General features: G+C 41.8%; 8 protein-coding genes across 13 annotated transcripts; all 8 read right to left on the bottom strand.

Annotated features, from left to right (window-relative positions):
- Window positions 1-5,286: 5,286 nt before the first annotated feature.
- On the bottom strand, window positions 5,287-16,687 carry mtfmt (mitochondrial methionyl-tRNA formyltransferase). 2 transcript variants are annotated; one of them, XM_056412108.1, is made up of 9 exons: window positions 16,402-16,687; window positions 9,823-10,020; window positions 9,074-9,196; window positions 8,700-8,802; window positions 8,537-8,612; window positions 8,353-8,444; window positions 8,200-8,278; window positions 6,754-6,827; window positions 5,287-6,076 (listed from the first exon to the last, which is right to left on the bottom strand). In XM_056412108.1, the coding sequence occupies exons 1-9, from the start codon at window positions 16,575-16,577 to the stop codon at window positions 5,885-5,887; spliced, it is 1,113 nt and encodes a 370-aa protein (XP_056268083.1). In that variant the 5' UTR covers window positions 16,578-16,687; the 3' UTR covers window positions 5,287-5,884. The 2 variants fall into 2 exon arrangements, with proteins under 2 accessions (XP_056268083.1, XP_056268084.1); XM_056412109.1 differs by having other exon boundaries at window positions 8,700-8,778.
- A 2,858-nt stretch (window positions 16,688-19,545) lies between these two features.
- On the bottom strand, window positions 19,546-27,270 carry LOC130192279 (uncharacterized). 3 transcript variants are annotated; one of them, XM_056412113.1, is made up of 7 exons: window positions 24,374-27,270; window positions 24,214-24,273; window positions 23,813-24,106; window positions 22,194-22,863; window positions 21,277-21,603; window positions 21,076-21,187; window positions 19,546-20,839 (listed from the first exon to the last, which is right to left on the bottom strand). In XM_056412113.1, exons 4-7 carry the CDS (start codon window positions 22,404-22,406, stop codon window positions 20,538-20,540), a joined length of 954 nt encoding a protein of 317 aa, XP_056268088.1. In that variant the 5' UTR covers window positions 22,407-22,863; window positions 23,813-24,106; window positions 24,214-24,273; window positions 24,374-27,270; the 3' UTR covers window positions 19,546-20,537. The 3 variants fall into 3 exon arrangements, with proteins under 3 accessions (XP_056268088.1, XP_056268087.1, XP_056268086.1); XM_056412112.1 differs by having other exon boundaries at window positions 22,194-24,106; window positions 24,374-24,772; window positions 25,219-27,270; XM_056412111.1 differs by lacking the exons at window positions 22,194-22,863; window positions 23,813-24,106; window positions 24,214-24,273; window positions 24,374-27,270 and having other exon boundaries at window positions 21,277-21,871.
- Window positions 27,271-34,906: 7,636 nt separating this feature from the next.
- On the bottom strand, window positions 34,907-47,673 carry gpt2 (glutamic pyruvate transaminase (alanine aminotransferase) 2). 2 transcript variants are annotated; one of them, XM_056412106.1, is made up of 12 exons: window positions 45,594-47,673; window positions 44,329-44,774; window positions 44,123-44,212; window positions 42,760-42,868; window positions 41,833-41,966; window positions 41,447-41,690; window positions 40,035-40,114; window positions 39,316-39,452; window positions 37,933-38,107; window positions 36,612-36,767; window positions 36,081-36,193; window positions 34,907-35,641 (listed from the first exon to the last, which is right to left on the bottom strand). In XM_056412106.1, the coding sequence occupies exons 2-12, from the start codon at window positions 44,677-44,679 to the stop codon at window positions 35,515-35,517; spliced, it is 1,716 nt and encodes a 571-aa protein (XP_056268081.1). In that variant the 5' UTR covers window positions 44,680-44,774; window positions 45,594-47,673; the 3' UTR covers window positions 34,907-35,514. The 2 variants fall into 2 exon arrangements, with proteins under 2 accessions (XP_056268081.1, XP_056268082.1); XM_056412107.1 differs by lacking the exon at window positions 45,594-47,673 and having other exon boundaries at window positions 44,329-44,852.
- Window positions 47,674-47,746: 73 nt separating this feature from the next.
- c4h16orf87 (chromosome 4 C16orf87 homolog) lies at window positions 47,747-56,489 on the bottom strand. 2 transcript variants are annotated; one of them, XM_056412120.1, is made up of 4 exons: window positions 56,269-56,478; window positions 52,490-52,589; window positions 49,560-49,739; window positions 47,747-48,875 (listed from the first exon to the last, which is right to left on the bottom strand). In XM_056412120.1, the coding sequence occupies exons 1-4, from the start codon at window positions 56,383-56,385 to the stop codon at window positions 48,757-48,759; spliced, it is 516 nt and encodes a 171-aa protein (XP_056268095.1). In that variant the 5' UTR covers window positions 56,386-56,478; the 3' UTR covers window positions 47,747-48,756. The 2 variants fall into 2 exon arrangements, with proteins under 2 accessions (XP_056268095.1, XP_056268097.1); XM_056412122.1 differs by lacking the exons at window positions 47,747-48,875; window positions 49,560-49,739 and adding an exon at window positions 49,991-52,171 and having other exon boundaries at window positions 56,269-56,489.
- Window positions 56,490-59,467: 2,978 nt separating this feature from the next.
- vps35 (VPS35 retromer complex component) lies at window positions 59,468-76,864 on the bottom strand. The gene is made up of 17 exons (XM_056412105.1): window positions 76,763-76,864; window positions 75,735-75,833; window positions 74,813-74,909; window positions 74,035-74,158; window positions 70,608-70,790; window positions 68,246-68,465; window positions 66,698-66,781; window positions 66,092-66,201; window positions 65,742-65,838; window positions 64,105-64,253; window positions 63,807-64,014; window positions 63,262-63,417; window positions 62,763-62,885; window positions 62,491-62,670; window positions 61,936-62,175; window positions 61,702-61,845; window positions 59,468-60,898 (listed from the first exon to the last, which is right to left on the bottom strand). The coding sequence occupies exons 1-17, from the start codon at window positions 76,763-76,765 to the stop codon at window positions 60,719-60,721; spliced, it is 2,397 nt and encodes a 798-aa protein (XP_056268080.1). The 5' UTR covers window positions 76,766-76,864; the 3' UTR covers window positions 59,468-60,718.
- A 1,965-nt stretch (window positions 76,865-78,829) lies between these two features.
- Window positions 78,830-82,819, bottom strand: fgf19 (fibroblast growth factor 19). Its single transcript, XM_056412119.1, has 3 exons — window positions 82,565-82,819; window positions 82,377-82,480; window positions 78,830-79,875 (listed from the first exon to the last, which is right to left on the bottom strand). Exons 1-3 carry the CDS (start codon window positions 82,770-82,772, stop codon window positions 79,561-79,563), a joined length of 627 nt encoding a protein of 208 aa, XP_056268094.1. The 5' UTR covers window positions 82,773-82,819; the 3' UTR covers window positions 78,830-79,560.
- A 13,140-nt stretch (window positions 82,820-95,959) lies between these two features.
- On the bottom strand, window positions 95,960-99,668 carry fgf4 (fibroblast growth factor 4). Its single transcript, XM_056412118.1, is given in 4 exon segments — window positions 95,960-96,136; window positions 97,693-97,796; window positions 99,279-99,425; window positions 99,428-99,668. Coding segments are annotated over 4 exon segments (669 nt in total).
- An 8,596-nt stretch (window positions 99,669-108,264) lies between these two features.
- On the bottom strand, window positions 108,265-110,057 carry fgf3 (fibroblast growth factor 3). Its single transcript, XM_056412117.1, has 3 exons — window positions 109,814-110,057; window positions 108,924-109,027; window positions 108,265-108,642 (listed from the first exon to the last, which is right to left on the bottom strand). Exons 1-3 carry the CDS (start codon window positions 110,055-110,057, stop codon window positions 108,265-108,267), a joined length of 726 nt encoding a protein of 241 aa, XP_056268092.1.
- Window positions 110,058-124,353: the final 14,296 nt, after the last annotated feature.

Below are 124,353 nucleotides of genomic sequence, written 5' to 3'. Positions count from 1 at the left end.
CAACACCCTCCCCAGGTCCGGGAGCGACATACCGTGTACCGGTAAGAATCCAGGGGGGTATACATCAGGCAATGGTGGATTCCGGCTGTACACAGTCTATGATCCACCAGAGCCTGGTTCGACCAGGGGCATTGGTGGAGGCATTGTGGGTGAAGATAAGGTGTGTGCATGGGGACATTCACGAGTATCCCATGGGGGTAAAAAGCATAACGTGAAGGTTGCGGTTAGCTCCCGCCTTACGCACCCCTTAATCTTGGGAACCGATTGGCCAGGGTTTGATAAGTTAATGGGGAAGGCTGCGGGGGTGCGTTCACGGCAGACAGGGTCATGCGGTATGTGCGCCGTGCTCAGCGGTGACGCGAGGTTGTCCGACACTGCAGACGGGGAGGGGGAACCGGCGGAGCCTCCTAGGGCGACTCCTCCGGCTCCCGAGTTTCACTCCATGGTAGATTTTCCACTCGAGCAGTCTCGGGACGATACTCTACGCTCAGCCTTTGACCAAGTGATACGAATTGATGGTCAGCTGGTGCGCCCTGACGCAGCGCAGACATATCCGCACTTCACATTGATCAGGGACAGACTGTACAGAGTGAGCCGCGACACTCACACAGGGCAGGAAAGCACCCAGTTGCTGGTGCCGAAGAACCACCGGGAAATGGTTTTCCAGGCGGCTCACTATAACCCGATGGCTGGTCACATGGGGTATGATAAAACTCTGGACCGGATAATGACCCGATTTTATTGGCCGGGCATCCGGGCGGATGTGCGCCGTTGGTGTGCGTCCTGCCCGGAGTGTCAATTGGTAAACCCTCCGGCCATTCCGAGGGCACCTTTGCGCCCTCTGCCATTAATGGAGGTTCCATTTGAGCGTATCGCTATGGACCTAATCGGGCCATTTCACCGGAGTGCACGCGGATATCGCTTTGTGTTAGTCTTCGTGGATTACGCAACACGATACCCGGCGGCGGTGCCCTTGCGCAACATTTCTGCAAAGAGTGTCGCGCAGGCGCTGTTTCAGGTCATCTCCCGAGTCGGAATCCCGAAAGAGATTCTGACCGACCAGGGCACCCAGTTCATGTCAAGAACACTGAGAGAACTTTACGGGTTACTGGGCATCAAGTCTATTCGGACCAGTGTGTACCACCCACAGACCGACGGTCTGGTGGAGCGTCTGAATAAGACTTTGAAGTCCATGATCCGTAAAATTATTAATGACGATGAACGTAATTGGGATAAATGGCTTGACGCTCTGTTGTTTGCAGTACGGGAGGTTCCCCAGGCCTCCACGGGATTTTCTCCCTTTGAACTTTTGTTCGGCAGGACTCCACGAGGGGTGCTCGACCTCATTAAAGAAAACTGGGAGGAGGGCCGAGCACCAGTAATAACGAGATCCAACACGTCCTGGACCTGCGAGCAAAGCTCCACACACTGGGTCAGCTGTCACGTGAGAATTTGCTCCAGGCCCAGGAGCGTCAGCAGCGGCTGTACAACAGAGGTTCCAGGCTGAGACAATTCACACCGGGAGAGAAGGTACTTGTATTGCTTCCTTCGTCCAGCTCTAAACTCCTCGCCAAGTGGCAAGGGCCCTTTGTGGTCACACGGCGAGTGGGGGATGTCGACTATGAGGTGGTGCGTTCTGATAGGGGCGGAGCTACACAGATTTACCACCTCAACCTCCTAAAGGCATGGAGGGAGGCGGAGTCTGTTTCTCTGGTGTCCTCGGTATCTGAGAGAGAGGAGCTGGGGCCTGAGGTCCCAAAATCCACCAATCCGGCCTCGCTCCTTTGTGAAGACCGTCTCCGGGACCCAGAAAACAGACATTGCCCGGTTGCAAAAGCAGTTTGCTGATGTGTTCTCTCTCCTTCCAGGACGCACAAACCTCATAGAGCACGAGATTGAGACTCCTCCGGGCGTGACGGTGCGGTTACGACCCTACAGGTTACCTGAACACAAGAGAAAGGTGGTTCAGCGGGAATTGGCTGCAATGCTGGAGATGGGGGTAATAGAAGAGTCCCACAGTGCCTGGTGTAGTCCCATTGTTCTTGTGGTCAAGAAGGATGGGTCTATTCGGTTCTGCGTGGACTATCGCAGGGTGAACGAGGTGTCACGGTTCGATGCGTACCCAATGCCCCGGGTCGACGAGCTCCTGGACCGACTGGGCACTGCGTGTTTCTTTACGACACTGGATTTAACCAAGGGCTACTGGCAGATTCCTCTGTCGCCAGAGTCTAAGGAGAAAACGGCCTTCTCCACTCCGTTTGGGTTATACCAATTCACCACGCTTCCCTTTGGGTTGTTCGGGGCCCCAGCCACCTTTCAGCGCCTCATGGACCGGGTGCTGCGTCCGCACGCTGCATATGCTGCCGCCTACTTGGATGATGTGATCATACACAGCACCACCTGGGCGGAGCATGTGCAGCGGGTGGGCGCGGTGCTGGAGTCCCTGAGGCAGGCGGGGCTTACGGCCAACCCGGGGAAGTGTGCAGTTGGACGGAGGGAGGTACGGTATCTGGGGTACCACTTGGGCGCTGGGCAGGTGCGCCCTCAGGTGGACAAGACCGCCGCCATCGCAGCCTGCCCGCGGCCCAAGACGAAAAAAGAGGTGAGGCAGTTTTTGGGGCTGGCGGGCTATTACAGGCGGTTCATCCCGAACTTTGCGGAGCTGACCAGCCCCATGACTGACCTGACCCGGAAAGGTGCCTCAGATCCGGTCCAGTGGACGGAGCGGTGCCAGTTGGTGTTTGAGGAGGTAAAGCAAGCTCTCTGTGGGGAACCGCTCCTCCACACACCTAACTTCTCTCTCCCTTTTACTCTGCAGACTGATGCGTCGAACAGAGGGCTGGGGGCCGTTTTGTCCCAGCAGGTAGGGGGGTTTGACCGCCCCGTGCTGTACATCAGCCGCAAGCTGTCGGAGAGGGAGGGCAGGTACAGCACGGTGGAGAAGGAGTGCCTCGCCATCCGGTGGGCGGTCGACTCCCTGCGCTACTACCTCCTGGGACGCTCATTCACCCTCTGGTCGGACCACGCCCGCCCAATGGCTCCACCGCATGAAAGATACCAACGCCCGAATCACTCGGTGGTATCTGGCTTTACAGCCTTTTAATTTCAAGGTGATCCATAGGCCGGGGACACAGATGGTCGTGGCCGACTTCCTCTCCCGCTCTCATGGGGGGGAGGGGGAGTAGGTTAGGCCGGATGTTGCCCCGGCCTAAATCGGGCGGTGGAGGTATGTGGCAGCGGGGTGTGTCTAAGCTCGGCTGCAGAGTGGGTGGAGGGGGGGGTGTGGTTCAGGGAACGGTGTCTGATTGTCATCAGCTGGTCTGAGGACAATCAGACCAGCTGATGACAATCTAGGCTTGTGTATCTGCGAGGCTCTGTCCCCATAAAGGAGCTGGACAGGAGGAAGAGGGGAGGGATGAGCAGAGACACAGTCGGCAGTCAGAACGCTCCAATAAAGAAGTTACCAACATTTCCTCTGGTTGCTCATTCCTTGGTGCTTAGGGGGCGGAAACCTACTGGTGACGGCCACAACCTTGTCACAATACTTATTCTTTGCCTCAAAGCATTTTAAGAACCAAACTAAAATATTATGAATTGAGAAAGGTTACAAAATCTTGTCCTGGCATGACAACAGAGGAAAACGCAAGACAGTTAATGCAATTCAAACCGAAACGGGTGTAATCTCACACAACCCAAAAGGAATTAACGATGCATTCAAAGTTTTATACAAATCTATCAAATCCAAATCGCCAGAGGATCTATCTAAGATTTGTGAATTGCTGTCCACTATTCAATTGCCGAAACTTGACCAAGAAAAACCAAAAGAATCTTGATTTGCTCTTCATTCAGAACTAAATCGAAAAGGCTCACTGCAACCCAATAAATCACCGGGAGAGGACGCTGAATTCTACAGAGAATTTAAGGACTTACTTACCCTCATGGATGTGATTAATTTGCCATCTTAAAGGTATTCTCCACTGCCATAATCACTGTGATTCACAAGCGAATAGCGATCCATTAAAGTGTTCCTCTATTCAACCTATTTCATTATTTACTTCAGATTATGAATTGATTTTCTAAAGCTTTGGCTAACAGGCTTGACCAACATTTAAATAAATAAAAATGTATACACTAAGACCAGAGCGGCTTTATTATGAAACGCTCATCAGCCAATAACCTGTGCAGACTTTAAGATTATCCATCTAACCAAATCTACAACTGAACCTAGTGTAGCTGTAGCATTAGATTCTGAAAAGGCCTTTGATAGGCTAGAGTGGCCGTATTTATTCAAAGTTTTGGACAGGTTTGGATTTGACCATTTGATTATCAATTAGGTAAAAATTCTTTACCATAAACCCAGAGTAAAAATCACCACAAATAGACAGACCCTCTGTCTCCAGGACTCTTGTCCTGGCTATTATATTGAACCACTTTCTGAAGCAATTCGACGGGATCCAGATATAAATCATAAAATAGATAACCCTATTTTGAAACATTTTCTTATAATATGGTATGAAGTTCAAAGAAATCTTGAACTGAATTCCCGACACCAACAAACACCTCTAAAACTAAATGAATGTATAGCCTTGATTCTGGAGATAAAAGGTGAGGGCATCAGGGTAAAAACAAGTCAATGATGAAACAGTTATGAACTAGAACGGCCACTCGGTAGAGCACATACCTTTGCATATCACAAGATTGGTCATTGAATTATGAAAATGTTGGCATTAGTTGCATGCCAATTGGATAAAAATTGACCGCTATGGTAAAAAGAAGATGTTGACCTTTTCATGACCTTGACCTTTGACCCGATCGATCCCAAAATCTAATCAAATGGTCCCCGGATAATAACCAATCATCCCACCAAATTTCATGCGATTCGGTTTAATACTTTTTTAGTTATGCGAGTAACACGCATACAAATAAATAAATACACAGCGATCAAAACATAACCTTCCGCATTTTCAATGCGAAGGTAACAAGCACCTGGCTCCAATGATCAGATCTTTAAGGACCGTAGCTCCTGAGTTAGTAAGAGACACATTATCTTAAAGCAGCTTTGCTGACAGCAGACGGTCAGGCCTGGTGCGAGCTGTGGCAACAGCGAGATACAAATGAAATCCGAGCACCATTGATGTATGCTGGGTAAAAGGATATTCAAAAAATATAATCGTATGCTATGAATTGCTCCTCACAGCCTCAATTATTGTTTTTGTGGCCTAGACATGCGATATGCATTCACCACAAAGGTCTGATTATGGGATTGTAGAGTAACAGATCAAAGAGTCGTGTCATTGCAGTTTATTCAGCGCATGTATCAATCAGTCTTACTTGGACTGTGTTCCCTGAACAGAAAGGGAAACTTGCCTTGACCGAGAGATCAGTGTCACCCCCAATCCCCCGGACGGCATTTTGCTGTGTCACATTTGACCGATTGAAAGACAATAATTAAACTCATATTTATAACATTGGATTACATATTAACAACTCATGTGATTGCCCTATTTGATCAAATAAAACTCAAATCGCATTATTTGCATAACATTCCTGATGTCATAGGTTGAACACTTGCATCTGTTGAACATTAATAAAGGGGACCAAATATAAGAAAGATTAACATCTGATCGTAAGACAACTGTCCATAAACAGACTTACAGATGTCAATCATTTAAATTCCAAACTGGTTTGCGTGTCAATTTACTATTTCAGAAATGATCAAAGAGTAAATAACTCTATCGTTTGTACTGCCTTAGTTTAAATATACATGAGTTTATGGCTGTCCCCTGTCAGACAACAGCACATTCATGTATGAACTGTACATGCAGATGTCTTAAAACAGACAAAAGTAACACATTCTCTACAATAAATGACATTTCTGACGTGTTCATCCGGGTAGAACGTGATTGGTTGAGATCCCTCTCCTCCGATGTGCTTCCGGTGCCGGGCTGACAAACAGCCCTGCAGCTGACTGGTGAGGAGTTCTCTTCTGCAGCGCCTGATGCAGGAAACCATTATAGAAGTCACTTGCTGTCAGCCTCTTTTTCAGGACCACTGCCTTGAATCCCACCCAGCCATCCTGGAACACACATTAACACACATGTTTTTCATTTCATACTCACAAGTCCATTTGTGCGTTTCTCTTCTTAATAAAAACACTTAACCCGAAAGATAATTGCTTTATTCAACGGCGATAAAAAAACTAAACAAAGTAGAGGTGGTTTTAGAAGAGTGTCACATGACTTTGTGGATGTGCTGCTGAAATGAATGCTGTGGTAATGTGCATTATGAAGATTTTTTTTAATGTATGATTTAAAAAAAGGATATTATTCAAGTTAAATGAATAACAGTAAACCAAAGAAAGCAGGCTGACAATGGAACATATACATTTTACAGGTGTGGCTTGGGAGCACATCCTAACAAATCACATTGATTTAATTACAAGTAAACAGAAAACAGCCACACCCACTAATGTTGTCACACCTTTTACAGAAACAATATTTTGAGTGCATGTTGGCAACAGAAATTGTTCAAGGTCTGAATTATGACTGTTAAATGATTATTGAGCACCCCCTTGTGGACAAGTGAAATAGCCCGTATCAGGGAAAGACACCAATAACCACTGTATGCATTTTATCTGAGTGGACAGGTTATTATCACATTTATGAATCATGTAGAAACCGAAACATTAAAATGAATTAATATAATTCCATGCATCACGTGGAGACACGGGTGTTGAATCTGAGTTTAACAGACCTTACAGCAGACAGCCAGAGTGCTGGACTCCTTCAGGTAGCTCACTGAACCAGGCACCGGTTTCCTCTTCTCATCTGCAAACGGGAGTGATGTGCGGCAGCTCAGCTTCTTAGCGCATTACTAGCATAGCATAGCACACACAACCTGCGGTTGGGAGAATATTCCCATTCAACTTTCCACCATGAACTCAATGATTCTCAATTCGGACAGTTTCCAGAGAGGTGGACTGTGTGGCTGGATCAAACCTTGCTTAGTTGTAGCAAGGTTTGTTGATCCGAAAGAGTTTTCACCGAATGTGGATCTCTTTTAAACAAACTCATTAGGTTCATAATTTCCGTGATATGGATCGGCTATGATGTAATTACCTTCGCATTGAAAATGCGGAAGGTTATGTTTTGATCGCCGTGTATTTATTAATTTATTTATTTGTATGCCTGTTATTCGCATAACAAAAAAAAAATTAAACCGAATTGCATGAAATTTGGTGGGATGATTGGTTATTATCCGGGGACCATTTGATTAGATTTTGGGATCGATCGGGTCAAAGGTCAAGGTCAAGAAAAGGTTAAAAACTTCTTGAATCGCATGAAATTTGGTGAGATGATTGCTTATTATCCGGGGGCCATTTGATTAGATTTTGGGATCAATCGGGTCAACGTCATGGAAAGGTCAAAATCTTCTTTTTACCATAGCGCGGTCAATTTTTATCCAATTGGCATGCAACTAATGACAACATGTTCATAATTCAATGCCCAATCTTGTGATATGCGAAGGTATGCACTCTACCGAGTGGCCATTCTAGTTTTATTATGTTCTTCATTCTGTTCAGATGGCGTCCAATGCCATATGAACCCTTCAGTTTATCTGCCTGAGATTTATTATTTTCCCCCTGTCCATCCAAAGACAAATGATGTGATATTGGGTTATACAAATGAAATTGGATTGAAGGAAACTGATGAGGTTATGGGACCTGATCCTGCACTTGGTCTGAAGGAGGTTACGTTCAGAGTGTAGGACTAAAACCAGCTATAAAGCCCCTTATACTAATCAAGTCCTTTAGAGATAGCGTCCCCATTCTTGCTAAATCCGGTGCACCTCTGTGTGAGGTAACGGCGAGGTAGAATTGGTTCCATACATGCAAACTTGTTGAGCTGTATGTTCCATTAGAAATGCCACAAAACGTAGCCGTGCGATTACAGCAGAGAACTATGTCCGTGGGAAGCTTCATGTTGTTGATGCAGAAAACCAGTCAGAAGAGTGGATAATATTATTTGAAATGATGTCACTACATGACTGACTATGTTGGTTTCTAGCAGAGCAACCCAGCATGTTTCAGGATTTACAGAAACCGGATTGAGACTTACTTTACTTTCCAAAACCAGAATGATCTTTATTTTCACAAACATTCCATTCATGCTACAATTAATCTAATTCGGACAAACTTACCCAATAATGAAATGTGACATTTTCCTACAAAGTCCAGAAGTCGTATTGTCCTGCCCATCCATGTGGTCCTCAATGGCATCTGTTGGCAGAGAGAAGGGTCATGACAGGTATTCAGCAGCGTCTCCATGGCTCAAACCAAACAGTCCTCCTTACCCGGGATCCGATGGCACGATACAGACGATCCACTTGGTCACAGGTGTGTTCCTCCCACACCATCCAGCTCATGGATGGATGGATTTTTGGAGCTATTAAACAAAGGGAAAGTGTAAGTTGGAAGAACAACTCTTGTTTGATATTAAGCATGACTGTGTCTAGGTACCTACGTAGTCTTACTTACCAAATGTTGCTCCAGTCTGTGTTTGTTCCCTTCTATGTGCTATTCTCTCGGACAGCGTCATTAAAGTATCAATCAGCTGCAAACATGAACACGAATAAAACAAACGAGTCAGCATCCTGTTCAGAAGAGGAGAAGTTAAGCATTCTCGACCATGCAAGCTCACCAGATGTGCTCCTTGAGTGGCCAGGGCAGCTCCGAGCTCATCAGCAGTACAGTTGTCAGGGACCTCGTATCGCTCCTGGCTGAGAATGGGGCCCACGTCAAACCTGGGAGGTGAAGACATTAGCCCCTCGAGACCACACAACGCTGTCACAAGAAAAGAGGTCTGCCGTTAAGCGGTTTGCTTCGTCACACCGAACCAAGGGGCTGTTGCATAACGCCCGCCTGGTGTGGGATTTTAGCTCGGCTCTGTGACTGCACAGAATACCGTCTGCCTTGAGACAGGCTGCTCGAAAAGGGCTACTCCTAACTGGACTTGTGTGTTTGTAGCGAAGAAGGAAAAGAGGAAGAACACATGGGGAGGGGGGGTTTATTTACCTGTTAGGGCGGATATGGATGATGGTGACCCCCGTCACGGTGTCACCATGCATGATGGTGTGGAAGATGGGTGCTGAACCTCGCCACCTGGGCAGCAGGCTTGGGTGTATGTTCAAAATCCCACTGCAAAGAAAGTGTACATAGACAAACATTGAGTTTAAAAACTGTTCCCCGATTCCATGCTTTCTATGAACATTAGACGACACGTCTCATTAGTAATCAAACACCAGCGTGTTAGTAATGCATAGAATATTGTTATCGCTGCCAGTTTGACGATGCTTTACAGCTCTGGTTGTTCATCGAATCACACGATACAGAAGAGGCTGTTGCAGACACACCTGGCATAGATCGGCATGCTAACGAGTGCACCTCCAGTGTTGAGATGCCTTTGGGTAATAATGTTATTAAATCTATATATTTACAGACCTTAGGTGCAGTGCCCCATTCTAATTGGGGTTTCCCAGTGCCACTGCACAAGGCTATTGGTTTATCTTTGACAAGGGTCCAGAGTCTATGCTATTATTCATTATTAACAAGCTCCTTTAATACGATTCGTGAAATCATTAAAATCATCGAGCATACTTTTATTTGTGATTAAATATAATTATTCAACCATTGTGTAAACTTTTTTTGGGGGGGGGGGGGGGAAGAATATATGGGCCTAAATGATGCTGGTGTTTACTGAGCTGTATAGAGATGTGGCCACACAGATCTTTGCCATCAGAACTGTAAACTGAAACAATGCTCACTGAGGAAACGAGTTGATCAGTCTCTCAGGGAGTAAACGGCCAAAAGATACCACCACCCCAACATCAAACCGTCCATCCACATTGTCGGGGGGCCAGCTGTGGACTGGTAGTCGGTGCTCTTGGGCAAACCTCTTCACTGGGACGTCCTTGGACAAAGTGACGACTTCCAGGGACTCCAGTATCCCTCCATTGGAGCTCCTACAAACAGAACATGGAGGTTAGCTGTCATGCACTCACTTCCCTTACTCCAACACACTCAGAAAGGATGTGTTCAGATCATAGACACTTCTTGTGTTGGTACCATCTACATTCAGCAAGAGTTTTTGACTAGGACAGCTGTAGTAGTAAGTGGCAGCAACGGCGGGCTAATGTTAGCTCTGTAATGTCGACGAAATGTTCGACGAAGTTCTTCACAAGGTAGGGGATTACACCACGATCTATATTGTAACGCAGGTTAACGTAACCAGGTTATGAAAATAATTGGCAGTCAAGATTTCTGGGCGGCGCCATTTCTCCATTGTTACCTTCGCATAGAAAATGCGGAAGGTTATGTTTTGATCGCCGTGTATGTATTTATTTATTTGTATGCGTGTTACTCGCATAACACAAAAAGTATTAAACCGAATCGCATGAAATTTGGTGGGATCCGGGGACCATTTGATTACATTTTGGGATCGATCGGGTCAAAGGTCAAGGTCATGAAAAGGTCAAAATCTTCTTGAATCGCATGAAATTTGGTGGGATGATTGGTTCTTATCCGGGGACCATTTGATTAGATTTTGGGATCAATCAGGTCAAAGGTCAAGGTCATGAAAAGCTAACAATCTTCTTTTTACCATAGCGCAGTCAATTTTTATCCAATTGGCATGCAACTAATGCCAAAATGTTCATAATGCAATGCCCAATCTTGTGATATGCGAAGGTATGCGTACCGCGTGCCCGTTCTAGTTCATGGGTGTTTCAATCCCAAAATTGTTTTTCAAATCAGTTGGAAGTTCAAGTAATACATCAGATGGGTTTAATGTTCCCACCAATAATAAACAATATTTAATTATATTATATTGAATTGATAGTCTGAATTCCCCCAGCACACCCTTGTGGCTTTTTCTATTGTGATAATTTGGTGTGCAACTTAATGTCTGAGATGGCAACAATAATTTGTTTGCATACCATCTGTTTTTGTTTTCTGCTTAGAGTCACTTTGCTTCAGAGCCCTTCGCCCTTCTTCCCCTCACACACTTTTTTTTATCTCCGACTGCGTCAGGGAGGGCCAAAAGAAATGCAGTGTGAAATCATCCCTTTCGTACACATAAAGCCAGGAAGAAAGGTTTTTCTGGTATTTGTCTAAGGTTTCTTTGAGCACATGCCCATCTCATGTGGAAGGAGATCAAAAGTTGTGGAGCTTATCGCAAAGCTCTAGGCATTGCTGTAGGTCAGGGGTCGGGAACCTATGGCTCGCGAGCCATATATGGCTCTTCCGGTCACGGCATATGGCTCCCAGACAATTTAAAGTTAAAAAAAAAAAAATCTCCGCCCGCCCCCCTGTAATTTTCTCTATAGCGCCAGATTACAGCAGAAGTAATTTAAGGTCCTTTTCTTAAAGACGTCTTTGTTCTTATATTAAACTAAACGTCTGTTAATGATCGTATCTAACCAGCAGCATGTCATTTCCGTCTCTACGTGTCGCGTTAACACTTTTCGGCTCGCCGTCTCGCGCGCCACAGAGCTCCGATGGAAAAAGTCACCTGCACCCCCCACCCCCCCCCCCCCCCCACCCCGTAGCACCATGCAGCACCAGAAGTCTCATTAAAAGCAAGACATCTTTAATTTTTTATACGTTAAAAATACTATATGGCTCTCAATTAAATATATTTAGAAATATTTGGCTTTTATGGCTCTCCCATCAAAAAGGTTCCTGACCCCTGCTGTAGGTTATACCACCATGAAAACCATTTAAAAACCATAAAGCACACTCATCAGACATCTTAGGCAAGTCCATGCAATTTCAGATGGACATGATTATAAAATTGTATGTAGTCAAAACCACTGTCAAAGAATTTAGCACAACTTTAATTCTTATGCCAGACATCTCAACCGGGAACATACTTAGTTTGCAAATCGAGTACATTTGGAACAAATGGTCAATTTCACTAGTGTGTTTTTAGGAAGCTTTTCAGCCAAAATGTTTTGCCATTTCTAAATAAACCAACAAAACCCGCTGCCCTGCATGTGTTTGATGTTGATCACTAGGAGTTTTGTAACAAAGTAAACTATAGCGAACATGTCATGCTGAAAATCCAACTTTCACTGGCATAATGAATCCTGTTTGAATTTATGTTATTCATTGCAACTCACTCCGTCTGTGTCCGTGGTCAAATTTATAAAACAGGTTGTGTAATTGCTTCAAACTGTGACTTTAGAGGAGAGCATCTCTTTGGAGAGATTGTACATCTGGTTCCCAATTGTGAGAAGAGGTACTAATTTTTCTCAGGATTTTAACTGTGAAATACTTTGATGATCATCTGTATTCATATGTGGTGGAGCGGAATAATGAGTATGAAATAATCAATGTAAAATATAAAGCAGAAATCAGACCAATAGACTTGCCATCATCCTTCAGTGGAAATCAACTGCAAGTAAATCCTAGGTACAAATTGATTGTTTAAATTTACATGTCTTATGCGCTTTACTTTTGAGGACATATACCCAATTGAGCAATTTACTTTTAGCTATGAGGAAAAGTAGCTAGCAAATGTTTGCTCCCTGTTCTGTGGTCCTGCAGCCTGATCTCCCCTGCAGCGATCCTTTGCTGCTCAGCAAATTGCTTTTGAATCACCTACATTTTTTGACTTTTAACTAGTTCTGCAAATGTCACAAGACTGAATGAATTATGTATTTGTATATAGTGACTATTTTGTCCATGACATTTTGGTTTATAGTAGAAAACATCTGTCAAATGTTTTCATTCAATGAATTTTCAAGGCGTACAGAATGTGTTAGGCCATACAATTCTTCAAATGTCACAAGACTGAACAAATTATTTATTTGTATGTATATTGTCTGTATTTTGTGTATGTTTACAGTTGTCATTTTTAGAAAACAGATTAGTGAACATCTGTCAAATGTTTTAATGATATGAAATTAAATAAATGTCCAGTGAATTTTACATCAATTATGTTGTAAATATTTTAGAGCAATTTTACCATGGACAATTTGTATCTACGGATAATTTCTGTAAAAAGCTATAAACACACAAATTGTGTTATTTTAACACATATTTATGTTGAAATAAGTAACGCACAGCATGTGGTAAATGTGCTGACACACTGACTGTGTTGAAAACAAACCAAAATGCGTTGTCCTTAACTAGACACACAAGTGTGTCAAAAATTAACACAAGATGTGTTATTTTTAACACATCTGTTTTGAGAGTGAAGATGATGAAGCTCATGAAGATGCTCAACGATATTCTATTCCTGCCATACACGATATATATATATTCAGATAACAATAGTATAGATCAGACTTACTCAACAGGCGGCCCGCGGACGCTTATTTTGTGGCCCCCGACATGCCTGGGTTTTTTTTTTTATTTTGTAAAAAAAAAAAAATTTAATACACTTTTATTAATCCCCAAGGGGAAATTAGTTCTCAGCATTTAACCCATCCTTAGTTATTAAGGAGCAGTGGCCCTCTTACCCCACTGAGCTACAGCCGCCCCAAAATAAATGCATAATAATTATAATTAGCCAACCAAAATCGTGTGAAAATTAGGTAGTGCGCCTTTAATTTAAGTTCCCGCCTTTTTATCGCGCCAGCTCATCTGTTACATTTTGCACCTTAATTAATGATGGCGACAAAGAAAAGGAAAGTGGATGACGAAAACAGGGTTTTCAACTCTGCATGGAAAAGTGAATTTGCTTTTGCGGAGATACACGGGAAACCAATGTGTCTCCTCTGTCAAAAAACAATCTCTGTCTCAAAGCGAGCGAATTTACAACGCCATCACGAACAGCTTCACCCGGAGTTTAAAGATGCCTATCCACCTGGCAGCGACCTGAGGAGAAACAAAATACAAACGTTGCTCAGTGGGTTTCAAGCCCAGCAATCCATGTTCCGCAGCGTTGTTAAAAGCAGCGACAACGTTACAGAGGCCTCGCTCAACATCGCCTGGAATATTGCGAAAGCCAAGAAGCCAGCTACAGAGGGAGAATTTCTTAAAAATACATTTGCGGACTGTGCGGAATCACTGTTTTCGGAATTTAACAAGGACGACATCAGACAAATCTCAAAGCTGCAGTTGTCTGATTCTACCGTGACCAGTGGAGTGGAAGTCATTTCAGACGATCTTTTATCAAAGTTGCTAAAAGACATTGAAAGTGCCGAGTACTTTAGTCTAGCATTCGATGAATCCACCGACCGCACAGACATCGCGCAGTTTATAGTCTGGGTGCGCTTTCTCAAAGGGGACACATTTGCCGAGGAAATGCTGGCTTTGCTACCGCTAACAGGGCAAACACGGGGAGAGGATATTTATTCTGCAATGATGAGCTTTTTTCACGGACCAGGCAAAAACATCAACTTAAAAAAGCTGGTTTCTCTGACTACTGATGGGGCTCCTTCCATGGTAGGAAAGGAGAAAGGATTAATTGCTTTGCTCAGAAAAGATCCTGAAACGCCGGACTTCTTCTCATATCACTGCATTTTGCATCAAGAGCAATTGTGCAGCAAGCTGAGAGGTGGAGAGCTCAAAGTGACAATGGACTCTGTGACACGAACAGTCAATTTTATTCTTGCACACGCATTGAAACACAGACAGTTCCGTTCCTTGGTCCAAGAGTTTGAAAGTGCATACACTGACTTGGCGATGCATGCGGAGGTCAGGTGGCTTAGTCGCGGAAAGGTCCTCGATCGCTTCATGGAGCTGCTACCAGCTGTGCGCATATTTTTGGAAGAGAGGGGCCGACGTGATTTACTGGCACCCCTGGAAGATGACACATTCATGCACAACACCGCTTTTCTGACTGATATAACGCGTCACTTGAATTCACTCAATCTTAAGCTTCAAGGAAAACAAAAGGTTCTGCCGATGATGATGAATGATGTGGCTGCATTTGAAACCAAACTGAGACTGTTTGCGCAGCTTGAGGTAGGAAATTTCACACACTTTCCTGTTCTACAGGCCCAAGTGTCACAACCAGGTTCATTTTCACCCACCCCTTACTGCGCCTACCTCATGGAATTGAAAGAGGAGTTTTCCTCCCGGTTCGCGGACGTTAAATCCTTGGAACCCGTGCTGGCATTCACAGAGAATCCCTTTGCTTGTGACGTACAGGCTACTTCAGTCTCAGTCACATCTGGGCAATTTGGAGTCGAAAGGGCTGCGTTTGAGGAACAACTCATAGAGCTGCAGCACAACAACATCCTCAAAGAAAGACACAAGGAGGAGAGCATTGACACATTCTGGATATCCTGTGTTCTGAGGAACACATACCCTGCATTAATCCTGTGTGCTCAGAAAATCCTGACCTGCTTTGGATCTACTTATGTATGTGAAAGCTCCTTCTCTGCCATGGGAATAATAAAATCAAAGCAGCGTTCCCGTCTAACTGACAGACATTTGGCAGACTATCTCAGAGCAGCTACAACTGAGCAACAACCAGATCTGAAAGGACTTGTGAAAAGAATGCACACTCAGAGCTCTCACTAGGAATAAGTAAACAGTTGTTTGTTATATTGTTATTGTTATTAATATTTGTGAAATGCAGACTCAGAGCTCTCACTAGGAATAAGTAAACAGTTGTTTGTTATATTGTTATTGTTATTAATATTTGTGAAATGCAGACTCGGAGCTCTCACTAGGAATAAGTAAACAGTTGTTTGTTATATTGTTATTAATATTTGTGAAATGCAGACTCAGAGCTCTCAATAGGAAAAGTAGCAATTGCAAACTTTATCAATGTCATCAATGCAAAGCTATTCACTCCAGTGTTAATAAAACATCAGTTTGACCAACACTTGTCATCCTTGGAAACGCAGTCGCTACACTACATTTGTTCCTGAAATTGAGAATATTTGTTAAATATTCCATGATGCTTTGGAATGCATTAAAAATGACTAGCAAGACAGCATATTAAACAGCAGTAGTAAATACAGTGAATAAAATGGTACAAATATATGTTAATAATAATTTGTGGCCCTTTGCACCTGTTGTGGTTTAAATGTGGCCCTCTTGGCCTCCGAAGTTGAGTACCCCTGGTATAGATCATTATTGGTATCGGCCTCAAAGATCCTCTATCGGTCCTCTACATTTAAACATGGTCAACCATTCACTGTGAAATGTAGCTCAACCAAAACTGGGGAAATAAAGTCACCATGTCTTCTTTATCAGGAAAAACAACACATGTATACACAATGTTCGTGGTAGGATGATGATGCTCAAACTGGAAGGTTTCACTTTGCCTCCCGTCCAACTGTGTTTAATAGACACATGAAGCCCAACACATTCATACATAATAGACATGCAATGATGTTGTGCTATCCTATCTGTGTCGGAAACTTCTTGTGGTGCGCACGCACCTGCTGGATACGAGGTGTTTTAGAGACTCCACCGCAAAGTGGTCCGAGCCGAAGAACAGGAGCTTCCACGGGGGTCCGGACGAGGACACGAGCCTGCAGGGGAGCTGCGTGCAGCCGCACCGCAGGCGGGGCAGAGTGCGGAGAGCAGCTCCTGCTGTCCTGCCAATAGTCCACATAGTAACGACACAGCGGAGGCCTCGGCTCAAAACGCCGCGTCCGTGTCACTGGAGACATGGAGGAAGTTTCTGTGACTGTAATGGGTTTGCCCTAATTGTATCGACATAGGACGCCGCCATGTTTCTTATTCTACTTCCGTCTCCGCCTTCTTTTTCTTCTTCTCTCAGACATAAATGGTGGATCGCAAACAGCATAAAGGTGCATACCGCCAGCTACGAAACAGGAGTGTGTGACGTTACTTCTTCTTTTTCTTGAAGGGTAACGAATTGGTGCATTAACGCCACCAACTGGTATCGAGTGTGAATCAGGACGCCTAGTCCTTACATTATTTAATGCAATATTCTCATATTTTAATAATATTAGTTAGTCTACGATACTAAAATAGTTCTTGCTAACATTAACTTATTTAGGCACCGGTGCATATTCTCATTGCCTGAAATTGAATATCTAGTTTCTGAGAGATGTGCTTTCTGCTCATCCATACCTATATATATATATATATATATATATATATATATATATATACAGGCACGTGCAGACATTTTGGGGGGCAGGTGCTCAAACCCAAAAAAAGGGCACCCATTGCCAAAAAAAAATTCTGACAGAGTTGAAGCATTACACTGATGATGCTGTCCTCGACCTGCGTTTCCTCTGGGCAGCATTAGAAAGCTAGCTTACATTTTCTTTATGAATAAAGATGAATTATTATATGGCCACAACAGTACAAGTGTTCTGATTGGCTAATGGGTCGTCATGCCAGCCACTATCGCCCTCCTCTGATATGAATCCGTAATGCCCTCTGACGTCATTTTCAAAATGAGCGATATTGATCGTCGTCAACAGCCAAGAGGAAATTCAGAAGCAGCGAAAATGTGTTATTGAAAGTGAATACGAGAAACTATAGTTTGGATCACTTGTGATGTTACTTTACTGAAAATTAAAATGTATTTTTGCTGAGCCGTGTTGTCCGTTTTCTACAAGATTGGTCGTTGTAAGACTGGAACAGACCAAACAGAGAGATACATAACACATAAAACAATGAGGCACAAGGATAGCATGACACCGAGAGCTAGCATTGTTAGCATAGTCTAACTGCTATTTTCTAGCTGTGAATTCTCGTGACTTATAAACATACTTTCTTTATACAACAAAGAAGATGACTGGTGTGTGTATTTTATTTTATTTTTTTCCTGAAGGGTCATTTGGGAGTTTTTCCTGATCCGATGTTAGGTTTTGGGACAGGGATGTCTAGCTATGTGTACAGATTGTAAAACACTCTGAGACTAATTTGTAATTTGTGAAAATGGGCTATACAAATAAACTGAATCTCTCTCTCTCTCTCCATTAAACATGACGTCAGTAAAACGCTGCAAGGCTTTGAAATCACGGATTTCGTGAGTTTTTATTTGTTTGGGTTTTTTAGGAAACGTCGGACCAGTTTTGACGTCATGTTTTAAGCAGCGCTAATCTTGTGGTTGATTTATCACAAAACAACGTCAGGGGACAAACACCGTCATGACCTGTGTGTCTGATGCTGCGGGTCAGAGGAGAAAGAAGTGCACCCGTTTGGTGGCGCGAGGAGCACTGCGCGGAGGAGGAAGTGGAGGAGGAGGGAGGGCAGGGTTGCCAGGTCTGTGTGACAAAACCAGCCCAATGGCCAATGAAACCAGCCCAAAAACCAGCCCAATATCAGAATTCAAAATATGCCCGTGCCAAACCATATACACTGCTTTTAAAGTCCAACAGCATTGCTATCATTGCCAAATGTATTGTAATATCTACAAAGTAACACCAAATGTTTAGTATGCCAGCATTAAAAGCAGTATTCCCAAAACAGTTATTTCACCTAGGTCCTAAAATGGCCTTGTGTAATTATACAGAATATTATCATGAATAAAATGTGTGTATGTGCTGATCTGGAGTCAGTTTGGTAGGATTTGGGTATAAATAAATTATTTCATTTAAAATATGGATTTTTATTTAAAGATATTCATGTAATTTGCATGCAAAATAGGTCTACCCGAACCAGCGGACAAAAAATTCAACCCGCGGCAACACTTCAAAAGTAGCCCAATTCCGCGGGAAAACCGCGGACCTGGCAACACTGCTTTCACTCAAAGGGTAACATACGGGGTCTCTATGCCTCGTGTCCAGGGGGGAAACAGCGCCCCCAAAGACTTGTGGCCAAAGATATATCGCATCGGAACTACCATAGAGAAGTCTTTGAAGCGAGCATTGTGACGTCACTCAACCCACCAGTTCTAACTGGTTCTGTGCTTTGAAGTCACCTGTGACGTCACGGAGCAGCGAATCAGACTATGTAATACTAGTGATTTCCAGCAGGCGGCACTGCTCCTTCATTGAAAGGAGTGGGGCGGATCTGTGAGTCCCGTAGGAGGCAGTTGGCGAAGGTTCTAGGGATTTGCCTGCCCTCCCCTGAGTGTCGGCCATTGCCGCCACACGGGAGGGGTTTGTAGGCAATTTTCCTACACTTTCCCGGGTGTAGAATCACCTACACCTTCTGCAGGTGGGGGGGGTTTCGGTTTGAGTCACCTCGTGTGTCTCTGCCATAAGAATCCCTCACACCCCCCCCTGGTAGGGAGGTTTGGCGAGATTCACAGAATGGTTGATGGGATTTGTGAATATATATATATATATATATATATAAACACAGCTGAATTCTAAAATGAAAAAAAGAAATAATATAAAACAAATGAAATGAATAAAAAACTAATTAAATACAGTATATATATATATATATATGCATATACTATTTATCCATATATATATATATAGATATATAAAACACAGCTGAAGTCTAAAATGAACAAATAAAAAATATAAAACCAATGAAATGAACATGTGAATCCCATATAAGTATATATGTACATGCATACATAATTATTACATTATTATACATATAATAAAACAACCATATATATATATATAGACATATACATACACAAACACACACATAGAGTAGTGTATTCAAAAACATATTTATAATATAAGTGCTGAAACAATCAGCAACATGACCTGGTTTTAGCTTCTCAAATGTCAGGATGGATACACATTTTATATATATTTACATTATTATATAATATTTATATACAGCAATAATTGTATTTATTCTAGTAAAATATCGATATTTATTCCAAAACAATAATTATATACATTCTCATGTACTGGACATATATATTTGCAATCAATATCAATGCAATAATGCTGTTTATATTTGTCCAATAATTCTTATTGTATCATTTAATTAGTATTACTAATACTATATATGTGTCTGGTCTCTTCTTCCTCTCTGTGACCCATCTGTCTCTCTCCGCCTCATAGAAAGCGGACTGTGTGAAGTCCCCCCAGGCCATCTCCTTCCCCATGCCCTGGTCCTTGTACAGGGAGAACACCCTGGAGGGGCAGTAGACGTACTTCCCCAACACCCCGGGGAAGCAGCTGTGAACATGAGGGCTGCCGGGGCCTTGCCTCAGCGGCACAGGCGACCTGTCGGCAGCGGCTCCGCCGACTTCCTCTTCTTCCTCTTCTTCCTTCACCTTCTTCCACTCGGCCCCCCTCTGCTTGGCGGCCTCCAGCTCGCGCTCAAAGAAAGGAGACGCTGCAAAGTCCTCAAAGGACATGCGGGGGTCTCTCAGGCCTTCGCATGCATACGTCTTAAAGACCTTGGTGGAGCATTAGAAATCTTTAACTGTCTTGGTCTGGAAGAATAAATGAACCGAGGAACCGTCGGCAAGGTAGCGGGACTTTGGCTGAGCGCAGGCCGGACAGTTCCTCGTCATCTTCTGCTGCTTGTCCAGGATCTCAGCCACCATCTTCTCCACTGCATCCCGGCTCAGTGACTCCTCCTTGAGAGGAGCCACAGCTGGAGGGTTGACGGTTGCAGGAGGCATGGTGATGACCGGCACACTGACTGTTTGGCTGCCGGTGGTCAAGCTCTGTCACAGCTGCTGTGTCTCCAACACCTTCTCTGGGCTGGTGTTCAGAGAGGAGCTGGTGGGTTTTCTTTTGGCCAGATACTTGACATATCTGGAGATATGTTGGCATGTGGTCGGATGTAACAAACTGTGAGGGTCAGTGCACCCCCTCTGGACCATGGCGGCGTAGTCGTCATCCACCTGCTTCAGCATGCGTGGAGCTCCGTGGTGTTTAATCAGAAGCCCGTCGATGGCACCTTCTGTCCACCGGCCGTAGTCCAGCACCTGGACGATGCCTCCTGTTTTCATCGGTCCGGTGCGAGCGGCTATATGGAGAGGAGGATACGGGCAGCGGTGCTGTAGATAAATACAGCGTATAAAGCACATGTTGATTACAGTGTTTCTTGGGAGAATACAATTATATGGTGATGTGTTTTTTATATTTTCAGGATTATTGTAAATAAACAAGATATTAAGACGATTGTCTTGTTATTCTGTCTTTTATTTACACGGCTGGTTCTCAGTGCAAAGTCCATATGAGGGTGGTCGGGGTTTAATTTACCTGGAGCAGACGACGGCCTCCAGGGCGGCTGGAACTTTACGTCAGACCCCTCGTGGAAGGACAGGATGGGCACAAGACTGGATGGAGCTTCCCTCACAGTGGCACTGGTCTCCTGAAATGAAGCGTCACACGGAGAGGACAATAAGTATTCACAATCTGATCATGATTATTGATAATTGACGGGTCATTTATCTGGATTACCTGACGGTCTGTGGCCTCTACAGCTGCAGGATGCTCCGTCTCCTTGGCGACCGCAGCGGCTATGCTTGGCTGTGTCTTGTGCTTGTCCCAGTTGAGAGGAACAGGACGACAGCAACGCTCCACATAGTCCAGACCGAATCTCTCTCCTGTGTCTCCGTTGGTGACCTGCAGCGCTGGATATTTTGCCTTTGCCGTCACCTTTGCAGACAAATTGTTCAGCTCTGCTATCAACACGGGGTCGAACACGGCTGGCAGCTCCACACCGGGCAGCTTCAGGTCAACCAGTCTCCGGAAGTTCCAGCGCACCACCCCTGTCATGGCCTGCGCCTGGAATAGTTCACATATAAATAAACATACAGTCGACATTGTATTTAAAAGCTTCATCCGTAGAGGTCCAAAGCTCTGGAGCCAAATTCCGGACGAGGTCAAATCAGCATCCACCACCAAGGAATTTGGTTCTCGCCTTAAACGCCATCTCACTTCATTTTGCAAGTTATTAATATTGATATACAGCCTGGCGGCACAGTACAATAGAGGAAAGATATTTAAAATAAAATGTATATACATAATTTGATGTTCGTGATATTATAATTTTTTAAAAGTTATCAGTAGTTCACATTTGCCTTTTATTATTATTTTTACTATGTCTCTTTCTTTTTCCTGTTCTGGTTTTGTTGTTGTTGCTTGTACAACATTTTATATTTTGATCCATATGTGTGTGTACTGTCTGTGTGCCTGTAGTAGTTGGGAGGGGCGGGGCTAAAGGGTTAGGGGAGGGGCCGTCCAACTCCTCATCTCAGAGGAGCCTACAGACCTGTCTTTGGACGGTCCTCCATTCGTACATTTTTTCTGTTGTTAATGTCTGTCAGTATGTACACGTTATGTATGTACTTTTGGAAAATAAATTACTTACTTACTTCACAGGAAACCTGGTTCCCTGTGACCCACTGGGCTTGGTGAAAGTGGAAGCCCTCCTGCTGAGAGGGGCCTCTCTCAGGGATCCAGATGGGTGCAGCAGCTCCCTCTCCCTCGGTGTAGTTCAGCTGCAAGGTGCCACCAAACCTGTACAGGGTTCCCTCCCCCACCTCAGGGTCGCTCAGGCAGCCTCTCAAGATGTGCACACGCTGCATCCTTCATATCTTTAACATGGAGGATTTGTAGAGGAGCAGGTTGACATCTTTTGAGATGTAGAAGTGATGGAGGACGTCTTCCACCCTCTGCAGCAGCTCTCGGGGCTGTGGCACCTTGGACCTGCAGCGCTCTCATGTGCAGCTTGGTGGGATTAGGAGGAGAGATCCCACAGAAGGTGTTCGCCTCCTTGAGCCTCTGGAGATCTCCCTGGTCCACAACGAGGAAAGCTGCAGAGAGGAACTGGCAGAAAGGTGGAGAGAGAGTGATGCTCCGAGACTGAAGCGCCGCATGCAGTGGAACAAGTCCAACTCGATGGTTATATCGTTGTTGAACTTGGTCCTTGAGGCGCTGGTGTTCTCCAGGTTCCCAGACGATGCCTCTGAGGTCCTCCAGCAGTCCCACAAGAGCTGCTCCTGAGCTCCAGCCTGCAGGACCCTGAAGGCAGCACAGCAGTCCCTAAAACATGGGAAATAAATTCACAGCTAAAAACATCTCACAATTTATTGAGTACAAATTGAGCCTCAATATATTTTACAATATAAAATAAATCAACCTGAAGTGTTCCAACTAATTATATCTTTTCATTAAAAAAAACCCAAGACAACTAAACTATATAACGTCCAAGTCAAAAACTGAAAATTATGTTTTAAACTGAAACTAGTTCTTCATGCCTGTCCACCCGCTGGAAGCCGGCCTTCTCCACTCCAGCTGCAGTGTAGCGTTGACTCAGACCCTCATACATGGCATGAAGGGACCGGTCCACTCTGACTGCAGCTTCAGCTCAGGATCATCCAGTTCTCGTTCATCACGGCGTATGATGACATGGTGCCGGACCACAGCACCACCTTCCTCGCCACTTTGCGGGTGTGGTCGGACCTCAGCGCCTGTCTGAAGCTACCCTGCAGCAGCAGAGTGAGGTGGGATGAAATGGAGACTCCACACCAGCCGTCAGCATCGGAGTAGCCGCCAAATGCCTCTGGAGCGTCGGCCTGTCTGAGGAGCCCAGTGATGGTTCTCTGGCCGGAGAGCCCTGCCTCCGCATCCCTGACGTTCTGCACGCTCAGCAGGTAGGCCAGGTGAGCTCTCTCGGACTTGAGATGGAGCGTCTCCGTCAGCTGCTTAGCCATGTCCTCCGGTGACCTACCGCTGCGCCTCATCTTGTCCATCACTGACTTGCAGACGGCCTTTTTGTGCGTCAGAAAGTCGGCACAATGTCACGGAAGCGCTGCGGCAGCATCTCCAGCCACTGGGGCTCGTCAGTACTTCTTACAGCCCCTACACGTGAGGCTAAAATGTAGTACTGGCTGCTGGTGCCGATGATGACTCTGGGCCTCCCAACTCCAGACGAAGCGACATGAGGGTTAGGACAACCGTGGAGACAGGGCAACACGTGATTGTTCCTCACCCTCTCCATGAGCGCGTGCTCCGGCTTCCAGATGAAAAAAGGGTGAAGCTGGAAGTACTTCGGGGACGGCAGGTCAGAGATCGAGTCAATGAGCTCCGCTTGAGGTGGATGACGCCACAGGGACGGCCTGTTCATCAGGTGGCGTACTGGACGTGACCCTGGCCACAGCCCCAACCCCTCTAGCTCCGCCTTCATCCACAGCCTCGGCTGCTGAGAGCCACTGAGCCACATCCTGATCACGACCAGGGACAGAGGCTGCAAGCTGGGGTGAAGCGTCGACAGAGACGGGAGGAGCTGCACATGGAAGAGATGTAAAACCCAAAACAACATTACAGTCCATGTACAATCAGAGGACAGGGAAGAGAGCTCCGTGGTTACAACAATGTCACAGAAATGCACACCTTGATCCAGGACCGTGTGTCTCCGTGTGTCCACAGGGGCCTTATTCTGAGATGGTGAATCTAGAGAGTGAGATCAAATGAGGAAAGGCAAGTGAGACATTAAAATAATCAACATTTAAATATCCTTTCTCATTGCAATGAAGAAAAGTAGAACATGTACCCCCAGGAAGGAATGGTGCTGCTGGTATCCCCGGCTCTGCAGAAGAGGTGTGGGACGCTGGCTTTGCATGTGCTTTGGAACAAAGTTTCGATCCCACAGTCGCTCTCCTCTTCTTCTACCGTTTTCATCAGGTAGATGGCGTAGCCAATGTCATTTTCTAGGAGCCATCTGAATAATTTCCCCTTGTATTTACCAAACTACAGGACGTACTCCCCCATCACCTCCTGTCAGTGAAGGAGCGCGGTGAGAGCATTGGTGCTCACGCGATGCTGGAGCTGAGCAGGAGACTTGTCCTGAAGCGAGGGATCTGTTTTAATCCTCATGGCCTCATCGGAGGCCCGATGGGAACGACACTGCCTTCCTGCCTGGGAAGAAGTTGGTGGTCTTCTTCATCATCTCCTGTGCACAGCAAAACACAACGCAGCGCATAGACAGAGTCCCTCACGTTAACAGTGATGAGCATTTGTAATAACTAGGTAACAGCTTCATTTATTACACAGATATAGGCAGACAGACAAGAAAACTAAGTGTTTTCCACCTTATTATTCTATATTCTGCTTGTCATAGAACTTGAACCCATCTTAAACGTGGGGAACAGTAGTAATTACCAATTCAAACTAATATTATTCATAAAGACAAGTCAATGATTTCCTGTTGATGCTGACCACGTTAAACACACAACAATATACATTAAATACGTCCCACTACTAACCTTACGGTGCTAACAACACAGTGTTACAATGCTAACCAACACAAGTAAAGTAAACTATAGAAGCAGTTGACCAACATATACAACTGAGAACTGTTCATTAAGTAACTTCATTGACAAAATGCGGCGTACTTACGTGTAATAACTGTTGGTCCGAAAAAGAGCCGCGAAAAGACGCTGCGCGAGGCTCAGGTGTGTGTGTGCTGCTGCAGGTCGTCTCTCACTCAGGGTTTGCCAGGTCTGTGTGACAAAACCAGCCCAATGGCCAATAAAACCAGCCCAAAAAACAGCCCAATATCAGAACTCAAAATATGCCCGTGCCAAACCATATACACTGCTTTTAAAGTCCAACAGCATTGCTATCATTGCCAAATGTATTGTAATCTCTACAAAGTAACACCAAATGTTTAGTATGCCAGCATTAAAAGCAGTTTTCCCGAAAGAGTTATTTCACCTAGGTCCTAAAATGGCCTTGTGTAATTAGATACAGTACATTATCATAAATAAAATGTGTGTATGTGCTGATCTGGAGTCAGTTTGGTAGGATTTGGGTATAAATAAATTATTTCATTTAAAATATGGATTTTTATTTAAAGATATTCATGTAATTTGCATGCAAAATAGGTCTACCCGAACCAGCGGACAAAAAATTCAACCCGCGGCAACACTTCAAAAGTAGCCCAATTCCGCGGGGAAACCGCGGACCTGGCAACACTGAGGGAGGGGCGCGGCGGGGGGAGGAGGGGGGTTGTGAGCGTCGCGGAGCATGTCGGGGCGAAATTCTCACTAGAACTCAAATAAATGCCCCGTCGGATATCAAAATACATTTGGGGGGAATTGATTACAGAGAGAGTAACTTTTATTCTTAAATACTGATGAATGAAAAAAAAGTGGCTCCAGCAAAAAGGGCACTTTTCTCATCCAGGGCAAAAGGGCTGGTGCTTGAGCACCACTAGGGCTCTATCTGTGCACGTGCCTGTATATATTATATAATCCACACTGTATATGGCTTCCAAAGTCTGTCCCCCCCCCATTCCATTAAACACCTCATTATTGTTGGCACTTTCTTACATTTACCCATTCACACACTGACTAGTGTCAGACCCACATTCACGTACTGTAGTCAGAGCTACGGGAGGAATTTGGGGTTAAGTGTCTTGCCCAAGGACACATCGATATGGGTTAGTGGAGCCGGGAATGAACCGCTGAGCAACAGTCACCCATTCAAATTTCCACAACATACCACTTTTTTTACTTAGGCTACTGCCCTGTCTCCTTAGTCTGCTTTTGAGTCCTTAACCTTTTGGTTCAGCACTGATAGGTTGGAGGAATATATAGTGATATTGGTCAACCGACTCTTTAATGATGTATAAGGCAATACAAAATTTAAAAAACACTATATTTGAAAAACATTGTAATACCTGCACTTCTACACAGACATTTATAGAGGCATACACCTCCTCACACACCTAATAGGTGTGGAGCAACCAGATGTTTAGTCTTCAGCGAGCCACCAAATGTGTGTGGATGGAAAGAAGCAACTGTTCAAATGTAAATGTGTCAGTGGAGGTTCACTCCAGGCCACAGAGCACAGATCAATGGGAGAAGGCACAATATTTCTGAAACACAATTGCTGAGAAAAAACATGTCAGCAATTGTTACTAGAGCTGTCAATCGATTAAAAAAAAGTAACTAATTAATCGCACATTTTGAAATTGCGATTAATTAATCGCGATTAAAAGTTAAAAGTTCATTCTTTTTAAAGACAAAACTTCACACAGAGCTGTGTTTTCAAAGAGGCTCCTACATATACAGTGCCAGCGAGGTATTTAATATCGTGGATGATAAATTGTTTCTTCAGTGAAACATCAGATTAGTAAAAAAAATGAGGTATATTGAGACCCCATTGGTCCTGTCATCTTTAACATTGAACAGCAGCAGAACCAGTGGCCTTGGTAACTGACTGACATTCACATATGTCACGTTAACCCTCTGGAGGCTGGGGGCATTTTATACATTTTACAAAATAAATTAAATTCACCGTTTAGTCTTTTGCATGTGACACATACCCACGTGTTATACATCAAACATTCCAGAACAATCTCAGCTCTGAAATGAGCCTCATTGTCCTCGCGCCGTGTTCTCTGGTTCTCTGACTGACAGGCTGCTAAATGAGCCTTACCTGTGAGGTGGGTCCGTGTACGTTTTGTTAGTTTGTTTTTTCGTTTCATTCCAAATACGGAATACGGAAATCACGTGGTTTTTTCGTTTTCCGTTTGAAAACCAAAAACGGAAAAACGGAATACCACCTCCGTATTTCGTTTCTGCCGTCTGAAACCAAAAACGACAGAACGGAAGTGCTTAAAATGAAGTCAAAATAAAAGCCAGTGATACATATTCGTATTAACCTTAGAAGAATATTAATGAATCAATATAAAGAATAAATAATTAAACGGGATATTTTAACGATGCAAACACATAGCAGGGTAACGTTAGAAGAATATTAATTAGTCAATATAAAGAATAAAGAATTAAACCTGGATATTTTAGCGACAGTGGTGACGACGGTAAGTTTAATATTCATGTACACAGCAAGAATCACCTTCTCACTTAATGTGTGAGTGTGTGTGTGTGTGTGTGTGTGTGTGTGTGTGTGTGTGTGTGTGTGTGTGTGTGTTTTGAAACATATGGTTGGAGGAGCCAGAAAGACTGTCCCACATTTACAAAGAAACAAATGGTCAATTTGACCCGCCACATAACAGGAGGGTTAAATGTAGTTGACACTACAAAGGGTTGCATTTTGGGTAACTGAGTTTATTCTGTGTTTATCTCCGCAGTAGACGTGTTTGCCACTGCCACCCTTTTGCACTGAAGACGCAAGATGGACTCCAGCCTGTTACCTTACTTAGATATTGTACAACAAATGATGCATAGTGGCTGTAGTGATGTGGACATAAAAAACCACTTGATATTTGAATGTGGCTTGCGTAGAGGAACGTCCGTGGCCAATATTCGGAAGTTTTGTAAAGACCACGGGTTAAAAAGACAGCGAGTGACGGACCAACAACTTGAAGCTGCAGTCTCCAATGCAATAACACAGGTAGGGTGCAGTTAATTTATTTGCGCGAAAAAATGCATATGTGTAAGGTTAGTATGTTATACTTTAACCCTCCTGTTATGTTCGTTTCTGACATACAGCCGTCATGCTCCCGGGTCAGTTTGACCCAAAAGTGGTCAGAAACAAAAACATCCTAATAACTATAGTTTGTACCTCATCACCAACACCATTACTAACAATCCAATCAGTATTTAGTGGAATTGAGTTATTCACCCTCCATAGATTTAATGAAGAATACATGTTCAAACAATTTTTTAGGTACATTGAAAAAATCTAAATCTAAATTAAATTGCATTAGTTTACTATAACATGTATATTCTCCTACATTTTATTACCATTTAGTAAAAAAATGTCATGGGGTGATGTAGATAAATAGAGATGAGACACCTGTGTTCAGGGTCATAATGACCCGCCCACTAAAAATCAAGCCAAATGAGTCATAAAGGATTTGTATTGAAAGTAAACTTTAGTTATGTTAATTTATAGTGTTGATATGCATAAATTATGTTATAAAAGATGACCAAAGGCCAGCACATAGTCATCCTCTTGGTGCAGTCGTATGGATCTGTAGAAATGTCACTCTTGCCTGTCTTCAAAACTTGAGAGCCCTGAACAGGGTGTGTGTCACTCTCAGTCACCCAGTCTATTAGAAGTACTAGAGCACCATATTTATTAGGAGAGACATGAAAGAAAGCCTTACCTTAGTGTCCCATGTCCAATAAAGGTGTATTTAGGGAGAAAATGAGAAACATTTGTAAAGTGTGGTTCTCGTGGGGTGATGGCCGGGCACACAGGCAGGATATAGATGGTTCATACAAACAGATGGTAAGAAAGACTGTCCCACATTTACAAAGAGGGGGGACTCCATAATAGCTATTGTATTTAGTAGTTATATAGTTATTGTAACACGGTCCGAAAACTGTGCAGCTCCACGCAGCTCCAGCCGCAAATACCTGCCGTATAGTGTGATCCATGTGACGTCATTCTGTAACTTGCTTGTATTTATTACAATAACAAATGATAACGACATCTTTTAACATTAAAGTTAGACACAGATCTGATTAAAGGTCAACATCTGAATCCAACTAAATAATGTAGCCTACTGCTAATTAAATTGGTCTCTTACAACTATGAAAATGTAACGAGTAAAACATGTTTAAACTGCAACTAGTTTTCATAATCATCTATAATTCAAAACACTTAACAATTAATAGTAATTTAATTGGAGTTGAAGTTGACATTTCATGGCTTAACATTACAATGCAACATGTATTCCTTTCTTTATCTTCAGGGTGGTCCTACCTATGGCAGGAAAATGATGACTGGGAGTCTTGCAGCTGCAGGTGTCTTCGCATCAGAGAGTCGTGTTGGAGCTGTTTTGCGCAACATTCACCCACCTTACCATAAGGCACGATGCCAGGTTGTTGTTTTTTTCTCAAATTAGAATATGTTGTGCTATTCAATAAGGTCATGATGTTCTTTTTTGTCTGTGTTTAAGGGAGCAAGGAACCTCAACCCTCTTCCTTACCATGCAGCCTATGTGGGTCACAAAATCCACATGGACCAAAATGAGAAGATTGTCATGTTTGGCGTGACTCATGTGCTGGCAATAGATGGCTTCTCCAGCAAAATTGTTGGACAAGCTACTATGCCTGTAAAGAACAACCTCACCATCTACAATGACGTTTACAGGTAATTGAAAAGACTGTTGTCCTTGTACCCTAAACATTACAAATCATCCCCATTTTATGAGGTGTTTTAACAGGGTGTCTGTGGGTCCTTAACAGTGTTGCCTTAGGGTCATTTTGACCCGAATCAATATTACACCCTCCCCCCGCCTTAGGATTAATTTAACCCCATTCAATGTTTAATGTCGGTGTTCTTTCGGTAGTCAACAAACAAACATAAAGTGCCTCACACTTAAACTTGGAAAACAATATTAATTCTAATAATTTTCTGGAGGTTTTAATTGCTGGCGTCAAATTGAATCCAAAGGGTAAAATATGTTAGTAAATATAAAGGTAACAGGAGGGTGAAACATTGAATCGGGTCAAAATGACCCAAAAGGGTGTAATATTGATTCGGGTCTAAATGACCCTAAGGCAACACAAGGGTTAAAAACAAAAAAATGCATTTAAAATTAAATATCTTACAATTTCTTGAATACCATTTTGTCAGCTCTGAAAATGCACTTGATTAGGAAGAGACGACATTTTCGAAACTGGATTTCAATTCAATATGGCTTGTTAATGTATTAAAAGAAAATGCTCAATTTAAGTGAGATTAGTCGTATGTGGAAACATTCATAATATATATTTTTAGTTTGATTTGAATCAACGTATTAAATTGCATTCATATTGGTCTAAAAGGACTTAAATTAAACTTATTGAAAACTACAGAAACCCTTTTAAGCAGCAAGTTAAAACTCAACTCACCTCATCAGTACCTGATAACACAAGACCTACTACACATTTTGTAAATGTATCTGACACCATTAGCCTTACCCTCCATACTGCTGTCTGCCAATGTTATGTTTTCTTGCAGGAGTGCAGTAATGGAATATGGGATGTGGGACCAGGTCAGAGTGGATCATGGAAAGGACTTCTACCTCACTCTTTTCATGCAGGAGAAGTTGGCCAGCCACCGCCACAACACTGAAAGGCCACCATATCTCCAAACACCATCGACAAAGGTGATCAACATACAATGGTTTTGCTGATTATAAAGTTAATCAACATGTAATTAAATAACTATTTCACACTTTCATTAATTATTCAGAATGGTTAACTGAAGATATTGAAATGTGTGAAAGTAAGTTAGTCTGGGGGGGCGGGGAAATATTTGTTTATCAAGAATCTGAAAATGTCTCTATTTTGCAATGACAGAATCACAGAATCGAGAGAATCTGGCCAGAAATCAACAACCGGGTTAACTACCCATTGAAAGCTGCATTGGTCCAACTGGTGGATCAGGAGGAGCTGGACATGGAGGACCAGATGACTCGGTTCTGTGTGTCATCTTTGACATGCCAGTTGGCCCAGATCGGTGTTAACCGAACTGTGCAAGCATGGAATGCACACAGGATTCCTGGTATGTCTTCAGGTTGGTCTTTCAAGCCTTTTTTAATGTGAATAATTATTTTCTAAATGTTTTACTATTGAATGTTTCTTAAACATGTTTTATCAAATACTAGAAGGAGCATGTTGCAATACATGGCATGGTTGTGACAGCCACATTGAATTATTATTACAGGAAGGGATACCAAATTACTTGGCCAGAAATGGATGCCCAAATAAACTGTCGACAGACCTTTTGCCAAATGCATCTGTGGCTGCAGACTGGTACGACCAGGAAGTGGGCTCACTGACACGAGTGTCAGACTTTGGCACCAACCCATTTCCAAGTTCACAGGACCAGGAAGCTGCAGTGAGAATTTGCTCTGCAGTGCCCTGATACGAGTGTACTGCTGGACAATGCAGTGAATAATCTGCCACAACCGTTCAAAGATGGACTCAAAGGCCTCATCGACATCTCAAGGAGAAATTGTCAACGCTGATGTTTTTTGTGTGTCTAAGTTGTTATTGTCTGTGCTTTTAATTAATTGGTTCAACTGACGGATGTTTTCTTTTCTTCAAATGTTGGGGTTTAAAGGAGAAATATGTTCTTTTGAATAAACACTTATGTCTTTAAAGTCTGGCACAATTTCATTTTAATCTGTAATGGGAAAGGCTGGACCTGTAACACCAACTATTGATAGTGACACGGTGTGTTGACCCCCTGCCAGTGTGAGTAAGGCACTGGAAGATGGCTTGTTCAGTGACCTCTGACCTAGGTAACAAACGTACACCCCAAAATATACACACACAAGACGGTTGCAGCCGGTTTAGGGCGGTGAAGCCATGATAACTTCATACATCAGCCACCATTGTATCACTTGTTTCAGGCTCATAAATCGGTCTCCCCGACAGCCGGGTATCACAGATTTGGACCCAGTGTGAAGATTTCCCACTGGAGGAGGACCCCTATGTGGTTAGGAACCTCGCTTGTTTATGAAGGGCAGCTTAAGGACCCTGACACCCTCAGTTTGGATGTCAATCTGACACCTATTGCTTCACTAAGAACACAGCTGATGTCTGAGCACTACAATCACACAGCAGGAACAAACATCAATGATAAACAATCTGAGCCAACCTATAAATCACATAATACTAAACACCATTTTGACCTGAGCTTGTAGCAGGTATAAAGCTTCAGTGAAGCTCAGTCAGGACGGTTCATACATCTGACATTCACTTTTCATTTGGAACAGCTCTTGGAAGGCAACACTTTGATGATGTAAATCATGCGAGCAGATTGACTGCAGATGGAAGAATCAGAGGAATTGAGATCCAGCAATACAATTCAAATACAAGAATGTAATCCTAATGCAATGCTACCACTAATTCTGAAGGCTTCCTCTTTTAGGGGAGTAGTTAACTTGTGCTTGACATAAAGAATTAGAAAATACCAAAGATTGTCTTTCTTCTGAATCTAGAAGTGTGCAGATGTCATTGGATCAGATGTGAGCTGCTGCTCTGAGCTAAACAAGGCCGACCTGTTGCTCTGAGCTAAACCTGTTGCTATTAGCTAAACAAGGTCATGACTTGCTGCTCTGAGCTAAACAAGGTCATGACCTGCTGCTCTGAGCTAAACAAGGTCATGACCTGTTGCTCTGAGCTAAACTTCTGCTATTAGCTAAACAAGGTCATGACCTGCTGCTCTGAGCTAAACAAGGTCATGACCTGTTGCTATTAGCTAAACAAGGCCATGACCTGTTGCTCTATAAGCTACACAAGGCTCTGAGCTGAATATGGCTTATCTAAATGTACATGCAGAGATATAGCCATACGGCTAAACACAGGCAACAATGCCTAACAATCACGACTGTAAACTATGTGAGACATGTTAGAGATGTGAGGAGCTGTGCTCTCCATGTTTCACTCTGATACAATAACTCATGTAGTCAGCTCCTCAAAACATGTTCACACACAACACAGAGCTCCATCCTTCTGGAGACCAGAGGACTACATGATGATGATGTGATGTAGTCAGAGGAGTAAAGACACTGACAGCAGAGTCACAACAGAACAGGTTATATGTTTATGATGATTTAGTTTATTTCGATCAGCAAAATATACAACAATCATAATTCAACAAAAGAAGAAAGTGGCTGACCGAAGGGTCGAGGATGAAGCTAACGAGCTTATAAGTGCCCTAACCTATGATTTCCGAAAAAACTTATTTCAAAGAATCATATATATATATATATATATATATATACACACATACATACGTATACATATACATACATATACACACACACACACACATATATACATATAAACACACACACTATACATACACACATGCATATAAACATAAAACGAAAAACAAAACAAACGTGTCCCCATTAACCGTTGATGTAATGATGATGTAGTAATGAAGGTTACAGGTGAAGCACAGGTGGTGCTGTGACTGGGTGCTAACTGAACGCTGCTTAATAAGAAAAACTCAACTGTCTCTTTATTTTTCAATTGTCAATATGTATTGCCTCGTGGTCATCATATCCTCACTCTTCCATGTGGGAATGTTTAGTTCCAAAATGACCCAAATAAAACAAGTAAATACATGATGTATACAACTATGCTGGAAATTAACCATGAACATAAATATCAGAGGAAATAAACGGCATTAAATACATATGTATCAATAACAGGTATACTGCCATCTAGTGGTATAAAGGTCAACCGTTTACTCTGCGGTGGAAATATAGTCTCTGCACAGAAACATTACTTTGATTAATCTATATTAGGAACTGTGTTGCATCAAACAATGCAACGATTAAGTGAGAAGGTGATTCTTGCTGTGTAGGCTACATGAATATTAAACTTCCCGTCGTCACCACTGTCGCTAACATATCCAGGTTTAATTCTTTATTCTTTATATTGACTAATTAATATTCTTCTAACGTTACCCTGCTATGTGTTTGCATCGTTAAAATATCCCCGTTTAATTATTTATTCTTTATATTGATTAATTAATATTCTTCTAAGGTTAATACGAATATGTATCACTGGCTTTTATTTTGACTTCATTTTAAGCACTTCCGTTCTGTCGTTTTTGGTTTCAGACGGCAGAAACGAAATACGGAGGTGGTATTCCGTTTTTCCGTTTTTGGTTTTCAAACGGAAAACGAAAAAACCACGTGATTTCCGTATTCCGTATTTGGAATGAAACGAAAAAACGAAATAACATTACGTACACGGACCGGGTCCTTTGTGATTTATTGAGTGTTCATTGTTTTTTTCCCCCCGAAATGTTGACAGACAAACGGATTGACCAATCACGTTGAAGGTTTCGTGTGTCGAGTTCTTTCCGCGCCGCGTCACCCGACACGTCGCCCCTCTGTTCCTCTGTGTCAGAGGGGGAGACGGGAGGAAGGAGGAGCAGGAGGAAACCCGACTGATTCATCCACGAGTTAAACTGATTTCTGCTCCTTATTTTCGCGGAGAAATGATTGTTTTAAAAACGGAAACAGTGTCAAACCGTACTGCCGCGGTTTAAAAAATAAAAATAAAAATAAAAATTTCGTTAATTGCGTTAAAATATTTTAGTGCGTTAACGCGGCCAAATTAATCGCATAGATTAACGCGTTAACGCTGACAGCCCTAATTGTTACCTTTTAATTTTTTTGTGATCACATTTTGTAATTTTCTAGATAGCCATATAAAAAAGAAAAGAAGTGCACACTACACAATAATAAAGATACACAAGCACATAATCATACAAAATAAAATAAAGAAATATAAATAAGAAAAAATATGCCAATACCTACACATATATATGCACGTACATACATACCCTCATTTATACATATACATACATATTATTAATTACCCCCCTTCCATTATTGGCATCGCCTAGTCCCCCTTATACATCTCCAGATATTATACAAGGGAATGTATTATATTATGATACAATTACATACATTGTTGGTTTTAGCTTAAAGCCGAGGGATCAGGATAAGATCGCTTCTTCTTAAGCACCATGTATTGGAAGTTCCATATTCACAAAATCTGGGTTTTCGTGAGATTATCAGTGGGACTCCAGTGCATTGCTAGCCTTTTCAGGCCATCAGGCCGGTTAATAAGATGTGTTTTGGGGTTTTGTTACTGATAATTCCAGTGTGGAAAAATAAAGCAATTGTTAGCTTTATTAACATTACACAAGCTGTCAACTGAAGCATCAGTTTGGTTGCTCTGACTTTTCTCTGTGTTAGTCTTGTGTAGTTCGTGTGATCTGAGGTGCCTGTTGTGAATACTCTTCAAGAAATCTGAGGTGGAATTCCTTGAGCTGCCCTAAGAGGACTTCCAGCTTTTCTGGGCTTGGCAGGATGGTCATTCTAAAAAACATAAACACGTACATACCGTCAAAACAAATACACACTTTGCTCTCTGAATTAATGCCACTACACCATTTTAGCCCTGCTTTTCGTGCCTTGACAGTGTTTAGAGCTCCCAGACCAGAGTCAAAATCCACGTTGGCTCGGTGATCACAGTGTCACATTTTCAATATGGATAAAAGTCATTGTTTCAGCTAGGCTGCTGGATCTGATGACTTTGAAAGTCAACTAAAGAGACACTGGACATGGATTTGGTCATGTAGAGACCTGTAGCCCCGCCCATTATAGTCAGTTTGACTCTAAATGGAGCATCATTTACGAAATGAACATCATGCTGTATACAAGAAGACTTGAAACGAGAGATAGAGACTTTTTTTAAATATTAAGTTAACATTATGTTTGAATGTTTGAATACAATTCTAACGTGTTCATGTCTAACCTGAAGTGAAACGTTCCCTCCCTCTGGCCAAATCCACTTCCTGGAACGACACAGATACCAGTTTCCTCCAGCAGTTTGAGACAATACAGCATGTCAGGAGCCATAGACTGGGACTGCAAATAAAAGAAACCAGTAACCAAACCCCTGTTACTTCAGTCAATGATGCCTTCACTCTATTCAGCTGCCAACAGATTGGAGACATATTCTGGGACGTTCAATGAATGCCGGGATAGAATAGGATTTAATTAGCTTTATTAAGTGTTCGTATGACATAAAGAGATTAGATTTTTGACACAAGCTAGCAAGGACATGGACAACAGTTCTCTTACCTGTGTAAACAAGCTATACAGGCTATTTTAAACAGATACCTGAATGAAAACCGGATGTAATACAACTGAACTCTTCTATCCAGCTGACATACAATGTTGTGGATAGTTTTGTATTTGTATGGTACATTTTGATGGCATTTCTGTTCACCACCTATGTCTGCACAGGACAATCCCTCATTAGAAAATGCGTGAAGTTACAGACCTGGGCTTCCTGGATTGCTCGTGGTGGGATGAAGATCTGAGGGAAGGCATACATGGCCCCTTGGACTGGGTTGCATTTGATCCCAGGCACTGAGTTTAGGATTCGCTCTGTAAGCATGGCCTTGTGAGCTAGGACATCTAGGACTGAGCTCTTTTCCTGGACACCAACATAACACAAAATACACAAGCTATAACAAATATGGAAAATGGAACCTCCCCACGGTGTGTCGGTCTGGTCCCCCTCAGAGGGAGACCTGACCACACATAAGGCAACATTCCTGGAAAGGATACGAAAATACCCACGTCTTGTGTAGTAGTATTTCTGTCCTAGCAGTTGCTAGTGATAAGTACATTGCATTTCCCATGGCTGCATACATTACGTGTATTTTTTTGCCATTGGAATGCAATGTCACAAGCCTATCCGGGTCTCATTATTGATACACACATTTTGGCCATAAACAAACATGATAATCTCCTCTGTACAGCTTCATGCGACAGAGTGACCAAGAAAAAAGATATACTTCCAAAGTAAGTGTACTGGTCTCAGTAAAGATGGTACTACTCCCTGTAGCTGTGTCTACGGTGTATGAATGTGACATGATTGTAAGTCGCTTTGGATAAAAGCGTCAGCTAAATGAAATGTAATGTAATTTTAGATGGATCCCTGTAAGCTGATTTGGTTCAATTCTATTAGAAGACTTTGACAGAACACTGACTACAGCTTTAAGCAAAGATTTGAGTGGCTGAAAGGAACAAGTTCTGAACTTCTGTACAAAGAGAACTAAAAGTAGTCAGGGGGATTAATGCACAAAAGGAGAAAATCGTGTTATGTAGGGAGCAAAACATGCAGTCAAATTTCTGTTCAGAGGTAAAAATAGTTAAAGTTAATCTTGAATAATCGAATTATATTCTTTACTTTTATAATAATATACAATTTTTTAATAAACAGTGTTATTTGATGCCAGCCTTGACACATACTGCTCTATTATTCCTCTGAATGGTGCAAACGTGAGTCACAGTGCTAGTGGTTTTGACTATGTCCTTCAGAGCCAATACTGTGAAGGTGACATCAGAGGAGGGATCCTCCTCTGTTGCTCTCCTGAAGGTTTCTTCCCTTTTTTTTCCCCCTGAAGGGTTATTTGGGAGTTTTTCCTGGTCCGATGTGAGGTTTTGGGGCAGGGATGTCTATGTGTACAGATTGTAAAGCACTCCGAGACAATTTTGTAATTTGTGAAATTGGGCTATACAAATAAACTGAATTGAATTGAATTGAATTGAATTGAATCACACCTAATTGATTTAAGAAAACCAAAGACACGCACCTTGATAAACTGCGCATACGAGGGCTCATGCACTTTGGGGGGATTAACAATGACGTCCATTGCTGCCTGTCCAGGGGTAGGGGGGCACAGGCGAACAGAAAGTAGTTTGACCAGCTGGGCCTCCACCTGTGGATCCATGTTCAACACTTCCATATAGCCTCCACGGAAACCACACCTGAGTGGGAGGGTGTGGAGAAACAAAACGTAGAGCAGATAATATGAGAAGTCCAGAGAAAGGGCACTCAACATCAGGGGATGGTGATACATGTTCTACCATGTACAGCCCTCAGACCCACAAATTAAATTAAACATTGCGAAAGCTTGAAAGCATATGGCATTCCACCATTTGGAAGGATCATACTTAGTTTGGCGAGATAGTCTTAAAACATATACATTTCAATTCAGTTTAGTTTCTATAGCCCCAAATCATAAATTACAAATTTGCCTCAGAGGGCTTTACAATCTGTTCACATACGACATCCCTGTCCCAGGACCTCACATCGGATCAGGAAAAACTCCCCAAAAAATAGAAATAGCTCTTTCACGGGGAAAAAAGGGAGGAAACCTTCTGGAGAGTAACAGAGTTGGATCCCTCTCCCCAGATGGACAGAAGAAATAGATGTAATGTGTACAGATGAACAGTGTTAGAGAGTTCCAACACATTCAAAGAATATGACAGAAATCATAAATAATAAGTCAGAAATTATTCACAATCCAGATTTCCACTACCCATGAAACAGAAGGAGAAAGAGAGGACATATGATGGCGGATCACCAATTAAGGCTTTGGAGGTGAGGAGAAGATTTTTAGTGCAGAGCAGCCAATACAGAAGTGCCAGGGCAATGACATCAACAGATGCTCCTTCGTTGCTTACCTGAAGGTTTCTTCCTGTGAACGTTTTTGTGCTATACAAAAAAAACTGAATTGAGTTGAACCAATTAGTCTCTTTAGTTTGATATGCCCAAGAACCAAATTATAATGTCAAATTCACCCCTGAGGTAAAGTTGGCTGATGGGCAGTGAGGTGGCTTTACAATGATTGGTGGAAAATGTGGGCCTTATGTCCATTGTGTTTGGCCAAAAATGACCACAAGCTGCTGTCATCTGTGAATTATCCAAAATCCAAAAGAGTCAACACAATAATTTGGGCTTTCATGAGGCATTGAAGCTAATGGTTGTAACTCCATATTTCCATAGAGCGGTGTCAATTTGATCATCTCACGCAACAAGGAGGACATATTTTCAAACTCTGAACTTAATGAAAATGTTGTTTTTAGTTTTTAGAACATAGAGTCTATTTGGATAATGATGGGGCTTTGTAGGCTATTAGTATATCTGATCCCCCTCTTGCTCAGTGTGTGTGTTCAATGCTATGGTTACTCACTCTCCAGTGTAGCCCTTGGAGGTGGAGTGGAAGGAGGCCAGTTCCACATTGTTAAAGTACTCAGGGCCCATCTCATAGAGGACCTTTTTGAAGGAGTGGAATTGACAGTCCAACGCGTACACGTTGTCCTGGTAAACCTGTAAAAAAACAGATTAACAACTATGGTGCAACAAGAAATCAACCTGTCAAACCATTGAGACGTTCAGAATGTTTCCTTTTTGACAGAAACAATTTTAACATGTCATAGCAGGGTAAACAAATGTAATTGATCAAATAAATTATGGTCCTCATCTATATAGAGAATCTTAGGGATTCCAAATATTGTCTTTAATTACAGCAGTGTTTACGCTGTTATGACATGTGAGAGACATAATATGCTAATGAGAATACAACAGAAACACTTCAACTGCTTCCTATCTGGATACATAACAACCCTTTTCTCAATATTAATAACTGTACTCTCAACATTATGGGGTTTTCTCTGAAAATATTAGATTTATTCTCAATGAAAATGGCCGCCAACACAAAGAATTGAAAGGATCTGGCAAGATAGTCTTAGAACATATAGGAAAGTCTTGCATAATACCAGAGCTGCCTATTTTTCATCAGTAATGGAGGACAATAGGAGCCCAAGGTTGTAGACAGGCTGACAGTCTCAGCTCTATGAGCTGTGTATTCCTACTTCATGAGCTTCGGAATTTGCTGCTATTTTACGTTACCTCATCAGCCATGACAAACAGATTCTCCTCCAAGGCAAAGTGGAGCACCTCCTCTATACACTTCTTACTCTGCACTTGACCTGGGGAACAGAATTTGGGAAACAAGATAACTATTAACATTGGAAGTAAATACCAGTCTGGTGTCAGAGCTAAAAGCAACACATAGGCTTTTATAGAGGGGTCCATATGCAAGGTAGTCAATGCTATCTAAACACACAATGGACATGTTTTCCCAGTAATTAGACACAAATACATGTCCAAACATTTCAACCCTCAACATGGTCTAAAAGTGAACCTGATGTATAAGAAAACACTGTGAAAGCTACTCGGAACCTTCAGCTGACAGCTAGCTGACCCACTACCATCTGCAGGAAAAGTGATGTGTGGGAGTGATGCTGAGTACTGATAAATAAATAAATCTAATAATAAAAAAAAGGTTTGCAAACTGTTGTCATGCATGAGATACATATTCAGAAACCTCACAAATACACATGTAATATTCTAGGGGTTGCTTGGTCTCCAGCGTGTGTGTGTGGGAATGGTATCAGGTGGAGGCCTAATTGGCCTCAGCTAATTGTGTTTTGTTCCCCAAAATAGGGACGAAGGAGAGTAAGGAATTCTGCCAGAGCGTGGAACCTATGCTGCCATAATCCAGGCAGACCAGCGGACGCAGCAGGGGCGCTCAGGGGCAAGGCCGAGAGCGCACCACAGAGGCCGCATTATTAATGAAGTAATAAAGCTTGGTGAACTAATTCCTGTTTACAGCATCTTTGTGCTACGGGGGAAACACCCGTGGTAACACTCACTTGTTACAGTGAAGTAATTTCAGCCTTATGCATTGACCACATTCCTTACCACAAGCACTGCTTTTAGGTCATACCCATCCCTGTTGGTATAAGTGGCCACAATGAAGTAGCTCTTGCTAGGAAATATATTACCCCACTAGAAAGCTGCGCTCACTAAATGCAGGGCTACTTGTAGTTCCTAGAGTCCTAAAAAGTAGGATGGGAGCCAGAGCCTTCAGTTAACAAGCTCCTCTTTAATGGAACCAGCTTCCACTTTCAGTCAGTGTACAGGAGCAATATTGGTGTACCCATGTCGAGGACACATCAACATGGTTTAGCGGAGCCGGGGATCAAACCGCCAATCCTCTGATTGAAGGACGACCTTGCTCACCACTGAGCCACAGTCGCCCCAGAAAAAAGAAAAAAAAGAAAAGTGCAGAACAATAGTTTGATTGCTGAAGCATTCCAACTAATATAGATGTAAAGAACAATACTTGGAATGCTGCCGAAGCATTCCATCTAAAAATGTCAAGAACAACATCTCTTTTATGGAAACAGTCATCATTCCCCTCTTATTCTTCATAAAAAGTTGAAATAGATAAAGGGTTAAACATCCTAATGTCCTACCGGTGGGGTTTCCAGGGTTGATGATACAGAGGACTCTGGGCTGACACTGCTGTTTAGCGGTGAGGTAGGCTCGCTGCAGTTCCTCAATATCCAATGCCCAGCAATGGTCTTCATCCAGGTAGTAGTTGATGTGCACAGCGTCTAACTCCGATATGGCTGCAGAGTACAGTGGGTACTGAGGGATGGGAATCATCACACCCGTCCTGGAGGTGCCCTGACCTGATACTATCAGCTTCAGGATGCTCTAGAAACAATATGTAGGATGTATGTGATTAATTTGAAAGCAGAAAAAGTGCAATCACTATCAAGTCATAATGCTTTCCCATTACTTGTTTTATCTATTCCCTGCCTCCCACCTCCCATTAACCCAAAAGTCCTGTTCGTACCATGATGCCATCACTGGCCCCTGTGGTGAGGTAGATGTTGTTCCAATCAGAAGGTACACCCTGGTCTCTATGTGTGATGTAGTCAGCAATGTCTCGACGGATACACTCCACACCCTGGCTGGCGCTGTACGAGCCTGAAGAAGAAATACACATCACACAGTACACATCTAATGGTTGTAACACGCCATTATAATACACATGTTTGTTTCAATCTCGATATAATTGAATGCAACACTGCAGTACTACAGTTCAGACTGTATGTGTGTGTATATGTATAACTTGTGAGGAAGGAAATCTGGCTGATCACAGCTGCCATGTTTTTTTCCTAGTGCAATAACTGTAATAATAACTTCATATTTACACTATGTTGATCTGCACTTTACACATTTCATTTATTTACACAACACACATACAAACACATTTCATTTTCATTTACACTGCACACATACTTTGCATTTTGCAAACTCTGTCTATATTTAATATTTTTATATTTAATTGAATTTTACACTGCAGTCATTAGTATTGTATAATATTTGTGTATGCATATATGTTGTGTATATATATACATATATTTTTTATTTTACTTTGTATACTTTGCACAGTCATTGTATTATATTTGTTTGTGTGTGTGTATATATATATACATATATGTTTCATTTTATATACATATATATACTTCATTTTGTATTTTATATTTTACTTGTATACATCTATATCTTTCATCCCTGTTTTCTATATTTTATATTTTATTCATGTGTGTTTAGTTTATTGGTGCTGCTACTGTGACGACAAATTTCCCCTTGGGGATTAATAAAGTATATATCTATCTATCTCTCTATGTTAAATATTTCCTGGTGAAAAGGCCTCTATATACTCTGGGCATAATGCCAACTGCCACCACACACAGACACACACACACACACACACCTAGGCTTTGTCCACCACAGTCCTGCAGAATGCGCTGGGCTCGTTGCTTGGCATCATCAGGGAAAGCCGGACTCTCCAAAAGTTCTGGGAAACAACACAGAGCCACCACCTACAGAGAGGCCGAATGAACAATGTTAGATTCAAACACACAAACAACCAGAAGAGATGGAGAGACACATAGGGAACGGTTTGCTTGGAGGGACTCAATCATTTTGTTTCAACCAATCAGTATTTAAAAAAGAGCTCCAGTAGGTGAACAGAGAAAGTAGCTCAAATATACAGTATGAATAGATATACTTACAGTATGTACACACACACACACACACACACACTGATATATTGCTGTGTGAGAAACTCTTGTGCAGGCAATTGATCTCTTGCAAAAAGCTTTTAATGTTGTTCAAAATACCCTATTTCAACTGAAACTTGTTTTAGATACAAATAAGACTAAACTTATGTTGTTTTCAAACAGTCGGAGTAGGCCACAGAATATCCCTTCGGTGGTCACTCTTGAAGGAAGTGAAATAGAGGTTGTTGATATAAATAGCTGGGTATTTTGATTGATGACTCCCTCCCCTTTAAGCCACATGTGCAGTACCTGGTGAAAAAGTTGAGGTTAAAATTAGGTTTTTATTTTCGAAATAAGCTGTGCTTTTCAACTCATGTCAAAGAGCGATTAGTTGCTGCTACTTTTGTACCTGTGTTGGACTATGGTGATCTTCTTTACATGCATGCCTCTGCTAACGGTCTTCGCATGGTGGACATGGCTTACCATGCTTCACTGTGGTTCATTAGCAACGTTAAAGCTTGGACTCACCACTGTGAGTGATACTCTCAGCTCTGAACAAAACCCCTAAAAGAACTGTAATGCTTCCTTCTGTAGACATGCCATACAGTATATTGCTTCTGTCCATCCAGGGAGAGGGATCCTTGTCTGTTGCTCTCCTGAAGGTTTCTTCCATTTTTTCCATGTGAAAGGGTTGTTTCTATTTCTTGGAAAATATTCCTGATCTGATGTGAGGCCCTGGGACAGGGATGTTGTATGTGTACAGACTGTTTCTTAAATTAACCCGGTTATGTCACTGTCTCTTAACTTTGTTTATTTTAAATTGTCTTGTTCTGTGTTTTTTGTTTGTAACTATGTGTTTCTTGTGTTGCTGCCTGTCTCAGCCAGGTCACCCTCGAAAATAAGAGATTTTTTATCTCAATGGGACTCACACACACACACACACACAGACAAAAACACAGACAGTGAGAGATAAAAAGAGCGAGACAGAGTGTAGTGGGTTAAACTGCCATAATTGGCAGGAGCTGGAAACATTCGTCAGAGATGGTGGTTGCTGCAGATTGGTTGGCTACACACCTGACGGAGGAAAGTGATTGGCTGCTGGCCCATAGCATGAGCGTCACCAATGTTGGCTTTGATGACTTCAGTGAAAGACTGCTTCTCTCCCTGGAAAGACAAGAACAAGATCCTCACAACCATAAGCAACCTGGGTATTCACCTGAACAACAAGCTGGACTGGGCTGACCACACACATGCACTTTATAAAAAGGGACAGAGCAGACTCTTTCTGCTGAGGAGACTGAGGTCCTTTGGAGTGCAGGGAGCACTCCTGAAGACCTTCTTTGACTCTGTGGTGGCATCCGCCATCTTAAATGGAGTGGTCTTCTGGAGCAGCAGCATGGCAGCGGCTGACAGGAAGAGGCTGAACAAGCTGATAAAGAAGGCCAGCAGCGTGCTGGGTGTCCTGTGGATACTGTGGAGGTGGTGGGGGACGGGAGGATGATGGCAAAGCTCTCGTCCCTGATGAACCACACCTCCCACCCCATGCATGACACTCTTGCAGCTCTGCACAGCTCCTTCAGCCACCGGCTGATTCCTCCCCGGTGTCTGAGGGAGAGGTACCACAAGTCCATCCTTCCCGCTGCTGTCAGGCTGCACAACACACTGCAGTAGATCGCTGGAGATGGTGGCAAACTCAGCACTTTATTTTCCTGGACACTTTAACCTGCTGGAAATTCACTTTGGTCACTGCCTTGTGTATATATTTAGTTTCCTCTGTATATTTAGTATTTTAGTATTAGTATTATGTTTTGTGTATTATTTTGATCATTATTAATGCTCTAATGTGCTGTGATCCTGAAATGTCCTCACTGTGGGACTAATAAAGGAGTAACTTATCTTATCTTTATGTTCACATTGGATTCTTTTGATGCTGAATACAAAAGTAAAAACACAAACCAGCAGCCCCATCAGAGCTGTCCACACAGTGGACTTAAAGCCGGACAGATCTATTTCACAGCGTGGTGAGCAGGTATATAGCAGGACCCGGTCTTGTGGTCGCCGTCCGCACGGGTCGCTACATCGCAATCAGTGTTGCCAGGTCCGCGGTTTTCCCGCGGAATTGGGCTACTTTTGAAGTGTTGCCGCTGGTTCGGGTAGACCTATTTTGCATGCAAATTACATGAATATCTTTCAATAAAAATCCATATTTAAAATGAAATAATTTATTTATACCCAAATCCTACCAAACTGACTCCAGATCAGCACGTACACGCCGACACATCCGCGCACACAGTTGAGCACACTCCGTCGACAACGCTCGCAGTGGGTCACTTTCCTATCTCAGGGGGGCATCATGAAGGAGTTATGGGCATATTTTGAGTTCTGATATTGGGCTTGTTTTGTCACACAGACCTGGCAACCCTGATCGCAATCGAGGCAGAGGATGACGCAACCTTTCTCATTGAGCTCTGCTGTCCGCATCTTCGCACACGCGCACAGGGAATTGAGATTATTCTGTATTCTTGCCATATGTATAGCCACTGACCTGCTGCAGAGCCCTCTCGATGTCTCCCGCCCTTTTGACGATGGGTCCTCTCACGGCGTACTCTACCGCTTTCACGTGCGGGTTTAAGGTCGCCATGGTCAGGCACCTCTCCCTCACCATGGCGAGAGCTCCCGTCCTCACGGAAGCTTCTGCCGTGCTGAACCGCTTCAGCCCTGCCGCCTTACCCCGAACATGCTGCCGCAAAGACGGACAGAGTGGGGCCGGCGGACACCCACGTGCGAAGTGTTTCAGGAGATGCATCGTTCTTCCGGATGGGCTCCGTGCAGACATTGTCTGACTGTGGCGCGTCCCCGCTGACGCACGCTCGCTCGTCTTAAGGCCGACGCGCGCACGCGCTCTATACAATCATATATAGACTGCAGAGCATTCGACCTCATGCTTGTTTGTTTTGTTCGATCAAACTTTATTGACAGCATCTAACAATGGAGTCCAACCAAAGAAATTGCTCTAAAGATATTTCATCTGCAGAGGTAACAATAAAACATGTTTACAGTGTTATACATAAATAGTTAAACTAAGATGTGAGAGAACAAGATGAAACAGTTGCCGTTTACTTTAGGCTCTTATTGACAGACTAACATGGACAGAAACAACAAATACTTATTTTCCACCTCTCGCAGAGACTGATAAAAGATTATATGAATATCGATTCATAGACCTTATAACCTCTATTATTTTCGTTTAACTGAAGCATGGCGGTTATATGAGTTTCCTGTTTCTTTGCATTGTTATTGAACACTGCATTGTCTTTTGAGGGTTGGTGTAGAGGGCAGTGCTCCATGGTCTGGTCTGCCGGTCTTGAGCCCCATCTGACCAGAGCAATGTTTGATCGTCCCGCTCTCGTTCTGAGGCAGTTTAGTGTTGTCACTATTGACACTGATTTTCAGGTCCTTATATTCAAATCATGTAATCTTTAACATCAATCCATGATCTACATGGCCTCACCTGCCCACTGTGGTGGATCCCAGTTCGTGGATGAGAGGTGGCAAACACCTGGACTGGTCAGCTGTCTCAGTCTGTTACAAGACTGATGCTTACATCTCCACAATCTCCCAGGACCTGAAGTGGGCCTCCAACATTAACACCATCCGCAAAAAGGCCCAGCAGAGGCTGTACTTTCTGCGCCAGCTCAGGAAGTTCAACCTGCCTCAGGAGCTGCTGATCCTTTTTTACTCCGCCATCATCCAGTCTGTCCTCTCACTGTGTGGTTTGGATCGGCCACCAAACAGGACAGAGTCAGACTACAGCGGATCGTCAGGTCTGCAGAAAGAACCATTGGTTCCAGCCTCCCCTCCATTCTGGACTTGTACACCGCCAGTCAGGAAGCGGGCAGGAAAGATCACTGCAGACCCTTCACACCCTGGACACAAGCTGTTCCAACTCCTGCCCTCTGGTAGGCGCTACAGAGCACTGTACGCCAAAACCACCAGACACAGAAATAGCTTCTTTCCACTGGCCGTCAACCTGATGAACAATTAATCAGACTCTTCCATCTGCACTATCTGCACTTTTTGACTACTGTCTTTAATGTCTTTTTTATATTTATCCCGCTTATTGTATATTGTGTGTGTGTATAAGTACGGAAGAGCAAAGTGAAACCGGAGTCAAATTCCATGTATGTGCAAACCTACATGGCCATTAAAGCTGATTCTATTCTATTCTACATACAGTTCACGTCTCACTCACATCCACACCAGTCTGTGCTACACATGCTGGAATGTGGGAAATGCACACAGACGCAGAATTAAAAAAATTACTTTCAGTGAAGGGTGGGTTTGGGGGTCGGCTGTAGCTCATAGGGGGATTGGTCGTCCTGTAACCACAAGGTAGCCGGTTCAATCCTCGCTCTCCCCATAAATTGTATGTTAAAGTGTCCTTGAGTAAGACACTAGACCCCAGTTGCCACCCGGCGCTTCACAGCAGCCCACGGCTCCTTAATAACTAAGGATGGATTAAATGCAAAGAACTTCCCCACAGGAATCAATAAAAGTGTACATTTCTCTTCTTGGATTCATCACCTCGACAGCACCACAGTTCCTCCCTCATGTCTTGACAGGATTCAACACACAGAATTGGACAGTGGTATTCATCTCATATCTGTAACTAAACCGAAAACACTGAGAAGTGTGGAATAACCTTTCAGTAATTGTTTTTAATATTTTGAAGTCATAGAACAGAATGTCTGGCAACTTGGGACATGAATTTAAAAAAAAAAAATTGTTAAGAAGGATGCTTATTTTTCACTTTTGTCAAAATATAACTATTCACATATATATATATATATATATATACACACACACACACACATGTGTATGTGCATACACACAAACATGGCCCATCAAACTGAACATAATTTCATCAATTAACCAAGAAAAGTTGCTGATTGAATCAAAGTTGGACAGATTGATAAAATTCCTTTTATTTTAAAAGAGAACATATTTTACTACATGAGAACTACCTATAAGCAAAAAAAATCTGACTGCGTTTATCAATCTAGGAAAGCTGGATACCGTCTTTAGTTGATTGCAAATTTTATCTAGTTTAATTCAAAGAAAGGTGAAATTCATCTTAAATAAGACCATTTGCCAAAGTCCATAAAAGTAACTCATAAATACATGGTGTGCATAGGATGCACTACGTGCTCAACATTACTTACAGATCATTTAACAATGGAAATAAAAATAAAAAGATCTTTATTGCATCTCGCAGTTTTTAAGAAAGCACACAGCTACAAAAATCTCTTGGTCCCTTAAATTAACGTGAACCTATTGTCAATTGAGGAAGTCCACTTTCTAATAGTCTATTTATTTCAGGTGAATGTAGTATTTCTTCCAGACGTGTGTATCTGCAGAAAAGTTGGGAAATATCATCATGCTTCTTTTCATGTTGTTACAACACAATCCATACTCTAGAAACATTGATTAGCACGTCTGTGATGGGTGTATAATACAAGGTGCTGGAGAGCTGTGGTCTCCCAATGAAAACAGCTTCAACTTCAGTCTCAAGTTTCAGCAGCTGGCTGAATCTCTCTCCATCATCCAGATCAAAGTTCTGCTCCAGACAGTTCTGCCCTCTTTGGTCAACCCCTTGCTGTTGTTCTACGATACGTTCTGTGTCAGGGCTCTGTTATTTCTGCCTTCAGCTATAAGATGAGTCTTTGACCCAAGATTTTGCGGTTGATCTCAGCCAAGGCCACAGAGAAAACAAAGGCCTTCTCATCCGAAAGACTGGCATAAATATCCACTTCCTTCTCTTGTTTCTCTGTGAACACAATAAAACCCAATCAATCACAGAAAACCCATTTTGTCAATACTGAATGTATCTCTGGCCATGCTTAATTACTGTAGGATTAATAATAGTTAATGTCAAATTCATTCTGGAGCAGTGGCTGTCAAACCTCGATGCCTGCCTCCCCGTGGGAAAGTTAAAGGTGGGTGAGGAGCGAGACATGAGGCAAAGACGGAGTGGGAGAAGAGGATGGATTCATTCGTTACAAATGCTAGCTCCACATATTTCACCTGTATACGATATATGGACACAACCTCGATCCGTTTTACGTTATCGACTTACCAATACGATAAATGTACATGACCTCGATCCGTTTTTAAGTTATCGACTTATCGATAATAAATGGACATGAGCGTAACCAGTTTTACGTTTTCGACTTATTGTACGGTAAATGGACATGACCTCAGCAAGTTTCACGTTATCGACTTATCGTACGCTATCCGGACACGACATCTGCCAGTTTTACATTATCGACTTATTGTACGATAAATGGACATGACTTCAACCATTTTTACGTTATCGACTTATTGTACGATAAATGGACATGACTTCAACCAGTTTTACGTTATTGACTTGTCCTACAAAATCCGGACATGACCTCTGCCAGTTTTACGTTATCGAATTATCGTACGGTAAATGAATAATCACTTCTTTTACCTTTTTCGTCTTCCTGTTTCTTCAGCACCACTGTTTTTGGTCTGCCCCGTCCCCTTCGAATGGGATCCGATTGGCTGTTGGCCCTGGATCTTCTCCTGTTCTCCATGTCACTGGTTAAAGAAGAGTCTATCCTTTCTCTGCGAATGCGTTCTGTCCTCCTCCGCTTAAAGTCCAGCTTGTCTGAGGCAGAACATGGATCATAAGAAAGGTCACATCATAAGAGTTGGTTAGACTGGTTCCAGGCAGACGTCTCGAGTTTTCTTATTTTAAAAAACAATGACGATACGACCAAATATGGAAATTATAATAATTTTGAGAAATAAAATCAAATGCACTCGCATATAGCTGCAATTGGCTATTCTAGGTTGAAGCACTTTTTGGCTGAACAAAAGGAAGCAGCTCAGTTGCCTAAATCAAACCGCAGGCAGCAGTAACTTCAGCAGGTTTAATTCTATCCAAAGAAGTGAGAGCAATTCACACACTTCTTTCATCATCACAATAACAACCTTTCAGTGATTACTCACTCAAAGTCCCCCCAGGCATTTGAGGACTGGTTTTAACAGCTCAAATTAAAAATATGCAGCTAGTTTGGTGATGTTTGTCATGGATATATGAACACATTTGCTCATTTGTTCTATGGTGATCTCTCAATTATCCAGTCAGGTTTTCAAAATACAATTCTTGCCTTTCACACATATCAGTTGATTGTCCAGCAATTTGCCTAACTTATCCACATAATCATAAAACATTGTCCCATTTATCATGATTAATGATGTATATGTGATTGGTTGTCCTGCATACTTGCCATCCCACATGATAGCACTGTTGTGCTCACTGCAGCAACTTAACACAACACATATATAAAACTAAAATCATACTTGGTAAAATAGGGAGATTATTTCATCTATTTTCTCAAAATGTTGCTTCATTCTCGATTACGGTGTGGATATATTTGCATAAAGTTGACCATGAGCAAAAATCTTGCTGAAACAGATGTTAGGTACTAAAACCCAGGGGTTTGCTTTAGAAATGTATTGAAATCTATTATTTAGGTAAATAGGTACCACATGCACATTTAAAGAGCTCAATTCCCCCTAAAGAGTAAACCATGAAAATAGTTGATCTACAGGGAATATTTGATAGTAATCTACAGTCTTCCTCTCATTTTTACAACATAAATAAATACATTTTCCCCATGAAAAGTCACCAGAATGCAGGAATTCAAGGATCATGTAATTATTAGGGCTGTGAAACGATTAAAATTTGTAATCAGGTTAATCACAGGTTTCTGTGGATTAATCATGATTTAACTCTAAATCTGTCCTTCTGTACACATTACATCTATTGCACCTGTCCATCCTGGAGAGGGATCCTCCTCTGTTGCTCTCCTGAAGGTTTCTTCCCTTTTTTCCCCTCTGAAGGGTTATTTGGGAGTTTTTCCTGGTCCGATGTGAGGTTTTGGGGCAGGGATGTCTATGTGTACAGATTGTAAAGCACTCCGAGACAAATTTGTAATTTGTGAAATTGGGCTATACAAATAAACTGAATTGAATTGAATCCCATATATACATTCAGGGTTTTTCCTGGGTCAAAATGGGTCTTCGGCGCACCGTCTGTTCGTTGAGTGAGTGATCAGCAGCTGGCCGCTCGGTCCATTCGCGCACCTCACAGTTGCGTATTGATCAGACAAGAAGACACGCTTATCAACTCCAGTGTTTCCCCTACTATTATAACAGGGGGAAATGGGGGGGGGTGCAAGTGACTTTTTTTCGTCCCGATGTGCGCGCACACGCCGGCATCCGAGCTCTGCGGCGCGCGAGACAGAGATCGGAGTCGTGTTAACGCGACACGTAGAGACAGAATGACATGCTGCTGGAGAGACGACCAACAACAGACGGATTGGAAGCTCATTCTGCGCATGCGTTAAATGCGTTAAAAATAAATAACTAGTTAAACCTGTAATTTAATTAACTCAGTTAACGCGTTATTTTTCACAGCACTAGTAATTATGCAATACAGCGAAGAACAATAAAATTCAGAGGTATCCCATTTTCAACACAAAAAACATTAGAATTTTCACCACAAAGAATGTAACCAGCAGCAAGAAAAAGTATTCTCTTGGCAGATAATATGGTAAATTAAATACGAGGAAACCTTGTCCATCAACTCTGACTGTCTGCGCACCAAGCGTCATGATGTAAACATGGGGTCCATCTCCTCTTGTCCCCTGGAGTCCTGCTCTCTGTCCTGCTGTCCGCCCGCCAAGTGCAGCTTGATACTGGACCACGAAGAATCCAGGTCTCTGTGAAGATGTGGGCTCAACAGTCACTGACCCCCCGCTGTTTCATCCATCTAATTTTTCTGCGATCAGATAGCCAGGAGCATGCTGGGTAGTGGCGTAGCCTCAGGTCGTAACCGAATTAGCTTAGCTTCCCACTCCTCTCTGGGGCGGTTTGGTGGCTTTTGGTCTGGCAGTTCTGGCTGGTTGGTCGGTCGTGGGTGGTGAGTCTCAAAATGAATCCAATCCCCACATACTTTGTCAGATGTTGATGCATTTCCAGTGTTTGACGCAGAGATAATCCTGGGGGAGCCCCTGCTTAACAGTATCCATCCTAAAGATCAGAATTCTAGACCTTACTCATTTTAAAAACACTGGTCTATGGCCCTGTAGACTCTACAGGGCCAAAGACTAGTGTTTTTACACAGTACTTTACTACAGTGTAGAGGCACCGCAGCACATTTCAGAAGTAATTCTCTCTTGGCTTTGTATTCATAAATCCATGGCAGATGGTGAGACTTTACGAAGTAAATAACCCTGAAGAATGTCATTGAATTACCATTTCTTTGCTCAACACAAAAGTAGAATCAAAGGGACATTAAAACACAAGGTCAAACAATATCAGGCGTACTTTATGCAGGCTGAACCTTACCTGCTATAGCTGGAGAAGAGCGCTCATTTAATTTGGCATTTAGAAGTTTTCTGCTTATAAACACATAACCACATGGACAGGACTTGCACGCAACTGGAATCTAGAGAGAATCAAACAGGAAACACAAAAATGATTAAATCACTGCTACAATTTAGGCCGTAGGGCAGGGGTGTCCAAACTTTTTGCAATGAGGGCCAATTGTGATAAAGTCAAGATGCCCGAGGGCCAATAGTTCATTTAAACATTTTTTTAAACCACAAAAGTTACATGAATATAGACTGTTATAAAACAATGTATTTTAACTGTCACAATTACTTTTATTTTTTAAATGACAATGTAACCACATATAATAGAAGCAAGTCTGCCTTTCATTGTCAGATAACAATGAAAACGCTGTAAATAGAATACCTTACATTTCTATGAGTTACATAACGTTGCTTAATGAACATTTTAAACAGGAGTTTTAAGTAATGCAAAGTGGTCTGTTATCATTACACTTACAAACTAATTAATTTTGCCCTTATCTTTTACTAGATCTTTTCAGAAACACAATAGTTTGTCACATCTACAGGTTTTTCACTGTTAATGACATATGTTACCGTTCAACACACTTCACATTTAGCTTATTGTGGCTGCAATTAACCTGTTTTGCACTGAATACCTTTTCAAGATAATATCAATAAAGTGCAACCTGTGACAAATTAAACCAAATAAGATCAAGAATTTGGGCATAAAGAGTTTTACTGAGTGTTAGTTACACTGCATATCTTTTCAAAATAACAAAAACGCGCAACCTTTGAAAAACGAAACAAGTGCAGATATGTTTGAGTCATCACGTTTTACTCTGTGTGATAAAATGGGCTTTCCACTCCACCTCTTTTTAAAACGGGGTTGCAGGCTTGATACGGCCACTCTCAATAATGCTCAATGTTGAGCTCTTGTTTTGAAGGGCAACAGCTGGAACGCTGAGGTAACACCTGGCAAGTCGCCAATAATCTAGTCTGTCGCGCATGCGCAGCGTAACCGGTTAACGCTGTAACGTACACATTTACACAAAAGTAGGCGACAGGCATTTCGCTCTTTATTTATTAATGACTTAGTTTTATGTCCGTGTAGTTTGTAATATGTGAAGTTCTCAAACAAGGTCTTGAAATAAAAGAATCTGCATTTACCCTCGCGCCCCACCTCGTCTCTGCTCTAGCAGAGAGCTACTCTGAGACGACGTGTCCGTCTTCACCACTGTGGGAACGCAGAGGTATCGGTTTGCTGTTCCCGCGACATATTGGACGCTCTCTGCCGGCTGGTTGGAGCGCGCTCACCTGTATGTGCGCACCTGTCTGTGCGCATGGGGGCGGAGCTCCGCCGGGATACCGAGAGCCAGGAGAAGTGTGAACGCCACCACGTAGAGACAGAAATGACATGCCGCTGTGTCGATACGATCAATAATATACGACCGTTTAGTTGAATAAAACAACCTGACATTACTTATGTTGTAATCTGGCGCTATAGAGAACATGTCAGTGGGGCGGACCCCCACCCTGTTCTCATGGTAGGGGAAACACTCGTAATTCCCACCGCTCCTGAAAGCGGCGGCCCTCACTGTCAACTTTTCTCCTTTTTTTTGCCGTCGCCATGGCAAATAGGTTTCGAGAAGGGTTCACGCCACGGATGCAGAGCCAGATACATTAGAAAGGAGGAATTACGTCTTTCAAGTTTTTATGATTTATTTATTCTGACAGATCTGGCGGGCCACAAATAACACATTATATGACCGATGTCGCGGGCCATATGAAATCTGACCGCGGGCCACAATTGGCTCGCGGGCCGGACTTTGGACACCCCTGCCGTAGGGGATAGGGAGATTAGACATGTGAGCTTTGATCAAAAAAGCACAACAGAATAGCTCAAAGAATAAAATCATATAAACAGCTTCTTCCTCTTGAATCGTCAATGTGATTTCAGGACTATCAGCCAGTTAAACAATGCTATATATCTTTCATACATATGGACCTAAAAGACAGATATAATTTAAAAGTAGTCCAGGTGACAACTGTGTCACAATGTGTGTTTCATGTCTTACACAAATTCCTGTGTTTGGTGGTGTAATGGATTGAAAATTAGTTGTCTTTCGTACGGATCCAGTTTAACAATCAATGGTTGTTTTGAGCAATAAAAACCATACAATATTTTTTTTCTCAACCATTTGCATTGTGTTTTCAAGCAAATAACTACTGTAGATGACTATATTAGTCAAGTTATATGGATGGTTCACACTGACTTCAGGGTAGCTAAAAAACAATAGCCTGATATACAAGCTGCCATCACAAAACAGAAAACGACTATCTTTATCTGCAGACAAAACACGATGAGGGTATCTCAAAATTATGTTTGCTCTCTTTTTTCCCCCCATCAAAAACGGGAAATGTGTGTGATCTTTTGCACCCCATACCTAAACGGGCAGCATAATGTGGCTAAAACAAATTAGCATACATTTTAAGTTACTGGAGGGATGGGAAAATGCTGAAACACAGTGCAAGACGTAAAGGAAATATTGTTTTTTGAGACACACGATCGTAGATATTTCCTGATTCCCGACTCCCGAAATCACCAGGAAGATAGCTCAATTCAAAATGATGAAGCTGCACAAGGCTTTCCGAGAACGTTAGGAATAAAACCTTCAGAGAACATTCTGAACTAAGAACATTCCCAAACAAGGTTAAAAAAGGGGACAACAACGTTGAATTCTCGGATGTTATGAATACAACATTAAAAGGACAATCCTAACCGACATTCCAGAAAACAATGTTTTGGGAAAGTTTTAGAAAACGAGGTTAGGAATAGAACATCCAAAGAACAGTCAGAAAAAATATATCCCCATAATGTTAGGAACCAACATTTTGAAATTGCAAGAACCTCAAGGATATAATGCTCATTCTGAATTAAAAACATTCCAAAACTAGTATGTCCCGGGGTTTTGTGAATGTTCAGGATACAACCTTCCGAGAACATTTAATTTATTCAGAAAATATTAGTAAAATAAAGTTGTGAAAACACGTTCCAAGAACCACGTTATGTGTTAATGTTAGGAAGACAAGATTCTGAAAACGTTTAGAAAACAACGTTTCCCAACCGTTCTGACATTCTTTTAAGAGAACGTTACAACTACACGGTTCAGAGAGATATAACACTCAGAGAATGTTAGAAAAACAACATCAAGCAATCGAGAACGTTCTGAAAACATTGTTCCAAGAGCATACCGAACAACCATCCCTCAACGTAGAAAAAACTATGTTCAGAAACGTACCGACTGACAACAGATTAATGCTCTAAGCTTTGTAAATGAGCCGATATTATTATTTACAATTGAATAATAACCCATTGTTTTTCAAATGTTAATAAGTCACATTTTTATGTTCGCTCAGAAAAAAGAGATCTCACGTCGTTCCCTCTCGGGTCGGAACACACAACGTTTCACCGCGAACTACAGGACGTCGTGATAAGACTCAGAAGTTGCCAGAGGCTGCACATGTTTACTCTTATTCGGAGAGCAACTAATGTTCCATTGCTCACACAAGACATGACCAAACACAGCCGAACCAGGGGAAATACGTGTCAATAGATATGCATTTGAGAGGACAGAGGCTCCCTCTGCGGAACAGAGCAGCAGCATCGAACGTTAACTTGCTCAACCGGGAAACGGTTTCAGCAGCCGACATTACGAACATTAGATCAGGTCCACTGTCGACAGGGTTCACAACTGAAACAAGTATTTCCCTCACCTGTTGGTCGCATTCAGGACAAGATTTAGTAGCCATTTTGACTTTCTTTGTTTTATTTGCAGACATAATCCGTTTCCTCCGGCTGTACGGCAGCTCCAGCTTCTCTTTGCAATACATGGACGGCAGCCGATGAGCTCCGAGTACACTAGCATAAATATACACAACGCGAAGTGGCTAAACGACAACACACCTTTTTGAAGCACACATTACAGTATACTGGTAAAGCGAACAATGGGCGCATGCGCAGGGAGAGTATCTCTGCTCATGTGTTGCATTCAGGTAACATGAGGAAATGGTACATGTCAGACTCTTTACACTGGTTCTCGTCAGCCTTGAGAAAGACACAGAGGTTGCGTCCGGGATAGGACATTGAGATGACTGACTACATCGGGGATCAATTATTTAGCAATACGCAGAACAGGTGAAAAGATGCTGGAAGAGTGCCTGACACCATCTGTCAAGCATGGTGGAGGTAATGTGATGGTCTGGGGCTGCTTTGGTGCTGGTAAAGTGGGAGATTTGTACCAGGTAAAAGGGATTTTAAATAAGGAAGGCTATCACTCCATTTTGCAACGCCATGCCATACCCTGTGGGCAGCGCTTGATTGGAGCCAATTTCCTCCTCCAACAGGACAATGACCCAAAGCACACCTCCAAATTGTGCAAGAACTATTTAGGGAAGAAGCAGGCAGCTGGTATGCTGTCTGTAATGGAGTGGCCAGCACAGTCACCAGATCTCAACCCCATTGAGATGTTGTGGGAGCAGCTTGACCGTATGGTCCGCAAGAAGAGCCCATCAAGCCAATCCAACTTGTGGCAGGTGCTTCAGGAAGCGTGGGGTGAAATTTCAACAGATTACCTCAACAAATTAACAGCTAGAATGCCAAAGGTCTGCAATGCTGCAAAAGGAGCATTCGACGAAAGCAAAGTTTGAAGAAAAAAATTAATACTTCAAATACAAATCATTATTTCTAACCTTGTCAATGTCTTGACTATATTTTCTATACATTTTGCAACTCACTTGATAAATAAAAGTGTGAGTTTTCATGGAAAACACAAAATTGTCTGGGTGATCCCAAACTTTTGAACGGTAGTGTATATACAGTGCATCCGGAAAGTATTCACAGCGCTTCATTTTTTCATGTTACAGCCTTATACCAAAATGGATTAAATTCATTATTTTCCTCAACATTGTACACACAAAAACCCATAATGACAAAGTGAAAACTGTTTTTTGCACATTTATTAAAAATAAAGAACGAAAACATAACATGTACATAAGTATTCACAGCCTTTGCTCAATACTTTGTTGAAGCATCTTTGGCAGCAATTACAGCCTCAAGTCTTCTTGGGTGTGATTCCACAAGCGTGGCATACCTATTTCTGGGCAGTTTCTCCCATTCTTCTTTGCAGAACCTCTCAAGTTCCATCAGGTTGGATGGGGAGCGTCGGTGCACAGCCATTTTCAGATCTCTCCAGAGATGTTCAATCGGGTTCAAGTCAGGGCTCTGGCTGGGCCACTCAAGGACATTCACAGAGTTGTCCCGAAGCCACTCCTTTGTTATCTTGGCTGTGTGCTTCGGGTCGGTGTCCCGTTGGAAGATGAGCCGTCGCCCCAGTCTGAGGTCCAGAGCGCTTTGGAGCATGTTTTCATCCAGGATGTCTCTGTACATTGCTGCATTCATCTTTCCCTCAATCCTGACTAGTCTCCCAGTTCCTCACGCTGAAAAACATCCCCACAGCATGATGCTGCCACCACCATGCTTCACTGTAGGGATGGTATTGGCCAGGTGATGAGCAGTGCCTGGTTCCCTCCAGACATGACGCTTGGCATTCAGGCCAAAGAGTTCAATCTTTGTTTCATCAGACCAGAGAATTTAGTTTCTCATGGTCTGAGAGTCCTTCAGGTGCTTTTTTGCAAACTCTAGGCGGGCTGTCATGTGCTTTTTACTGAGGAGTGGCTTCCGTCTGGCCACTCTACCAAACAGGCCTGATTTGTGGAGTGCGGCAGAGATGGTTGTCCTTCTGGAAGGTTCTCATCTCTTCATAGAACAACGCTGGAGCTCTGTCAGAGTGACCATCGGGTTCCTGGTCACCTCCCTGACTAAGGCCCTTCTCCCCCGATCGCTCAGTCTGGCTGGGCGGCCAACTCTAGGAAGAGTCCTGGTGGTTCCAAACTTCTTCCATTTCCGGATGATGGAGGCCACTGTGCTCATTGGGACTTTCAATGCTGCAGAAATCTTTCTGTACCCTTCGCCAGATCTGTGCCTCGATACAATTCTGTCTCGGCGGTCTATAGATAATTCCTTGAACTTCATGGCTTGGTTTATGCTCTGATATGCACTGTCAACTGTGATACCTTATATAGACAGGTGTGTGCCTTTCTCAATCATGTCCAATCAACTGAATTTAGCACAGGTGGACTCCAATCAAACATCTCAAGGATGATTAGTGGAAACAGGATGCACCTGAGCTAAATTTTGAGCGTCATGGCAAAGGCTGTGCATACTTATGTACATGTTATGTTTTCGTTCTTAATTTTTAACAGATTTGCAAAAATTTGCAAAAAACAGTTTTCACTTTGTCATTATGGGTTGTGTGTAGAATGTTGAGGAAAATAATGAATTTAATCCATTTTGGAATAAGGCTGTAACATAACAAAATGTGGAAAAAGTGAAGCGCTCTGAATACTTTCCGGATGCACTGTATATATATCTGCCACCCGGACTGAAAGTGGAAGCAGGTTCCATAAAAGAGGAACTTGATAACTGAAGGCTCTGGCTCCCAATCTACTTTTTAGAACTTTAGGAACCACACACATTTAGTGAGGGGGGAGTTCTTCCTGATCCGATGTGAGGTCCTGTGACAGGGATGTCGTATTTGTGCAGATTGTAAAGCCCTCTGAGGCAAGTTTGTAATTTGTGTCAGTAAGGCATGGCCTAATGCAGTGCATGGTGCTCTACAGAGCCCCGATACCAACTATAGCAACACTGATATAGACCTCAACGTTCATTTTATCCATCTATTTATATTTTGTATTCTGTGTGACCAAGCCCAACAGTGGGTTGTAGGTGTTCACTTTTCTTTATTTGGTAGACATGCCTCTGACACAGGATGAAATATTACTCTGACTTATATGATAGGCCACGTGTCAAGTGTGTGAGCGCAGATCTGTGTAAAATTAGCTAAATGAAAATATGTATTGTTAATATTCATTTTATTTCAGCAAATGACAATGATAATTGCTATTTAATCTTTATTTGATTTACAAGTAGGTTTACACAGATTTAAAAAGGGGAAATAAATTTGTTAACAATAATAGCAAAGTAAGAGAAATCAGCACACTGACAGTTGCTGCAGCAAACATGTACATCATTGGTGCATCTCATCAACTAGCATACAATCCTGAGGAATCACTGCCACCCCCCCTCCCCCAACCACAGATTAATCCAAAACAATAGTCACCAAGCAATAGGATTTCATTGATCATGAGTCACATTGCAGTTGGTCTGTCCACAGAGAGTAAACTGAACACCATGCAAACACATGCTGCAGTTCTGAATGGGAGAGAAGTCTAGAATAAAACTAATACATCAACTGTAGAGCCCATAGTGGGATGGAGAGACAAATTGGATTTTTTATTAAATATGACAACTTGAGATTCTATTTGTTAATAATTTGTAATTTATTTGCAGCCCAGTTGGCATAGCAGAGTAATTAATGATCATGCTAAATTCTCATTAACTGCATTGAGAGATCAAATGAAAAGACGCTCTGTTCAAAAGAAGCCACCCATTTCTGAGGGGAACAACATTGTTTCCTGTAGGGCCAAAGTTTGCTCATGCTTCAGTTAGTCTGGTCTTCAGTTCGGTTGGTCCTAACCTCTCTACAACTTGCAACAAAGCCATCCTAAAGAACAGCAGTTACAGATGATTATTAAGGGGTGGAAGCTAGCTCGCAATACAGCTGGAACACCACTACTAGATTCTATAGCCGTTATAAACTCACTAATACATTCACTTCTCCATATGGAAATATGTGAACAAGTGAGGCGATACACCTAGGTCAGGTAGTAAGTCTAATGTGACAATAAAATCATATAGGTTCAAGACAAATTAGCCAAGCCAGAATTCATTAAGAAATATGAATGTCACATGACTTGCCACAAGTGAACACTGAAACTTAGTGCAGTGCTGCTGGCACATGCTTCTTAAAATGTGACATCCCCAACCTGTTGCAGAATACAGTTCCGCTAGTGAGGGACCGTGAAGAAGAACTGATGCATAAACATTAATAATAATTATAATAATAAAATGAAAGGGTGAATTCTTTGAGCTCTTGACATTTATTTAAAATCTCTGGCCTACATGATGGGATATTGTGTGTGCGGTGGTATATTTATAATATAGTGAAACATCCAAGGATGGACTTCCTTCCAACCCGCAACGGCTTTAAAGGACCAGGCCCTCATAGGCAGGGCTCTCGGACTCGGGGGATTCTCTCTGCAGGCGAAGATGCTCCAGTGTGTTGTTGAAGTGTTTGTTGATCTGCTCAGTTTCCTCACTTGCCTCCAGGTTAGGAAGATCTTCCCTGATCTTCTGGATAAGTTGGTTTAATACCTGCACAGTCACCTGGAGGGGCGGAGGATGAGGGAAAGTATCAAACTTCCTGTTTGGAGTGGGACATCTACTGCATTCATATTACATGGCAGCAACAGTCATCGTGTTGTGAAGGTTAATGATGTTAATGTTCGAAGATTTATGTGCCCATGCCGATTTGAATAACAAAACTGAATGTTACAATAAGTCAAACCCTGAAAATGACCATATTTAGACTTTTAGAGGCTGTGTAAAGAAGCCGATGAGTTTCCCTGCTTTGATGGTATCAACCTAGACATTCCTGCTGACAAGGTCTCAGTTCTGCTGATACTGTGTGGCAGTAACAGTCAAAACATAGCAATGCGCCAACAAAATAAGTTAATGCAAGCTAGCATACGTGGATACACTGCACAATGGTGATTGGCTTCGACTTCATCTGCATCCGTGTGACCTAAAGCATCAACCTGTCACCCACCCGAATCAATTACTCTCTGATTTATAGAGCTGCACCAGCATGGACTCTGATTGATGCCAATTGTAGTTTTGCTCTCGCCCTAAACTTAATTATATTTAACACAAGGATGTACGTCTACGTGGAATAGTCACTGCCACTGCGATGCTTTCCCTGTTTGATAGCTTTTTTTCCTGCACATGACTGCCTGTAAAAAAAACTATGTAAAAACCAGTCATGTACACATGTCCTTTCAGCTCTAGCCAGGAGAAGTCACCAATACAGGGACCAGGTTACTCATTTACATGACATTTCAGAAGACGGCTTACTGCAGAGTACCTGGTGCATGCAAACACAAAAGGTAGGAACATTTATGGTGTCCTACCGCATCATTTTCCCTCTCATAGAAGCAGATGTATCTGTTGAGGATTTCAATGAAGAGCTGGACTTGCAGCGATGGGTCCATACACTGGTTGGCAATCTTCAGGGCTTTCTTTAAACACTCCATCACCCGCTTGCCATCATGAATCTAAAAATGAACAATGTGACAGTGAGCATACTGGCACATTTGGTTTCCTTCTCGGATAAAAAGATGTTTCCAGATATAATTCCCACACACCTCATTACCACTTTTGTCAGCGCTGCGGCCCGACCAAAAGAGATGAGCACAGATGCTGACAGCGCGGCACTGGTCAGGCTTCTTCAGCAGCTTGGAGGCAGCCAGCGCACACTGAGTCCTCAGCGGCTCGTGGTTTTCCTCGCTGAAACATCGCATTCGCTCAAAGGTACCGATGATCAGTGTGATGGCTGCCAGCTGGGCTTTAGAGTCACTGATCTCATCCTCATATAGAGAGAAGGCCTGGGGAGGGAGAGAAGAAAGCCAATGAGACAAAAGATGTGAAAGAGATGGCACAAGGTTTAACGTTTACAATATTCATCACTCTGGAGTTTGTGTCATTGCTTTTTGGTCTTGGTTAGTTGCCCAATTTGTTATATTACTGCACTCAAGTAGGTCAGTGCTACTTTTCTGTGATCAATTCTTTTTATTTTTTGGATTTAAAAGAAAAGATGTGCACACTACACTAAAATATATGAAAAAGGAAACTATGCCAAGAACTACACGATGTAGCCTGAACGCTCGAGAGATTCAAAGGCCTGACTTTAAACATCGTACCTGTGACATGAACTCATAAGCTACAGTCTCGTGGTTCTCAAAGCCGATCTCGCCTGCAGCCAGCGCCCCCTGCAGGAAGAGTCGAAGAGGCAGCTCAGCAAGCTCAGCCTTGATGAGAGCACTGATGGTTTGGTGGGCAAAGGAGAAGATCTTCTGACACTTCTTTTCCCACTTGTCATCCTGGTGAGACAAATTTGGGCAAATTAAAAATAAAACATAAAGAAAAACAGACTTGCAGCAGTTTTGACGAGTGAAATAGTATCTTTGCGCACCAATGAAGAGTTTTCCTTGTATCTGAAGGCCAGTTGGTAAGCAGCGAACACCAGGGGAGGGAGTGTGTAGCGAATCCGGAGGTTCCCACCTGCCCCAAAATGTTTCCGGGCTGTGTTCAGAATCTGACCACAAATCAGAGAGTAAACTTTAACAACAGCAAAGGTGTCAATCAAGAAAAGTCAGTTTGGGTTGAGAAAGTTACAGAAACATGTTTTAAGTGCTTTTAAGTTTCTCTATCTGGTCACAAAAAGGATCGTTTGACTGGAGAAGTTTGGATACTACTTGGTACTGGGTTACTTCAGTCGATTCCTAAAAAGGTATAAAGTATGAAGCCCTAAATTACAGACCATCAAGTCTGAATTGGCCACGATGGGTAACACATTTAAAAAAGGAAACACTTCAGATTGATTTCAAAATTGTCTGCAGATGTATGGTACAGCAGGAATACATGAAGCTTATTATTTGGCATGCTCATTTAATGTTGAGAAAAGGACCCACAAGATATTGCTGATCCGGATCTTCAGAGTGAAGCAGATGGATGAAACGACCCACGAGGCTCTGCTCCTCAGCAAAATCCTCAGGGTCAGGATCGTCAGCTGGTTGGTCTGGCTGGTCCTGTATTAGTGTGGCTACTAAGTTCAAGATGGAGTCCACCTAGAGAAACCAGGGAGCGAGAGAGTTGGGATTTTATGTACTTTTCCACGGATTTCCATCCTGCTTTTGGCTGATGAACCACTCTGTCAAGACCCAGTCTGATGAGATACTAAGTCAGAGACTAGTCAAATATCCTGCAGTAACAGGGTTACTTGGAAGTTCTGCTGGTTGGTCACATGTTGAGATGAACTGCTGCGGATTCCTCGCATATTTTTACAACTAGAGTTCCCAGCATCTACTGGAGTCACATGTAGAAACACCTTGGACCTTTTTCTTTGTGGAGGGTTTAGGGGTCAGGGTGGTGTTGCATGTCTGACTTTCATGACTGGCCATCATGTCACAAACCAACGATTAATGTATTTCTGCTGAGAGGTAGTTAAGAATCTGACCTGTTCCTGTGCCAGAATGGTGGTGTTGTACTCCAACGTGTTGGTCAGCACATAGCAGCTCATGCTCTTGCGCGACTCGTAGTCAAAGTACTCGAAGAGCGGTGGGAAGTGCTTGAGCTGCAGCACAGTCAGGATGTTGTTGTAGGTATCCACTGGGATCTTCAACAGTCGGGTAAGCTCCTTTGACACCGCGCTGCTGGTCGCTATGCTGGGGGAGGGAAAGAAAAATACATCATTATAGATATTTGTGTGAGTGAGTGAGTGAGAGAGTGAGAGAGAGAGCACACACACAACTTACTGTTCCAAGTTGAGCTTGTTGAATATATCCACAGTACTCTCCAGGACTTTGTCTACATAGTCAACACGGTCTGGGTAGCATTTCATTGCTAAGTTAATGAGAGAGACCTGAAGAGAGACCACGTCCTCTGATGGCATGTCCTGGCGAGACTGGAGGAGGAATCACAGAAAGAAAACGTCAGCGCGGTCAATCCAACGTTTACTTCAAGTGTAAAGTCCCAGTAGTTTGGGAGGGATAAGACAGCTTTGCTGGATTCTGTAACAGTTGAAATGAAAGAAAGTTATTTAAGTAGACTTAGAATTGGATGTCTTCTTCTAATTTATGGAGGAATTTAGTTTATCTTTTTCCTGTTGGAGCAGAAGTTTTTGGTTCATCCAACATCTTGAAAATCAAATCTACACTTAAAAAATAAATCGTCTCACTAACCATATTCAATGTTTTTTCATTAATTTGTTCAATGTGTACTGCTGCTGACTAGTTGACTTCACACAGAACATCAACAGATCCCTGAAGCTATGTGACACTCATCATGCTTTAATGCTTCATAACCATCCTGGCCCCAAAGAAACTCTCCATTATAGAACTGAACTGGTGCCCAATGGTGGAGGCAGAAGGTGGTGGTAATATCAGTCAAACACAAAGTACTACACAATCTTGTTGGGCTGCTCAATTACTTATTAAGAAAGCATATATGGAACTTTGGTAAGCGTATGTCATGTAACAAATACCATTTATGACATGTACACATGAATCATAAATGAGCTATTAAGACCAGATTTGTACACACAAAAAACATGCATATGCCACATATTTTAAATAAAATAATGTGCATACTTCACATATACTTCAATGTACCACTGTTTAAGATGATAGCTGCTGGTAAAATAAAAAGGTGGACATGAAATATAAGATGACTTACAGTATGTCCCCTTTTTATTTTGCTTGTTTTTCACTGATCCATTATTTGTTCCATCTATACAGCATTTTGTAAAAATTCACCAGCGGTGCATTTATACATTAAAAAAAAAATTTTCATGAGAAATGAGTTTTTAAATCAGTCATCTCCTGTTCGTGTTCTTTAAAAAAATAATCCTGAATAGAGAAGCAGTTTGTAAAGTTAGCCTATCATGAAAGCTATCAAGATAGAATTAACTATCTGACTGACGTTTAATGATGATTGAGTAACTTCTGTTTCAGAAAACCAACAAAAACAATTCTGTCTTTGAGTTGTGAATCCACATAATGGTCCGTGGGTATATTGTTCTGGGAACCGAGAGAGTACACTAGAAATATAATAGTCACATGACTTGTGTTCAGACACACCTCGCCAATAAAGCCGATTCTGAATGAAATGACTGCATTAGATTCATATAGATAAGCCATGTAAGAAGTGGTGTGGCAATGATACAAGGTCTAATCTAGGAAGATCACTGCTTTGACATTCCCACAAAAATGAAGCATGGAATCGAAGTAAAGGAAGGGAAGTAAATACAGAAATGTACTCGTGATGAAAATGACGAGTCGGCCCATGTCATTCAAATAAGTCCCGCATGAATGGGACTGGGACAAGACTTAAACATGACGAGTACAGACTGATTATATTGCCTGGCAGACTGGGTACACTTGATTTAACCTACTTGAATGACAGTGGCCACTTGCTGAGAGAAGATGTCAAACAGTTTAATCTCAGCTGGAATGCCAGGGCCGTCTTCTCGATGAGCAAAGAGAGCGAGTCTGAAAAACAAGACAGAAATGAGAAAACCTAAATGCATTCCCACACACATGAACCACAAAGGTAGTTTTGCTCATTCTTCTTTAAAAAGGAGTAACTTTCCTTTAAATCTACTGTTCGAGTTGTTAATTAAATGCACGATCACTTTATTATTCCATACATCAATCCTCGTCACATGAAAAAATGTTGCAGAGGGTTTTGTCCTTTTTTCCTGTAGGAAAAAACTACAACTTATCTTATCAACTTAAAGTGTACCTGTCAATGAGGGCAATGATGATGTTCTTGACATTGACATGCTGATGGAGCTCAGCACAGGAACGGAGGAAAGGGTTAAGGGTCTGAAGGTGGAACTCATCTGGGAAAACCTTATAAGACAAGACGAATTTAGTTAAGAGCTTTACTTAAACTTTGTTTTAACAGAGACAGTGCATTGTATGTGCGTATATATAGAAATTAGGGCTGTGAAACGATTAAAATTTTTAATCAGGTTAATCACAGGTTTCTGTGGATTAATCATGATTAATCACATATATACATTTACAGGGCTCTCAAGACAAGCAAGAGCTCCGAGAAGAGTTGTTGACGGGGGGGGGTGTGCAAGTGACTTTTTTTCGTCCCGATGTGCGCGCACACGCCGGCACCCGAGCTCTGCGGCGCGCGAGACGGAGATCGGAGTCGTGTTAACGCGACACGGAGAGAGAGAATGACATGCTGCTGGTTCGAGACGACCAACAACAGACGGATTGGAAGCTCATTCTGCGCATGCGTTAAATGCGTAAAAAACTAGTTAAACCTGTAATTTAATTAACTGAGTTAACGTGTTATTTTTCACAGCACTAATAGAAATAAATGTTTTTCTACCTGAATGATACACTCCATTAGATACTCCTGAGCCAACGGGTCTCTGCAGTTCACAACCTGTTCAAGCACTCCAGAAAGAACAATCTGTTTTGGGGGGGGGGGGGGGGGGGAGTGACACATTGTTAAATGTTAAATGATGATAAACGTGTCAAATGTTGCAAATAAAACACTGAAGAGGGAAAAGAATCAACCATCAGAATCGTTGTAGCTATTTCTGTAGATTCTGGGAAATCAAGCAAACTAATCCTGGAAGAAGCCATTTGGTGTGCTGCCACACTGCTTTGTGTTCCAATACGGCAGTTTAAGTCAGACAGTAACCAATTTACACCAGCAGATTGTTATAAGATGGAGATAATTGACCTTCATTGTATACATTGCACCATGAAAGAAGTTAAGATTCTGGCTGCTGTCAAGTCAATGCACTAAACCCAGCATGTAAAGATAGGTCAGGAGTAGGACAGCATTTAACTTTTAGTTTCACAAGGAAGGCAACAAAATATACACACATTTAAAAATATTTCAAATTAATTTATGACAAATGTGTTTCATAAAATAAAAATGCAATTAGTAACTGCAATATCTATCACAAGTCAATCGACTACCTCCTTCAAGCTAATCACTCTAATCCAAATCAGACTTGCTGTCCCTGGCTCCTCAGTGGTGGAGCCGCCCCCCCCTGTGACCAGGAGACACAGGACATCTCTACATCTCCGGAGACTGAAAACACACCCTTTTCCGACTACTATATCTGGATTAACACACAGATTAGCACTTTAGCACATAGATATAGCACTTACTTACTTACTTTTGTGTTCGACTATGTTGAGAAATGTTGTTTCCTTATTCTTGTTGTTCTTTAGTTTGTCTCTAGGGTTGAATGCACTTATTGTAAGTCGCTTTGGATAAAAGCGTCTGCTAAATGACATGTAATGTAATGTAATGTAATTTTAAGTGCAAGTGTACTTTTTCTAAATGTATACTGACTATTACTTGTACTGTGCATACAGAGAGGTGCCAGTTAGCACTATAAGGGGCTTGCAGTTTGTTAACACACATAAATGCACACCAATTGTGTATGATTTCACATGACAAATATACTGATTGAGCTAAATTGATTACAACTAATTACTTTAACTATGTAATGTTATAGCACTAATGAGCAGGTATAGCCCTCTCCACTCCCTGTACATGGCTTGTTTTATGCTAGCCAAAATTAGCATCCCAATTAAAACAGTTAACAGTTTTCAATGTTAATTACAGATGTACCTTACAAAAGCTAGCATTAGCTACTAAGTTAGTATTTATTATGCTAACGTGACATGCCCCCAGCAAGCCTCACTCTTTTCCCAGCTCCAGTTCATACTTCTGTGTGGTCTTCTTTAAACATGTCTTATTCTGCTGCATTTCATTTATTTCCTATATTTGGGCATAGACTAGAGTTTATGTAATTATTCCTTTGTTTAAAGACAAACAAATGTGATGAATAAAATCACTATAAACTGAAATTACTACCAGTCGAAAAATAAATCTTATTGTAAATGGACATACCTGTTTGTATTTATCCACGTTGACACCCTCCAGCTGGCTGAGGCGAACTAGGTTGGTTCCCACCAGAATCCTAAGTTCTTGTCGTTCCTTTTCTCTCTTCTCCCGGTCTCGGCTGTGACCCTGATGCTGCATTCTAACCCATAACTTGTTCATTTCCGCAAAGTTTAGGAGGACAAAGTCGATTGAGTCATTGATATCACCGGTCATCTCCTCTGTTCCCCTGTAGAGTAAATGCAACAAGGTTAGAAAAGGGAAGCGCATCAAATAGACAAAGTATTGTATACATTGTGGCACGCATGTGTGCCAAACAAGGCATCTAAACTACAGGTATGGTTGAAAAACAGACAATTTTCAATTCAATTCAGTTTATTTTGTATCGCCCAATATCTCAAATTACAAAATTGCCTCTGAGGGCTTTACAATATGACAATGAATACATTCCAACGGGAAAGTGAAAGCTATCCCTACTGTTCTGCTCTACTATTTTAAGTGGCTAATATAAGTTTGGCCGGTGCCCTTGTCCACAGTGGTACATTGCTTTGTTCCTATTTCAGTACCCCTGTCCGCCATCTACTGATCCTAAAAGTTGGACCACCTAAACTCGGCGGTTGTAAAGAACCCGCCTGCCATCTAGTGGCTCTTTTGGTGTTTATATTTAATATATAATATTTATTTATCTCACCATCTTATTTTGATACTGATGAAAGCTTACGGCACGTTAATCATGATAAACATTGGAGATACTGCTATCATTAGAAAGTGTCATGAGTGTACATTTTGTACCTTCTCGATCATGTGCACATACCATCCTGGACTTCGTATCAATGCGATCAATTGTGATCAAATTGTTACTTTGACAGACTCCATCCCGACGAGGCTGCTTAAAGACGTTTTGCCTTTAATTGCAACCTCTCTATTAGATATTATCATTGTGTCTTTGCTAACAGGCCATGTACCCCATTCCTTCAAAGTAGCTGTAATTAAACCTCTCCTGAAGAAGCCCACTCTGGATCCAGAGGTGTTGGCTAACTACAGACCGATCTCTAACCTCCCCTTCCTCTCCAAGAACCTTGAATGAATTTTCATCTCTCCATTGCACATTATTAACTCTGCTTCCTCCCCGGAGTCCTTGTGACTTCATGTCTCATAGGGTTCATTGGACCTGGCTGGGTCTGATGCCATTCCCCGCTCCACTCCTCCTCTCTACCTCCATCTGCCTGATGGATCATGGAGGTCTGGATTTGTGATCCATTCCTACGACCAACTATTCATACACTCTGTCATACTGATTGAATGCGTTGTAACTCTGTAATGATTCCTTCTGTACACATTACATCTATTGCATCCGTCCATCCGGGGAGAGGGATCCTCCTCTGTTGCTCTCCTGAAGGTTTATTCACTTTTTTCCCTGAGAAAGGTTTTTTTCTATTTTGGGGAGTTTTTCCTGTTCCGATGCGAGGTCCTGGGACAGGGATGCCGTATGTGTACAGATTGTAAAGCCCTTTGAGGCAAATGTGTAATTTGTGATATTGGGCTTTACAAAATAAACTGAATTGGTAGTTTCTTTGACTTGAATTCTGCAATTTTCTGTTGTGTTACCTATAATAGTCCTTTTAAAACTGTAAATTAGTACATCATATGACATGGTTGAGCTACGTTTGAAACTTAGAAAATTATGAATGTTATTCTTTTTGCAAAATAAATTGTATTTCAAGTAATCTCTTTCCTTTTATTAATTATTTGGATTATAATACTTCAAAATGTCCATAATTTGCTTCTGTCAACTATATGCTTTTTACTATACGCTATCAAGTTCTCAAATGTATTGTAATGTAGCCAAGATCATGTTCCAAATGTATATATGAACTTTAGTATTCGATGAGGTTGGATAAAAACTTTATTTCCTCCAGTGTAAACTGGCGCTGTTGTAGCCGTACAACAAGGCCATCAGGTACAACACATGGAAACATGAAATGTGGATCAGAGAGTTGATGAATGTGCTAAACTTAGAGTTAGGTTCAGTCAATGCGCCCTTATCAGAACAAGAAACCCGGTACTAGAGTACCTTGAGGGGAATGGACTGACGGTATTATCGTATACCCTCGATAGCTCAGAAATTTTGTGAAATATTTTTCACTCAATACATTTTCACAAACAGGTGTTTTGGGATTTTAGTGAAACCATTATTCTCGTCGTTCCCCATCTATCCACAAGTTGCTGTGACCTCGCTCCCTTTTCATACTCACGTCTGACCAGATGGACAGTAACTTCAGAGTGAATTCTGATAGTCGTATCTCAGCAAAGCATGTTTTGGGAAAGTGCAGCGGATTAGAAACACAAAGACAAAAAGGGCTCAACTTACTCTGGCTGCTCTCCATCATCTGGCAGTATGTTGCGGGTGCACTGCAACAGGTAGTTTCTGAGGAAGAGTCCCCTGAGTGGGTGCTGGACACCGCGACACATCTCGACCAGGTCCTTCAGAATGTCCTTCCGGGACTGGGGGAAGGAGCGAACGTACACTACACCCACTGTGATCAGCAGGTAGCTGGGGATACAAGGGGGAAAGCAAGGAGAATCGATGGTGAAAAGTTCATATTTGTCAATACTTTAAAGTGTAAACTCCAACACAACAAAAGTCTGTGTGAAGCCTGACAACTATGGCAGGCTTCAGAAGGACTCCCTTCACAAATGGATGAATTTGACAATACACTCGATATCCCATAATGAAAAAGTGTAGACATATTTTTTTTAACGTTTAGCAAATTTATAAAACCAAATATGAACGTAACACTGCCATTTCATTTGTTTATGTAATGTGTTTTTGGTTCGTTTCTTTTATGTAAAAAGTCGTAAAGGGTTATATTTGACCTTTTTGCTTTTTTTGTAAAGTTTGTTTTGTAATAATACTGTTTGTTCTTTCATGTGAGCTTTTTATGCTATCAACTTGGCTAGGATGTTCTAGATTGAGATCATTACCTTTGCATTGAAAATGCGGAAGGTTATGTTTTGAACGCCGTGTATTTATTTGTATGCGTGTTACTCGCATAACACAAAAAGTATTAAACCGAATCGCATGTTTTATCCAATTGGCATGCAACTAATGCCAAAATGTTCATAATTCAATGCCCAATCTTGTGATATGCGAAGGTATGCGCTCTACCGAGTGCCCATTCTAGTTTTCTAAATGTAATCAGTGTTTGTAGAGCTTCTCCCATCCCGAGAATAATGAATACTGTTGAGTATTTAACGCAAGACCTTATCTCCTTAAATTGACAAATGTGTGTGCTAGAAAAACCACAGGAACAACTTTACATGCTGTTCGACTAATTCATGTTTAGCTTTTGGACTCAACCGTTTACAATAAACTGTCCAACAGCGCTTCCAGATACAGAGATAATTAGGCTCAATTGTTTCCTACAGTTAGTGCTGCTAACTGTCCATTTGTATTTAGCATTAAGCACCACGTCGTGTGAAAGAGAACGGCTGTTGATGAAGAGGGGCCAGTGAGCTGATAGCTGTCAGAGCGGTTGAAGACGCGTCATTTCTTGAAGATCCTGTTCTGCTTGTTTAACAGGTGTTGGATTACATGCTCTACTGTCTGACACACTTTAGTTTTGTGATGGATGACAAGAATCATCTATATAACATCAACTCCATTTCAATCTCTCTGGGGTGTGTGTGTGTGTGTGTGTGCGTGCCACACGACATGCCCTTAAGATCTGGTCGGAGAGCTAAGAAGGAGAGAAATGCAGAAATCCACATCCAGAGCAGAGTTTGCAGTGGCACCTCTCCTCCACAGCAGAAGTCTATACTTGTCAAAATCCCATCATTGGTTCTGAACAATAATACAATTATTTTACTTATCGGCCAATAACATATCAGCACTTGAGCTCACAACCGATACCTTTTAAAAACATGACGGATCAATAGGATCGCTGCCTGAACAGATTCACGATCGGTTTTCTGTATTTGTATGCTCGGTTGCCTTTACGTCAAAGAAACTGCACCACAGTCTCCTAGGAGGTGGACCGAGGACCGCCCCTGTTCGGTTGCTTAATCTCAAATAACCTAGCTAGCTAATGTGGAAGCAGAACCCATCAGTGCTGGTAGAAGAAGAACTGATGGAACCGATTATGAAGAAAAAAAAGTGTAGAATCAGCACTTATAGCTCATGGTTTTCATTTCATGTCCTTGTACAGAAAGTAAAACATTGTATGATTAGAAATACAGATGGCAATGTATGTCGGTATTTAAAAGCTTTTACATTTGTAATGATTTAAAAAATATGTATTGAAGTTAATCATGTACAAATTAGTAAAAGAACATCCTATCATCAAAGCCTTGATTGGTGATGCTCCATCATATCTTGAAGAGCTTGTAGTACCATATTGCACCACTAGAAAGCTACGCTCACTAAAAGCGGGGCTACTTGTGGTTCCTAGAGTCTTAAAAGTCTTAAGACTTTCCTCTTTGACAGAGCTTATAGTTAGGGCTGAATCAGGTTTGCCCTGGTCCAGCCGGGGGACGTTTTAGGATGCACTGAGCACCTATCTCCTCTTTTCTCTCCTTAGGGATGAATTTTCATCTCTCAATCACACATTACTAACTCTGCTTTCTCCTCGGAGTCCTTGTGACTTCACGTCTCATAGGGTCATTGGACCCTATGAGACGACATATATCCTATCTGCCTGATGGATCATCGAGGTCTGGGTCGTGGAATTCCTGCTACTGACTCCGCCACTATCCTGTTGAGACTCCGCCCACTCCTCCTCCCCACCGCCATCTGCCTGATGGATCGTGGAGGTCTCCATCGTGGAATATGCCTACTATGAACTATTCATACACTGTCATATTCATTGAATGTATTTTAACTCTAAATCTGTCCTTCTGTACACATTACATCTATTGCACCTGTCCATCCTGGAGAGGGATCCTCCTCTGTTGCTCTTCTGAAGGTTTCTTCCATTTTTTTCCCCCCTGAAGGGTTATTTGGGAGTTTTTCCTGGTCCGATGCGAGGTTTTGGGGCAGGGATGTCTATGTGTACAGATTGTAAAGCACTCCGAGACAAATTTGTAATTTGTGAAATTGGGCTATACAAATAAACTGAATTGAATTGAATTAAAAAGTAGGATGGGAGCCACAGCCTTTAGTTATCAAGCTCCTCTTTTATGGAACAGGCTTCCACTTTCAGTCCGGGAGACAGACACAGTCAACTCATTTAAGAGTAGACTTAAGACTTTCCTCTTTAACAATGCTTAGTTAGGGCTGAATCAGGTTTGCCCTGGTCCAGTCCCTAGATATGCCGCTATAGGCTTATAAACTGCTGGGGGATGTTTTAGGATACACTGAGCTCCTATTTTCTCTCTGTTTATGGATACATTTCAACTCTCCATTGCACATTATTAACTCTGCTTCCTCCCCAGAGTCTTTGTGACTTCACGTCTCATATGGACCTGGCTGCGTCTGATGCCTCCTGCCTTCAGCATCACTTCCTTCTTTTAAATGTTTCACAATACAAGCCCAAATTAAAATCTAATCAGCATTTCACAGAAGGAACTCAACTAAACAGCTTCCAATAACATTAGGAGACAAAAACAAAAACTAAGTGGGTACTTGCTTGCATCTGCTTGGAAATGTAACTAGTTTGCAATACAAGCTGTTGTTTATGTGTCACTTTACACAATGGAATTTACAACAGGTTTATAAATTTCAGTTTTTGAATGGCATCTTGAGCATGGCACTTCCATAGAATGTATTGCTACAATCGACTTTTAAAAGTGATACTCACAGTCTAGGGATGATGTTGCCTGCATACTGGACCAGCTCATAGAGATCTGCCACCTTACGCCCTTTGGCAAACTCATCGGTCAGATAAACTTCTAGGTAGTGGAGTTCGTCAGAGATGGCCATATCTGAAAAGACTGTTAGGGACCAGCGCAAAGCCACCATGATTCATGAACACAATAATTTCAAAAAGTAGAAAGGTGCACAGAGTAGACTGCTGAGCTCCGTTAGGTCTGTCTGCAACAACAACAACAACAACAACAACAACCGAGTGAGGATTTAGGGTACATAAGGTCACCTCAACCAAGAGAGGTCCATGGGCATGCAGCCATAACTGGGCACCCAAACTATTGTGCAGTTTGCTGCAGCCAGTAAGATTAGCTGTGGACAAAAACAGAGGCGCACACTCTGTCAGTCAAGGACGCACAACACAACTAGCTCGAAAACTGATTTTATATATTGGTTTGAATAAACTCTCAATTCACAACTACAAAAATGTTGGGACAGAAAGCATACAAGAACTGCCTAAGATTTCTTGAACTCTTCTACATAGCTGAAAGGTTTATTAGAATTGGATACATATTACATTAGTGTCAATTGTCTCAGCATGGCGAGGCCTGAGCTGGAGCCTTGTAGCCAACGGTCCTAACGGTGCAAACTGCAGCACATGTCCTGGCAGTGCAAACAGGACACTTCCACAACAACGCCATCTCTCGAGACAAAGTTATCAGCTGTATGATACATAGCCTTGTAATTTGCAACATGCAGCACTTGGTGGATACATAGCTCATAGTAGCTCTTTGGAGAAAGCATGGAGGTCCTCAGCTCCCCCAGCATGTTAGAGGCGTGCTTCAGAGCATCCATCAGCTTGTTCTTGTCCTGCAGACCGCACAACAGAATTAAGCTATGAGCATACATATCAATCACAACGAGCTATACCTCCAATGTTGGACAGTCAGCTGAATCCCAAAATTCACTCACACAAAGTAGTAGGCGGTAGCTGACCTTTCATAAATCCATAGCTTTGTGGGTGTGTTGCATTGAGCATGTAGTTTATAGGTTGTTTTCTGATGTAAATGATGATATTACACATAAGGATATTGTTTCTTTTTTGCTGCACAATTTCAAAATGTCTTTCCCTGTGAACAGAATTGCTGCCTTTTTGTTACCATAAGTTGTTGAAACAGTTTCAATACACACGGCTGATCTATGCATGCTGGAAGTGTTTGCCACTTCTCTTGCGGTGACGTAACTTGTGCTTCCGTTTCTGAAGGAATCAAAACAAGCTTGATTGGTCTCATATGGTTGTTGCTTGCAGTGGGTCAAATGACATTTGAATAAAGTTGAGCCCTCCTTTATTATCCTTTGTAGTGCCACTTGGGCACCCTTTCAATCTCTGGATGTCAGTGAGTAGTGTCGGGCTGTAACGCCAAGTCCACTCAAACTAAGTTTTGAAGGAGAGATTTAGAGTGGTAAACCTTTAGAATCCAGACTCTTAAAATTCTTTGTTCTTCGGGGGGAAAAACAAATGCTGCCGTCTAAAATGCAAAAGCGAGCTGAATTACTTGATTATTGATTTGCAAGGTAAAGACATCAATGGCTTAAGATAAGGAAACTCATCAGCTAGGCACAGGGCTGAGAAACAATGGTCTAAGCAATGATCATTACCATAATGGTATCTATAAAATACTAAAATACCCCTACCAGGCATCGCTTCATCTGGAACGACTGGACCTTAACAGCCTGCACAGCTTCATCAAGAAGCTTCTCCTGTTCATCCTGGGGAGACTGCTGAGTGGTTGGCTGGAAGACCAAGAAAACAGAAACATAACTTATAACACATTTGTTATTTTCACACAGTGCTGAACAATCAAGCTTGCCATTGGACACTAATTATATGCTGTCAGGCCATGCTATGCCCCTGTGTATTAGAGCGCAGCATCTAGCTTGCGACACTTACTTGGCAGTTGACTTTGCTCCAATGGACTGGACTGAATTACCAAACATAACCATAGGAGGACCGTAACAACACCACCCCCGTATCGGTTGTGCACCGGTTACCCGCCCCAAGTGCAACATAGAATACCTCTTTTTCTGAAACACTGACTCCCTAAAATAAGTGAACTTCTCCTCTCAAATTACAAGTCCCTCAATGTAACGTACTAGACGTTACCGAAATACTCGCTAACACATATTCGTAAAGTAGTATGTGTATAATGTATAGCATATATTCTCCGGCCGTTATTCAGTTTCTTCGGACCAGCTGACACCACTTGTTTCAGTGAAACGGGCTCAGGCCACAACTTCAAGCTTCAGTGAAATATGACACTCAGAGCGGAAGAGGAACAGCACGCTAACAACAGCTAGCGCTAGCTTTGACACTGTCCCCTGTATTGTCCAGAATATATCAGAAGGTAACGTCACACTTCCTGGCTCATTTCGTCCAACACACAACACGGACTCTGAGGATGTGACGAATGTTTTCCGAATAACATGAATAAAACACGTTTCAGTAAAACGCCTGACGTTAGCTGCTAGCTGGCGTTCAGCTGCAGATGGTTAGCCTCGCTAGCCTCTTTCCAACCTGAGGCCCCAGACTAACGGGTCTTCTTCGGGAAGGGAGCCAGGATACACTTAACACGCGCTATTTCAATGACCGGAATGGACCGCGAGTGGGAAGCTAGAGCAGGCATGCGGCGACATATAAGAGTCTTGTTTGGAAAGGTGCTTACCATGGTTATTAGATGGGTGTCAGATCATCCGGAGAGGTTGGCCTGTCATGTGACTCACGTTATGTCTGCGCTCAGTTGCGTCACAGAACAGGCGTGGCGAGGGTTCCACCCAGCTTGCACATGTCTCCACCCCCGTATGAGCAGCACAACACAAAAGTAACATGAAAAAAACAATATTCAAAGACTTCATCACAGTTGATACAAAAACTTCAACGGTATGTATTGCCGGCAAGGCCGAGACCCTCTATGTGGCAAGTCTGTGTTCAGCGTCAGTCAGTTGTCAGACAGCAGCAAGCACCCCTGGCATGCTTTTACATGCATTTAAATGTGTATTGACGTTTATCATTGGCACCAAATGAAATTGTACATGTGCAATTGTTGAATACAAAAGTTTCTAAGCTGTGCAGAGCCACATTTCCTGGGAACACCCATTGTTGTTAAGACATGTCAGCTGCCATACATCAGTTGTATGATCTAGTTGAGCCTCTATACATCCTCAAAGCAACTATGTTGTACTTTTTTTCTCCTAATTTTTTTTAATTTAAGTATGATTTTGCAGGTTTTGAAACAAAAAGGGAAGGTTTCTTACCTTTTTTGGGGGTGTGGGGTGTGTGTGTGTGTGTGTGTGTGGGGGGGGGGGTCCTGTTCTGATGTGAGGGTCAAAGGTCAGAGCATGTCATATGTGTACAGATTGTAAAGCACTCTCAGGACAATTTGTGATTTGGGCTATACAAAATTTAATTGAATTACTTTTAATTTATTGATCTTAAAAAAAAAAAGAGAAGGCAGCCTCATAGACCCCATTTAAAAAATAAATAATGTTCCATACTTTATCAATTGTTGTCTTTAAACTGTCAACAGCCTCATTAATATTAATTTTCTCTATTTTGTTATCACCAATACTTTCAGTGAGCACGACTGCAAGACCATTTCTGTAGTCCATCATGTTCTTCTAACCTACAGTTGTTCCTCTTAATATTTCTCAGGAGCTAACCCCTCCCACATAATCAGATACTTAACTCAGGACTATGGTTGAGTCTCTGATGTTAACTCTTGTCAAACTTTAATAAAACATAATAAACATACCATTTAATTGTCATAATTACCACAACCCCATTATTAGCTATGAGCATTAAAAATACATTACTTCTAAACACCCATTCATTATATTTCAAAGTCTCTTACAAGAGTTATGAAAGTTAACAATTCTGATAGTTCCTTCTGATGTCGAAACTTTAACTATCACATCTTCCAGCTGTGTTCCTTTTTTCAAAACTCGACTGTATTCCGTGTTTAACAAATACTATACACCCTCCTCCATTATCCCCCACTTTGTCCCTGTGAATACTATCATATCCTTTAATAAAAAAAGATTAATGTTGGTTAAAGCCAGGTTTCTATACTAAGTTTTTGATGAATCCTTTCAACTCTTGGCCATTTTCTAATAAGCATCTTGCGTTCCATTGTAGTCCAATCAGACTGTCCAATCCCATGGGCCTCATAGGCCCCTGTCTTCTCAGAGTTTTTTTATGCTCCCAGGATGTACCTTTATCCCCAAAAATGTCTCCGCTGCCCTCACTATGACCCAAATACTCGGTTAAAGTTTTTCCAGGTCCTTATCTGCAGGAATACCTGTTGTTACTCACTGTGTCATTTGATTGTTTCCCAAAGTTCTCCTCTCACGGATAATTTTAGCTTTAGATACTTTCCATATGCAGGGCTTTTTTTCAACAATCTTTTATCGAGACCTTCGTAATATCCCCCTCTTCGAAGATACTTTTTAAAATCTCCTGACAACCCTATTGGGCTCAGAGCAACGCACTTACATAGGGGTGACTGTGGCTAAGTGATGAGCCGGGTTGACCCTCAATCAGCGGTTGGGCATTTCGATCTGCCAGTCCATGTCGATGTGCCCTAAGGGTTAGGGGTTTATGATATTTATGAAATGCATATGATTTGTTATGAATTTACCAATATATATAATGATTTCATATATGATTTAAGGTGCTTGTAAATTCATTTTTGAAGCTATTTTCATCTTATAGCGATATTTATCACACCTTGTGCTTAGAATACTTTAAAGACTTTATTCCAAATCTGTCAAATTAAACATCAACAAATGTAAATCGTTGCTTTACATAACAGGAAACACAAAGAGAAAATGCAACAGTTACAATTAAGCATACAAGGTCTTTACGGTCAAACTGCCAACCGTTTAATACCAACATGATGATCCTCATCTGTAGGTAGCAAAGTAGTTTTCCTCTTCCTCAGTTCACCTAGATTCCTACTGAGTCTTTGTATAAGATAACCAACAAGTCTTCAAAATGCCTGCTCGCGTTGGTGCTCCTTGGTGTGGCACTACACCTGCTGAACACTGTGACCAATAGTGAACTATTCTTGACCGTGTCAGGGTGCTACTCGGAGTTCTTCTCTGGTCAGCGATCATGTGACCATGTCTGTCTTTATTCCAAACACATCCCTCCCTGTGTTAGGGAGGAAGAATGAGAATACTGTGGGTGTTTGTTCAGTAAAGCTCAAGCTTATTCCTGAAAAGTGACAGAATAGAACATTACCCCTCAGTACAGGTGTCGTTCTCCACTCTGTAGGACACTGCACCTGCGTTGTGTCTGGTCATGTCTGACTGGACAGTGCTAGCAGGATTTCATGGCAACCTTTCCGGCTGCAGGCTGGCTGAACATGCAGGAAGTTCCTGGTTCGACAACATGCAGTGAGGAGTGCAGGTTTTCTGGCCACCTCTTGATACATCCGTTTACTGGTGTCTCGGAGCAACTGTCTCATCTCTTGTGGAAGCTGGGACTGTGGATGATCTGAGACAGCTTTCCAAACGAGTCCATCGAGTCCACAGTTTCTTCCGTTTGTGCTGTGCTCTGCTGGTCAGGTACGTCCAGTCCAGGGGGTGGGGCCGGATCCACGGTGCTGACCCTTGGGAGGAACTGGGCCAGAGCCGGTACGCCCCGGTCTCGACCCTGCAGCCTCTGCCTATGGTTTCCCAGACTGAGCAGAGCTCCGTTTCTGTCAGAGGTGTAGATGTTGTAGCCGTCTGGCAAGATCTGCTCTCTGAACGTGCAGTCGTCTCTGCTGTAGGTGTGCTGGAAATGATGGGATATGTTCACATATAAATATATTCATGTTCTACACTTCTATTTGAAATTACATTTGGCTGTGAGGGAATGACCCTGCAACCCCGGAGACTTAGTTTTGGATTAATTGTTGCTGATAGGAATGTATTTATTTGATTTTCTATGACTTTCCATGCATCTTCGTATCTGCAGAAGTCAATGGTTTTTATTCGTTCGTGTACTTTTCTACTCAATTTGTGAAAGTGGATTGTTGGATTGTTGTGGATTTTATATATAAAATGCTACTGGAGGTATTAAATACATAAGACAAATAAAATCACCTGTGACCTCTTTTTTCAAAGAGCAATATTTCACAATTCTTGAATACTTAAAGCAACGCTATGTAACCTTTAAAGAGATCACACATTCTTCTTCTGACAAAGTAATAACATGCACCTTTACTCATTTCAATATATACGGTGCTTCAGCTGCTTCAGCCTTACTTGGCCTGGTCTGTCCAATAATGCTGACTTCCTTGTGTTTCAATCCTAATGCTTATGCTGACTGTTTTGAGACCTGTTTTTTTAAATAACCAATTGTTGATGTTTTATTAACTAAACCATTATTGAGAAAATAATAACCAGATGCTGCCCTAAAATGTCTTGAAACACAATAAACCTTCGGCCATATTATGTTCAAACAGGAATCATATGCACATATTGCACAGTAAGGGGAGAAATGCATCAAATCCTCATACAACATATTAATGTTGTATGACATCTTACGAAATTACTCATTAAAAAATATGTATCATAATCTCTTCAAAATAAACTTCAATCTTCACATGAAACGATTTAGTGAGGTTTAGACAAGGTGGAGTTGCTCAAGTATGCAAGCCAATTTGTTTGGGACAAATCAATCAATGTGGCTTTGTCAAGAAATGTGTATGACAGGACATTATATAATGATATTATATTAATGTAGGTATAGCTACGAATGCTGAAACGACCTGAGAAATGAGGGGTTATTCGGGTCCCATCTCATTTTATCCTCTCTGTCGCTCCCCAGCAGGTTTATTTGTCCGTAATCTTCTTTACAGACAAAACATGAACTTTGACTTCTTACATGTTTTTTAAATGACTTCCTTCTATTTGGTCAATCTTGCAATGGCAGAGTTTCAGTTTTCTTTACTCTATCGTTTGTTATATTATTATATTTTATATGGAACTAGTGAGGCTGATTGAATTCACTCGTTATCCATACATGTTAGAAAGTTGCTCAGAAAGAAATATTTATAATAAGAATTATAATGGCAGTTTCCATTAGGATTAGCATGTATGGTGTTTTTAGATAAAAGTGCATTAAAAAAAAGAAGATGGTTTGCAAGTTCTTTGATGGCTGTTTACTATGACCAAAGAGAGAGAGAGAGTCAGAGGCCAAGGTTGTTGTTGCTGCTGCTGGGTCTTTTCATTTAGCTTTTTCCTTTGCAAACACATCCTCCTGCAGCGCTCTGGACAAAGGTTGATGAACCGGTCATCGGTTTCAATGAATGACTGACTGGCATGCAGTGCTTTCTGAACATGGAAGCTGAGTTATGTTGTATGTGCAATCTATCTACTTATTTATGATCTTAGATATCAAAACCCGCAATATTAATGGGAAAACTAGAAAAGCATAAAAAGAGATACACATGTGACATATGCACAGAACACACAGTCTCATGCACAAACACAACAAATATCCATTTATTTGGCTCAACACAGCAACATATGGCTAATTCAGCAGTGGTGTGATCAAAGATGTTCCGTGGGTAAAAGACAAAACAATATTTTCCCTAGTTCTCTGCTAATACGAGCATGAAGCAGTTGCTGATCTGGGAAATGTAAGGAGGTGTGCATTGCTCATGACTGTCACATACAGATACAAATGTAACCTTGAATTAAGACACTATGGAATACAACGATGTGTACACATTGTAAAGCACTCTGAGGATCATTTGTAATTTGTGATTCTAGGCTATACAAAATAAACTGAATTGAAATTAACTAATTTTTAAAAGCATTATGTCACAAAACTGAACTCTAATGAAACTATGACAAAAGGGAATCACGAAGTACCACTAATAATAAGATAGTTATTACTATTTCTATATTTCTATATTTTACTTTGTATTTATTCAAATGATTATTTATTTAATTTAATTTGTTTGATGTTGGCTATTTTGGTGTTCTGGAATGCCTGCTATATTCAGAGATTTTAATTTAATGTGTAAATAAAAGTTTTTTATCATGAGCTGTATATTTATATATGTACCAGATCATTTTACCAATTATATGTATATATCCTAATCAACATCACTCAGCAGTAATTGGACATAAATAACATGTTTCTTGTCTATAAGTAATCTTCTGACACGTGACTTTTCATAAATAAGAAAAAATAATGAAGCTAATTAATTATTTTGGGGGTTAATTTATCAACTTAAAACGTATTTGCATATCAATAATAAATTACACCAAATACATCCTTACCGATGAGTAGAGTCTTCCATCGCCTTCGATGCAGAGAAACCGTGCGGTTGCTACTCCTCTGATGACCACACAACCTGGATCCACCGGACTGATCTCCAGCAGGCCTGCAGTTCAAACGTTCATCAAACCTCCTTCGCTCATCACAGTTCGCAGCTTGTTGAGTCTGTGTTTTAAAATGTCTGACTTACTGTACGGAGTTTGGTGTGCAGAGCCGTGGATTTGTCCATCCTCACTGATCAGTAGATGTACTCCCGGCCTGGCGGAGTACAGGTGCGTGAGTCGGACCAACTGGCCCCAGCTGTGGGCGAGGTGGGGGCCCGGGTCCGCTAGCGGCAAGCAAACAACAACAGCTAAAAACATATTGGCAATGGACAGGGTGACCACGAGCAGCAGCATGTTTCTCAAATCCTCCCCTGTCGCTCCTCCCTCCAGTTAGTAAAGTGAAATAAGTTGGTCTCATCCCGACCCAGTCTTTTATATGTGGCCCTTATCAGCAGTAGATAACCCTCTTTCCCAAACCCAGTTCCAAGAAGCAGACCACAACACACCCCTGCACCACATCCACCTGAATCATAGCTCTCCATTGGCCATGGCCACATGGGCCTGTGACGTAGACTGTCATATCTATGATACAGACTGTATTTTTATTCGAAACTCTATACATTCAATGAGATATACAAAATTGGGAAACATGCTCTCTATAAAATACGATTCATAACATATTATAAAGCGTCATGAAACCATTTTCAATACGGCATACATCCATATATCCTATAACAACTATTTTATTACATTGTAATTACATTGCTCCTCTCTATAACTTCCCCCCGGTGAGGAAATGTAGTTGGAGCATGCGTGCATCCCTAAGTCAGAACACTTTCATTAGAACTGTTTCTTGGTAAATGATTTGCATGTGGAATGTGCCAGAAGACACTAATGGTCGAGTAAAAGTCATAACCATGATTGTGGTTGTCATTTTTTGTGGACATGCCAGGGAACATACACTTCGACACTTCTTTGAAGTTTGATACAAACTTTCAACACTTGACGACTCAATTTAATTCAATTCAGTTTATTTGTATTGCCCAATTTCACAAATTACAAATTTGTCTCGGAGTGCTTTACAATCTGTACACATAGACATCCCTGACTCATGGTGGCTTCACCTGCTGCTCCAAGACGCTCATTATGGGAGTGATACCTTTTGTATCTTCTGTACCATACTATTACGCTATACACTTTATTATAGGGGGTGTCTGTGTATACCTATTTGTAATTGAGTACATGCTACTTTTGACTTCTGCTCCACCACAATGCAGATGGGAATATTGTATCAAACATACAAAATATGATGGTCTAAAATATGTTATAAAGTTGTAATAACAAGTATTAGTAGCAGTAGTAGTAATAGTAGTACGAGTAGTAGTACAACAGTTCCAACCTCAGTGAATCTTGGCTCGTGCCTAAAGACACTGTGTCTTATATTAATGGTCAAGTTGAATCATTATGTTAGATAAAGACAAGTGCCACCAAATGTGTTCTGTCAAATGGCACGTTTTTTATTTGTGGATAGGGTAAAGTCTACAGATTGGTCTGAATCCAAGAGCTGTGAGACTGGGTCACTGCACACTAGAATAACACACTTCTTTCCGCTCTTATCACACTCTGGCCTGTGCTTCCGCTCCTCGGCCTTGCATTTACCCACAAGTTAAACTGTAATGGAGAGCAAACATCACAATTCACCACGAGGCTCGGATTTCAAAAGCTTATCTTTTGGTTTTTAGATTTGTAAATGGATCTTGTCTGTGTTTTGGGCACTTTGAAAAAAGATTTTCCCCATCTGTCACTAGATGGCAGAAATATAATACAAGAGGCTGAAAGATCAAAAGACGCCCAATACTGTCATAGTCACAGTCCCACAGCAGGGCCACAGTTAAAAGGTAATTAGTGAAGAAAGAGGAGAGGGGTATAAAATGCCAGGAGGAGAAAAAGAGTAAAGGGCGAGGAGAGAGAAGAGAGGAGATCAGCAGTGATGGTGCAGATCAAGAAGGAGGAAGAGGAACAAGAAGGAAAATTAAGTGATGAATCTCATATCATCAGGTGTTGGATTGTACAGCTGTCCCATTAGGATACTTATCAGTGTATTTAAAAACATGTGCTATAATAACAAGTTAGAGAAGCACTTAATTGCTACTACAAACCAACACCATTCTCATCAATGATCTGGTGATGTGGTTTCTGTAGATGGCATTGCTCTGGCATCCAACACCACTGTAAAGAATCTCTGCGTTAACTTTGATCAGGACTAGTCCTTTAACTCCCACGTGAAGGAAAAAGATGCAGAAAAATGTGTTCACAAGTGTGTTACTTCTAGACTAGATTACTGCAACTCCTTATTGTCAGGCTGCTCTAATAAGTCTCTTAAGTCCATCCAGTTGATCCAGAATGCTGCAGCTTGTGTGATCACAAACACTGAGAAAAGAGATCACATTACTCTTGTATTGCCTGCTCTGCACTGGCTTCCTGTAAAATCAAAAATCACATTTAAAATCCTTCTCCTCACATACAAAGCCTTGATTGGTGATGCACCATCATATCTTAAGGAGCTTGTAATACCATATTGCCATGCTGGGATACTTGTGGTTCCTAGAGTCCTAACAAGTAGGATGGGAGCCAGAGCCTTCAGTTATCAAGCTTTTCTTTTATAGAACCAGCTTCCACTTTCAGTCCGTAAGGCAGACACAGTCACCTCACTTAAGAGTACACTTAAGACTTTCCTCTTTAACAATGCCTATAGTTAGGGCTGAATCTTGGGGTCCAGCCCCTAGATATGCTGCTACAGGTTTATAGGCTGATGGGGGACGTTTTAGGAAACACTGAGCTCCTCTCTCCTCTTCTCTCTCTCCTTATGGACTAATTTATGTTTCTTTATTGCACATTACTAATTCTACTTCTTCCCTGGAGTCTTTGTGCCTTCTCACCTCATAGGTTGTGTCTGAAGCTATGGCTCCTGGGTCCTGCTTCCACCCCCTGGCCTGGACCTGGCCTCCTTCCCAATGTCCCTGCCTCCTTCTTTGTGCCTCCTGCCTCAAGGGCCTGGCCTCATTGGTCCGGCCTCTGTTGCGATGCCTCATGCTCTCTGTTGGGGAGATTAAGAGACTTTGGGACTGTCGGAAGCCAGGGATTGAATTATACTTTGGGAGGTGTTAATTGTTTGTTGTGCATGTTAATTTTGTGAGTTGCAGCGAATGCCATATTGAATTTGATTTAAAAATAACATTTGGTGTTTACAACAGACTGTTTTTATTTGCCGTTCTTGGATGTTTCAAACATATTACGCAATCCGGCGGTAGAAACGATTAACACTCAATATCAGATCCACCCATTCCCTTAAAACATTTACTTTTCTCCTTGATTTGCGGGGGGAGTTGTTACAACATGTACCCACATGCTCACACACACTCACATGCGCTCACATGCTCACGCGCACTCACATGCTCACAAACACTCACATGCGCTCACATGTTCACGCGCACTCACATGCTCACAAACACTCACATGTGCCAACTTGCTTACATGCACTCCCACACCCTCACATGCGCCCACATGCTCACACACACTCACATGGATTCACATGCACTCACATGTGCCCACATGCCCACGCCCACTCACATACACTCACACACGCTCACATGGGCCCACATGCTCACGTGTGCCCACATGCCCACAAGCTCACATGCGCCCACATGCCCACATTCACGCACAACTCCTTTAAGTTGCATAACAAAGGCAAGATAAACTAAGTCAATGTTGACTTTTGCTTTCACATGGGACACAAACAGCCAGTCTCCCAGGTGAAATACCTGTGTTTGTTTGAGCCATTCATTCCACTCTTCATCTTTAACTTTGTCACCTGACTTTCTTAGAGGCAGCCCTTCACATCCGGACTCATGTACGAACTACGGTGCACTACTTCTTATAGGCATAAACCGTGAATGAAAACAGCAAAGTGACATTTTCCATCATCTGGCATAAATCTACAAATATACAGGACTGTCTCAGAAAATTAGAATATTGTGATGAAGTTCTTTATTTTCTGTAATGCAATTCCAAAAACAAAAATGTCATGCATTCTGGATTCATTACAAATCAACTGAAATATTGCAAGCCTTTTATTCTTTTAATATTGCTGATTATGGCTTACAGCTTAAGAAAACTCAAATATCCTATCTCTAAATATTAGAATATCATGAAAAAGTATACTAGTAGGGTATTAAACAAATCACTTGAATTGTCTAATTAACTCGAAACACCTGCAAGGGTTTCCTGAGCCTTGACAAACACTCAGCTGTTATAAATCTTTTTTTTAACTTGGTCTGAGGAAATATTAAAATTTTATGAGATAGGATTTTAGAGTTTTCTTAAGCTGTAAGCCATAATCAGCAATATTAAAAGAATAAAAGGCTTGCAATATTTCAGTTGATTTGTAATGAATCCAGAATGCATGACATTTTTGTTTTTTGAATTGCATTACAGAAAATAAAGAACTTTATCACAATATTCTAATTTTCTGAGACAGTCCTGTACACAGAACAAACATGCTTCAAATAATACACCCTAACATACCGTTAGTGAGACATACCAAATTGCTGTTAAAATAAAAAGTTTGCCAACAAAATGTAAACATTTCAAGAATCTAATGAGTATCAAAAGTATAAAGGTTTTGAATTTTCTCCACCATGAAAGGAACAATTTATCTTCAACTTGATCTCAGGCATCACTTGCATACAGACGTGTATAGTGGATATCGCGTTAAAACGCAGTTACACCACACATGTTTGGGGAGGTTTGTTTACTGGTAACAGACTCTGCAGTGCAGCTGATGAAATGCTGACATTTGAGGGGGCATGGTTACCTTGAAATGGTGATGATGCTGTTTCAGTCAGAGCTGACCTGAGATTGTTTTGGGGCTGAGCTTGACAATGTGATGTCAGCCTACTAAAGTTCTGTGTGCAGCAGTGCAAGCAACTGGTTTATGGGGTCGAACACACCGACCCTGATTTCTATCATAAAATACATTTGATTGAATTTTACTTTTACAGTACAGTAAATGTAAATAGAAATGTGAAAACATATAAATCAAAATATAAATTGTATTAAAAACAAGATTGGAGAAAAATGTAATGCAACACACCACAACGATAACCAAGTGAACTACAACTACTGATATTTTAGGCTGTACTATGAAGGCAAGGCAACATGGAGACAGACATATACCCGTTATGGTCAGTGTTATCCACTAAAAATAATCCATGACCAGAATGGGTCAATTACCAGTGTGGTATTAATAAAGTTTCTCCAACAGAGGGCAGTGGTGATGCTTCACATAGAATGCTGCACCTTGGGTGTCTCAGCAACAGTGAGGGTGACTTTCTGATATTTAATTCAATTCAATTCAGTTTATTTTGTATAGCCCATTCTCACAAATTACAAATTTGCCTCACAAGGCTTTACAATCTGTACACATAGACATCCCAGTCCCAGAACCTCACATCGGATCAGGAAAAACTCCCAAACAACCCTTTCACAGGAAAAAAAGGGAAGAAACCTTCAGGAGAGCAACACAGGAGGATCCCTCTCCAGGATGGACAGGTGCAATATATGCCATGTGTACAGAAGGACAGATTAGAGTTAAAACACATTCAATGAATATGACAGAGTGTATGAATAGTTGGTAGTAGGCATGGACCACGATCCAGACCTCCATGATCCATCAGGCAGATGGAGGTAGAGAGGAGGAGTGGGCGGGGCATCAGCAGCACCATGACCAAGCCAGACCCAGACCCAGCCAGGTCCAATGGACCCTATTAATGCTATTATAATAAATCTGTTATTTTCCTTCTTTGACCAAGTTATTTTGTCTAAAAATACTAATGAACTTTTTCATGTTAAAATAGAAAACTAAGCAAGTTCCAGACTTGTTGGTGTTCCAAGCTGTGGCCATTGTGCATGCTGAGGAAAGATATTTGAAATCAAACATTATCCTGAAGATTTTTGTGACCATTCAGCAGACAGTTAAGTCATGATCACTTTCCAAGACACCAGAGAGAAACTGTGCTTTTAGGACAATATCTTTTTCATTATCTTACTTTGAGTAAGTTATTTTCAATTTCAATTAAAGGAGACTTATTATGCTCATTTCCAGGTGCATACAGTTGTTGGTTTTAGGTGTCTGCTAGAACATGTTTTATGTTCAATAAATTCTTAATTTTTTTCATTACTGAAAATTCCTGTATTGATTCAATTCAATTCAATTAAGTTTATTTTGTACAGCCCATTCTCACAAATTACAAATTTGCCTCAGAGTGCTTTAAAATCTGTACATATAGACATCCCTGTCCCAGAACCTCACATCGGATCAGGAAAAACTCCCAAACAACCCTTCATGGGGAAAAAAAGGGAAGAAACCTTCAAGAGAGCAACATCAGGTCTGTTACATCACAACTGTCTAGAAATCCTGAAGGCAGCACGGTGTCTGTATACGGGCTGTGTGGATTTCACCAGGATTGAGCTTTTCGATACTTTCACAGTATTCATATAGACCTGCTTAATAATGAAAAATGACACGCAAATTTAACTTTTTATGATATGATACCTCAAACATTACATTACATATAAAGCCGTAGAACAGCTACTGGGAGTAATTCAGGGTTAAGTGTTAAATCGAGTCACAGTTCTCAAATGTTCATGTTGTCTTCACAGGAAGACATGTTTGTGTCAGTAAAATACAGTATTGTTTCAACCGGGAACTGTGTAGCCAAATAAAACATCATTTTATGTATTATTTGCTAAATTTTAAATCCCAGATTCATAGCTTGACAGTTATCATTACATTGTGCCGTTGAAACATTGTATTGTGGACCCAGCCTTTATCCATACCACATCTGAGTCATTCTTCACTTCATATTAGAGTCCAAACTTAATGGTGTGTTTCAATTTGTTCATTTATTTTTCAATCACGAATTACGATTTACGATTTACAAGTTAGAATTTAATATTCTCCCCATTGATTAGGAACATACACATGTATGTATAGTGCAGTACTGGGTCACTTTTATCATTCCACAAAGTAGTTGGGTCCGTGGGATGTTACTGAGACAGCTGCAGCTAATACGCTGTGACCACCAGTCCCATGTATACAAAAGAGTGAGTCATTTCCTAAAGTCACACATAGACACGACAAGCAAGTCCACAGGGACTTAAAGTGAGAAATAGGTGGTGGTGCTGGGGCGGGCGGTCTGGTTCAGAAGTACCTTGACTTTACAGCTCAACATCTACCCATTTCCTACAGAGACAGACAGTGGTGTGTTTTAAGCAGAGAGAAATGTTGATTGTTAACTGAAAAGTATTAATTTTGACATGGGGAGACTTTTCCCGATGATCTTCAACAGTGTCCACGGAACTCTAAAGAACTTTAGCACCTTTTTAATTGTGTGCAAGTCTGCTTGACCTTTACATCAGTAATACTATGAACTGAACACTTTGAACAAATATTGACTGGAGCCTTTTGGCAGAACTTGATGTATTTTAATGTTCGGTATGAAACAGAATACGTATGTTTGGAGATGTCTTTCAATTGAAGCCCAACTGCCAGCTGTCAGCTAATGTGGCTGTTCAAAACAAAGACGGGTTGACAGGAACAGGTTTGGTGTTGAGCAGCTTAACCTGGACATCTAGATGTGTCAATCCCTGCCTGAGCCGGCAGAATGACGTCACAATTTGTCAGAGTTGGGAAAAACAACACATTTCTTTATATTAACTAGTAGTTTCGACAGTTGAGAGAGAGAGCGAAAGAGCGAGATATGCAGCAGCAGGTGTCCTATCAGGACATTTGAATGCTCCCAGTAAGTGCCTGATTTGCTTCTGGACCATCCAGAAACCAGCCAGCTCCTACAACACTATTTGGTTCTTGTTTGCTTTACTAACTGATGCATACATAATGCTGTCAATACTGGAGACTTCCTATAGAGCTATCTTAACTGTTCTTGTCCATCAAATAAAACTTCAGGATAAACACTAAGTGTGTATTTGTGTCGGGGGGGGGGGGGGGGGGGCATTTCATCCCACAGGTGTGTGTTCGGTATAAAGTGCAGGAAAGAGGATGTAGGAGGCCAGGCTCGATCTTTAGTCTCGTTTGCAGTCTCTAACCAGGTTTTGATGAGCAGAAAGTCATTATTTAAGGCGGTGACCGGTCTGTTTTAGCCTTGGTTGCAGCTGATTGGAGGTACATAAATACATATATGTAGAAGCACTTCAGTAGACCTTGAATGGCACTAACTTGTTTTTGTAGTTTGGCTTTCTTGAAGAAATGTTACTTTCTTTATAGGGCTACTCATGGTTGAATGCACTTAATGCACTCTTAGTCACTTTGGATAAAAGTGTCAGCTAATTTGAAATGTAATGTAATGTAGAAGCAATTCAATTAAGTCTATTTTGGATTGCCCAAAATCAGCCTCAGAGGGCTTTACAATCTGTACTCATACGACATCCCTGTCATATCCCAGGACCTCACATCGGATCAGGAAAAGCTCTCCAAAAAAATCGAAAAAAAACTTTCACAGGGAAAAAAGGGAAGAAACCTTCAGAGAGCAACAGAGGAGGATCCCTCTCCAGGATGGACAGAAGCAATATATGTCATGTCATGAACAGATGAACAGTGTTAGAGAGTTACAACAAATTCAATGAATATGAAATTAATTATGAATAATGATAAGTATGCAGGGACCACGATCCAGATTTCCACAATCCATGAAACAGAAGGAGGAAGAGAGGAGGGGGGCATCAGTAGGGCAATGACAGGAGGTCGGCCCACCAGGCAGGAGGCATTGTGAAAGAGGCGGGGCCAATGAGGCCAGGCCCTTGAGGCAGGAGGCACAGAGAAGAAGGCAGGGCCATTGTGGACACCTGTCCTGTTGTGGGACTACAGACACACCATCCACACCATCAAAAAGAATTGAAGAAAGATAAAGAAAAAGAAAAGTATATTGTTTGATCTTAGCTGATGTTATAAATAGAATCATGAGTTTCACATCAGAGAATCCCTCTAGGTATTTAATGAAAGGCTGCAGATTCCATGGTTGTTTCGATTGTTTACGAAATACTAATTCTGTGATAATGAAGAGCACATTTTATTTTTGGTGGTGACAAGTTCTATATTTTGCATCTTAACATAATTAATGTTGTATTGAATGAGTGTTTTATGTCATATAAAGGCCTAAATGCTGTAAAAGTCTTGTGACTATTTCTGTCTGACCAGCCTCTTGAAACCAGTTTGTCCCTTTAAGTTACAATTTAGTATTGCATTGCCATAAATGTTGGAGACGTCAACCAACAATACTACAGATATGTGGCAGGAGATCCAGAACATCACAGAGCGCCCCCATCATGTGGGAGGCCATGTTTCCAGATGAGCTGAACACCTTTTCTGCTCACTTTGATCTCCTCAACAAAGAGTCAGCTGTCAAGTCTGCCCCGCCTCCAGAGGACCGGCCACTGTCATTTAATGATCGTATATTGATGATATATCTAGCATTATCTAGAAGAGTACGTAGAAGGGTAGCAAGCTTAGGGATCACTGACTGTTGCATTATTTGATGCATTAGGGTGAGAATTAGTCAGTAAAAAGAGTTTGTCTTCTGTGACTTGGAGGAGCTTTCTGTCGAAGTATTCCCTTGCAACACTGCATTCAAAACATAGAGCCTATGTTACCAACTGTGGGCAGTGGAATTTGAAAGATGTGGGTGTTTTTATCAAGCAGATGACAAAACAATCCAGGCTTTGGGGAACATGATTCTTATTGGGGACTAAAAGTAGTGCAAAGTCAGGACCATTTTCACCATTTAAAAAAAAAGCAGTTTGGAGAACTTACTTGTTGGAGTGTCCTTTTAAAGTCCAAAAGAGAATGTGGGTTAATACAATTCAAGGACGCCAATTGTTGTAAAAGTTGAAATGCCCTCAGAGACAAAATGTAATTATAAAAAAAGACAAAGGAAAGGTGTGGACTTTCAGTTCATAATGTAACTGAAATGTGAGTTTAAACAAATTGAAGGTGGGTACAGAGTGTCGTAGTCAGAGCTGAACCAGTCACATGCTGGAGGGTGTTGCGGCCCAATGCCAGCTAGCACATCTGTAATTACAGCAACGTCATTTGTAACACATAATAGTTAGCATTATATAATAAAGACACTTTTTGAAACAAATACCGTTTAATTGAAAAAGAACTGTGAGATAAAGTTCATCTTAGTACAAAAACACAGATAACGTCACACCTTACATTTTACGGGATCATGATTTTATTATCAACTCGCCTTAAGTTTGACTATAGCCATGTGCACAGCACATACAGTGTGACATTTTATGAGATCCTGTATAAAACTACAGGACAACTGATAAAAACAGTTGATACTAAATTGTCATAAGACCACAGGACTCAGAATTATAGATAGTACATATCATATCACCACTTCACAAAAGAAAGTCCTTTCCCTGAACACAGGCAGCAGAGTTAGAAATTAATATATCAAGAGTTTACAGTCCAGAATACAATACGGTCAGTTCTGTAACTGCAGACTAACTTTATTTTGTCCTGAATGGAGTGTGTTAACAGACACACTCCCTGATACACACCCAATTTCACTTCAAAATGGTCAGATCACATAAATGATAAAAAATAGACATGTTCTTACTACATCCAGCCATTCATAGTATTCTTTTTTCTCTCCAGGTTAGTTTCCTAGATTTTTCCCTCCATCTTTTGTTGTGCTTTTATAATTTTTAAAAAAAAGACTTCATGGCACCGTTTAGGAACAGTGCTGCTGCTACTGCTGGATAATCCTCATCGCATCCTCACCATTTCTTAATTATAAAGTAGTATTGTTTGTTGTGTGGGTTATCCATAGTGACAGGGACACAGGATGGATATCTTCAACCCTGGGCTTAGACAAACAAAACGATCGGCACGATTCCAAGAGGGAGGGAACGTTTTTTTGTAATTTGGGTGAATTAACTTGGGAGGATATTTGGGAATATGGGGTTATGTTGGGCAGTGTAATAACATCAAGGAGTGTTTTTGTGATCAGTATACAGAAGCCTTTCTGGAAGAGTCCACAGGACCAGCCGCCACTGTCAACATGCGAGTGGACCGTCTGAGCAGAAAGCTTTCCACACATACTTCAATAACTACTTTGGTCTTGCTTGGACTGTAGGCTGAATAACCAAATGAGCAGCCAGAGTAGAGGACTGGCCCTGGGTCAGTGACAGAGGGCAGAAAGGCATTGTACTGTAAACACGATGCCCACCATGTAAAGCAGTGATACCGGAGAACACTGAGCACAGCTGTGAGCACCAGGCACACCAGTACACCTGCATGCATCACTGCTGACCAGCTGCAACGTTCAACAGGAGATTTAAACAGACCCACTGAAACAAGAGATGCCACAGGACTTAGCAGACAGTGACTTGTGCACTTATTCTGACAATTTGACATGTATCCCACCATAGTGAGCCTGCTTGGCTTGGACCAGTCTCCACACCCATGCTGGTTTGCAGGAATCACAGCCTAAAGGCACCACAACGGCAGTTTGCATGATATTTGCTTGAGCTATTTGCAACTTAATAGCTAGCGTGTGCGCTCAGTATGGCAGGCCTCTGCTCGAATGCATCATGACCCACAGTGAAGACACTCTCCTCAACAGAGAAAACAGTACAATCCCAACAGGAGTTGGGCTGGTTATAATATATGCTATCTTTTGTGGAATGTGGAAGCCGAGGTTTCAAACCTCTTAGATTAAAGACTGGATTAAAAAAAAGGAGAGCATAGTAAAGAATAAAAAACTGAAAACCGTTCAAATGTTAACTGTCAATCGTTTGACATGTTTTGATGATGATTTGTGGATTTATTCATCAATTCCACAGTTTCCGCCTCCAGACAGCAACTTCCATCCAGCTCTGTTGGTTTAAAACTGCCCTCCCACGAAAGGAATACCAGCACCTTCAGTTACTTCGAGGTTATATTTACAAAATATATAAAGAAAAATATAGTGTTACTGGCCCTAGCATATAGTACAGTCCAACAGCTGTCTGTAAATATTTCTCCCATGATTATCCTTTCTAAAAGTGAATTGCGGGGTAAAGATAGACGGAACGTGACGAGGCGCAACTAGAATAACATGACCACCAGAGTTGGGCTGCAGTCAACTGAGAGACAGATGGAGAGAAGGGGTCTGGGAAATGTGTACAGTAATGCTGTAGGAAGTTAAAGCAATGCTTTGAAAGGGCTGTTGCTTTAGTGAAAGAGGATGAACGAGAGGGAACTGGTTGTACTGGATCTGGGCCAAACTTTGTATCCTAAACAAAATGAGCTTATTTTATCCTGAGTGTGTTGTTGTTCATCACTGCACAAGGAAATGACTGGAAAGGAAATGCACTTGATAAATGACACTGATGTATAGCCTGAGAAATGTCTTTGAAAAATGACGGAAGGTTGTGCTTCAAGATACTAGGATTATTAAAGAAATCTTTTGACGGTTTGAGAATTATGTTTATTTGCTTTCTGACTGTTATAAAATGACAGCGGCAAAAGTTAAAAGTGTATTGGACTGAGTTAGGAGTTTTATTTTGCTTATGAATTCAACTTTTCATTTGTAAGAGCAATACTAATATGCCTTCTTTCAAAAGATACATATTGTCCCTCCCAGTGAAGGCAAAGACGATGAGGGGAATGACCGTATCTAGAGGAGACAGCATCAGGCACACTTTGTGCTAAATATCTGATCAACTGGCACAAAGTTCCTCAGGCTCAGAAGCTACCTGACAACCAGACATAACTTGACGCAAAGAATAATCCTATTCCACAGTCAAGGCTACAGTTTCCCCATTGCATTGCAGCACTTTGACCTCAAATTCTAAACTTATAGAATGTCAGGAGGATGCCGCTCTCCATCTGCAGTCTTATAGGTCTGACTGTGATTGACAGCAGAAAAGTTCAGAGTTCACCCCACTGCCCTGGCAGATCTATAAACAGAACAGTGGAGGTTGTGGGGGTTCTTCGTCTCCCTCCTCTTCCCCCCTCCTTTTGCCCAGCAGTAAGATGATACTGTTTCAATTAGGCTCCAGTGCCACACAAAAGAGACACTCGTTCCTCATCTATTTTTTTTGTCTCATTTTTTTAGGCTCAAAAAGGTCCTGTATTGTTGAAAATAATATATATTTTTAAATCATTTTACAGCCATGAATGTGCACTGTTGCATATTTTCCCATCAGTGCAAAGTTAAAAACCAACATATGTTGACAGGAATCCAAGTAGCAGCAAATATCTGATAAATTAAAAAATTACAACATAAATAACGCATCCTCCCCAACGGTGAGAAGACATAACACTCCTTAAAAAATGGTTAAACATAAATAAAAAAATGAATATATACAAAGATTAATAAATATGATACACTTGCATAAGTGAAAGTGCATCATGGTTTGGAATCCCCCCCTCTGTCTCCATATTGAGGTGAAGTCTATTTATGAAGCCACTAGATTCTTGGCAAGAAATGTGTCACCGTCATGGCGGGCGACACTCGGTTTCCTCTTTTTGTTTTGCCGTTCCTACTCAGGCCGATGTACATCCTCGGGTAAGCCACCGACTCGTAGGCGTTGTAGTTGTTGGCGAGGAGCTTCTCTTTGAACTTACACTCGTTGTTGAAGTGCAACTGGAAGAGAAAAGAGGGAGACACACACCGTAAGGACTATTTGAAAATGGTGATTGTTTAAAGACCGAGACAAAAAAAAGATTTTTAAAAATGTGTTTGTGTGTGTGTGTGTGTGTGGTGGTGTGTGGGGGGGGGGGAGGATGTCTTCAAGTCTGTATTGTTCTTTGTGATTACTATCAAACAATTGCTTTATTTCTGACCACACAACTATTGTACGATAGTTGTTTTTAGTCAATTCAATTCAATTCAGTTTATTTTGTATAGCCCAACATCACAAAATACAAATAACCCTCAGAGGGATTAACAATCTGTACACATACGACATCCTTGTCCCAGGACCTCACATCGGATCAGGAACAACTCGCAAAAAAAAAAAATAAGTCAGAGATTTACACAAAGGTTTTGATTGTCAAATGATGTGAATCAGGACACCATGCTCTGACTGCACTATTTTCTCTCAGGAAGAGGAAGACTAGTATATTTGGCATCATGAGATGGTTTCCAATTTAATTGAGTTATTAACTTATTTTAGACTATTCTTTAAAAGTGCAGCATTCATTACCGAGCCACCTTCTCCAAAGAAACAGCGGCAGCATTTCACCTCTACTATTGTGTCAATACAATCTAAATGTACAGTTAGTAAAAAAGCAAACTCCAAAGGGAAAGCAGAGCCAGAATATTTACATTCTCATAGTTTGTTTTACTTGGCTCCACTTCGCGGATTTGTCGACTTGGCGAAAACCCTAGCGCCAGGACTCACCACCTGTGTATGGCCGCTGACTGGGGTGGGGAGCCGGAGCAGTTCTCTGGGATCAGGCCCTGAGTGCTGGGGTTTCAGTTTGAGCTAACTGCTAGTAGTCTTATATTCATTTTTGTCATTTGAGTTATTTTGGTAAAGCCTTACTTTTAAACAATGTGGCACTGCTTTATTTTCACAGAAGTAAACAAAAACACTTTGGAACTAAAATACTTTTACAGGAATGCAAAATGACATTTACTAAATTTGCACAATAAGCTTTTTTCCTTTCTTTAGAGTGACAGTATCAAAAGCACAGCTTGGTATAGTGTGAGAAAACTATACCAACAATGACACGCTGTCCCAACTCATTGGTACAGTACTGAGGATTTGTCATTTGTGTTATTTTGGTAAACATCTTTTCAATTTAGACAATGATTAAATAGCATTTTGAGTGTGCGGCCCTTCATTAATCTAAGTAGGTCATATGTTAGCATGCTAATGCAACTTGTGTCCATTACACACTAAGAACAGCTGGGTATAAATATTTGGTATTAACTTCTCTCCATGTAGAACGAGTCTTTGTGGTGCAACTGGTTTCATTCTAATGGCATTACTTATTAATTCAGGGTGTGCTAATAACCAATTAAATAACACTTTGTTAGAGCATAGCTACATTTAAGAAGAAGTGGTGCAACCAGCTCCTGAGCTCCAGCTGGATTGTAGTCACTGTTCGACATTTGAGTTTCAACGTTTGAAAGCTAATATCGACGATATGCACATTGCAGGACATAAACCAATACATAATGTGTACACTCACAGATCCGTACAGCTTTCCCCGCCCGTTCATGGCCACGAAGAGTTTGCTGTGAAGGCCCATCAGAGTCACCACTCCTCTCTCCACTGGAGAGATCTGCAGAAGACCTTCAGGGAAAACCAATCACACACACTGAAACATACTGGTTTGATGGAGAGAACAAAACATGCTGCTCCACACAGAGACACTGGCATCACTGTGTCTGGAACAGAAGATGAACTGGATAGACAGGAGCTCATCAGAAAGGTATATCAATCACTTTCTATCGGAGATTCACGCTGTAAATGCTGATGAGCACTTATATTCAAACTTTTTTTACAAGGGATCCAGTGTGCTATTTTATGAAATTCCTTTTGGTTTCAACTTTATGGGGGTTGGCATGGTGTGGCCTGTGTAGGCTTGATCTCATTCATACAGAAATCCAGCCGCTGTCAGTAAAAGTGGAAAAGTATGGACTCAAACTGTCTGAAGCAGTGTCATGAAATCCAAATAAAAAATGTACGCTTAAAAAGGGTATTCGATCCTAGTCCCTAAACGGTGATTAAACCTTATTAAAGATCTATGAATATTTTATAAAAACTGTCATGTTATTTGATATGAAATGATAATTCAGAAGTCCCAAAAAGACCAATAATTCCTCTACGTTTTTGTTGCTAACATGAGACAACTGACCAAATAACAATATATTGTCAGGCATCCGTCATCATTGTATTCTTTTCTATTTGTATTGACCTTTCCTAGATTGATTGTAATAAGTGCAAAGATATTTGAAGGTTTGCCTTGACAAGCTGCGCGTGTCTCCTTTGTTTCTGCTTACATTTTAAAATGCTTTACACTGGCTTGAATTTCTCGCAGAGATTTTCTGTAATGCATCTCGCTGAATCTTTGTGCCTTGTCTCAAAATAGCACAAAAACCCCAACATGCTTTAGGTTCTCCGAGACAACCTATCAATTCCGCAGGTCGTCTTTTTGTCGCTCCAACATGATCAGCCTTCACAAACATGGGATGACGGGGATTTGACATGAGAGGGAATTGGTGTTGTTATTCTACGTGCCTGCAAATGTGAGGCAGTGTATGACTTTGTCTTGGACTGCTGGGGTTAATCTGTCTTAACAGATGGGTCTATGCACTGGGTCCTAACTTTAGGTGCTGGCTGCTGGTCTGGATCAGTGAGCTCTGGTTACACACAAAACCCAGGGCACCAGCACACAAGCTCAGTGGCACTAGGAAGGAGTCCAGATGTTGGCACTAACGTAGGGATCACTTGTGTGCCATCTGTAAACTGGTCACTAGCCATAAACAGTGAAAAGGAGTGAAGTGAGGAGAAAAGCAGCAACTTGGGGGGGGGGTGGGTCCTGTTTATTTGACAAAAAAAAAAAATAAAATGATATTGTTTAGTAATTTAGCTTATTTCTTACATTACAAGTTTGTTTTTGTTCACTGGTTTGTTTTGTTTGTTTTTGTTGTTGTTAAAATACAACAAAAAAATCGACTGTAAAAGCTGTGTAAAAGCTGAGTTAATGTGAGAAGATGAAAAAGATGAATAATCAAACAGTACTAATTAGTCTAATTAGTACATAACTTACACTATGTGTTGTTGTGTTATTGTTCCCGTCCGGCTTCACCGGCAACACCTGGCAACACCCCCCGATCCCACGTTGCGCGCTGCGCAACCTTTTAATGCCCAGGAGATAGTCGCCGTCCCGGTTGATCGCCTCCCTCTTCTCCCCTCCTCCCGCCGCGCGCAGGGGGAGTAGGAGGCTCCCAGGCCTCCTCTGCCTCGTCCAAACCCGTTCAAACCGCATCCCGCCCCCCAACACCAGGTAACCAGCAGACAGCAGGGCTGGCTGCCAGCCAGCCATTCAACAAGCCAGGCTAGGAAAGCAGCCTCCCGGCGTGTGCCTTCCCAATGAAGCGAGAATAAGAAGCGGCAGCAGCGGCGGCGCGGCGGAGAGGAGCGTGTGGAAGTTGCGCTCATTCCCAGACCGAGCGGCGCACTGTTCAGCGCCGCAGCGACATGGATCTGCGCGCCGTGCAGCCATGCCTCTATATTTATACCGGCAGACACGTTACATCACAGCTGCGCTGCGAAACAGTGCTGGAGGCTAAATTGAAATCAAATAATAGCGGTCTTATCTAAGAGAAAAGTCAGGATTTGTAGAAAGTAGCCTACATGAATAAAGGCATTATTTTGATTTTTTTTTTTACTTCTTTGTGTGAGGCTTTCATTATCAGCAGCAGCATTGTCATGCGCAGTCCAGGTTGTCGCAACGAGAGAGGACCCAAACGCCGACATTATTGCACAAAAACAATCTTTACTCCAAGAAACCAGAACGACAAAACACACGGACCAAACAGTACGAAGCCACACTGGGAATGAGACGAACAGGGTTTACATACACAGGCAAGGTGAGAGGATTGGACAACGGGAACGAGACACAGGTGGACACAATGAGGGCGGGGCCAGCAATCACAGAAGGAAACAATCAGGGCCAGGGCAGACAATCACAGGGAGACAGACGACACAAGGACTTCCAAACAAGACACAAAACTAACACAAACTCCAGATCATGACAGTACCCCCCCCTCAAGGGACGAATTCCAGACGGCCAAGCGTTCCACAAGGGTGGGTGGAGGGGAGCCGAGGAGGGTCCAAGGCTGCAGAAGCAGTCCGGGGCGGGCCGCAGGACGATAACCAGGCCGAGGGCGCGCTCTGGAGGGCGGGCCGGAGGACAAGAGCGGGAGCTAGGGGACGGGCTCAGGAGAGGAAGTCCCAGGGGTACCGGGTCTGGGGATGGGGGCTCTGTGGGACCAGGACCAGGCGGAGACATGGGAACCAGGGCTGGACGGACGGTTCACGGGAACTGTGACTGACCGACGGAGGCGGATGAGGAGAACCAGGGCCGGTGGGAGGAGGCGGAACACGGGACTGGAGCCGGCGACGGAACACCAGGGACTGGAACCGTGACGGAAACCCAGGGACTGGAACCGCGACGGAACACCGGGACTGGAACTGGAACATCGGGACTGGAACTTCAGGGTCTGGAGCCTGTGACGGAACCGAACATCGTGGACTGGAACCGTGACGGAACTCCGGGACTGGAACCGGAACCTCGTGGACTGGACCCGCGACGGAACACCGGGACTGGAACCAGAACATCGTGGACTGGAACCTCAGGGTCCGGAGCCTCTGACGGAACATCGTGGACTGGAACCGGGTCTGGAGCCTGTGACGGAACCGAACATTGTGGACTGGAACCTCGGGGTCTGGAGCCTGTGACGGAACATCGGGACTGGCACAGGACTGGGCCCCGGAGGACTCCACATGTTGTGGAGATGCACATGGAAGGCTGTTGACCAGACCAGAACCGCGACGGAACCGGGACGGAACATCGGGACTGGAACCGGCAGAACACCGGGACTGGAACCGAACGGGTTCTGGATCCGCGGAACACCGGGGACCGGAACATCAGGGACTAGAACCGGAACACCGGGGACTGGAACCGGCGGCGGAACACCGGGGACCGGAACATCGGCGACTGGAACATCGGGGACCGGAAACGGCGGCGAACACCGGGACCGAACATCGGACTGGAACCGTGACAGAACACCGGGACCGGAACATCAGGGACTAGAACCGCGGCGGAACATCGGGGACCCGGAACACGGGGGGCGGAACCGGAGCGGCACAGGGCCAAGGGCCGGAGGGACTCCCACATGTTGTGGAGATGCACCTCATGGAAGGCTGGCCAGACCAGAACCGGCGACGGAACATCGTGGACTGGAACCTCGGGGTATGGAGCCTGTGACGGAACATCGGGGACTGGAGCCGGCACAGGACCACGGGCCCGGAGGGACTCCCACATCTCCTCCAGAAGTACCTGAAACTTAGTTGGCCCGGCAGGAACCGTGCAGTGGAAACTGAAGGCTGGGTCCATTCTTGGTGGCTTCGTTCTGTCATGCGCAGTCCAGGTTGTCGCAACGAGAGAGGACCCAAACGCCGACATTATTGCACAAAAACAATCTTTACTCCAAGAAACCAGAACAGGACGACAAAACACACGGACCAAACAGTACGAAGCCACACTGGGAATGAGACGAACAGGGTTTACATACACAGGCAAGGTGAGAGGATTGGACAACGGGGAACGAGACACAGGTGGACACAATGAGGGCGGGGCCAGCAATCACAGAAGGAAACAATCAGGGCCAGGGCAGACAATCACAGGGAGACAGACGACACAAGGACTTCCAAACAAGACACAAAACTAACACAAACTCCAGATCATGACAAGCATATCATAATTTATGTATGGGAGGATGTAAAATAGGAAACGCTCAAGTTAACAGACCGTGGTGTCGAGACAGGAGACAGTTCTATAAATGAACAATAACAGGAAAACAAACAGGTCCAATTCAACCCAATGAAACAACTTAAGACTGGTGTCCTGGGCCCTTTGCACAACAATGGAGAGACTAAAGAGAGTTAGCAGAGTAATAAGTGGATGTTGGTGTTGGCCAAAACAAGTTATGACGTTACAACGGTATTACTCGTCAAGTTCGTGAACTGTAAATATAGCCCGTATTCTTTTTGTAATTAAATAATAATATAAACCTGGATGACAAAATATATATAGATATGTATATATTTATATACACATATGTACAATTACATATATATGTACATATACATATACAGGACTGTCTCAGAAAATTAGAATATTGTGATAAAGTTCTTTATTTTCTGTAATGCAATTAAAAAAACAAAAATGTCATGCATTCTGGATGCATTACAAATCAACTGAAATATTGCAAGCCTTTTATTCTTTTAATATTGCTGATTATGGCTTACAGCTTAAGAAAACTCTAAAATCCTATCTCATAAAATTTTAATATTTCCTCAGACCAAGTAAAAAAAAGATTTATAACAGCTGAGTTTTTGTCAAGGCTCAGGAAACCCTTGCAGGTGTTTCGAGTTAATTAGACAATTCAAGTGATTTGTTTAATACCCTACTAGTATACTTTTTCATGATATTCTAATATTTAGAGATAGGATATTTGAGTTTTCTTAAGCTGTAAGCCATAATCAGAAATAAATCAGAATAAAAGGCTTGCAATATTTCAGTTGATTTGTAATGAATCCAGAATGCATGACATTTTTGTTTTTTTAATTGCATTACAGAAAATAAAGAACTTTATCACAATATTCTAATTTTCTGAGACAGTCCTGTATACGTCACACACACACACACACACACACACACACACACACACACACACACACACACACACACACACACACACACACACACACACACATATAAAAATAAAATAAAGTTTTTTTAGCTCAATGCAAAAAACAAAAAATGTCAACTATTCTGGATTCATGACAAACATGAAAAATTCAAAAAGCCTTATTCTTTTTTTATTTGCTGATTATGCTTACAGCTTAAGAAAACTCTAAAATCCTATCTCATAAAATTTTAATATTTCCTCAGACCAAGTAAAAAAAAGATTTATAACAGCTGAGTGTTTGTCAAGGCTCAGGAAACCCTTGCAGGTGTTTGAGTTAATTAGACAATTCAAGTGATTTGTTTAATACCCTACTAGTATACTTTTCATGATATTCTAATATTTAGAGGGATATTTTTTTTTTCTTAAGCTAAAACCATAAATCAGCAAAAATCAGAATAAAAGGCTGCAATATTTTCAGTTGATTTGTAATGAATCCAGAATGCATGACGTTTTTGTTTTTTTAATTGCATTACAGAAAATAAAGAACTTCATCACAATATTCTAATTTTCTGAGACAGTCCTGTATATATATTAGTGCTGTGAAAAATAACGCGTTAACTCAGTTAATTAAATTACAGGTTTAACTAGTTATTTTCTTTTAACGCATTTAACGCATGCGCAGAATGAGCTTCCAATCAGTCTGTTGTTGGTCGTCTCTACAGCAGCGTGTCATTCTGTCTCTACGTGTCGCGTTAACACGACTCCGATCTCCGTCTCGCGCGCCGCAGAGCTCGGATGCCGGCGTGTGCGCGCACATTAAAACCTACTGGATGACTAACAAGGACCAGGAAAAGAGCCATCAAGTAAAAACTATTGACCTCTGCAAACTGCTGGACTGCTGGACCTCAAGGAACATGTATTAATCACCATACCTCCAGGAAAACCGATGGAGTCCTGGATCTTTAGAACAGCTTAGGGACGACTGGACCTTCAAGAAAACTTATTGTCTGCTGAACCTCCAAGACAACTGTCCACTGTCCCTCCAGAACAACTGATGATCCCCTGGATCTCCAGAATAACGTATTGACTACTGGACCCAAGGACATCTTATTGACCAGAACAACTTATTTCTGACCTTCAGAACAACTTATTGACCACTGGAAGCAAACATAATATATAGACCCCTGGTCCTGATGGACTTCTGAGCTTCAGAGTAGCAGTGTGAGTACTGGATCACCTAACTTGCTGGAAATAAGATGACTGGCATGCCATCACACCATGAGGGTAACCGGTGGATTGGAGGATTTCTGCACCACCAATATGTTGAAAATGCAATACGGCTGAAAATGCACAAGAGCAATATATATCGTGGATATTATGCGCATTGGAACACTGGTCCTCTAGAATCAGAGCTGGCTTGTTCAGAGTGTTCCTGGAATTAAAGACCCGAAGGCCTTTGTAAGCCAAGTATATCAGCAGGTTCTGTGCTGTCTCTGTCCATGGTTCTGTAATCTCCTATTATCACTCTTAAATAAAATGGTTGAGATGTGTCCCTCCTTCGTAAGCTACAGTATGTACAGCTGAAGTCATTGTGGTTTTAGGTTACATGTACGCAATGAATTATGCTGAGGGAAAGAGGTTTTAGATTTCACTGGGTGGCAGCTGCAATTCAGATCTTAAAATGTCTCAACATTCAACACCAGCATTCATTCATCACTTGTTTATTAACACATCCATGCACTGTATCTTCTTGTAATTCAATTCAATTCAATTCAGTTTATTTTGTAAAGCCCATTCTCACAAATTACAAATTTGCCTCAGAGGGCTTTACAATCTGTACACATAGACATCCCTGTCCCAGGACCTCACATCAGATCAGGAAAAACTCCCAAACAACCCTTCATGGGGGAAAAAGAGAAGCAACCATCAGGAGAGCAACACAGGAGGATCCCTCTCCAGGATGGACATGTTATGCCATATGATATGCCATATGTACAGAAGGACAGATTAGAGTTAAAACACATTCAATGAATATGACAGAGTGCATGAATAGTTGGTAGTAGGCATATTCCATGATCCAGACCTCCATGATCCATCAGGCAGATGGAGGCATAGAGTAGGAGTGGGCAGAGCATCAACAGGGCCATGGCATATAGTTAATTCATAAATACAGGACAATTCCCATACTTTTTGAATTTACTTTAAATCAAAAAGCATTATCACTGATTAGACTAGAGGAAACAACTCTGGATTCACTAAGTGACTTGTAACAATGAATTTGTCGACATTATGCAATTCCCTGTGGAAAAAGGGCAAAGTTGCTGCTCAGCTTTTATTGGCACTAAAGGTCTTCTGCAGAATACGTTGTTATTCAGCCTTATCTGAAGTTTTTTAGAAGTAATTCTTTAAAGTTAAATGTATTTCTATATATTCAGATTATGGCTTAATTGTTTGTAACTGTGATCGAATTTTATTTATTTTTTACTATGGTTTTGGTTTAAAGTGTTGTCCTTCGGCTGAGCTTTTCATTCTTTTGGTAAAAAGATTAAAATGTTGATGGTTGTTGAAACTTCATTTTAGTCATGAAGAGTAACACCGTTTTTTTTTACAACTAAAGACCATGACATATTTGTAAATGCCCTGTGTTAACTGTCTCTGGGCTCCCTGCAGAGCAGTTCTGCCAAACTGAGATCCACAAACCAGTGCTTTCTGGAAGAGAGACAGCTACCAGCCTCTAGAGGGCAATGTTTACAAGTGAACACTCATGTACTTAGCTCAGGACTATGTTAACGTCTAATCCTCATGAGAACTCAATGAAATAAGTCATACATATGTCACATGATGATGATAGCATAAAAAACAGCCTTTAATATTTTTTGTGAAAGGTGTGTGCACTTGTAACGAAAAGTCAGCGTTAACATGGTCCAGTCAGACAAAACGATTTGGTCGAATGGAATGGCTAATAGCTAATAAAGCATTTGTAAATAGAATGTTTTTAATGTAAAGCCATTGGTTATAACTTGTAAACCTGTATAACGGTGATTGTAAAGTTCTGAATGAGCTTTTTCTATGAACACAGACTTTCTAAGGAACATCTAAGGGTCCAAAAGGGATCGTCTCTGTTTTACTTTCTGAATGATGGCCTTCAAATTATTTAGGAAATCAAAACGCTCTCAAAGGAATCCCTACCCTTCATCAGCCCAGCAGATATTGCAGATGAATGCTGTTATTGCATGGATCAAGAAGGAAGGTGAATCCTTTTGTGGGATGTCATGGAATAAAAAGAGCATGTGGAAAAAGATTCTGAAGATAAATGTTGCAAAATGAAACAGAATGTCTCTGAAGTCCTGCATTCCTGTTGAGTGATATTAGACTTTGGCATTCATAGCAAACCATAGCAAGGTGTTCAACTTTGGATGACACAGTTTCTGCTTTCACCAGGGCCTGTCTTGTTTGTGGCTTTTGGTCTGTGTTTAAAAAAAAAAAGCCCAAAAGTCTCAGGCGACATCGCTTCCCAGGCCCCCCTTGGGAGGAGCTATTGTCCGGGCCAGGAAGCCTCCCCAGCCCGCAGGTGTAGAATAACAAGGCTTTATATGCAGCTACCTATAGATGGGAGCGAGGCAAAACCTGAACATCCAAAATAGTGGGACTATTTTGCTGCTTGTGATGAATTTTGCATTGATGAATGTCTTTGTAGTTTATGCACCGTCGTGTTGCAGCAACAGGTGCAGCACTTTAACAAATGAGCTTTAGCAGGGAGAGAGAGATAATGTAAAATATAGAGGGATAGGGACAGAGGGGGGGGGGGGTATAACTCTAAATGCACCCCCCCCCCCCTACGTTGTGATAAACCTATCGCTCACGGTCACACCTGTCTACAACTAGGAGGAATACGGCACGGCAGGCGGTTCTCTTTGGGAATACACATCCAATAGTGTCCATTAGGTGTGTTTTAGTACTAAAAGCTACAAGTAACTATGAAATAATCCTTAGGTTTGACAATTTGCCATGTATTGACAGTTTCATAGATTTTATTTTACAGTTAAATTTTCTATTTTTATCATTTGGAGTGAATAGGTAAAACAAATGTGATCAAGGAAAAGTAGAGGCACATTGGTTTTCTGGATTTAAGTCCATCTGTTTTTACCTTTTTGTTAATAAAAAAATGTGCTATTGTGTGTGTCAGGCGCTGCGCCCTTCAAAACAGGAGAAAAGAAAAGCTTAAACTGAGACTTCATCAGCTCAAAAAAAGGAAAAAGAAAGAAATCTGTTTCACAATTACTACCTAGGTTGACCTTTAAAGAACAATACGTTTAGAAATTGCTTCACTTTGAGAGAATACTGTTTGTTGAATGCCGGTGTCTTTAGGTCTGGTTAGTTTGGATGATGTCTCAACAGTTTTCGGTATTTCAATCATCGTCACACACACAGGTGATGATATTTCTCTACAATAAGAGAGAAAATCACTCCACTCTAAGTATGAGAAGACATACTTTGGAAACTTGTTTGAACAAATCAGCCAGTTGTTTCCCTGGGTCAGTACCATCGTGTTTTATATTGGAACCAGGTGGTGAGTGAAAACTATGAAACAAACAGCAACATTGGTCAAATGCAGAAATAGAATTATCAATAACTTACAACACAGGCACCAAATAAATACTCATCTCATTAGTAAAAATATACAAAGTACATCTTTCAGTTTACAAACAGTAGACTATCACATTGTAACACACGTCTCACACTGAGTTTCCCTTTGAATCCTAATGTGAATCTGACAAAAAGTGCTTTGCTGATTAAAGTCCTCTCTTCAATATCTGTCATATTTGTTAGCACTCCAAATTAGCAAAAATATTGTATAATATCCTGTTTGTGAATTGAAAAGCAATAACGTCACTGTACATGCATAGTGCAGAGCATATGTACAATAATATAACCATTGTTAAAAGGCTTTTTGCTCCATGTGAAGTTGATGGTAAAATTATTTCTTGTATAAAAGTAGAACTTTTTCAACTATATTAATACATTTGTTCAAACGACAATCACATTTTAAAGAAATCAGACAGTCTGTCAGTAAATAGAAGAGTATACAGCTGTGTGGGGGTCAACGTCTTCTGAAAGTGGAATATCTGTATATGTGCCCCAACACTGTGTCTTTTCTTCTCCTTTGGATTTATTTCTCTCTGTGCATGAACAACAACGTCTGCTAATCCAGTAGGCAGAGTCCAAACCGTGTTTCCCCACATCCTCCACTGAGATCAAGCTTACAGTATGTGCCGAGATGAGGGGTCCTCGTTTTGGATGACTTAGAGGGCAACAGGGTCGACTCCATAAAAGTCTGCTCAGTCATCTGGCCGTCGGCCACGGCCTTTTCTGGCACGGTGTCGCCGTCTGCGGCGGTCCCCTCGGGGGCCGTGCTGATGCGTGTGTTGGTGAGCGCTCCGACTTTCTCTCAGCCGCCTCACCATCTCATGGTCCTTGTTGCCCAACACTCGAGGCAGGAAGAGCGATGCTTTGTCCGTGCTCCGGGTTTTGAAGCCTCGCCGCGGCCGGCCTTTGCCGTTGATGGAGACGTACCACTGGCGCTTGGCGCTGGCACGCCGCTTGCCGCTACTGCCCTGTGGCAGCGGCTGCTCAGTGGAGTGGTGGCGTGACGCGTATGTGTTGTAGCCCAACTCATGGATCCGCTCCACAAACTCACAATCTTTGTTGAACACTTCCTGGAGAGACGAGAAAGAAGGAAACAGTGAGCCACATTGGTCACGACTGGTTCTGATTCACAGGGGGACCTCTCAAAGACACTGACTCCAACAACACCCTCAGCCACTGGCAGCCATAACACAATAGAATTTAGGCTAGGCCAGATAAACGCGTCATGTTACAGCAGATACACATTATTGTCATATGTGAGGCCTTTGACCTGCGGCCCATAACCACTGCCGAGCAGCTTATATGGTGAGGAGAAGGTGTCACTGTATCCTGAGGTAACATCTGTACTCACCGAGGCATATAGCCGGCCTTTATCATTCATGGCCAGATATCTGCTGGAGAAAAGCCCCTTTATGGCCACAACGCCCACATCCACTGCTGTAATTTCCATTATGCCTGCAATACAGAGAAACATCCGATCAACATATACAAATAATAAACATAAAACAGGTATATATATATATATATATATATATATATATAACATTTATCCTATGAAGATTTGTCATTTGTCAAATTCTTTCAAAAATCATTCTTTTATTTTGTAGATTTATTGACCAGCCCATCAATGGAAATAAATAAGAATACATAACAAACTAATTCATGCACAAAAAAAAAAAAAAGACAGCCTGTATGGTCACACTTCCACTAAAGGAATGGATATCCGGTTGTGTTTGACACTTGGTCCCGCCCCATTCACGATGTTTATTGGCTTCTATTAATCAGAGCTTTATGAGTCAAAGGCCTACTGAGCCTGTAGAGAGCTCACATCCGTTACATTGGATGGGTATACTTTGGCTGATACTTCAAATGGAGATTAACTTGCATGTCGGCAACTTTGCCATGACATGATTTCTCACACACACGCGCTCACGCAGGCACGAACACATTTACACAGACAGTACCCTTCACAGTGAAACCGATATATCCTGATACATTATTCATATCAGAATGGACCCAAATAAAGAAACACCACACGAATACTTAACATGTTCATCTTAATTTACCCTAAAAGTGAATTTGAATGCGTTTTATTTTATTTCACAAATCTGCCTTTAGAACATTAATGAAACACAATTTGTGTATTAAAAAACAATAATTGAACACAAATGTGTATTTTTCTGTGGTAGTTTTGTCAGTGTTGGAGCAGTTCTCTGTGCGTAAAACTGCGTGAATACTCACTAAACGGGTTGTTTTCCTCCAGTGATCCATCTATTTTCCCAGTAGGATGGATTTGTAAATGATATTTCGTAGCGCAGTAGAGTTTCCTGCGTCTTGGCGCTCCTCCGAGGTGTTCATACACGCCTCCGCGACCCCCGGCGTCCCTCCGCTGCCGGGGGTCGCAAGCCTGGCCCGGGGCGCAGCGGGCCTGGGGACAAACGGGATCCGACAGGCTCAGCAACACCAGCAGAGGTATCATCAGCATTGTGGCATGGCCGTGGAGCGACGATTGTATCGAAAAAACGGAGAACCCCTGCCCAGCTCTCGGGGTCCCATTAAAGTGTCGGGGCCCCAACGCTCCAGAGCTCCAGACACATCCGAGCCCAGATATTCCGCTGACTGCACAGCCCTCGAGGGGATCCGCTCCTCGCCTCTGCTGCTGGAAAGCCCTCCTGCGGATCTGACTGAGAGCTTCTGCTCAGACTGAGCGCACATATAAAAGAAGCTTGTGGCGACAATAGGCTGAACTCCGACCAATTGATACAAAGGAAAGGGGGAGGCAAAAGGTATCGGCCCTGTGTGAAGTGAGAGACTGCGGCGTGGATAAAATTACACAGTGGCTGAGTGCGGAACAGCTCTCCCCTCTGAACTCCTCTTCTGAAATATCCTAAAAGAGCAATTAGACATCCAAATTATACAGGCAGACCCAGCCTGTGGCAGGCACTGCAGGTGAGGAATAAGACTGTTGCTGGATATCCCGTTAAACCATTGAGCTACCATAACCTTTCGAACACTCAACGAACAACAAGTGGTTCAACTGAATTCATTTTTCTGTTGAATTGAGAAATTTCAGTTAACCCAAGGCCTTTCTTCACCCTTCTACCTCTCGTCATTCGACCACAACTGTATCTTTCAAATGTTAAGAATAATTCTAAAGTAACACAAATGTTAAAAAACTTAGATATTTGGGTGGTTCAAATTCTAAAGTATATTCACCACCAGTTGCACAGGTGCTTGCCAAGTAACAGTAAACAGTGAGGTCATCAGGAGGGCGGATGGCCAAACGTCCTGTACGTGATGCAGAGAGCCACACAGTTCTTTTAAAGCTGGTGACAAGCTCAATCAAACCCAACCTCGACGCTCAGCAGTTTAAAGTTGGCAGACTTCTTTGTTCTCCAGTATTTAGATGCTCCTTCCTGCTCCTGACATGCATTTCCTGCTAATGCTTAAGGGTCGTTTCTGTTGAAGTTAGATTAAGAAGAAAAGACAAATGATTGGCGTGTCACAGGTCTCCCTCTCCATGTGCTCCTCGTCTCACAGAACCTCTCTGCTATGCGTTAGTACTTTATCCTCTACCCGAGCAATGGATTGTCCCAGACTTTTCCCATTCTAATGCCCCGGCTCTGGCTAAGCAGCAGCCGGTGGGCGGAAGAGCAGCAGGCTAAATGACTGCTGACTAAATTGCTTCCATCTTGGTCGCATTATGGTTTGCATTCTGGTAATTAGCACCATCATCTACAAATCTCTGTGCCCTTTGGCGCTGCTCCACTGCTGCTATGAAGGCCTCACTGACAATCCCCCAGAGAGGCAACGGTTAATTTGTCTTCCCCTCCCATACATCACCCAGCTAGTTGCCTCTGTCACTTTATTTACCCCGATGATCAGAAAGAGGCAGCTCTCTTTTAATTACAAATGTGTGCACATTATGCCTCGCAAGTCAGACAACACACCAAACATCAGCCAGGCGTGTTTTTATAAGCGGTTGTTCTGGTGGCCATTTCTAAGTGAGATGCTCTTGATGTGGTTAAATGCTGGAAGAGGGTGGAGCCTCAGATGTGGCTTGCTGTTTCTCTCAGAAACTATTTTATTACGCTCCCCTGCACACCGCCCACAAAGCATCCCATCAATAAGCAGGGCACACACACACACACACACACACACACACACACACACGCACACGCACACACACACACACACACACACACCCCCCTCTTCACAGTAGGAGCAGTTTGTAGTTGTTGTGAGGGTTAGAATATGAATTATTAAACAGAGCTAAGTCTTTGGCTGAATGTGCACAGAGTTGGTCCCTCTTCTGAAGGCTTAGCCCCATTTGTGACCTCAGTTGTTATAACTCAGGAGTCTCTACGCGACCCGACACAAAGCTTAGTGGGAAGGTCCAATGTTCAGCAGTGGGTTGCATCTTCTGTTCATGTTCTCACAGATGTTTTCCTGTGCTGAGACCAGTGTCTCATCCAACATTGCCACGGTAGTAAATGAGTCTAATAATAATGTTCTAGGAACAAACAGTCCTAGAAACGAATACCAAAATAATAGTTTATATTAAGACTACTTTATTAAAATAATTGAAAGTCCCATTTCATTTCCTGCACCAACACATGGGCACATAAAACATGGAGCTAATATCTTAATCTTAATAAAATTCCCCCAAATAATCTGTGTCTTTTAAAAAACATTTTCCCTCACACCATGGACGTAGCCATGATTCTGTTGTTGGATAGGTTCTGATCCACTTGAGTATTAAACATATTGACACACAGACCTGAGACCTGTGAAAGTGAAACCGGACCCTTCCCATCCCAATTGGACTGACTATAGTCCCGTGTTGGGTCTTGATTACTAAGAACCAAGTGCACCCTTAAAGACCTCCAATGGGGCCCGGTTCGAGCATCAAAGTGCATCTCAAATGCATTTTGAGACATCACTTGTATTGGATTTCACTTCTTTGCTCACTTTTGAATGTGGGGAAACTTCAACTGCAGCTAAAATGAAAGAAATCCATATTTGTGCTCAGCAATGGAGGAAGAGAAGAGAACTGCAGCAGCTGCTTGATTCCTCGGCTCGGGCACAGACTTCAGAACCTTGTCCGGGTTTGGCAGAGGAAAATCAACTGTGTTTCTGAGCTTTGTTTTCTGTTCTATACAATACAAAATTGACTAATTGGTCATTCAATGTGGCCAAAGAGCAATTTGAGTTCACATTACACATTACACTTGCATTCCTGACCCTCTCCCAGCGTGGCCGGTGTGATCAGGTCCCAGTGCGTCCTCAATGCATTTTGGATGAATTCACACCTGGAGGAAAGCTTTGTCGATTCTTGATTATTTACCCAACTGAACTATTTCCAACCATTACTTTTGCCATCATCCACTTGACAAATGAATCCAAAGCCAGCCACATGAAGTGCTCTGAGACAAAACCCAAAAGCATACATTTTAACTTTCCCCTTTTCCCTCCTCCAGGCATGAATGAAAACAAGAATTTCAGGGCTCCTTTTTTAATTGACCTCCCCCAAAATCCCACCACCACCCCAACAAACCCTCTTGGCACAAAAGGATTTCTTTTCTGCAAAAATACAAAGGTTATTAACCAGGTCCTTTTCTTGCCCCCCCCCCCTCTTTTTAGCAGAGGAAAAAGGAGGTACCAGTAATCCAGAGCAAATCAAAATGACCTTTGAACCCTTTCTGCTGTACTTTTTCTCATGGACAGATTTCTTTAGTGAGGCGGTGATCAGAGGGCTGAACCCAGCCGCTGCCTCTCGTCTCCTGACAAATCGCTGCTGAGCCTCTTTTGTCTCCATGACTTTGATCTCACCTGCTTGTCAGGCGCTTCAGAAAGAGGTCTAGTACAGTTCCAGCACACAGCAAACAAATTGGCAACTATTTTATTCTCCCTCCCTCTTTCGCCCTTTCTTTTATTTCTGCTCAACCCAGTTCTGTCCTAAATACTGGTATGTTGGTTAGGTTAATGGGGTTTACAAAGCTTCCGTTTAGAATAATTACATTGGACAATATCATAAACTTTTGTTCATCTCTGGTTTTAAAGAGGAGAACATAACATTAGGAAAGACAATTTAAAGAAAATTGTTTCGAAATTAAATAGATTTTTCTTGAAAAAGCTAAAATCAGCTTAACAATGTATTGCTGAGAAGTAGTTAGTAGAGCATCAACCCTTTTTTTAACATTTGAAATTAAATTGCAATTATTATACACATTTCATTTCATTTGAGAAATATAGGTAGAAATATAGTTTGCTATATAGTCGGTGAGTAGCAGTTAAAGTCGGCCATTCTTCAGTTGTTTAGCTCTGGCTCGCTAGTCGTGACTTGTGATAGGGAAGCATCTTATTGGATCTTGATTAAAGAACAACTATGCCAATCTCAGGCAGTGGCGGTGCGTCCATAGAGGGCGCTAGGGCGCCGCCCCTCTTAAAATTTTGAGATGGAAAAAAAAAGAAGAAGAAAAAAATATAATATATCCTGTCAAAAAACATTATATACCAAATCATTTAAATAGCAAATATACCGTGTTGACGCGCTAAATGTGTGTGGGAGACCGTAAGCCCCTGTCAACAACCACTTAAGTTAAATGTGACAAATAATATATCGCCACTCATCATCACGGAGAGAAGCCCCTCCCCATTTTCGGGGCGCCGGCCAAACGTGTGTGTGCGGCAGCGAGCAAACATTTCACGGTCGTTTCGGCAAGGACGGCTTCTCATTGGCGGATGAAACGTGAATCTTGGGGCGCAAAAATGTGCGCCCTGGCCAATGACATCGTTTCTTATTTCATGTGACTGGACTATTCGGCAAATCAGAGACCGGTATCGTTCCCTCAGCCCAGAGAGCTCCACGGAGCTACGCGAGCAGGTAGCTAACGGAGCTGGTTAGCTGGCGGCTCAGTGAGTAAAGTGCTGTTTAGTTTTCCCTGTCTGTTGTTCCAAAGTCCTGGGACTGAAACTCTCTGGACTACAACGGGGTGAGGGATCTAAAGAGCTTCAGACAAGTGTAAAGCACGAATCTTGCCGCAGTTATCTAGCTAACAGCATGAAGCAAACTAGCTAACAGCATGAAGCTAACCCTGTTTGCAGAGCAGAGCAGCAGAAGGAGACCGAACTGGCATCGAAAACACAACGAAGAAGTTCTGAAAAACAGACACATTCCCTCAAGAATAATGGAAACAGGCTGGTTACAGACATGATTGGCTTTAACCAGAGAGTTATTGAGAAGTTTGCCAACTTTAACGAGAGGAGGGCTACTTTTCTTTACACGTAGTGGGGCTACTCTGTCAAACACCCAATGTAACATGTGCTGCATCTCTTTCTAACTCTATTCTGCTCTGAACCTCTTTCATGTGAGGGTGAAACTCTTTTATTTTGTAAACCTCTGAAACCCAACCCAATGTTCCTTAAAGCATTCTGCTCTGAACCTCTCATGCCCAAAGTTACAGTGTGTTGATAGTTGTTATTGGACAGTGTTGAGCACGCTGTGTTCTTGAAATAAAGCTTTGTTTTTTACAATATTCTACTCAAAACCTCTTTTCTTCTCATTGTTGAGTGCTACTTAAACCGCCTTGCCCAACTGCGCCCCCCCCCCAAAACAATTTCACCAGCTGCCACTGATCTCAGGTTATAGTTAGCAGAACATACTGAATTCCATCTGATATCTCCAGATAAAGACCCAGATGAACATTTACAAGAAAACTGGCATCAGTGTAGAAGTGAGTGAGTAAGTGTCCTTTCTCAAAAACCATAATAGGAGAAATAATTGACATTAAAATCTCTAAATAACTATACTGGATGGATCATAATATAAAATTGGAGATTTTAATTCAGTGAAGGTTTAAAATAATTCCCCCAAAGTGTTTGAATATATGTCAAATTGCAGGAACTTGCATAAATATTCTTTTTATTGGGGAGGACCCAGACCCCCAAGGAGTCATCCTAATTAAGTCCTTGTAACATTTTGGCTCGCATGACAACCCTGTCTACAGACATTTCTTGGTATTATAAGTGCAAAGGTAGTTTCAGGCTACATTTTTCTTTTTCCATTCTTGGTTGACTCATAAACAAAATCAAAATGATGAGAAAACTTTTGTATTGAGTGTCTCTGAAAAGTCTCAAGTTGCAAAATCTTCATATTGACTATTATTTTTCATACAATATCCTAGGCAATCAAAGTGAAAGAATGTCATCTTGGTTAGTCTTGACATGAAGTAGGAGATAAGATGTGTTGTTTAAAACCACAACCCCAATCGTTCCCTGACCTTAACCAAAAGGTTAAGAGGCCTACATCTAATCTGGGTAGCAGGACTTGAACCCCAGGCTTCACCTGACCATCTTCCAATAATTAATTATATAAGTTTCATTTGCAGGTAAATGTCGACTGGGCAGCACCTCCTTCAACACTTATGACAAAGCAAAAAGAGAGTCCCACACATGTTGTAAGCAATATTGTTACACATAGTAGAAAACAGGTTAACAGATTGCGGACAGTACTGAAGCTAACAGTTCCAGTGTTCTCAAAAGAGACTCAATAACAGTTACTATGGTGATGATGACAGTGGTGCTTTGATGATCTTTGTTACATTTTTGTTTGAACTTGTTGTCTCCTTTGCCACAGGAGCTCACATTGCCTGTGGCAGAGATACACAGGGATTGAATTTAGCGCAGCAGACCTTGAGACGGTCAGTGCCCACGGCATCTTCCGACCACCCAGCCGGACTAGCCGGACCAAGCGCCACCGAGGGTGGTGTCATCGCCCCCGGGAAGAAAGGGAGGATCTCTGGGATAAGAGCTATGCTGGCTAGATTGGACCTAGTTATTTCCCACTACCCAGTCTGCTCTTGGCTGACGTCCGGTCACATGAAAGTCGAATGGATGAAATAAGACTCGGGCTGGACAACAACGGGGGATTGGAGACAGTTGCTGGTTCCATTGTGGCATCACGGATCGGAGTGTTCTGAGTACAACTGATTACAGGAGGTAGATGCTTGGTGCTCCAACATAGTCAGAATATTTGGACAATGTTCCACTAATGTCTAGTTTTGAATGTTAAGATATATAAGGTAATTCACCAGTGCTCTTGTTGCTGCACATTTAGAAAATGCACTCCCGGTTAGGGCCCAGGCATGAAGGTGTAAGGGACCAAATGCTAAGGGACCGGTGAGGGGCTTGGGATCAAAAACTATAAAAATACACAATGCACCATCACATGCACAATCATGATCACAAATGAACCTCTCCATCTCAGCTTACCATCTTTTTCAGCATCTCTCTTCTGGCAGAAGGTACAGGTCAGCAAGGGCCAGGACAAAATGCTTTCAGCAGAGCTTCTTCCCTAAGGCCGTGTTGTTAGATACACAACACACTGCTGGATTACAGACAACATGAGTATTGGAGTATGTTTTTGCTCTCTTTAAATAAAAATTCTTTAAATAAACCAACATGTTTGCAGTCATTGAGAAAGTCGTGGCTGGCAGCCTACGGAAATATAGTTTCCAATTCAAAAGAAGAGAAAGTAGTTATTTTTTCTGCAGTCAGCGATAGGGAATCATTGTCAAATAATTTCCTACCTTTTCCTGTTTTATTTCCTCTTAATGTCCTGGTGTTTTCTCTGTTGCTTTTGTAATGTACTAAATGCTCTGCGTTGTGAAATCTGTATGTGTTTTGTGATGTTTTGTTTGGTGAAATTGTTGTTAAGTTTACCAAAATGTTAGTGTTTTGTGAAATGTTGTGTTTTGATCCTGAGGGCCACCGTACTAATGCAACCTAAACATTCTGGATTTCACCTCACCTACCTCCCCTTTTATCACAGAGGAAGGAAGGAAAATAGTTGTTGAGTCGTACCCGCGGATGCAAGAGCAGGTTCGGTTGAGCTTATTATAAAGTATCACACAAAAAGGGACGAAGCAGCCTCACAGTAAGTTATTAACAATTTACAGAAACATAGCACGCAATTGTCCTTCTTTCCCCCCCCCCTCTCTTTGTTTCCTCTCTCTCCAACACATACTGTACACTCTTGTGGTGGCTGAAATAGAGTGAGAAAACAGTTTAGGAAAATGTGGTAATTTAATGCATTTTGTGTAAACACAATGAAACAGGACCGACAGTATCGTTCACATTGAGTGTTGCTTGACTGATTGATTTTTTAAATTTATCAATTTGAGTGAGCAATTAAAAAAAAGTAAAAAACAGGGAGGTTTATATTTTCACTCTCAGGTTAACCGAACTTGCAATACATTTCAACACATCCCAATCATGTGTCAGTGATATTGGAGTGAACATTATAACATTTGAACGGTAACATTAAAACAAGCTGCAGACATGGATCTTTCTGTCACGTGCATGTCACATCAAAGTAAAAGGATTTCCTTTATGAGGATAAAGTGAAGAAAGACCAACAGCAGAGCTTGCTCCCATGTTTTCATTGTGGTATTAATTGATTCTCCTGCAGAAAAGGGGAAATGTGAGTGAGCTGGAGAGGATGGATGAAAATAACAACCTCCAATGTTTTTCTCCCTTTCTCTTTCTTACACGCTTTCTCTTTTTCGCTTCTCTCTCTCATTCTCGCACTGTCACTCTTTGTCTCTCATTCACTCGCTCTCCCTCTGTAACCAGATAGGTCTGTCCTATACTCCTACAGCTCTTTGATTGTTAGCTACTGGTTTCAGATGCCTGCAGAGTGGCTGCACCTTCCAACAGGCAAATGATTGTGGAAGGATGAAACTCTAGAGGCCATCAATGGCTGTGACACACACACACACACACACACACAAATATATATATATATACACACACACACACACACCTACACTTACACACATTCACACACAAACACACACACACACACACACACACAGACACACACATACCTATACACACACACAAACAGACATTCATATAACAAATACAAGCAAAGACACCATCCACACAATATGCACACAAATACACACAAATCAGTACCATAGGATATGAGTATAACGAACACTGAACAGTTTTCCGTAGTCAATAGTTGTTTTGTGACAGCACAATGTGGGGCCTTAAAGTGTCGTCGCAGCTCCGAAAACGAATGGCTGGCTAGTTAGCTCGGTAGCCTCTGTAGAGGAGGGAGTGAGGTGGAGTGACCTAGTGGTGCCGCTGGTCAACAGCCACTGTTCTGATTCTGCAACTGATGAAGCATGGTGGATGTAGCTAGTCAGCTATCAGCTAACTGGCCGATAAAAAAGCAATATGCTTTTATCCGCCTTAGCAAGAGTTTGTGTGAAGTATTACATTTTGCATTTGAGTCATTCATTCTGTCTCTCTATACTTTGACGCCATTGCTTATTTTAATTACAGTTTTTCTCGATTGATTACACACAAAAACTGGAACTTATAACACAATGACCACAACCTGTAACTCATGTGCCAACTCCCTAAACCAATTCTGCTAAACTATAAGCACAAGTATCTGCTTTAGACACAGATTTCAATTGTTAGCCACACTTTCTTCAAAACACTAAACACCATCCTCTCTACTTTGCACACTTCATCAATGCCAAAACCTCCTTGTGTTTAGACAGAACACACTGCTATTCAATTGGCAAAACTTCCATTTCCATGGCTGTTGTGCAATTTGGAATCAAGGTTTTAGCAATATAAGGGCCACAGGTGACCTCCTGATTTGAAGAAGAATGGATGGAAACATGGAAGGTAGAGGAGACTAGAGAGGCAGAGGAGTATTTTTGTTGTCCTTTTTTATTAACACTTTTCTTTCTTTATTTGTTGACTGTCGTTGTCTATTTTCTATTGTTTGTTCTGTGAAAACATTTGAAAAAAGAAAGAAACATTTTTGTTGTATTGTTTTATATTTTGAGTTAAAACATTTTACATTTACAATATTTTACAACAGGAGAACGCGTACAGTACCACTGGACATAAAAAGGCATGCTCCTGATAAGGCCTTCATACTGGTGTTTTCCCATTTCATCGTAGTGTTTTCCATTGAGCACATCAGTGTTCAATCGATGCTCAGAATGTCGACTCATATAATGGGCTGTGTTTGTCATTTGAAAACAAAATACCCTTTTGAGGTGACATAACACTGTTTTGAAAGCAAAGTTGCATTTTGCAGGAGATATAAAGGGTTTTGTATTTTGTGTGAGTGGTTTTGGGATTTGTGTTTAGAGTTTTGAGAAAACGAGGCATGCTTTCAAAAAATGTGTTTAAGCAATCAAGAAAAACTGTAATACTGCAAAACCTCAAATTATAGTCTGTGACTTACCTTAAGTTGGTTTAGTTTATAAGAAAGTTAGCCAACTTCAACGATCGCAATGGAGTAGAGCAGTATGAGTCCTAATGGCAAGAGAACATGGAACAAAAATGGCTGCAGCATCTTGCTACAATGATTAGAGTAGAAATGTATGTTCTACTGCTAATGTATTCATATGATCAGGTAACATAGTCTATATGAGAGTGTGAATGTTAAAGGTAGGAAGATCACTGTGGAAAACAGTTAGTTATGTGTCGTGTTTAAATAACGGATGAGGCAGGTTTGAAGCTTTTCCTTTTCCCAAAACAATACTTCATTATTAGATTAGTTAGCAAATGTGGCTTCAAGACCCTGTTGCTAGCCTCCAAGCCTGCTACCAGAGTCTTATCTGTAAGGCCTTCGACCAGAGTGGTCCTGCCCACGTCACCAACCTAAAGGCCTTCGACCAGAGTCTCCTGCCTATGTCACCAATCTAAAGGCCTTCGACCACATCGCACCGTGACAGATACCACACAAAATACAGACCAACTGCCATGATAAGAGAAGAAGTTAATGTGATTGAATAATGTATAATAAAAGCTCTGAATGTATGATTTTTTCAACACTGTTCAATCAGTTCTCTTTACCGTCATGCAGATAAGAACAGATAATCTTGCATTCAAAATGCACTACGACCATAAAATTGTATACACTCAGGATGTGTCATATGTGTCAGGATGTGTGATGAACCAGAACACTGAAAACATGTGTCTTCCAGCAGTAACAGCTTGCCACTCAAGGATCTAAAAAACACGCAGGTCAGGCAGCATTACAATATGGATAATTTTTCAGGAGAAACTCCCAATGAAAAACATAAAAAACCTTTCATGGGGAAAAAAGGGAATAAACCTTTCAGGAGAGCAACAGAGGAGAATCCCTCTCCCTGGATGGACAAAAGCAATAGATGGCATGTGTACAGATAAACAGCGTTACAGAGTTACACCACATTCAATGCATATGTAGTAGACATGGACCACGATCCATGTAAACAGAAGGATGTAGATACTTAAGTAACGCAATGCATGACAAGCTTAGTGAGATATAAATTATTCTACTACACGAACATGAATTGTAAACTTTATTAGCTCGTAATTTTTTTTTTTTTAATGTACAGGACTGTCTCAGAAAATTAGAATATTGTGATGAAGTTCTTTATTTTCTGCAATGCAATTAAAAAAACAAAAATGTCATGCATTCTGGATTCATTACAAATCAACTGAAATATTGCAAGCCTTTTATTCTGATTTATTGCTGATTATGGCTTACAGCTTAAGAAAACTCAAATATCCTATCTCTAAATATTAGAATATCATGAAAAAGTATACTAGTAGGGTATTAAACAAATCACTTGAATTGTCTAATTAACTCGAAACACCTGCAAGGGTTTCCTGAGCCTTGACAAACACTCAGCTGTTATAAATCTTTTTTTTTACTTGGTCTGAGGAAATATTAAAATTTTATGAGATAGGATTTTAGAGTTTTCTTAAGCTGTAAGCCATAATCAGCAATATTAAAAGAATAAAAGGCTTGCAATATTTCAGTTGATTTGTAATGAATCCAGAATGCATGACATTTTTTTTATTTTTATTGCATTACAGAAAATAAAGAACTTCATCACAATATTCTAATTTTCTGAGACAGTCCTGTATATTTGATGCTCCCTTCTCAGATTGCTTCATTTTAATAGTTTGAAGAGTCCTGAAGTATCATCTTGTGAAGGGAAAGCACCCGTTTCCAGATTTTTGCCTAAATGACAACAATTTAGTTTATTGATTAATCATGTATGTTATTCATATGGCAAACATTTGCTGCTTTAAAGCCTAATTATCTTGAGGTTCTGACCTATTTATCTGATCAACTATACCATTTTATAATTGTAAGGTCCAGGAAATTAGGATATGCTGTTTTCTATGTTCTTTTAGAGACACAAAGATTAATTAAATAAATGAGAGCTTAATCAATAATGGAAATAATGATTCGTTTGATCATGTTGCCAGCAGTATATTAATTGCAATATGTTTATTTGCATTTTCTCCAGCTGATGCAAACACAGAAACACTCATATAACTTGCGTCTCTCTTCTCCTCAGTGTGGACCAAACAGTAAAAGCGTGTGATGGATGGGTGGATGCTCCCTCCAGCTGACAGTGATGAAGTAGCTGCTCTCAGGGGCTCATTTAAAACTGAATGTTGTCTCCTTTCCTTAGAACTATAGGAAACACACCCTGGATGCTTCACAGGGGGCGTTGCGTGAAAGCTTCTGGCCGAGTGGAAGATGGATGAGGTAGTTTTACCCAAGTTCTTCCCTTGAGAGAGATTCATGCATGCAATCGGGATGAGTGTATATAATTTAGATTTAGCATAGGTTGTGCACATTGGACCCCAGCATGACTGAATCGCGAGAGGAATGTGGCTTACTTGAGAGGTGTCTTGCAGACCCTGCTCTCCGGAGGCTGCGATGACTTAGTGAGTTAGTTTTCCAGGTGACAGACACATGTCAAGCAGGCACTTGAGGGATATATCTGTTTGCTTTTGTCTTACAGCTGACATGCTGCAGCTGGGTAATGCCTCTCTAAGGCCTCTTTTCGCTCTCTCTGAGCAGTTTGCCAAGTCTTCTTTTTCACCTGCATACAGTATTTCAATCAGGAGAGACTGGTTTAAAGGTTAACAATAATCTATTACAATTGAATATATTCGAAGTACAACGTCTTTGGTGATTGGACTCCATCCTGAAATAGGATAAGCAAGGGGTAGTGATGCTGATATCTGTGAAGGCACAATCCCCCCTGGAGTCCAGACACTGGTGGTGTAGAAGAAGAGAGTTGCCCTAACCTGATGATGAAAGATGAGCAGGACTGATGCTGATTGGAGGAGCCTGGTGAGGAGGAGGGTCACATCGGTTTGAGCTGAAATGACAACTGTCAGCAGCAGTGAGGAGAACATATTTAAAAATTTGTCAACAACGCTGTGATTGGCTTGCAGACTGTACAGAATCTGATTGGTTCTTTTAACGTACACGCCTCCAATCAGCTGCTGGTAGAATTAGAGCCTGAGATTGTGAACGAACAGGAGTGTAAAGGGTGTCTTCCTGACTGAACTTCTGCTTGAGCTTCATTGAGTATTCCCTCCAGAATATTTTTCTTGTCAGGGTCAAAAGAGTTCAGAACCAGTTCTGCAGTTATTTAATGACTAACTGCACACTGCTTATAGCTCAGGCAAAAACAAACAAACAAACACAATTATATGATGTGGTGTAATACATGCTGTGTCAATGTGGACAATGTTGACTCTGTTTTTGTTGTTGCTTGTACGACATTTTATGTTTTCATCCATATGTGTGTGTACTGTCTGTGTGCCTGTAGTAGTTGGGAGTGGGGGGGGGGTTAAAGGGTTAGGGGAGGGGCCGGCCAACTCCTCATCTCAGAGGAGCCTACAGACCTCGGTCTTTGGACGGTCCTCCATTCGTACATTTTTTCTGTTGTTAATGTCTGTCAGTATGTACACATTATGTATGTACTTATGGAAAATAAATTACTTACTTACTTAATTACTTACTTACTGCATGTCATTGTTTTAAATGGCTAAATAATAATAATAATAATAATAATAATAATAATAATAATAATGTACACTTTATTGATCCAAAAGTGGGGAAATTCTTCTCTGCATTTGACCCATCCTTAGTTTTCAAGGAGCAGTGGGCTGCAGTGAAGCACCCAAGAAGCAACTGGGGGTCCAATGTCTTGCTGAAGGACACTCAACATGCAACTATGGGGAGAGCGGGGATCGAACCGGCTATACCTTGTGGTTACGGGACGACTACTCTCCCTACATTTTTTAAACAGCCCTTGTCTTTCATGGCCAATTCTTTTTTTAAAGATAAATTGAAATAATTAAATTAAATGACATTTATTTAGTTTCGCCCAAAATCTAAAATGATTTTGTGTTGGGGGACTTTGTTGACATTATTTCATCTAAAACCAAAACAGCACTACAATAACTTGTCCAATGTTTAGGTAACTACTGAGGAGTAAATGTAAACTGTATGTCCAAGCCTGTACAAACTAGTCTCTGGATAACAAAGTCACCCACCTCTGACAGAAAAAGTTTCACAGTAATAAAACATTGTGCAGCTACTAAACAGATTTGACCAATGGCGATCTCAAAATGTCCAATCTGGTAAGATAAAGTTTGCTACAACCAATTCCCATTGAGGTCATGGGACTTCACTGTAACCCAACAGAGGGAATAAATAAATCACCAGTGTCAACTTTTCAACTTTGGCTGTTTGATCACAGATGGAAAGGTAGATGCTTGAACTGATTGTTCTGACTGAGTAAGTTGTGTGTTTTGGGTGAATGTGGTGCGAGATGAATCATGATCACAGAGATGTGTTAGTAGACATAAGCCACAGTCATGTTAACAAGGTCTACATGTACTCTGCAGCATGGTGGGCTGTCTAATAAAAAGCAGAC

Source organism: Pseudoliparis swirei, chromosome 4, assembly GCF_029220125.1.
Source record: "Pseudoliparis swirei isolate HS2019 ecotype Mariana Trench chromosome 4, NWPU_hadal_v1, whole genome shotgun sequence".
Taxonomy (NCBI): Eukaryota; Metazoa; Chordata; class Actinopteri; order Perciformes; family Liparidae; genus Pseudoliparis; species Pseudoliparis swirei.
Note: the sequence above shows the minus strand (reverse complement) of the source record. Positions and strands in the feature narration are given on the sequence as shown.

Coding starts and splice junctions, on each gene's coding strand:
- mtfmt (XM_056412108.1), bottom strand. CDS start 16,577: ATGTGGACTATTGGCAGGACAGCAGGAGCTGCTCTCCGCACTCTGCCC. Junction 9,197..9,822: donor CTGATCAACTCGTTTCCTCA/GTGAGCATTGTT, acceptor CTTTCTTTGCAG/TGGGATTTTGAACATACACC. Junction 8,803..9,073: donor ATCCATATCCGCCCTAACAG/GTAAATAAACCC, acceptor TTCACCTCCCAG/GTTTGACGTGGGCCCCATTC.
- LOC130192279 (XM_056412111.1), bottom strand. CDS start 21,843: ATGTATATACATTTTATTTTAAATATCTTTCCTCTATTGTACTGTGCC. Junction 21,188..21,276: donor TAGAGGCCACAGACCGTCAG/GTAATCCAGATA, acceptor GCTTCATTTCAG/GAGACCAGTGCCACTGTGAG. Junction 20,840..21,075: donor GAGGCCGTCGTCTGCTCCAG/GTAAATTAAACC, acceptor CTCTCCATATAG/CCGCTCGCACCGGACCGATG.
- gpt2 (XM_056412106.1), bottom strand. CDS start 44,679: ATGGACTTGTGGTACCTCTCCCTCAGACACCGGGGAGGAATCAGCCGG. Junction 41,967..42,759: donor CTGTGGTGGACAAAGCCTAG/GTGTGTGTGTGT, acceptor TTTCTTCTTCAG/GCTCGTACAGCGCCAGCCAG. Junction 40,115..41,446: donor CAACCCTGGAAACCCCACCG/GTAGGACATTAG, acceptor TCTGTTCCCCAG/GTCAAGTGCAGAGTAAGAAG.
- c4h16orf87 (XM_056412120.1), bottom strand. CDS start 56,385: ATGTATTGCAAAGAGAAGCTGGAGCTGCCGTACAGCCGGAGGAAACGG. Junction 52,590..56,268: donor GTCCTGAATGCGACCAACAG/GTGAGGGAAATA, acceptor GATTCTCTCTAG/ATTCCAGTTGCGTGCAAGTC. Junction 49,740..52,489: donor CTCTTCTCCAGCTATAGCAG/GTAAGGTTCAGC, acceptor GTTCTGCCTCAG/ACAAGCTGGACTTTAAGCGG.
- vps35 (XM_056412105.1), bottom strand. Junction 63,418..63,806: donor CCATTCTGGCACAGGAACAG/GTCAGATTCTTA, acceptor TGGTTTCTCTAG/GTGGACTCCATCTTGAACTT. Junction 62,886..63,261: donor ATCCGGATCAGCAATATCTT/GTGGGTCCTTTT, acceptor ATTTGTGGTCAG/ATTCTGAACACAGCCCGGAA.
- fgf19 (XM_056412119.1), bottom strand. CDS start 82,772: ATGCTGCTGCTCGTGGTCACCCTGTCCATTGCCAATATGTTTTTAGCT. Junction 82,481..82,564: donor TGCACACCAAACTCCGTACA/GTAAGTCAGACA, acceptor TTTGAACTGCAG/GCCTGCTGGAGATCAGTCCG. Junction 79,876..82,376: donor ATGGAAGACTCTACTCATCG/GTAAGGATGTAT, acceptor CATCATTTCCAG/CACACCTACAGCAGAGACGA.
- fgf3 (XM_056412117.1), bottom strand. CDS start 110,057: ATGCTGATGATACCTCTGCTGGTGTTGCTGAGCCTGTCGGATCCCGTT. Junction 109,028..109,813: donor GGAGGAAAACAACCCGTTTA/GTGAGTATTCAC, acceptor TCTGTATTGCAG/GCATAATGGAAATTACAGCA. Junction 108,643..108,923: donor AAGGCCGGCTATATGCCTCG/GTGAGTACAGAT, acceptor TCGTCTCTCCAG/GAAGTGTTCAACAAAGATTG.